The sequence below is a fragment of the Erigeron canadensis genome, chromosome 2 (assembly GCF_010389155.1).
Source record: "Erigeron canadensis isolate Cc75 chromosome 2, C_canadensis_v1, whole genome shotgun sequence".
Taxonomy (NCBI): Eukaryota; Viridiplantae; Streptophyta; class Magnoliopsida; order Asterales; family Asteraceae; genus Erigeron; species Erigeron canadensis.
This window is the reverse complement of record NC_057762.1, coordinates 2,432,966-2,554,861: the sequence shown is the minus strand read 5'-3', so window position 1 is coordinate 2,554,861 and position 121,896 is coordinate 2,432,966. Positions and strand designations below refer to the sequence as shown.

The following is a 121,896-nucleotide window of genomic DNA, read 5'->3' as shown; positions in this document are numbered from 1 at the left end:
GCTGTTGGCATTCAGACGGAAGTTCGGTGCGTGGTCACTGCGGCACCACCACGGAACACCGTCGCCATCGAGCTACCACGCGTCGTGGGGTCGAAATACGTGGTCACACCATTATGTATGTTATATTTTTATTTATTATGTAGTGTTTTAATTTAATGAAATTTTCATGTTTAAATGATCGGATGCCTATAAAATTTATAGTGAGTGAATGATGGAGTTGAGATGACATGAGATGAAACATTGGATGCCATCCTTCTTATTATATATATATATATTTTAATGATATTATATTAATTTTTTAGGAAGATTTTCATATATGTCCTATTTTAAAGACATAATTACATATATGTCCAAGACATGCTTTAAAAACATTATATTTATGCATTAAAAACTTACACCTAAGACATATATATAATTATGTCTTTAAAATGGGATATATATGAAATTTTTTAATCTTTTAAATCCCAAATAAAAAAATTATAAAGATTTGTGGGGGAGTGAGTAACAGTAAAAAGTGTAAAATCTGCAAGAAAGGGTTTACAGATAGAATAAAATCCCAAATGCAGAAATGCTTGCTTTCAACCAAAGTACCACCAAGATGTCTTCTGTAGCTTAAAGTTTTGGAATTTACTGCGATCAAACAATTTTTTTTTTTTTTTTTTTCTAAACATATCAGAAATCTGAAAATCTGATGATGGTGGTGGTGGAGCCTCATACATATATAACTTCTTCCTCTGCCACCTTCTCTTTAAGTTTTTTAAATCCAATCAAAATTTTACTTTCTCACTCTCTTTAAATCTATACATACAAACATCTGTATCTATACATCTATATCTCTTTCTAGATATGTTATTTTTTATTTATAATTATTATCATTTCTATAATATATAAATGTAGTGTATATGTATATATATAATATATATATATATATAACCCGCATTTCCGGCCGCAGATCTGCACATTATTGACGGTGCTGTTACTAGTTCGAGGTAAAACCTATACTTACATTATTCTATATCTATAGTTATATATATATATATATTTAAATAAAATTTTAGGAAAGTCAGACTCTGGAAAGAAATTAATTCTCTCTTACAGTAACAACATTTTAAATGATGAACTTAATTATTAATTAATTAATTTAATCAATGTGAATCTTATTGAATTTTTTGACCTAGGGTTTATAACAACTAATTTAAAAGTTTCATTTTTAATTTTCTTTTTATATATTTAAAAAAAATCAAATTAGCGCGTTAAAGTTGACATTTTTGATCTATTTATATACAAATCTATTCTTGTCTACTTTAGTCATCACTTCACTTTGTGTGTGTGTGTGTGTGTTTTAATGTGTGTATATACTAAAATATATATATAAATATAAATAATATCAATATTTTACACATATACATATATATATAATTTCTCTTTCTGTTAGACTCTATCTGTCATATCATATTTATAGTGTCCCAAGTGACTACTAGTAGTACTAATACTGACTCTGAGAGCATTCTTTTGTGATTGGATCCTTTTGCAACAGCAAATCTATACATACAAACACTTCTTATTGGTCTTTTTTCTTTTCAAGTATTTATTACACTCATAACTGTGTGTTTAATTCTGTAATTTATTAGTAAGAGAAAAAAGAAAGAAACTTTGAAGATAAATGATCATGCCAAGTTGCCAAATTGTTGGCTGATTTTCAAGATTTTGGTTGAATTCATTGCATCTGATTGAGGTAAACAGTTTCTTCCTACTTTTTTTCTTTCCACATTTGGCAAGTTTTGTGTTATTGATACATTTAGTGTTAGGATTTTTGTTGTGAATTTAAATGAATATGTTATGTTTGGATACTTAGAGTGTAGGATCTTGGTGAATTGTTTGATAAAGTTTGTTAATTTGATTTGGGTTTATTGGATTGGATCTAGTGGAGTATGCAAATTGATAGATCTTGTATCAAGTGTTAATGAGTTTGTTGTGATCAATATGTCGCATTTGTTGTTGTTTTGTATTGAAAGTTGAAGTCTTTATGATGAATATATGATATGATTGTGGGCTTGTGGCAATGAGTTTGTTGTGATCAATATGTCATCTTTGTTGTTTGTTTTGAAAGTTGAGGTCTTTATGATGAATATATGATATGATTGTTGCGGTTTAACTGTAGGAGAATGTCCCGGCCACTTCATCGAGGTGTTTTAGGAGGGGGGAGACTTTCAGGGAATATTCAAGATTATTTAGAAGACTCTCAAATGAAGATTAAAACAGACAAAGAAGAATTCGATAAGAATTTAAAAGCATCATCTGATCAAGTGTCTTTATCTTTAAGAAATCCGTTCCAATTCTTATTTTCGGCAAACACACCATCCAAACAAGATGCCCTTGAAAATGGATTTGGTGTCTCTGATCCGTTTACCTCCACAACTTTAAGGAATCGCCATATACTAACTTTGCTTATTCTGAAGTTTAGTTTAGTTGTGATAGTGATCCTTGGTCTTACAATGTCGTTGTTGTGGACAATATCACTTACTAATGGTTCTAAAGGTCATATAGTCCGTGGGTATAGACGGCTGCAAGAACAGCTTGTGTCTGACTTATGGGATATTGGTGAGCTCTCACTCGGTGCCACTAGGTTCAAAGAGTCAGACTTTTGTTCTCCACAATATGAAAATTTTGTACCCTGTTTCAATATTAGTGAAAATCTTGAGGCGGGCTTAACCGAAGGGAAAGAGTTTGACCGTCGTTGTGGACCCATGTCAAAGCAGAACTGTTTAATTCTTGCTCCACCCAAGTACAAAATTCCTCATAGGTGGCCTACTGGGAGAGATGTGATCTGGATTGATAATGTCAAAATTACTGCACAGGAGGTACTTTCATCTGGAAGCTTGACAAAGAGGTCGGCTAGCTGTTTAAAATATGTCTATTGTCTCACGTTTTTTATTATTAAGTTCTCTGTCCCCTGACATTAATTAATATGCTTGCAGGATGATGATGTTAGATGAAGATCAAATATCGTTTAGTTTTGCGTCTTCTATGGTAGATGATAATATAGAAGACTATTCTCATCAGATTGCAGAAATGATTGGTTTAAGAAATGAATCTTATCTTGTACAAGCTGGAGTAAGTAGAAATCACTATGCACTCCATTACACATTTCAGTACAATACGGGTTGTTATGGTGAAAACCATGGTTTCTTATGTTTTTTTACCATCTTTTCCTTGCAGGTGAGAACAGTATTAGATATAGGTTGTGGTTATGGTAGTTTAGGAGCACATCTATTTCCTAAACAACTTTTAACAATGTGTATTGCAAACTATGAGGCTTCAGGCAGTCAAGTTGAAATAGCTCTTGAACGTGGGCTCCCTGCAATAATTGGTTCCTTTACTTCTAAACAGTTACCATTCCCGTCACTTTCATTCGATATGATACACAGTGCATGGGATGGTGTTGAATGGGATAAAAAAGGTACCTTTTTATTGTGTATAATTTTTTTTTTATTTGTTGGTTTTCTTGAGGCTGAGCTTGATTTTTTATCTGCTGTTATCTGCACTTTGTTTCAGATGGTATACATCTGATAGAGGTCGATCGAATTTTGAGGCCTGGCGGATACTTCGTGTGGACCTCACCTTTCGCTAACACGCCAGCTTCTGTTCGTGATAAAGAAAGTCTGAAAAGATGGGATTTCGTGCGTAATATTGCTATAGATCTTTGCTGGGATCTATTATCACAACAAGAGAAAACAGTTGTGTGGAAAAAGCCGAACAAGAAGAATTGTTATGCTTCTAGGTATATAAGTCTACCTCTCTTTTAACACCAGCTCTTCATCTTTCTAATATTGTAAAATCACATAATTTGTCCATGTTAATTAATTTATGCATACTATTTGCATAACTGAATTAGAGAGACATTAATTTCAAAATTCCGACCCATCTAGTTATGAATGAAATATGTAGATTGTAATTTATTTTAAACAGGTCAAATCATAAAATTTCCTGGTCTGGGTCAAATGGGCTGAAAGGGTTTGTGGGTCAAAGAATTGAGATTAAATATTGTTTTCTGTAATCATAATTAACGTATTTACATATAAAACTTTTAAAAATCAACAAAGAAGTGTTTGCGGGTCAATTGGACATATACTAGAAATGACCAGTTTGAACCTGAACCTGTTTTAACCGGTTACACTTACACAACTCTCCCATCGTTCCACATTTATACCTTTATCCGCAAATTATAAAATTTGCAACTTATGAATGATCTTAATCTTGTTCTTCAATTGCTCTCTTTATTAGGAAACATGGGTCAGGTCCTTTAATCTGCAAAGAGGGTCATGATATTGAATCTCCATATTATCATCCACTTGAAGCATGCATAGGAGGAACCCGGAGCCGGCGATGGTTTCCTATTGAAGAAAGATCAACATGGCCTTCTAGATCTACATTGAGCTCAAAGGAACTTGCGGTTCATGGTAAGCTTTTATTGTTGAAATGGAAATACTTGGTTGGGGGCTTGGGGCAGCTTTTATATGGAAGTTAATCAGTTAAAAGAATGGTAAATATGTAATATGTAATCCTTAGTTGTGCAGTTGGTACAAAACTGATTATCAGCTAGTCATTAACAGTATCTGTTAACAGTGAATTTGTTCCAAAATGCAAATTTAGACACCCCCTCTAACTAATAAGTTTCAACACAAAAATGAATTGGCTGTGAGGAGATGTTATACATCATCATATATACTTGGTATATATTGTAATCAACTGTATGCACACATTTCTAGACTAGTAACATAGAATAACATCACATGTTTTTGTATAATTGAATAGGCGTACTTTCAGACGACTTCACAGAAGATAACCTTAACTGGAAGTCAGCACTTCGAGAATATTGGTCTCTACTCTCCCCATTGATATTTTCGGATCATCCAAAGAGACCTGGTGAGGAGGATCCTATTCCGCCTTATAATATGGTCAGAAATGTGTTAGACATGAATGCCCATTTTGGCGGTTTTAATTCTGCATTATTGGATGCCAGAAAGTCTGTATGGGTGATGAATGTGGTCCCCACTAGTGGTGTCAACCATCTTCCTCTTATCCTAGACAGGGGATTCATTGGCGTGTTGCATGACTGGTATGTCCTATATTGTTTTACATAAAATTAGAGGTGAAAAGTGGGCAGGTTGGGTAACAATTAAATGAGTTTGTGTCAAAACTGGTATGTACTTAATTACTTGTAATGACTGAAGGTTTGGTTGACCTGTAACTCTTTGACCTGTTTTCTTTCCAACATAACCTGGATCACTTATTCATTAGTAAATTGAGTTGAGATTCCTACCTCGGTTTGGAATCATTTTCTATTAATATGTTATATGTCTTATGCTTACTTATTTTAATTGCTTGGGAATGTTCTTGTTAGGTGTGAAGCCTTCCCAACTTACCCTAGAACTTATGATATGGTGCATGCTGATGGACTTTTAACCCTGCAAACCGTTAAGCAGTCTCGTTGCAGCTTGCTGGATCTTTTTTACGAGATCGACCGGTTGCTTCGTCCAGAGGTACTTTGATTGATGGTCTTAATACTTCAATTAATATGAATTCTATTTGGATTTATGCTAGATATTATATAGGTAGAGTACTTAGTTGATTCAGGGCCGCTGTTTAAAGTTACAGGATTTTTTTTAAAATCTATCTGTATAAGGGTTGTTTAGTTTTGCATTTTGAAATTGATTAGTTTGTGTTAGGTAATCAGAATTAGGAAATCAACGGTTGTAAAATGGGTCAAGCAATATGCTTATTGGTATACCGAGTTTTAATTTATATGACTTATAGTTGCAATAATCATACAAGTAAAACATATCTATATATCCCAATTCAGAAAGGAGTATTTATATTTTATAACTCATAAAAAGTATTTTTAATTATGTATTCCTAGTCTTAATCTCTGATCTTATAGTTTGTGAATTTCATTCTTAGGTTAAGCTTACGTTCTAATTTCCCTCCATCTTCAGTTTTCTATTTTGCTAATCGCTATGAATATCAAATGCAGGGTTGGGTGATACTACGTGATACTGCTCCTCTGATTGAATCAGCCAGAATCATCACAGCTAGATTAAAATGGGAAGCACGAGTTGTGGAAATCGAGAATAACAATGATGAAAAACTTCTCGTGTGCCAGAAACCTTTAATAAGGAGCCAAGCAAACTCATTATAACAACATTAAACATTCATTTTCTTCATTATTCAGCATTTTATTGTTACCAAACTGAAGAACTTTTGGGCAGAAAAAGAAAGCCTGATGGAACTCAAGTCATAGGTGATATTAAAGAGAAAACAGGTCTGCTGAAAGGATCAAACAAACTCCCTTGAAGTGCAGGGCCGGTGTAATTATACGAAAGTATAGGTGCGGGATTTTTATACATGAAGCTTATTGTCTTTTTCTTGCAAGGGTATACAACTATATGATGAATTTATTTATAAGAATAAGGTGATGTTAGTATATATACGAGGCGCGGATGAAAGCTAATATTGTTCTTTCAATGATATGATGTTGACAATAATTCTTTACATTCATACTATATCTGAATTCTATTCTTTGATACTACTTTGTTAGCAAAATTTACATTGGTGTGCAGTTGGTATGTTCCTTGAGCATTACAGTTTTTTGCATGTTGAGTGTAGAGTTCGGCGAAAAGACGGACCAGATTCGTCTGGTCAAGTGGGTCTATCTGGTAGGACAGATCTGGTTCTGTTTCTGGACCAGTTGGGTCTGTTGGTTTCTGTAAACGTAAAATGGGCCTGGTCTGGTTAACTCCTGTCAAGCCACTGGGCAATTTGGTCTAGATTTGGAATTATAAGTCATTCCTGAACACATGGCCCATTTGACATAAAAGTTTGCGTATCACATTAGGAAAAAGTACCATAATGTATTAATGTTGTATACCATTGTACTGTATATATTCATTTGTCGACGGAAATGATGCGGTGATGGCGTCCCATATAACTAGAACAATACCCGTACGTTGTCCGGGTTAGTAAACCATTTTTTATAAACTCAATTTTATTATACTCTAACTAAATTATTTTCCCGCGTAATATGCGAGATAAATATATTAAATATTTGTAATAACATAATTAATAATTAGAAGTTAACATGTAAAATTAACTATATTACCGTAATCTCATTTCTTTTAACAATAATACTCATAATACTTTTTTTCACATAAATTTATTTTAAATATTTTTTACAAAAAACAATATTTCTACAGTTACATGTCACATTTACTATGAACATTTATTTGGGATATATGGGGTAAATCTATCCACCTTGGACATTATAATGTAAAACTTTGTTGTGAATGTCATATTGTTTATATTAGATAAATACATGGGATGATATGTTTTTTGAGAATTTCATTAATACATTAGATAAACATTTTTTTATCTATATTTAATTTTATATCATGATTAATACAAAATTATAACAAGCATATATGTTGTTGGGTCATTGGTAAGGTCTTACATTTTGTAGAAATCGATCAAGGTTCGAATTACATTTCCTACATTTAGAGGAGTGGATTATTAGGGGGGTAAGGTCTTAGATCTTGAAAAAATCGATCGGGGTTCGCATAATGCCGAATTGAATGTGACTGTGGTGTCTCAAATGCTAATTATTAACTACTAACTCGTTTTTGGAAATATATATATATATATATGTTACAGGGGGACAATCAAATAAAAACAGTTCCCTCAACGTGATTTTTTTGATTTTGACGGATCAATGTGTTGTTAAACACTTAAATAATGATAATTAGTTATGTACTATGTCAGTTTTATGGACTTTAATGCATCAAAATGTAGTTTTTAAGTGTTCTCACCGTTCTTATTTTAAGAGTGTAATTACCGAGTGTTATCCATATGTTACATATAAATACATACACTATAAAAACTATTTTCAAACTGTATTATCATCACTTTTGCAGCTGGTAGTATCTCATTTTAAATGTTTTGAACGACATAGCTCAACGGCATTATCTCTGTATATAATCAACTCCAATTTCAAAGGAAACCCAATTTATGCCAAGAAAACTCATGTCTTCCGCCCAAAGAGCATTTTGTACATACCTAAATTTAAACCCAAAACCTTAAGTTCTTAAGTCTTCTCGAGTACCAATCTGTATATTATGTTATATTTATTGTAACATAATAATGCAATTATTTTTCTTCGTAATACGCGAGCTAAACGTACGAGTATTAAGTTTTCATTATAGCATAATTAGTAGTTATAGTTAAGACATGTTGAAATATGATGATATTATCATTCAAAAGTTTTTATGTATCAAAGTTGTTTATCAGGATATACATGTTGAGTCCTAGTGTAATTGATTAGATTTTGTTATAACTATTGTCTCTGACAGGGACCCATTGTTTTTGAGCAATTTCTGGAAAGAGTTCATGAAATTACAAGGCATTCAATTGGCATTTTCTTTAGCTTACCACCCACAATTTGATGGGCAAACAGAAGTTCTTAACAGATGTTTGGAGGCATATCTCAGAAGCATGTGCTTGGATGTTCCCTTAACTTGGGTGAAATGGGTACCACTGGCTCAGTGGTGGTACAATACCACTTGGCACTCTACCATCAAGATGAGTCCATATGAAGCTTTGTTTGGATTAAAACCTAATCTGCATATCCCATACATTCCAGGAGATACTAATATTGCAGCAGTTGAAGATGTTCATAGGGAAAGGGAAAGCATGATTCAAAAACTCAAGATTAATTTGGAGAAGGCAAGGAACAGAATGAAACAAATGGCAGATTCTCATAGGATGGACAGAGAATTCCAAGAAAATGACTGGGTGTATGTTAAACTCCACCCATTTCAGCAAAAGTCTATGAAATCACACTTCAATAGGAAGCTTGCAGCTAAGTATTTTGGGCCATTTAAGATCTTACAAAGAATTGGGAAGGTAGCCTATCAACTGGAACTGCCTGCAGATGCCCAAATTCACTCAACCTTTCATGTTTCACTTTTGAAAAAAGCTTATGGTCCTCCACCAATGCCTACCCAAATTCCAACTGGTCCTAAGTTTGTTTTACAACCAAGGTCAATTGTTGATAGGAAGCTGCTTAAAAAAGGTCACAAAGCTGAGGTCAAATTGCTGGTGCATTGGGAAGGACTTCCATTGTAAGAAGCCTCTTGGGAATCAGCTGAAGACATCCAGAATCGTTTTCCTAATTTCCACTTTTGAGGACAAAATTCTTTAAAAGAGGAGGGTATTGTTACATATTATTAGAATTGAGGGTCGAATTAGACAAGTTTAATAATACAGGGGGTCTTTTGTAAATATTCAAAAGACTGTTAGGCGGGCTGAATCAGTTGAAAAATTGGTTGTATTGTTGCTTAAATACCGATTTCAGTTGTAATGGTTAGACAGCTATGAATTAAACAAAATCATTTCTTCTTCTCTAAATTCTCTCTAACATTATATGTATATGTTATTTTAAATTTATACATATGACCGCAACAAAGTTACAACGTTTATGGTGACTTCAAAATATAATTATAAGTTACAATCAAACATTTTTAATTTTTTTTTAATAAAAGCTTATCTAAACTCCTTATAAATCATTTACCCCTCTCATATTCTCAAAAAAGAATTTGATCTACCCAAATTACCTCCTTTTTAGTTTGAATATCATCACCTAATATACCTATAATATCCTTAAATCCCAATCACTAATTTTATACTCTCTCCTCAAATCTTAACCCCACATTTTTTCTCTCTCATTCATAAATCATTTTATTCATCAAGTTCATTCAAAATCTTTTATCTCAAAAACTGTGATCGATAAACTATAAAAATTATATGGGTGTTTTTAAAATTTCATGATATTTCATTAGAGATGTCATTCAATATACTTTTAACGAATTTTTAAATTCAAGGGCGGAGCCCGTCGAAGTAGATTACCCTCATCACCAATCACCCCTATGACCTATCACCCCCTATAATCGATCACCTCTTATGACCTATTAAACTTTGAGCTATCACTCTACCATCTCACCGTCGCACCACGCGGGCATTTGGCTAGTATAAAGCATAATTCTTCCCTTTTTTTTCATACTACAACTTTGATATATACCTAAAATATCCTTCGTCATGTACGTAGCTTTCACTTAACATTTATAACTTATTAATAAAATAATTTACAATATATATTCTATCATTTTTAAAATAAAACTAAAATACTCAAAAATTTTTTTATCAATTACCAATAACTTACACTACTCATCACTTTCATCTGAATATAAGTAATACCGAATATATTTGCAAAAACTACCCACAAATCAAAGTAGTTGAACGCGTACGCGTGTATAGCATGTAGACAGAAAGGAAATCAATTTGTATTCATAATTTCATATGTACTGTATGTAATATATTAACTATCAAAAGAAATCCACTAACCACAAGTATTTCATACTATATTTTTGATAAGATTTACGGTGAAAAACTACAAAGCTCCCAAGAACAAAGGCAAGAAGATAGAGATACGACTACAATTTTCTTTCAATAATTTTTACATATTGTGAGTTACAACTTACATTGACTTGCTTTATAAAAGCAATAAAGCATGGGGCCGGCATGAAACACAATACTTACGTCCCTAATAAAAAATTGAAAACATGCACCAATAATTCTAAATGCAACCACTATATATACTTCTTAAAATGAACTCAAACATGAAATAAAAAGGAGATTAATGAAACTTCTTTTTTGGCTTTTAAATAGCCTTTCTATTGTATCGGTTTGTATCAATTTTACTCATTCTATTTTCGCTCTCTGCAATCGCTTGTAGTTATATATACACACGAACAAAGTCAATAACACAAACATGAATAAAATGATCACAAAATTAAGATGATAAAGGTGGGGAAATTCGAGCTTGACGAAGATTATTTTCTAAAGAAATAGATGATAACGGTCATGTATGAATGTTTTGAGCGAGGGTTCATGCGTGGATTCTCTACCCGTGGCTTTGGTGTTGGACGAACCTGGAAGGGGTGGCGACGGTGTATGTAGCCGCTGGGGCTCGCCATACCCATGGTTGACCCGCTGCTTCCATGCCCACCCTGTAATAGATGTAATGCATTAGTAAACTGATATACATTAGTAAACTAATAATAATAATAATAATAATGATAATAATAATAATAATAATAATAATAATAATAATAATAGAGATGAAGATTGACTCCAAATTATGTTGATATGAAAGACACAAACAATGTTGCAAGTTAGATTGGAAGGCCAAGTGATTTTTTCTGTTGCATAGAAAATGATGTTGAAGCTGTTATATCAATGCCTTTAAATAGACAAAAGGAACGCAAAAACTTCCCAAATCACAATTACTTGACCACTACGTGAGCCAATAATCGGAGAAACCCATTGACCCATTATTCTACTTTAATAAAATAAGCATATGGGTAAATCATGATTAACTAACTGTTCATACATTTCATCATAAAAAGGAATAGTTTAATTTTAAATTTAAATGACTTAGATGATATATACGATTAGAATTCAATCCTATAAATTTGCTATCTAAGAGATAAACTTAATAATGTTTAATTAAAGCACACGGGTAATCAACAACAACAAACTTTTCATTTTTTTCCTCATAAAAAGGAAGAATTTAAATGGCTTGGATTTAATATAGTTTGCATCGTACGGTCAGAATTCAATAAAGAAAAGTTTTTTTCTCACGCACCGAAAACAATATAGATATATAATAACTTCTCAATTTTAGTATCAATCTTTAATTATTTAATTAATAAATAGTTCAATTAAATCCTATAGCTTCTCATTTCATTTAAATATGTTCAACCAACAAATAAATGTTTTTTTACCCGTATGTTTTTATGCCTACTTGTCTACTTTTCCAAGACCACAATTTTATGTATTACCAAAACCTTTTTAAAACTATACCAAAACCTTTTTAGTTTTAAAACTCTAAACAGTGAAAACCATTCAAAATCACTTATGCTTATTTATTTATTTATTATTTTAATCATTTTACCTTTTTTTCAAAACTACAATACTAACACTGTAACACACTATCATGAAACATTAAATTATCTATTAGTATGACTATCATTTTTTTCTATTGAAAAGAGAACTCTTATAACTACTCTTATGAGTTATGAGTATCATTTTTTCCTTATCAAAAAAAAACTTTTATTTAACAATTAAAATTCGTTAAATATATAACTTGATACAATTTCTAATATGCCTAAGCATGGAGAAAATAGTCTCTTTATCTAAATAAACATGCCATTACTATACATTCCGTTAAATGTTTATGACAATTGGAGTCTTCGGTTGAAGCATTTTAAACGACAAGTTCGGTTGAAACATTTTGAACGACAAGGCTTCTTAATGTCTAAAACATTTATAAATTTCAATTAGGACACCCCACCAGTGGTTACTCGACCCGTTTGTTGGCCGAATTACGAGCTGAACCCGAGAATCTTACTGAATCAAATGACATAACTATGCTTGTTGTCATGAAATGAGATCCCTTCATTTTCAATAATAAGATTGTGACTTGCATAATACTTGTTTTAGAGCACTAATCCTAAGAAAGCGAACATACCAACATTAGTTTTTGTGTGACCCATCGCTATGTTAGCGATTTAGTTGGTAAACACATAATTCATTAATATGACTGAGAGCCTTTACAGCGACATAAAACGACAATATTATGAAACGACACTATTATGAGTAAAAGATAATTTTTATATTAATATTGCTAAAGCAAAAAATATTCGAAAATGATACATGTAATTAATACATGATAAGATTAAAAAAAAAATTGAAAAAATAAAATAAGTGAAATTTAATGTCAAAATTTTGTTAATTATAAGCATGATTAAGCTTAATAACTTTGAGTGTATCTAACGTTACTCAAAAATATAATAATGGGAATGCCAAACAGTTTAACCCAAAAACACAATCACATTATCTAATCTTTAAAAAACCAATTTCCCGATTTTCTATATCGTAATCGTAATATGTATACATCTCTCACGCACAAATAATTACATAAACACCCCCTCAAAAATCCCCAAATCAATCAATCTAATCAAATCAATGGCCACCACCGCAACCACCACAACCGTCACCGCCGGCGATCCCAACAACCACCACCGCCTTCATCTAAACTCAATTCCAACAATTGACCTTCGTCTATTATCACAATCCGAACTCTATTCTCTATCCAAACACTCCAATTCCTCTTCCACTTCCAATCTAAACGACGTCGTTATACCTAAAATCGACCGTTCCGTTTTCAACGAGTCCGCCGGTAGCCGGAAACAGACTTACTCACGCCTACGCCTTCTCCCTGCCACGTCATCCGCGTCGGTGAGTTCCACGGCTGTTCTCCATCGCACGCCTACGCGCACTCCGCATCTCCGCGCGTCGGTTTCTCGCACTGCTGGTAATTTGATTGATAATGATATTCATTATAATGATAATGATCCAGAACAGGTTGAAAACTCTCAAATTATTCGTGTGTTGAAGGAATTGTTTAATTGTAATGCTAGTTTAGACAGTGATGTAGATAATGTCAAAAATGACGTCGGTTTGGTTAGTTCGAACCCTAGTGTTAGCGATTCTATTGCCAAAAATGATGCTGTTTATGTCGATGCAAACCCTAATGTTAACGAATCGGTTCCGGTTGAAGTCAGAAATGACGAAAGTGTAAAAAATGTTAAGAATGATGTAGGCTCGAGCTCTATTTTTAAGGATTCTGTTCCGGTTGAATCTGTAAATGATGAAAATGTAAACAACGATGAATACATTAAGAGCGATGTTGTTTCTGAATCGTTGAATACTGAAATGAAGAGAAAGAGAGGGAGGCCACGGAAAAATGAGAATGCTGTGTTGGTTAGCTCACCGGAAGCAAAGAGGATGCGTAATAGTTATGTTAAGAAATTAGTGGTGTATGATAACGATAGAGATAAAGAAATTTTGAATTGTAATGGTGACAAAGTGAATTTGGCCGAATTAGGGAGATTGGAGGATCCGTATGGACCGGAAATTAGGAGGAGGACTGAAGGGATGACGAGTCAAGATGAGTTATTAGGGTTTATGAGAGGTTTGAATGGAGAGTGGGGGACTACAAGGAAGAAGAGGAGAGTTGTTGATGCAAGTGATTTCGGAGTTTTTTTGCCTAATGGATGGAGGCTGAGTTTGGCTGTGAAGAGGAAAGATAATCGTGTGTGGTTGTTTTGCCGGCGTTACCTAAGGTAAGGTTTACGGCATTGCTTTTATAGTATATCAGTTGCTTCTTTCGTCGAGTTTATGTTATCGTGTGGTAGAATATGATATGTTGCTAAATGCTAATAGTTTGGCTGAAGTTTTACTGCTCAAGATAGGTTACAAGCAATCTCTGCTGTGAAATTTATGCATGGAATAAGGAGATATGCAGTTATTATTTATAGACTGCTTTAGTGGTAGAAGCATTTAATCATTTATGCCAAGAAACCTAGTTATGTGGTAATTTTCTTTTTCTGTTAATCTAAGATGTGAGAACCAAAGACATAGAAACATATTTAGCAAGCTCAACAAGTTGACGAGAAAAGAATGAGAATGGCCTAAATATTAATGGGTGGACGTGGATCTAGTAAGGAAAAAATGTATAATTGATTATTGAGATAGTTCAAGAGTACATGAGGTCTGAATGCATATAAAGAAATAATATTCTCATAATTTCAACTATAGTTGTGAATTCGTGAGGTCTGATTGTCTGAATGCATATAAATTTATATAAGATATGTGTTACATGTAAAGCTTTACTAGGTTAAAGACCGTACGATGCCCGGCTCAATGAATTTTTGTGATATCATAGTTGATAAAGTATGTACCTCAATGATATGTGAATGAAAAAATAATATCTGGTTTGTTCTAGTATTGTTTGGACTTTGTAGTTGAGTCTTTGTCAGTCAATTGTAATCCCTGATAATGAATATAAGTTTACTTTAGAGTTTAGACTTAACCCAATATATGAACACGAGATATAAATTATAATAGATAAACCAACTCGTTTAAAAAAATACATCAGGTTGCATTCATACTCGTAAAATGTTAATCAGATGAATTAAATCTCTTCATATAGTTTAAAAAAATTAAAATCTAACAAAGAAATCAAATTCAAAGATGTCAAAGCCCCTTTTGGAGTATCCAAAACTCTAATGAAACTAAACTTCATGCATTCCATCACAATTTCAAAACTGCAAAAGCGAATAAATTAAACTCACATTTTTGTCCTAAACTCTTATTACTTTATTGCATGATAAACATCATATTTAATACTAATCATGAACGTGGAGTCATGGACAATTATTTCAGGTTGACATGACATATCATATATTGATAAGATACATAGAGATAACATCATTAGCAAGTTTAGATTAATACCTCTACCGAAGATCCGAGTCTGTGAACTGCATTTGGTTCCAAGCCATGTAAATGTTGAATAAGAGTGATTATTGACTATTTCAATATTTTTAAATTTAAACTCAATATTTGATACGTGTGAGATAGGTGTAAGTGATATAAGAGTATAAAATTGATGAAAACAATAGATAAGACTTGGATAAAGTTTCCACCCCCAAGTCTAACAACCTGTTTAATCCTTGGATAAAGTATTGAAACACCACCAAAGATTAATCAGATTGGCGAAAGAGGAAGTTTTTAGTGATAAAGCAAACAACACCACACCAAGAACTTGCAACAATCGACTCCTAAATCTGAATTTGAAAGACTCAGAAAATTTGATAAGTTGTAATGTGTTTAAAACTGAAGATGATGTCTTCTAATACAACTTGGAAGCCTTTTTATAGGCTGGAGTAGATAACCAAAGCAAACATTTAATCCTTGTTTTGGAAAAAGACAATAAAACTTTAAAACTAATAAGTAGTTAAAGCATTAAAAGCTACAACAAATTAGGAGAATAATAAATAAGAAAAAAAACTTTTCATGCTTGAAAATGCAGTTTTCAAGGCACAATTAACTGATCAGGGCTAGGCTGCCATGAAACCACATTCACCCTACCAAGACTTTTGAACCCAAGAAAATCTTAGGGAGCCATAATCTGGACCAATGGGGGCATCATAGACAAAATGGGTCTGTTTTGTACTAATCAGATTGATTGAGTTAGTAAGACCTGATGCATCCGCATCAACCCCTCCTGGTTCAGAAGAATTTGTCCTCATATCTTCTAATGGACCATCATCGAAGTAAGGGGACAAATCTCCGATATTGAAGGTTGCTGATATTTTTGAAATTTGAATCTCTTGGGAGTTCCAGCTTATAAGCATTATCTCCAATTCTCTCCTACACCTTGTATGGTCCATCACCTCTTGGCATAAGTTTGTTTTTCCTTTTTAAGGGAAACCTTACCTTCCTTAAGTGCAGCCATACGAGATCTCCGGGTTCAAAAAGAGCCTTTTTCCTATGCTTGTTTGCCTTTTTCTTGTACATATCATTTGCAAGCTCAATCTTTTTCTTGACTTGTTCGTGAATCTTCTGCATTTCTTTAGCTCGAGTCTCTGCCTCAAAATGTAATTCGTTACCCTTAGGAAAGGGCACTAGATCAATAAGCATGAGAGAGTTTACTCCATAATTTACCTCAAAAGGTGCACGACCAGTAGCATATGTAGGGGAGCGATTATAAGCAAACTCAGCAAAAGGAAGCTTAATATCCCAGTCCTTTAAAGACTTGCTCACCATGGTCCTAAGCAAAGTTGTGAGTGTACGGTTGGTTACTTCAGTTTGCTCATCCGTTTGTGGATGATAGGCCGTACTGAATAACAATTTTATACCAAGCAACTTCCATAGGGACTTCCAAAAATGACTTAAAAATCTGACATCCTTATCAGAGACTATAGTCTTAGGAACACCATGAAGACGTACGATCTCTTTAAGAAACAAATCAGCAACATGTATAGCATCATCAGTTTTGTGACAAGCAACAAAGTGTGCCATTTTAGAAAAACGATCTACCACAACCATTATAGCATCTTTTCCACGTTGGGTACGCGGTAAGGCCACAATGAAATCCATAGAAATGTCCTCCCAAGGCTGTGATGGAACGGGTAGTGGAGTATACAAACCTTGATGGAATTTGCTCTTTGCTTGGTGACAAATTGCACATCTAGAAATAATGGCAGTAACATCACCCTCCATACGAGGCTCGTAGAAGTGTTCTTGTAGAACACCAAGGGTCTTGTTGATGCCAAATAGACCGGCTAACCATCCTCCATGGGCTTCTCGAACCAGTAGCTCCCTTGTAGATCCTTTAGGAACACAAAGCTTGTTGTTTTTAAATAGAAACCCATCTTGGACAGAATATGGACCATCAGGTTTTTCTTTGCACTTTTGAATTACATGAGAGAAATCAGAATCAGTTAGGTATGATTCTTTAATGAAAGAAAAACCCAAAACTCTAGCACCAAGAACACTTAGCATGGCGTGTCCCCTTGAAAGTGTCTTGCAACTCTTGAGCAACTGTCTGAACTCGTACCTCTCCCGGAATAAAATGTATAACAGATGGGGGTTTCCGTCCATACACGATTTCAAAAGGGGTTACTCCGGTAGAACCATGAAATGTTGAATTATACCAGAACTCTGCCCAAGGGATCCAAGCTGACCAATTACGGGGATGGTCAGTAGCAAAGCATCTTAAGTATGTCTCTAAACAACGATTAATCACCTCAGTTTGACCATCCGTTTCCGGATGATAAGCAGAACTCATGTGTAACTCTGTTCCCTGGGCACGAAAGATCTCTTGCCAAAATCTACTGATAAACAATGGGTCACGATCACTAATTATCGACTTGGGAATTCCATGGCGACGCACAATTTCTTTCACGAAAATTTAGCCACTGTCTTTGCTGTGTACGGATGTTTAAGCAACACAAAATGGCTATACTTTGAAAGTCTATCAACCACTACTAACAAAGCATCGTACCCCTTTGACTTAGGCAGCCCCAAAATAAAATCCATAGAAAGATGCTCCCAAATTGCTTCTGGGATGTCTAAGGGTTGTAAAAGCCCACCAGGAGCGGTGGAACTTGTTTTGCAACGTTGACATATGTCACATTCCCGCACAAATTTCTTGACATCCTTTAACATTCCTGGCCAATAGAGATTGGCTGCTAGCCTTCGATAAGTGCGGTAATAGCCAGAATGTCCTCCCGAAGCAGAAGTATGAAACTCTCGCAACAAAGCAGGAATAAATTTAGAAGTACGAGCAATTACCAATCTATTCTTATAATATAAGACCCCCTGATGTAGCGAGAAACCAAGAGGTACCTTAGTTCCTTCTAAAGAGGCCTGCATAAGTGTTTCAATCTTTGCATCCTTCTGGGCTTCTTCCACCATTTGGGCTCCTTGCAACCATAAAGGTTCTGACACAAGTGTTGAAAATTCCCGAGAATCTGCTTTGCGTGATAACGCATCCGCTACCCTATTTTCCCTTCCTGGCTTATAGAGAATGTCAAAGTTGTAGCCAAGCAACTTTGCTACCCAATTCTGTTGGTCTGGGGTAGTAATTCGCTGCTGTAACAAATACTTTAAGCTTTTCTGATCGGTATATACCACAAATGTGGTGCCCAACAAATATGAACGCCAGTGTTGCACCGCTAAGACCAATGCCATTATCTCCCGTTCATAAGCCGATTTAGTAAGGTTCTGGTCACTTAAAGCTTTACTATAATAAGCAATAGGTTTTCCGTATTGCATTAAAACAGCTCCAATTCCACGGCCCGATGCATCACATTCAACAACAAAAGGAAGACTGAAATCTGGTAAAGCCAAAATAGGGGCTGAACTCAAGGCTTGTTTTAAAGCCTCAAAGGCTTGTTGAGCGTCATCATTCCAATGGAAAGCATCTTTTTTTGTTAAATCAGTTAATGGTCGAGCAATACTACCATAATTTTTCACAAATTTTCGATAGTATCCCGTAAGACCAAGAAAGCCACGAAGTTCTTTAATTTGTTTCGGAACAGGCCAATCCATAACTGCAGTAACTTTACTTGAATCCATTGACACCCCGTCCTCAGAAATTATGTGACCAAGGTAGTCCACTGAAGTCTGACCGAAATAACACTTCTTTTGATTAACCACGAATTGATGTTGTAATAAAATTTCAAGAACCTGCTGCAAATCTTTCAGATGGGTTTCCCAACTCGGGCTGTAAATTAAGATATCATCGAAGAAGATGACTACCTTTTGACGTAACAATGGACGAAAGATATCATTCATAACAGCTTGGAATGTAGCAGGTGCATTCATAAGTCCAAAAGGCATTACTAAGTATTCATAGTGGCCATCATGTGTACGAAACGCAGTTCTCTCAATGCTGTCAGGGTGCATACGAATCTGATTATAACCTGATTTCAGGTCTAACTTAGAGAAAAATCGTGCTCCGTGTAACTCGTCTAAAAGTTCCTCCACCACTAGAATTGGAAATTCATCCTCCAAGTTTGATCTTTCTTTCGAACCAAAATTACAGGACTAGAAAAAGCACTTTTGCTGGGACGAATCATGCCCAAAGAAAGAAGCTCCTGAACTTGTTTCTCAATCTCGGCCTTTTGAGCATGAGGATACCGATATGGGCGCACACAAATGGGTTCATTAGGATTCAAAAGTACAATACTATGATCATGAGAACGAATTGGGGGCATTCCTGACAACGCCTTGAAAACAGCCCTGCAACTATTCAAAACATTTTGTAATTCTTGCTCTTGTGATAACGACAACCCAACCGACACAGCTGGCAACAAAGAGTGAGAGAAACTGCCTGAATGAACCTGATCAGGACAAGATAACCATTGATGGAAAGCAACTTGATGAAGGGAAGAACCAACTCCATTAAGAGTAACCCATTCACCATTATGTACAAAACGCATCCACAAATCCTGCCAATTGTGAGTCACTTCCCCTAATGACTTCAACCAATATACCCAACACCACATCCAGATCTCCAGTGTCAAATACTAACGCATTAATGAAAAAGGAACAAGTTCCCACCGAAACTAAAACATTGCAACACTGCTGCGTAATTAAAACTTTATAACCATCTCCAAGTTGAATGTGAATACCTTGGAATGAAGTAATACGCAGTCCTAATGAATGGACCAATTTGCGTGAGATAAAGTTGTGGGTGGCACCACTGTCAACCAAAATCAACACCAGAATGTGAGCCACAAAGCCCTCAAGCTTTAATGTCTTTCCACCAGAAACTGAAACATGAGCCCCAAAATACTCCAACACCGAACAGGACCCGTGAGCAATTTGAGGTGATTCCAACAACTCTGCCCGAACTTGAACCTCTCTACCTGATACTGAGTGCCACTATCGTCATTGTACTCATCATCACCCAACAGTAGAACTCGTAATTTACCTCCCTTTCAAGATGAACAATGCGGCTAAGCGTTACCCTCTGGACATTTGTGTGCAGGACCAAATTGCTGTCCACAGCGGAAACACAAACCCTTTTTTCTACGTTCCTCCCATTCTGTTCGTGTAAGTGATCTAACTCCCCGATCACGACTAAGGACATTTGAGATCTCAACAGAGTTAGAACCTTGTGAACGAGGGTTGAGGGCACGACTGGGCTCCATCCGAACAGGCCCAGTTCCCATTTTAGGCGACAGCGGCCCACGAGACTCATTGTGACCCAGTAAACGATCAAGAGAATGAAAATTAGGCGATCCCCCTGTTGTTGATAACGAAAACGAAACTGAGAAATACCGGCGGATGAAGGACGGAGCATCTCCTCCACATCCTTGGCCAAATACATGGCATCCAAACGAGAAGAAGGTCTATGTAATCGAACCCAACGCTTAACCTCATCACGTAGACCAGCAACAAAATAGCCTAACGCCTGAGATTCAGGTAAACGAGGAACTAGCGACAAAAGGTATTCAAAATCATCGATATAATCATGAATTGATGAAGTTTGTTTAATTGTAGCCAACTGTTCATAAGGATTTTGGATCTCCAGCCCACTAAATCTCTGTAACAACTCTAATTCAAATTGATCCCAAGTTAATGAATCATGGACTTGTTGTAAAACAGAGAACCAGTGTTGAGCAACACCAGTCATACTAAGTTGAGCCAAATGGATACGTAAATGAGAAGACGTACCATGGATGGCAAAATACAGTTTTGCTTTTTGAATCCAACCCTGAGGATCGAATCCATAAAACTCTGGTAATTTGATTTTTTTGACTGCCCAAGGCAATCCCGCGGAAGAGTTGGGAGGAGTAGGCCCACCATCAAGAAACCCCTCATCTTCACCAGATTTGGGAGGAGTATCCTCACTAGAATTGACAACATAACTAAATCCAGATCCACCACTTCCATCCTTAGATGGGGGCGGTTTGCCCTGTTTTTTCATCCATCCCAACATTACCTTACGAAATTCAGCGGATTCAGCCTTATCATTCTCCAAGGTTTTCAGTGATAACTTGATTTCTACAACATCAGATTGAAGACGTTGAATTTGTTCCTCCTGTTGTTCCAAACAGCTTTGAACAGATCGAGTTTCCATTGTAAACAAATAAACAAGAAGAAAAACGGCAGGTCGCTGGCAGGTCGGACCAATGATGGAGATTTAGAACCAAAAACAAATAGTAAAAGGAAGAAATAGAGATGAAATAGGGAAGGTTTTTTTATTAATGAAGATAATAGGAAAACCAAAAGGTCCCAGGGATGAATCCCTCTCTCAAAGCAAAGCTAAGAGCCAATACATAGAGAAAATATTTAACCTGTCTACAATGTCCCTACCCATTCCATTTTATACACCTCACTCTCTCTCACTTCATTAAAGTAAATTAATAGCCAACTTCCTGAGTTCCCTTCTGGTTCCTTCTAGAATACACATGCATAATTCTGGGTCTTTGGTCATTAGATACTAATAGATCAGAATTTGTATCAGCATCTGCAACAATATTTGAACTCCCGGTTTTATACTTTGAAGAAAAAGTAAAAGATTGGAGAAACTCTACCCATTTAGCATGTCTAGGATTCAGCTTGCTTTGGCCATTGATATACCTCAAAGCTTGATGATCAGAATGAAGCACAAACTGTTTTGGCCGCAAGTAATGGATCCAATGATCCAATGCACACACGATAGCGTTAAACTCCTTGTCGTAGGTGCTATAGTTCTTCCTCGACCCATTTAGTTTCTCACTAAAATAGGCAATTGGGCGTTTATTCTGCAGTAGAACAACCCCTATGCCAACTCCACTTGCATCACATTCAACTTTAGTTAATTGGTTAAAATCTGGTAGAGCTAAGATAGGAGACTCACATAAGCGCCCCTTTATTTCCTCAAATGCCTTTTGGGCAGATTGAGTCCATTCAAAGGCACTCTTTTTGATACATTCAGTCAAAGGAGCAACAATGGTGCTGAAATTCTTAACAAATCTTCGATAGAATGAAACAAGACCATGGAAACTTCTTACCTCGGTAACATTAGTAGGTGTTGGCCATGTTTTGATTGCTGCAATTTTAGAGTCATCTACTGAGATACCCTTTTTAGATACAACATACCCTAGAAATACCACCGTTGGAGAAAAGAATTCACACTTTTCCAGTTTTCCATAAAGTTTCTAGTTCTTCAAAACTACAAAAACCTTCCTCAAATGTTGAGCATGTTCTTCCATTCCTTTGCTATAAACAAGTATGTCATCAAAGTACACGACAACAAAGTGTCCGATAAATGATCGAAGTACTTCATTTCATTAATCTCATGAATGTACTAGGAGCATTAGAGAGCTCGAATGGCATCACCAACCATTCATACAAACCACCTTTTGTCTTGAAAGCAGTTTTCCACTCATCTCCTTCACGCATTCTGATTTGGTGATACCCACTCCTAAGATCAATTTTAGAGAACAAAGTGGCACCATGGAGCTCATCAACCATATCATCTAACCTTGGAATGGGATACCTATATTTGACTGTGATGTTGTTTATGGCCCGACTATCAACACACATTCTCATTGTTCCATCTTTCTTAGGAACCAACAAGGCTGGAACAGAACACGGGCTCATGCTTTCACGAATATAGCCTTGATCGATGAGCTCTTGAACTTGTCGTTGCAACTCTTTTGTCTTTTCTGGGTCACAACGATAGGCTGGTTTGTTAGGGAGGGGTGCTCCGGGGATCAGATCAATCTGGTGTTCAATACCCCTAAGTGGAGGCAAACCTGGGGGTAGATCAGTAGGAAACACCTCTTTGAACTCTTTCAAAAGTGGCTCAACAGCTGGGTGCACGTCTTTCTCACCCTTATTCAAACTGTTCTCAGTTAGAAACAGAATGTAAACAATCTTACCTTTTTGATAGCTCTTTCTCCACTTGTGTTTCAGTCATGAACAAACTTTTCCCAGCCTTGTTCATTAGTTTCTGCTCGGTTTTCTAGGCATGCGGTAATCGAGAATGATCTTTTTCTGGCCCATGGTAAAAGAGTATGTGTTTTCGCGACCATCATGCAACACCTGTCTATCATATTGCCAAGGTATGCCGAGTAATATATGGCATGCATCCATAGGTATAACATTACAGAGAACCTGATCTTCTGATCTTGATAAGAGTTGCCCATAGAAAATACAAGTTAGGCCTGTTTGGTTACCTTTATGTCAGTTCCATGATTTATTGAAGGTTATACGAATGCGGGTGAGAAGATGTAGGGATGTTGAGTTTGTTGATAAGGGTTGTTGATGCGTCATTTGTACAGCTTCCACCATCAACAATAAGGCTACAAACTTTCCCCTTGATCGTGCATCTTGAGTGGAATATGCGTTCTCTTTGCTCATCATTGGAAACCTCTTCTTTTGTATGAAGTACTCGTCGCATAACCAAAAGCTCTCCTTCATCAGGCCTGGCTCTTTCTTCAGGAAAAACTTCATCGTCATAGATTGGCTTATCTTCTTCCTCTTCCTCTACAAGAGTAACCTCTTCAATTTCTCTTAAAGTCATGACTCTTCGGGTCGGTCATTCTGCTTGAAAATGTCCCAAACCTTGACATTTGAAACACTTCTTCTTTCGGGCATCTAGGGCAGGCGCTTTGTCTTTTTGTTGTCTGGTTGAGCTTTCAACTTTCATAGGATTTCCAGCTTTATAAAATGGATTTGTATGATTTTTCCATCTTCTTAACTTTGGTGCGTTTCTCGATCTTAGAAGCTAACTTGCACACCTCATCAAAGGTTTGATGCGTTTCTCGATCTTAGAAGCTAACTTGCACACCTCATCAAAGGTCCAATAAGGCTGCAACTCCAACTTCTCGGCTATATCATGGATTAACCCACCAATGTAACGAGCAATGGTTTGCTCTTGCTTCTCTTGAATGCCGCTGCGCAACATGAGTTGTTCAAATTCACGAGTATAATCATCAATATTAAGATTACCTTGTTTGAAATCGGTAATCTTGATATAGAGATCTTGCTTGTACGAATCTGGTAGGAACCTTTCTTTGAGCAGTTTCTTGAGTTTTCTCCATGACTTCATCTTAGCCTTTCCATTCCTCTCTCTCTTAGTTTTAACGTTCTCCCACCACAATGAAGCATATTTCTTGAACTTCAAAACTGCAACTTTGTAGCTTTTCTCATCAGAATATCCCTTAACTTCAAAGATGTTTTCGATGTCATTTAGCCATTCAATAAAATCATCAGGGTTTGTTCCACCATGGAACTCCGGTGGTTCTGTTTTGACATCCCGCAAATCATCCCAAACTCTTCTTTTTCCATGTAAAGAGGAGTCGCTAGAATCATCAGAATTGTAGCCACTTTTGTAATCACTGTCGTAGGTAGAATCATCACTAGACGAATAAATATGCTCCTAAATATGCTCCTGGTTTCTTCCTTTAAACTTACGTGGCTTTTCATCAAGAAGCCTAGCAAGTTGTTGGGTAATGAATTCTGTTTGTTTTTGGAGGTGTTCAATCTGTCTATCACGCCTCAGATTTTGGGCTTCTGCTGCCGTCATGTTGGGAGGAATTGCCATAGGAATTCAAGAAGATTTTAAGAGAGATAAAGAACGAGTAGAGTAACAACACAAACCAAGGGTAACCTGGCTCTGATACCAGCTGATACGTGTGAGATAGGTGTAACTGATATAAGAGTTTAAAATTGATGAAAACAGTAGATAAGACTTGGATAAAGTTTCCACCAGTCTAACAACCTGTTTAATCCTTGGATAAAGTATTGAAACACCACCAAAGATTAATCAGATTGGCGAAAGAGGAAGTTTTTAGTGATAAAGCAAACAACACCACACCAAGAACTTGCAACAATCGACTCCTAAATCTGAATTTGGAAGACTCAGAAAATTTGATAAGTTGTAATGTGTTTAAAACTGAAGATGATGTCTTCTAATACAACTTGGAAGCCTTTTTATAGGCTGGAGTAGATAATTAAAGCAAACATTTAATCCTTGTTTTGGAAAAAGACAATAAAACTTTAAAACTAATAAGTAGTTGAAGCATTAAAAGCTACAACAAATTAGGAGAATAATAAATAAGAAAAAACAACTTTTCATGCTTGAAAATGCAGTTTTCAAGGCACAATTAACTGATCAGGGCTAGGCTGCCATGAAATCACATTCACCCCACCAAGACTTTTGAACCCAAGAAAATCTTGTGAGCCATAATCTGGACTAATGGGGGCATCATAGACAAAATGGGTCTGTTTTGTACTAATCAGATTGATTGAGTTAGTAAGACCTGATGCATCCGCATCAACCCCTCCTGGTTCAGAAGAATTTGTCCTCAAATCTTCTAATGGACCATCATCGAAGTAAGGGGACAAATCTCCGATATTGAAGGTTGCTGATATTTTTGAAATTTGAATCTCCCGGGAGTTCCAGCTTATAAGCATTATCTCCAATTCTCTCCTACACCTTGTATGGTCCGTCACCTCTTGGCATAAGTTTGTTTTTCCTTTTTAAGGGAAACCTTACCTTCCTTAAGTGCAGCCATACGAGATCTCCGGGTTCAAAAAGAGCCTTTTTCCTATGCTTGTTTGCCTTTTTCTTGTACATATCATTTGCAAGCTCAATCTTTTTCTTGACTTGTTCGTGAATCTTCTGCATTTCTTTAGCTCGAGTCTCTGCCTCAAAATGTAATTCGTTACCCTTAGGAAAGGGCACTAGATCAATAGGCATGAGAGAGTTTACTCCATAATTTACCTCAAAAGGTGCACGACCAGTAGCATATGTAGGGGAGCGATTATAAGCAAACTCAGCAAAAGGAAGCTTAATATCCCAGTCCTTTAAAGACTTGCTCACCATGGTCCTGAGCAAAGTTGTGAGTGTACGGTTGGTTACTTCAGTTTGCCCATCCGTTTGTGGATGATTGGCCGTACTGAATAACAATTTTGTACCAAGCAACTTCCATAGGGACTTCCAAAAATGACTTAAAAATCTGACATCCTTATCAGAGACTATAGTCTTAGGAACACCATGAAGACGTATAGTCTCAGGAACACCATGAAGACGTACGATCCGTTTAAGAAACAAATCAGCGACATGTATAACATCATCAGTTTTGTGACAAGCAACAAAGTGTGCCATTTTAGAAAAATGATCTACCACAACCATTATAGCATCTTTTCCACGTTGGGTACGCGGTAAGGCCACAATGAAATCCATAGAAATGTCCTCCCAAGGCTGTGAAGGAATGGGTAGTGGAGTATACAAACCTTGATGGAATTTGCTCTTTGCTTGGTGACAGATTGCACATCTAGAAATAATGGCAGTAACATCAAAAAGTAATCTCCATTTCATATAAGTGACATTTTATTCGGGATAACCTGGACAGGTAGTAGCAATTAAATCAAAAAGTAAGTAGCTGGTTTTTGTTGCATGCATATTTTGTCATCCTGGAGCTTTTATCTTACACTCGTTAACTGTCAATGCCATAGAATCCTTATTTGTTAGTGACTTCTATGTAGTTTCCACTAACATGGATGTGGAGTTGCTACGATTGATAAATATAAATTAGGTCTATGTTTTCATTGATATTTATGTTACAGCTTTGAATCTAATAGCTTCTTGGTTCTTAAATGTACTTTGATGATAACCAGTCCTAGTGGTCGGCAGTTTGAGTCATGCAAGGATGCATCTATGTATTTGGTCTCCATTGTTGGAGAAGAAAACTTGGATAACCTAAACTTCACTCAGAACATTGATTGTGATGACTCTGCTTTAAAAGGAGCTTTAGGGAATGTAAGTTGGTATTTGCAAGTGACTTTTATCGTTATTTACTTACCATCAACTCTTATTAGTGGCTTCTGTTGTCCTTTGAAGTGTTCATTTTTAATTGCACTTGGCAGGCTACAGAGCTGCATGCACAGGAAGACCTAAAAGGAGATAGCGTTGTTCACAGTATATCAGAACCACCAATATCTTTACCATCAGACTTTGATAAACAAGTTGCATCAGACATTGTGGATTCTGTTTCTGTACAAGCAGAAGAAGTTTACAAGTGCCTTAAGTGCTGCATGACCTTTAAAGGAAGGATTGATTTGTTGGACCATGAGGCGTTAGTTCACAAAGAAGATTTAGCTCCAATTGAAGTCAAAAGAGACGACATAAATAGTGTGGTTTCTGAATCGTTGAATAATAAAATGAAACTGAAGCGAGGGAGACCACGAAAAAATGAGAATGCTATTTTTACTGATTCTCCAGCAACAAAGAGAATGTGTAATGATACGACTAAGAAATTAATTGTTTATGATAATGCTAAGGATAGAGAAATTGTGAATTGTAGGGGTGTGAAAGTGAATTTGGTGAACTTGGGGAGATTGGAGGATCCGTATGCATTGGAAATTAGGAGGAGGACTGAGGGCATGTTGACTCAAGATGAGTTGTTAGGGTTTATGAGAGGTTTGAATGGACAGTGGGGGACAACGAGGAAGAAGAGGAGGGTTGTTGATGCAAGTGATTTTGGAGATGCGTTGCCTAAAGGATGGAAGCTGAGTTTAGCTGTCAAGAGGAAAGGAGGCCATGTTTGGCTGTTTTGTCGCCGCTACATTAGGTATCATTCCTGCCAAATATTGGTTTTTTCTTCTGTGCATTTGAGCTAATCATGTTGTATACTTCTGTGATTTGCCTTTAGTTTATTTGATATCTTATTCTCAAATTTTGTATTTGTAATTATATAATAATAATAATCATTTTTTAAAAGAATGAATATATTCTTAGATTTAGCAATGAAACCAATTTGAAGTATTATGCATGTTTGCCAAACTAAGTAGGATCACCAAACTTGGTGAGCTCCATTTGTTTCTTCCTCATTATAAAACATCAAGTTTTGCGTGTAATAGTCTTGTTACAAACTCAGCAGAGCAACAAAATCAAACCCATAAACCGGCCCATTACCCTATCGGGCGAGGCGGGTTGGGTTTGAACGGGTCTGGGTTGGGTTCTGGATTTTCAGGTCATATGCTCATCCCTAGTCTTGTGAACATTGCACTGCATCTTGGGTACAATTTGAATGATGATAAAGTGTTGACTCTATCCCTCTTTACAAACTATTCTTTCAAATTATTTCAGTGTCTGTTTTTTTTTATATTGGATCCACCCATTGGACAAACTATGTTTCGTTAGGTCTTAAGGAGGAAATAGAAGTTTATCACCAATTATTTGTTTCTTTTTGGCAAAAGTTATTCTCCCACTATGTATTAAGAAGTTCGCACTTCAGTTTCAGGTGACCGTAATATAATACAGGGTAAATTACCTCATTTATATAAAGCTGGCGTTTCAAATTGGAAAACCTTGATATAGAAGTAGTATTTAGCCCTAAAAGTTGTTTGATTTGCATTGAAGTATTAATAAAAGTTAGAACCTGTCCAACTTAGAAGCTTTCTTTATAGTTGTTAACCATCAAGTTGAATGGCTGCCATGATTTAAAATTATCTTTAATATTTCAGTTGATGTCTATGTTCTAGTTTTGAATCCAATAGTTTTATGATTCTTAAATCTACTTTTATGGTAATCAGTCCTAGTGGTCGGCAGTTTGAGTCATGCAAGGAAATATCTACATACTTGCTTTCTGTTGTTGGAGAAGAGAACTTGGATAAACCAAATTGTGATAACTCTTCCTTGGAAGGAGCTTCTGGGAATGTAAGTTGCAGTTAATTTTATGTTCATCCTTCTTCTCTCTGTTCTTTGTTTCTTCCCTGGCTTTAATTTTCTCCATGTTATTTTATTTTATTTATATTTTGAACTTTATGAGTTGCTTCTTTTCCACCTAAAGTGATTTTGCACTTGGCAGGCTACAGATGATTATGCTGGCCAGGAAGGCGCACAAAGAACTAGCCCTATTCATAATCCATCAGCATCGCCAATTAGTTCACCTACACACTGCGAGAAAAAAGTAATTTTTAAAAGCGTGGAGCCTGTACAAGTAGAAGAGATTTTCAAGTGTCTAAAGTGCTTCATGATCTTTGAAGGAAAGATTGATCTATTGGATCACCAGGCGTTGGCTCACAAAGATGAAAGATCCCAACTTGGTTCTGAAACATCTGACTGGAGTATAGTAATAGGTGGGATATTTGAGTGCAATCTCTGTCATCAGACATTTTATGAGAAGAACCAGTATAATGCGCATATTGGGACTCATGATACAAAGGAGAATATGACTTATGACGCATCAGAAACTCCACTTGCAGAACAAACTTCTGACCCTGTAATGATTTCATCTGAAAACTATGTTGCAAGAGAAAATTACGATGCACTATTTGATGATACCCTCATATCTGGTTCTCCTGAAAGTGATCATAACGTAAGTTCTGGCATAGAATCTAAAGCGGACAAGCTTGTTCATGATCTTAATATGAATGGGGATGTTTTAGCTGAAGAGTCTGGTGATAGGACTGGAAACAATTGTAATGAATATAACAATGAAGACTTTGTTCCCAAATCTGATTTTTGTTTGGGTGATGAAGCTTCTATGTCTATTAATAAAAGCAATGGGGAGTTTAAAACATCTGGTCAACCAGTTGATTGCAATGATGACATATCCGAGTGTATTCCTGATCAAGGTACAAATCCTGCAAGCTGTCGCTTTTCTTCTTTATCTAATGAACAGATGGATGGTGGCTGTGCTGTCATTGAAAACGATATAGGTCATATTTCTTATGGTCACGATGCAGTTTCTGATGCTAATGTTCAGACTTCAAGCATCTGTGAAAAGAAGGGTTTCCAAGAAAACATCAATGATACACATATCTGTAGTTCCTTTGGTGAGTTGCCATCTGAAAAGGAGATAGCTTTCGGCAGTGACTCATTGTGTGAGGTTTCCCATGGCGATCTTGCCTTTGATGAAGATGGTTTGACTGAAGGGAAGAAGCTTTCTAATTCAGAAAGCCTTTCCCTTTTTTCACAAAGTAGTGATACATATAAAGCCGTTAATAATGCAAGTATGGTATCTTCTAAAGAGCAAGAGTCTTCTCAAAAAGTAGGTTGTGCCGGTGTTCATCAGGTACCTCATGGCTTTGATGAAAATAGATTCTCTTATGACATTGCAAGGTCCAAAGTTAATGAACAATACGAAGTCAGGAGCACATATGACGGCTATAAGGAAAAGGAACCTGTGAGTAAGCAAAATGTTTACGTTGGGAACAATATGAACAATGTTTCTTTAGACAAATCAAGGGTAGCCAATTTAGGTGAGTTCCAAGCTGCCAGGAATAATGAATCAATCAACAATGGTTCTTTGAGCAGCCGTCAGAATGGGTTAAATGCAGGTGTTATGCCTTTTAACACAGGAAAAAATCTGGAAGTCTCTTCGCTAGCTTCTCATGAGAATGAGCAAGCATTTGGCTTTCAAGATGATGTAAGTGGTCTCTATGACAACACTCAGGAGAGCTCAGAAAGGGGATTGCTTGATCATTTCTGCGTTGCTGAAACCTCTGATGATATTTTTGGGAATAAGATATATTCTACACCACTAGACGGACTTAAATTTGATGAAGGTGTTCATGAGTTAAGCCTTGCTTTTGGAAATTCTAATCCTCATGCTCTATATGCAGATACAATTAGTGTTAATGAGCAGAAAAAAGATGGTGTAAATAGTGCACTCGTTCCATCTAAGATTGAGGAACCTTTTGATGTCCAAACTGATTTAAGTATGGTTAATAATAGTATGGTCGAGGATCTCAGAAGGGGAAGCGACTCAGTTAGCGAATCATTTAGTTTATCCTGTAGTGGTGAGAGTAGGGCTTTACAACATAATGGTAATTCAGGTTACCTGGGTGGAACGTGGCAGGATCTCAGATCAAATGAATTTAGAAGTTCTGAAGACCATAAGTTTATGGTAGGTTCTGGTAGCAATCAAAGCCAGTGTAATGAAGGTCTGCCCCGTGGTATGTGGAAACCTAATCAAGCAAATCAACTGCAAAGTGGCTTAGTGAATCCTCATGCACCGATCCAGTCTGCTGGCTTTCATACGTTTGACATAATGTCTGACAAGGTATCGAGTTTAGGCCATCCAAACATTTTCTAGAGGTGGAAAAAATGGGTGGGTTAGGTGTGTAAATTAGCAGGTTAAAAGTGTTGCCATCTGTGATGGTTCAAAAATGTTGACATCTGTAATGGGTCAAACGGGTTTGGGTGGTCTTGAATCAGTTGATCAATAAAACTTGAAAATATGTATAGCCGGTTAGCAACCACCTCCTAGTGGCCTAGTGGTTAGCATCCTGATCTTGTTGCAAAAGTCTCAGGTTCGAATGCTGCTAGGTACATACCTGGAGGTGGCCAAGTAAGGGTTTCGATATGGCCATGGGTTCATCTGAATAGAAAACGACCTGCTTGCCCCTGGTCACCTGAATAGGGAAAACCTCAGCCGTTTCCCCATTTACATTTAGAATGCCAAACGAGTGCAAAGTTATTATTTCAGTGCTATCCAAATCTTTGAATAATATGGTGTAGGAGGTTTTTTACATTAGGAGATGGCATGGGTGAATTTCGCCCTGTTTCTGTTTTAGCTTTTATTATTATTACTTATTTTATTCGCTTGACCACTTTAAGATAGAACATAAAAACTTTATTGACACATTAGTCATTGGGGCAAAGTTGCCACTTCTAAGATATTTAATTCAAAACTTGAATCTCAAACTACAAGCAAATAGACATGCGCCATTTGGTGATTAGCATGTTTCTGTAGGCATTGAATTTACCATTGTTATATACAGGCTGAAGACGGAGTCTTAAGATTTGATGGAAGGTATAATGACAGTTTGAGTACAAGTAAATCTGAACCTGTGGAGTTCAGATTTCTAACTGGCCGATCTGACCATAATCCGCATGCTCTTCAAGGGGGTTCCAGGGTATCTCCATACAACGCTGGGATGGAACAAGGTTTTGACTCCACATTTTGGATGGGAAAGAATGGCATGATGCCAAATATGGGTGGCAGGAATATGGTAACTAGTATATGTGCGTGGTGTAGGAATGAATTTCATCTCCCGGCCATGGCTTTTCATTTTCAAACACAAAGTGGAGTTGGTTCTCTGTGTCCGACATGCAGTGCAGGGATGTCCGGACGAGCCAACATGTTGTAGCAGACTAGCATAGATTTCTGCTTTAAGTAGGTTATAAATCACTTGATGACAAGAATTCTGGCATAAGGTAACATTTCTAGAACAAATTATTTGTATCGTATCTATTATCTAACAAAGCTGGCCAGCATGGGTGGGCTGAGTAGCATGTTAAAGTGAGTTTGTGTCAAAAGATTTGAACTTTTGGAACTGGTCTAGTTGGGTTGACTTGAAATTCTATTTATCCAAATCTTTTAAGTCTTCTAATAATATATAACTAATATAATAAAATAGGAAAGCTTTTATTATTTCATTATTATCGCAGTGTTTAGAATAATTGATTTACGATATTATGATGTTTTAAGCACTGAAAATACACGTCGGGGGAATTTTGGCCGTTGTTTAAGCTACTCTTATATTTTAGCATTTGACCTACCAAATCGAATTATTCATTCGTAAATGGGTCAAAATTGTTGAAATAGCTCCTTCACTTCAATTAATGATGCACTGGCTGGAGGGAATGGTTTTTCAGTTTAGCAAAGTTTTATTATACAGTAATTGTTATTACTGTAATTGTAGATGTTCAACAGCATATGTAAAATACTGAGTTGGTAATTTTACCATCAATCTACTTTCCTCAGGCAAAGAAGACGAGAAGAACAGAATTTGTATATCTGGTTTTTGTATATGCCACATCTATCATGGTAATTGTTCAATTCTTGTATGTTTGTTAAAATATCAGGGATTAGTTATTGTATTTCCATCTTTACTTTTGATATGAAAATATTAAGATTAGTTAACCTTAGCCTTAATGAGATGCTTCTGCTGCTTATGAAATTCAAGAGTTTAATTGATTTCTGTATTTGTTTAATTAAGAACATTACATTCTGAAATAATTTATGCCGTATACAGGGCCGAGTAATACATGTCTTGTTAACAGCTTACATGATAATCTACAGCCAAGGCAAAAAAATTAGAGCACATGACAGCTAAAAAAGTGTTCTCATTTCCAGAACCTGCATTATCATTTTCAGAACCTGCATTATCATTTTCAGACCCTGCATTCTCATTTCCAGACCCTGCATTCTCATTTTCACCTCCTACATTATCATTTTCACCTCCTATATTATCATTTTCACCTCCTACATTATCATTTTCTACTCCTGCATTCTCATGTTCATCTCCTACATTATTAATTTCTACTCTTGCATTATCATTTTCTACTCTTACATTATCATTTTGACCTCCAACTTGACTTTGAACACCTAAGCTAGCAGCAGGCTGACTTTGGCTTATAAGGTATTCAGCCACATCAAATTCATCTTCTACATCACCATCATTAGGTTTAGAGGGTACCACCAGAAATTCAGTAAGGTCATCCATAAAATGGTCCAAGTAGATATGCAGTTTACCATACATATATCCTATGTGAAAAAGCATATCAATTTCATTTTGTCCATCGATCTTTATCAAATGACCAGCAAGTGGTTGTTGTGGAAGTACGAAATAAATAGCATTGAAACTTTCTCCTCTTTGCTTTTCTATGTGTTCAAGAAAATCATGATATCCCATTTTGTTTGTATTCATATTCAAGACTATATCACGTTCATACCTTAGAGGTGGCCAAGCAAAAGATCCATCGAAGTGTACATCAAACTCAAATAACCGTTCACCCATCCTGAAAATCAAAGCATCAAAATTTATTATTATTTTATGCGAAATAAGTGATAATATTCCCATATTATATTAATTTAATAATAAAAAACGAGCTTTTCAAAAAAAAACCATGCAGTTGTATTAGATCTAGGTCAAACCCTAGAAATTAAAGATTAGATACAGATAAAGCACTTACCCGCATCAACGAAATGGATGAAAAGCTTGAAACTGATGAAAAATACACTAGATTTAAACGAGGAAAAGCTTGAATAAAAGTAGTGTTTGTATTTAGGGTTTGGAGCAGACAAAAGGGGGAACAAGTTTGATTTGGTGGGGTTGAATGTTTTTGATCTGGTTTTTTGATGTATAAGTATATATATTTGATGTATATGTATATAAGTAAGAGAGTAAGTGGAACATCGACGTAGAATTTATGTTTTTAATTGCAAATGAATTGGAAAAGCCACGGATGAAATAAACAATTTAAAATAAAGGAAAATGTGTTTGAAATTTAAATTGATACCGGTAACTTACAAGAAACCCCTTTATACATTTTTTAGCCGGGTTTTCTCCCTACATTAGAACATTTTTTTGTTGAGACCCCGGAAAACGTATTTGGGACAAATTGAATGACTTTCCAAGTAATTAACCCTTTTCATATCGTGAAATAAAAATAAATTTCGAAACCTTAAATATAGTCTCTTTTTTACATAAACTTTTAACATATGAACATATTAAGTTAGATTTAATTCTTCATGTTATTAACGATTTTCTTTTTCTTATGAACTTGAATGCGTTTTACATATGAAATGAAGTAATTCACATGTGATTTAATGCATAAGGTCATTAAAGTTTCAAGGTTGGTGACACATGCGAATTGCGAACAAGGGGAACTCCTTAAGAAGGAAAGTAACAATGTGATAAGAGGAGTTGCTTTCGTTTAGGGTGTTTAATTACACGATCAGAGGAACGAACTCCTTAAGGGATGTTGCTGCCCTCCAATCAAGGGATGAATTTCATATATCCCCCATTTTAACACTTTAATTATATATCTACCCAATTAATATTGATAATTACATATATACCCAGTTTTAATGTAAATTTTGACATATTTGCCAAAATTATTATACATAACTGAATTTACATCACCAATTATCTATTTGGAAGCAAGTTTGGTCATCGATCCTCTACGACTCATCAGTTGGGCATATATATTGGTCAATTGTCATGCTCTGTATTAGTTTTAGTTATTGGGTTCTAGCAGAATTCTCTTCACAAGTATCATAACAGTAGTTTTTTTAGCTATTTGGAATTTTGGATTACTAGCTTTGTATGATGCACATGACATGCTGTTATGAATTGTTTTTTATCTTATTTTTTCATTGGTTTTAAAAAATGTAAAATGGGGTTGATTTTTGTTTTAGTGGAAAATGCTCGGCTAGCTTCGATTCACTGTACCAAAAATTTGTATTGTTAATATTTTTTTTTTTACTTCAATGGTTTATGATTGTTCTAAGGATATATAATTCTGTTAAGTTGATTGTTGGTTAGGAAGTTTTTTACTTTTAAAGGCAAATAGAAAATTTAATAGATTAAAAAAAAGCTAATTTATAATAGAATAGACTAAAATTGGATATATATGTAATTATTAATTATAATTGGGTAAATGTGTAAATAGGATGTTAACATAGGGTATATATGAAGTTCTCCCATCAACTATGATAAAAGTTTTCATTTTGTATACTTTAAGTATGTTGTTTTTGGTTACTAGATTAGAAGTTAAATTGCCACCTGCTTTCAAATGAGTTGGTGCGGGGTTGTTTGAAGACTGGCAAATCGTGTCTTAACAGGTCTTAACAGGTTCGGTGTGCACAAAATTCTCAGCTTTCAAAAATGATAATGACTCATTTAACACTTGCCTTTGATGATTTGAGATTAACAGTTATTCGTTTTATGTATCAAAAAAGTTAAATGCTGAACTTTAAAAATATTAAAAACAATTATTTTTAAAAATATAAAAAGTTGCATAGTACATTTTTTGCTTAAGAGGTATCCAATTGCCAGCTTTTACTACTTGTTTCCTTTGAGTTCCTCTCGAAGTAACCCTTGGGGTGATAAATCTTCTTTATATTTCTAAATTTAAAATTATAAGTTTTTTTATTTGCATTTATTTATTAATTTATTTTATTTTAAAAATGTCGTTAAATTTTCATGTATTTGACTAAGTAGTTAAGGACATAAATTTCGGTGTTTCGGTCAAGGACTGGTATATGAAATATCGTTTTTTCGGTGGTATTTCAGTAATTCTAATATATATATATATAAAGATAATTTGAGACCAACTAAAAAAAGTCCAAAAAAGGACCATTGATTTTCGTAAGTTACACACCACCATCATGATCTATTACGATATACAAGACTTTTTTGTAAAAACACTAACACTTTTCAGCGACAGGGCCACAGAAAAATCATGTGTAAGTTAACTTACACATGATTTTCTGGTGGGCCCGTCGCCGAAAAGTCTTAGTGTTTTTACAAAAAAATCTTGTATATCGTAGTAGATGATGATGGTGTACAAAAATCAATGGTCCTAGTTGGTCATAAAATAAGAGGTGGTCTCAAAATATCTCACCCCTATATATATACATAAATAAGAGTAAAAGATAAAACCTAGAAGTGCTGAAACAGAAGTCACATTGCTGAAAACAGAAAAACAAATTGCTGAAAAACAGAAAAACAGATTGCTTGAAACAGAATGATGAAAACAAATTGCTAAAATCACTCGAATATAAAAACAGAATTCAAATTACTGCTTGAAACATAATGCAGAAAACAGATTGCTGAAAACACTCAGAACAAAAAAACAGAAATCAAATTACTGAAAAACAGACTTCAGCAAGCAAAAAACAGAAAACAGAAGTCCAAAAACAGAAAATAGAATGTCTACATGAAACCGAAAAACAGAATTGCAGATTATAAAACAACGAGCAACAAACATCGAACTAAATGTTTAAAGAAGTCACTTGACGGTGGAAAAGATAAAACCTAGAACTGAATGTTAACTTATACATGTGTAAGTTACTTACACATGTGTAAGTTAACTTACACATGATTTTTCTGTGGGCCCGTCGCCGGAAAGTCTTAGTGTTTTTACAAAAAAATCTTGTATATCGTAGTAGATGATGATGGTGTACAAAAATCAATGGTCCTAGTTGGTCATAAAATAAGAGGTGGTCTCAAAATATCTCACCCCTATATATATACATAAATAAGAGTAAAAGATAAAACCTAGAAGTGTTGAAACAGAAGTCACATTGCTGAAAACAGAAAACAGATTGCTGAAAAACAGAAAAATAGATTGCTTGAAATAGAATGATGAAAACAGATTGCTGAAATCACTCGAATAGAAAAACAGAATTCAAATTACTGCTTGAAACATAATGCAGAAAACAAATTGCTGAAAACACTCGGAACAAAAAAACAGAATTCAAATTACTGAAAAACAGACTTCAGCAAGCAAAAAACAGAAAACAAAAGTCCAAAAACAGAAAATAGAATGTCTACATGAAACTGAAAAACAGAATTGCAGATTATAAAACAACGAGCAACAAACATCGAACTGAATGTTTAAAGAAGTCATAACTGAAATCACAATTCTTGGAATTCTTCTTATGTTGTTGCTGGTTGCTATTTAAGATAGAAATTAAGATAGAAAATCATACCTAATTGATATCAATGTTTTTGTTGTTGCTGCTTGAAGTTTGAAGTCGCTACTGCTGCTTGAAGTTCGATCAGTGGTTCTATTAGGTTTTATTAATGCTTGTCGCTATTGCTCTTTCTTTTATTTTTGTTGGATTTTATTACTCATGGGTTTAATTGACATATGAGATATTAAAAAGAAAAAAACAACCCATTTATTTCATTAAGTTAGGCCAAAAAAGAGAAAAAAATTACATCGAAAAAATCACTAATTTCACCGAAATTTAGATAGTTGATTTTCGGTCAAACTTCGGTCAAAACCACCAAAAACTTCAGAAACGATATAGAAACCGAAATTGAAAAGCGAAATTATGTCCCACCACCAAAAACGGGTATATCACAAAAATATCACCGAAATTGATAACATAGCTATTTGACACGAGACTAAATCTAGTATAAACATCTTTAAATAACATCACTCACTTCTATCACAACCCAATTTCCAAAACTTTAATACTCTTTTAAAAAGAAGTCTTCTGGATTAACTCATATACAACATAATAATCCCAAAAGGGTCGAAGTTAGAGAAACGTCACATTGATTTGTTAAAAGAATTTATTCCGGTTCGATTCGAAGATTGTATGTATTGGTGAAAGTAGCTGAAGTTAGGAGCTATGACTAGAATTGGAGGCTGGGAGTAGGGGTTGGAGTTGAAGATTGGGTTGTAAAGTAGAAGTTTTTAAATGATTCGGTTGACAAAAGTAAAGGATTTCTAATCATCTTGTCATCCTAAAAGAAAAACGAACATAAAAACTTAAAATTAAATGAAAAAAAAGATCATAGTGAATCTGTTGATAAGTTTATCCGGACCCGAAGTATCTATTTGGTTTGTACTATAATACCTTGTTTTGACTGCATCACACTATGTATCATTTATAATCCTCAAAATCCCCTGCCTTGCATTTAAATAGAATTTCAAATGGATAAATTCCAAAGCTATTTAGGGCTAGATAGACATCTTATTACTTGTTAGCCAAACAATTTTATACAGGATGCAAATAGTTTTAACTTTTATTTTAAAAAAAAAAAACTCTAAAATAAAGACACTACTTGAAGTAGCGTGACATGAGTTTGTTTTTAGTTTGGATAAATCTTTTATTATCTAAAAGATACTTAAATACCTCTCGAAGTTGTAGTTACAACTAACACATCGAACACCTCAAAAAAACAAAAACTTTAGCTAATAACTTCGTTTAAAAGTTATAGCTTACATAAAATCTACCGCTACAACTACGACTACTTTTGCCAAAAGTTCTTTTAAACCAAATAGGGCTTTTGTATTTCTTTTTTTCACAAGCAAAGCTTTTTTTATTTATTGAAAGCCTCAAGTGACAATCCTTAAAAAGGCCGTTAAAGCCCCATCCAAACACACCCTTACCCATCCCCTTATCTATAAAAACCCAGCCTGTCGACTCATTCACCGCCATAAAATTCAAAATCCACCCTATTCAATGGCGGATCAAGATCAGTGAGCCCTTTTTATTACTGTATTTAACATTTATAGATTTCAGTTGTATATCTACTTTTTTGCTTTGTTATCACTAGGGTTTGTAAAGGAAAATCGACTATGAATCCGAACAAACAGTGAGTTTTTTTCTTCTTCTTTTTATAATTAATTAATTTATTATAATGGTAACTGTAATCTTTGTTAAAATTACTAGCACGGTACCCGCGCTATGCGGCGGTGGTCGTGGCGGCGACGGTGTGATGGTTGGACGACTGTTGGTGGCGGAGCGGCGGTGAGTTGTGTATATAATTGATGTAAAAGGTTAATGGACATATTTTAAATGATAAAGGACTGGCAGTGTAATTTAATTATTAATGTTAAAAGGATAGTGTATATGAAAGTATTTTAAGGGTGTTAAGTGAAAATATTACATATTTTCAACATTAACAAAAATAAAAAGAGTTATTCTTTTTATAATATATTATAAATTAAACCTGAGTTACAAATTCCAGTTTTATATCTGTTTAAACTACTACTATTATTAATACGTACTATTTTTATTGTCAAGGATTCATAAAGGGAACGATGTTTCTTCTTCGTCCTGTCCTTGTCCATGTATTATCACGACTGAAAAGTGAGCTTTTTTTGTTTAAATCTTTTGATTAATTTCCATGCGAGGATAAGTTTTATACAATTACCATATTGTTATCACTCCAAATGCTCATTGTTATGATCGTTGTTGTTTTTTTATTATGATTGTTATTATTATTATTAATTTTTTTTTAATAAAAACATCACTTATGAAATTTATAGAGTTACAAGAAATTAGTGGGAAACCAAGATACTATCTGGGCGCCCACTCCTCTAGCTATAGCAAATTAACGCTACTAAATATATGTTGCCTCAGGATACCTGTCAAAGAAATTTTGAGGGAGGATCAACAAGAGCCGGAATGGAATATCGAGTATCTTCAAAAACACCCGGTAATTATTGTGTAATTAGAAAATAAATAATACGAGCTACAATCAGTGGTGGCTCAAGGTTTTTAGAGGCCTCAAACGAAATCAATTTTGAAGGCCTAATCCATTACCATATAAATTAAAGTAAAAAAAATAAATAAATCGACTTTTGTTATTCAACTACTAGTAATAAAAAAGATGCAGATGTTGATACAAAAACTAAAAAGGTGTTACTGCAATGTAAATTATATAATGATACTTAGTCCAAAATCCAAACATTAAGTCTACACGTACGTAAACTTCTTATTATTATTACGAGCATGGTACCCACGCAATGCGGCGGTGGTGGTGGGGAAGACGGTCCGGTGGTGGCAGTGAAAGTACTTTTTTAGAGATGAAAATAGTTGAAAGGCATAGTTGGTATATCACATGAGAAGGTGCCTAGCAAGGAAGATTATTTAAGGGTATTTTTGTCTTATCAGGTTCTTAATTAAGTAAAGAGGAAAAACCCAGTTTCCTTTATAAGGTATTATAGATATAGATTATGTGTGAATTTATAGGATTGTCGTTTTACTTTTAAAATCCCTATCTTTGAAAAGGATCATCACTTGGATCCAACCGTACGTAAACTAGCTTCTTCCTTTTGGTTATAAAAATTTCACTTTTATTACCCTTTCGATCAATCTTCATTATGAACACCACTTTTTTCCACTTGCAACAATATGACGAGAAACAGTTGAATATACTTGCCGATGGCATGTACACACCCGGGCGCTCCGGTTACGTCAACAAATTGGTTTTCACTCAGTCGATGCCCATTCCTGAATTTAGAGCCAAGTATAAAGGCTTACAACCTGAAAAATTAGATGAATTCTATGACCATTGCCTAGCTGGTGAGCACAACTGCTTTTCTTTTTATCATCATTATATGTTATTTATTACGGAGTATTTATCATGATGATGATTTACATCAGTTTCTTCTTTCCAGGGAAACTTATGAGCAAAGTATATTCATCAGACTCCATAGCTTATGATCTGATTGGTTTCGGAGGACAGGTTATGATAAGATGAATGAAATAAAAATAATGATTTTATTAATTCTGTTTTTGATGATTTGATTCATTACAATAGATGACTATTTATACATGAAAACGATATACTAAATATGGCAACTTTGCCTGTCTCTTTGAATGAAATGAGCTGTCCCTTTGGTGTCTTTCTTATCACGAATGGCTGGCTGTAATCTTCCTCATGAATGTAGAGAATCGTCTATTTTGGGAAATGATGACAATGATCTGATCCCACATATTCTAACACTCCCCCTCAAGTTGAATATCGGGATTACCGAATTCAACTTGCTTAGACACTTATGAAACATGGATGTTCCCACTGCTTTGGTTAAAATATCAGCTAGTTGGTCTTCAGACCTGACAAAAGGCAACTTGATAGTTCCACTTTCCAATTTTTCTTTTATGAAATGACGGTCGATCTCCACATGCTTGGTTCTATCATGTTGAACTGGATTCTCTGAGATCTGGATAGCTGCTTCATTATCACTCATGATTCGAATGCTTTCCTTGGGAGCAAAACCTATTTCAGATACCAGCTTCTTCAACCACTAGGCTTCTGCTAGTCCTCTTGCTATACCTCTAAACTCGGCTTCAGCGCTTGACAAGGAGACAACTTTCTGTTTCTTGCTTTTCCATGTAACCAAGTTACCACCTACTAATGAAAAATATCCTAGAAGTGGACCTTCGATTACCTTTATCTCCTGCCCAATCTGCATCTGTATATAATTGAATTTTGAGGTGACCATTAGCTTTAAATAATACCCCATGACCTGAAGTCCCTTTAAGATGCCTAATAATTCGCAGAACAACATCCATATGGTCTTCCTGAGGCTGATGCATAAACTGACTAACTACTCCAACAGCGTATGCTATGTCTGGACGAGTATGAGCCAAATAAATAAGTTTCCCCACCAACCGTTGATATCTTCCTTTGTCAGTAGCTTTAGCGTCTATGAAAGCTTTAGCGTCTGTCTTCACAAACAACTTCTGACTGATGACCATGGGTGTGTCTGCTGGCTTGCAATTGATCATTTCCGTCTCTGTCAAAAGATCTAATATATATTTTTTTTGACAAATAAAAATTCCCTGTTTAGACTTTGAAACTTCTACTCCAAGGAAATACTTCAGATTTCCCAAATCTTTCATTTCAAATTCTGCAAACAAAGCTGATTTTAGTTGATTAATCTCTTTTTCATCATTTCCTGTTATAATCATGTCATCAACATAAATTATTAGACATGTCACAAGATTCCCTCTATGACGAAGAAACAATGTGTGATCTGAGTTGCTTTGTTGATATCCATATTTCTTCATAGCAAGAGTAAATCTTCCAAACCAAGCTCCGGGTGACTAAGGCCTTCTTCAATTTACAAACTTCCCCCCTCTTATAAGTTGGTTGAAAAACGTGGAGGTGCTTCCATATACACTTCTTAAATTTACAAATCTATTCAATTACCTGTTTGGTTTTTCAACTTTACAAATACACTTCTTAAATTTACAAATCCATATATCAATCAGGTTTTTCAACCACCTCCAGTTTGATATGATATAAGGCCTTCTTCAATTTACAAACTTCCCCACTCTTAGATTATGATATTAGGTTTGATATGATATCACATCACAAAAACCTATAGCAATTAGGGTAATAGTTTGATATGATTTTATCACATCACAAATCATCTACGGTAGTAAGTCACGACGATTACTTATCTACTTCACACATATGGGCAGGTATGTGTTTCAGAATCATATGTTTTAATTGTTTATTTGTTTTTTTCGTTAATTGATTCGGTCGGTATCTTTAAACTGTTGATCCATCATTTTTCCCCCATGTTTATATAGTTTCATATCTTGCTTTCAAATATGCTAAAGTTTTGAACTTTGTTATTGGTTTATCAAGATTCGGTTATAGTGGGTTCATTTCATTACTTTTTTTTCACATGATGGATTGGTTAAGATTCATTGGTTAGGATTTGAGGGTTTAATTTAGATGGCATATCCATACACAATGCTGATAGTCATGATCATAACACGGGATTTTCAATTGGTTGATGGTCCAGGATTTTCAATTTATATGGAGTTGGTTCGTGACAAAAGGTCTCTTTTGGAACATTGCTTTGCAGGGAAAAGATGAGATGCTCAGGTGAAATTGATTTCAAAGCAACTATGTTTTAGTTTTATGGTTTAATTAATAGTTCAAATTGATTTCAAAGTGAATCTTGTCAATATTGCGGCTCACATATGAGAATGTTTTGCTTTCTTGAAAAATCTCAAGCTACAACCTTACAATTAGCATATTGTCCTTTTTTTTACAATTAGCATATTGCAGCTCAGAGAATGTTTTATTAGTGAAATCAATTTTTTGTGAGATAATAACACCCCATTGAATGGTTTTACATTACGTAATGGTCCATTGTCATTATTGACTCATAAGTCGATGATATTTGATTTATTGTGATTCGTTCAATTTTTTGGGCCAGATGTAGCAGACACATGGAGAACGAGTAAAACATTAGATGTGTTAAAAAACTTACTCCCACATTCCTTAATCACTCTGTATTTTTAGCCCACTCCCACATGTACGAAGTTGTCAAAGGATTCCATGTACCAGTAATACTATCACGTGTACTTTGAAACCAACTATATGCATGACTTCATGGATGTGTTCTAATCCGTGTATAGGGGCTTAAACCATAACTATTGATGCTCAAATTAAATTGGAACTATCATTGAATATATTTTCTTTAATGCTGCAAGAAGAACTCAAAGAACTGTGTCTTTATCGATCATGGATGTTTTTGGATGATGCAACTTACTTGGCGGTTATTGAATGACAAGATAATCTAGATTTTATTGTGATTAATAATATATAAACCAAAATCTTTCAGTCTATTTGTTTTCTTAGTTAAGGGGGGTGGCTATTTATCTTTTGGCACCATGCCTATAATTTAATAGTAGTGTCAGCTTTGTAAATTTAGTTGCTTGGAAAAAAGAAGTATGAATGTATCTGAGGTTAGAGCTGCTTTCAACTCGCTAATGTCAATATAATCATGCTTAGAGGTTTGTCTCGTCATTCATAATTTTGTTTGTTTGTTAAACATATAGCTCTTTATCTACCTGACAAATTGGGATTTAATACAATGTTACATTATCCAAGAATTTCAAGTTCCAACTATTGTGGTTATTAAAGGTGCAGCATTGGGTGAGGGACCGGAGAGGCAGGGAAGGCTTTAGCTTGCGACCCGGATATGTGGTAAAACTAAGTCCATATGTAGCTATGTATGAGATGGTGCCTTAATCTTAATATTATGTTGTAAATCTCATTTTTTGAGAAAATTCCAGATTACCAGAGTATATATCATTTACTTACCAAGTATAAATTGCGGCATCTCTTATTCTCTTTATATTATATATATATGTGTGTGTGTGTGATTTTGTTTGACACTTACGGCATGTCTTTATTTTCAGTCATCAGTTCATTTTTCAAAAAAAAAAAAAAAAGTTAATCAAGTTAAAGTCCCTAGCAAAGCTGGTAATGGCTTTATCAAAGAAAACTTGAAATGGTTAAAGTCGGCTTTTTTCTTTGTACTGTTCTTACTTTTACTGCAAATGAAAAGAGCGCAGGTTTTCCGCTCACTATAGATATAGGAGCCAATCTTCTCTGTCATTTGGTGAAGTTAGGTCTTCTAGTCATTCAAATCAATCGCAAGTTGGTGGCAGATGAGAGACTACCTGGAAGGTATACTTCTGTCTTTCTAATGGTTTACAGTTATTTTTCGTGTCATTCTTACTTCCACATGTTACGTGTTCTAGCTTTTTGATGATTTATAAGAGATAGGTTTCTAAATTAAAAGAGATATTCTCAAATCTGATTTGAGGGTTTTTAATTAAATGGCTTTCCATTATCTCAGTAATTCAAATCTATTCCCTCTCGATCTCTTTTTTGCTATTGTTTTTCGGATTATGCATTATAGAGACTAGCAGTATTACTGTTGATCGGGCAGCAATAGCAACACTCTGTTTTTCATACACATGGTAATAATTTTTTTAATTTTTTGTTATTATAAGTCATGTTGGTCAGCATAGAATTTGCTTGGAGTGTTATTCAAGGGGCCAACATCACCAACAAAGTGAGGTATTCAATTTCAATGTACACAAGCATATTTCCAACTTCCATCTTAACTACTTAATAGTTGGAACTTTGGAACTCATTCCATTGGCCATTAGATACAATCCATTGCCCATTTCTATGGGTAAACGGATTCCTTGAATATTTAAGTTGTCATCAATAAAGGTACAAATAGGGTACGTTGATTATTTCATTAAAATGGACCGGCCAGTTTAGATGTTCACTTTGCGATTTACATGGGCAAGGTTTAAAAGTTGGTAGCTGTGTGCCAAATGTTACATTAATCAACCAAGTAACTCGATCCATTTCAACCAGTTTTGACCCGAAGATTCACATCACAATGTCACCACTAAGACTACATGAATCAAGATGATTACTTAAAGGGTTCAGTCAATTTCAATTACTAGACCCTTTCATGCGCTTTCAACGGGTACTACACTTACATTTCTTCATTTCAGTGAGGTCACATGACGTTGCAAATTACGAGTAATTTACTTTGGTAACAGATTGGCTATTAACATTATGAACTTACTTTTTCTCTATACATGCTTGGTAAAATGAACCTTCTGTTATGATTGTTACTTTTTAGGAAATTATATATCGTATAAGTTAATGTTTAATCAAATAAGCATCCTCTTTTGAATTTTACTGTGATTAATGCCTTTTTCATGTCATTCTAATATGTTAGTAGTCTATCATATTCATGTATAGATCTAAATGTGCTAGATGTTCGTTGTCTCTAAATTGCTGAATCTTCTGACCTTTTGAAAAACTTGATAGTGTATTTAGATTTCTTTTGTCCTTGCATGTCAAGAAATTGAATCAATAAACCACTACATAATTAAATGAACTAATGTGTATTTTGTATGCAGATTGGTCTTTGAGTGCCGGATGGAATCTATGTACATTCTCATTACTGTTAGACCATTGGTAATAGTAGGTGAACACAAAAGGTGAAAAGTCGGTGAATTGTTACGGGCATGGAGGTGATAGGTCGGTGATGTGTCCATCGGTTAAACTGATCACCGGTTGCTTTTTATTCTATTTATTTTGTTTCTAGCGAAGATAACATATATGTGGGGACCAAATAATGTTACTTTGTTTTGTTTCTAATGAAGATAAACATATAGTTAGTTTAGTTTCTGTTTTTTATTAAATAATAGTGAGGACCAAATGATAGGTGAATGGTTAAGGAAAAAAGTAAAAGGTGAAAGAATTAAGAATGTAATGATGATGTGACAGGAAAAAGTGTAGGTGAAAGAGTGAATGGTTACGAATGGTCTTATAAGCATGTAGAGGGAATGAAGCGTCCATATTTCAATCAATTTTATAACTTTTATTTAATACATATTGAGTACCTTTAATGTTGACATATTGTAAAATTTATATGAACATGTTTTATTAGAAATAAATAACTATTTGCTTGGAGTTATAAAAATTTTTTTATTGCATGTCATTTACGTTAAATTATGTTAGAAAATAAAAAAGACCGGTACAACGCATGAGTTTCACCTAGTTAAATAAACAAATATACCTTCAAATCATTTAATAAAAGTAAAAAAAGATTATTTTTTTTTCCCTTTCTTCTCCTTCTTGTCCACCCTCCAACACCATATCAAACTCCATATTTTGGTAAAGAAATCCATCAATAATAATAAAGATGAGTAATTATCGAACTCCAAAGTCAGCTTAACCCGACCCGATATTTATTCAATATTTGTATAAGTTTCTTTTTTTTTTTTTTTCCTTTTTCAGTTTAGGAGTCCATATCTTGCAAACAAGATTCCATAGCAAAAATATAAAAAATGTATGGCTACCAAAAAATATATTAAAATATCACAAATATCTAATACATATATATTTATTTTCCAGAGTGTCTAACAATATCATCTTATAACCTGTTGAATCCCAAATAAAAAGAACAAAAGAATAACACACTTTTGATTCTAACAATCACAACCCATTTCCAATTTTCATGTTTTTCATCTTTCCCTTTCCCAAAAATTCAAACTTTACAAAAAGTCAATTCATATTTTCAAGATTTATATAAAGAGCTCATTTTTGTTCATAATTATTCAGGGTTTTTTTCCCTAATTATTTTTATAGAAAATTAAATAGAACCCATTTCAATATATGTTCAAATATATACATATAATGAATCCAATTAGGATTTCAAGATTTGGGTTCTTGTTTTTGGTGATTTTTATTGGTTTGACATATGCATATGAAAGCCCTAGGGTTTCTAATTCAATTTGTGCACCTAAATCTATTAAAGATTCAATCTTTAGCTTTCAATCTCATTATTGTCCCTTGAATTTGATTGATAATCATATTGGTGTTATTGAGGTATGTATATATAGCTTCTTTCTCATGTTGTATTATTAAATTTTGGGGCTTTGTATGTTGTTTTCCTTAATTTAGTTGATTAATTTAATGTTTATGGTTCAGTTGATATTATTTGATTCTTTTAGTAGTTGGGATAGATGACAGTTTTTAGATTTTGCTACCTGGCTAGTAAAATGTTGTACTTTAAAATTTAGGATTTTTTTTCCTGTGTGTGCATATTTTGAGCTAAGAATACTTCATTTTGGCCCAAAGTTTTCAAACTTGTGTTATCATGTTGATGTAGCAACTTTTTTGGGATTGTAGGAACAGCGTTTTAGCATGAAAGAGTGAAGAGTATTCTATAGTCAAAAATTTTATTTGTTTTTAAGTTGAATATTTCAGTTACTTGGCGGTTTAGGGGGTAAACTTTGAGCTTGAAGGTGTTGCGGACATTTAGCTACAGAGATATACTGTTATCATGTTGAAAATTTGTAATTAGTCCAGGGTTGAGGGTGGTAGGACATTTTTCAACAACATAATGTTGTACCTATTTTAAGCTGGAGGGATAAAAAGTTTCTTGAACGGTGTTTAATACATCTGATTACGGTCAAACTTTTTTTTTATAAAGTTGAATACTTGCATTATTTTGGGTTGGAGGGAGTAATTGTTTAACTTGAAGGGGTGTCTCATGATATTACTAAACCCTTTGGTTATCTTGGAGTGTAGGGGGGAACACATTAGCTCCTGACTGAGTAAGCTTTTTAGACCATAGCTATTGAATTTTCGTTGCTAACAGAATCTGTTCTTATGAAATATTGTACGAAAAATAACCTACCCTTTATAAGGATGTTCGACTTTGGACTATAATATCAAGAACGGCGGGTCTTTTTTCATCATAATGACATTACCACATTCTGTTTAAACTGGTCTTTTCTTGGAAACGTGATGATCTTTTGGTATTGGTTTAAGAACAATGTCTCTTTGCAATGAATATAAAAGTACAATAGTTTGAAGGATGATTACTAATTCCAACTGTGGCTATTATTTGAGATTTCTAGATTTTCATCCTTGATGATATGCTGATTCCAGTTTGCTAATTTTTATTTGAAGGGAGATGAGACTTCATTGCAAAAGGCATTGGGTATGGTTCATAAGAATCCTCAAGATTATGTTGTTGTTCTCTTCTATGCATCATGGTGCCCCTTCTCCATAACATTTAGGCCAACTTTATCAGTCATGTCTTCTTTGTATCCTTCAGTCGCTCATTTTGCTATCGAAGAATCTGTTATAAAGCCAAGGTTCAAATTTTTTTTATCTACTATAACTAAGTTTAGTTTTCTACTTATTTTTATATAAGATTCAGTTTTCTTGTTAGCTAAAATTTCCAATACAAGTTAATTAATTTTTACTCGGGTTTGATAAATATATGGTATGAATAACTTGAGAAATTTGTTTTGCAGTATACTTTCGAAATATGGAGTTCATGGGTTTCCTACCCTTTTTGTCTTGAACTCAACTATGCGAGCACGTTATCATGGCACACGAACACTTGGTTCACTTATGTCTTTTTACACTAACGTTACAGGTAAAATTTCTTTCTGTTAGTTCAACTATTTTCTTGTGGGGGTACAAGGGCTTGGTCCGGTAAGTTTCAGGGCAAAACGGGTCTGGCCATATGATATGTTTCCTTTTAAACGGATTTTTATTTACCGGTTTACGGATGAAGACATGACCCAAGTCAACAAAAGTTTGGTAAACTGCTTGCAATATCCGACTACGGTTTGTTTCCTTTATACATTAATCATCTATAAGCAGAAAGAATGGACAAAAAGGTGTTGGTGGGTCAACCCGCCTATATTGGAACACTACTCATTTTGATCTGTTACCCAACTCACTAGTTATGCAACCTCTACTTTGTATCAACCAAATAGTGTGTAGAATCATGTTGAGACCTGTATAATATGAATGATAAATGACCAGATAGTAATTATTGGACAGGTATTAGAGGTGAATCTGTCAATGAAACATCCCTGGGTGAAACAATACACGAGCACGAGAAGAGAAATGTCACTGAGCCAGAAAGCTGCCCATTTTCATGGGCACAGTCGCCTGAAAACATGCTTAGACACGAAACTTACTTGGCATTGGCTACCATATTTGTAGTTTTAAGGTTAATTTACCTGAGTTACCCATATATCATGACATGTGCTAGAGTTTCTTGGAGAAGAAGGATCCAAAACATTCGTTTTAGGAGCTTATGGGAGCATCCTTTGGCTTACATGAACCGTGCAATACAATTGTTCAGTTCACTCACTGAACCTTGCAAGAGAAGCAATCTTCATGGAGCCATGAATGCAAAGGCTAAGGCTGCATGGGCATCAAAATCCTTGGCTTCAGTCTCTTTTGGCGAGGCAAGCACGAGCCGTGACCGTGATGGGTCGTAAAGTTGAGTTTGACTTGTTGACCTCAGTAATTGTCATTTAGGTATTTACTTTCCTTGTGGATTTAATGTGATTTCTTGATGGGGAAGTATTTGTCTAATTGGCTTTGTGTGAAATGTAGATTACCATTTATTTGATAGTAAAAGAGTTGTAACAAAGCTTTTATGTGTCATTTTCTTTTGTTGCCCTTTCTGTTTGTTGGTTGTAAATGTAATAGAGCGTAAACTATCGCCAAGAACCACCATGAATCACTACCGTTGGAACCAAATAAACTGTAGGAAACCATTACAGATGATCTTAGTTATTTACGTATGTGGTAATATTTTCCCTTATAACAATTAGGATAAGTGGATAACCACTGGCTGTTTCGAACACAAACAACGCTTGTTGTTTGTATCGATTCATTGAAGTGAGAAATGCAAACAAATGCATACACGTGAACAAGAATTTTGTGTTCTTAATGTTTGTTCATTTAGGTTATAGAAACGAAAATGTACACTTTTTTTTTTTTTTTGTCAAATGTACGTCTTAATGTTACAGTTTTCATATCACATGATTCTTATCATTCGGGCTACCATATGTATTCATACATTTTATGGTTATTTTCACTCCTAACAAGAGGAATGAGGTGAAGGCGATACATACGTCTTGTTTACGCATGCAATATCCATGGCATATACCAAAGTACTATTGGCCACTCCAAAAGAAATACCCACTTCAATTATTCAACTTGAATTGCACCTATCGTTTTCTTGTTACACAATGTAACAAAGTTATTTGATATAGCGAATTTAACATCATTTTCGACATAAACAGTTAAAGATTCTCCTTAGCCGCTATTGACAATGACAATGAAAATCAATGAATAAAAGTTCAAGTAAATTGATCTTTACATATTTTATACCCTTTGATATCGTTGTAGTAAGATGTACTTGTACTCCTTCCGTTATAAATTACTGTATATGATTTAAACTGTTGCTTACGACAGTACAGGTTCGTAGGAACGAAGAACGATCAGTTAAATCGACATCTAAAACCACCAACAAAGTTGTCAGTGTCTTGCAAAAATTGTTGATGGTAAAAAGTAATGGTTTAAATCTGAGTTAACTTATTACCTGAGGAGATGTTCATTTTTCTTATAACGATTGATGCATCACTGAAGTACCAAACGGAAATATTGGTATAGCAAGGGTTTAAGTGTTTTAGAATGCATCTGATAATAGTCTAAACTCAATTATGTATTTATTTATACTCCTAAACAAATATATAGAATTGAAGTCAAGACTTGTAAAAATACCCAAATACGCTCAACCTCACATATGTGAGGAGTGAGTTTCGTGCCCGGATGGATCATGCCAAAATAATAAGACTTTATCAATGAGTCATGCATCCATTAATAGTAACTTATACTAATGTAATATACATGCTACTAGTGCAATAGGGGCTTTCACATATAGCTTTAGTTTATGACTTTTTGTGGTAACATCACTGTTTTTTGTCATGTATTGTTTATCCTAATTTTAGTAGATTAAAATCGAGTCATATGATACATACAGAAGATAACAATATTTAAAAACAGATGAACTTTTCAAACATATTAATAACTATACAAAAAGTATTAACTATTGTATCAGAAGTAACAAAAAATTCACTTAAAAAAATGACAAATATCCAACAATAAAAAGACGTTAAAATTATTGATCCTTTCATGAGAAAGAAAATCTCTTGACTGAATACAAACAAATAACAAATTATATTCGGCATTGTCTATACATACATACACATTTACTTACATACACTCAGTCAAGTTCACTTGCTGCTTACAACCTTCAAAGTCATTAGCCGGCTTTATTTGTATCAATCATTTGGAAGGAAATCACTGTTTTTCCTTGCATCAATATACATATATTCCGCGATATTCGGACTTCATTCTAGTATATAAATACCACATTAGATTAGACCATTATGCATAGATACTTATCTAGCAAACTAAGCAGTATTCTTAACTGACCTCATCCAATGACTGACTCAACTTCAACACATTATACATTTTCACCAAAACACGCTCCACGCGAGACCACTTTGCCAGTTAGTCAAGAAAAACTGGAGACAGAACAAACCCAGAAAAGATTTTTCTGTAAGGATGCTGTTCTTCCATCTTACTGTCAAAAGGTAGTGGCTTTTTTCAAAAGAAGTTCTTGGTTTTTTGCCAACTTTTCCAAAACCTTGAATACTGTTATAATTTATTGTTTTTGTTACCAAAACCAGATTATCGCAGAGCTTCTAGGGACGTATATCTTGATTTTCACAGGGTGTGGGGCAGCGCTTGTTGATAGAGATCGGTCTTTAACAATCTTGGGGATTGCAATGGTGTGGGGTTTATGTCTAATGGCTCTGATATATACACTTGGACATATTTCTGGTGCCCATTTCAACCCTGCAGTTTCTATTGCTTTTGCTGTTACCAAGAGATTGCCTCTGATACATGTAAGAACCATATATGTTGCTTCTCTAGAAATCAGTTTTCGTGTGTGCTTTTCTGATATCGGTTTTGTTCATGTAGGTGCCAATGTATGTGGTTTCTCAAATTTTAGGTTCTACACTAGCGTGTCTCACTTTGAAAGTTCTGTTCAATCACCAAAACGACATTCTGCCAACTCTAACAGGTTATTCAAATCCGACAACTGATCTAGAAGCTTTCTTGTGGGAATTCATTATCACTTTCATCTTGATGTTCACCATTAGTGGTGCTGCAACCGATGATAGATCAGTACGTTCTATCTTTTTTGTCAAGCTAACCATCGAGTCTTTTTTCTTTTGGATTGTTAAGTTGTTAATTCTGATCTTGAATCAATAAATGCAGAGCAAGGAGCTTGCAGGGGTGGCAATTGGAGTGACATTGATGTTCAATGTTATTATTGCAGGGTAAACCACCATAACATCATTATACTCTAGTAGACATTCTTGAAACTTTTGCATGAGTGAGATTGCTTATGGAAACACTTTTGTAAAGATGAACCGATGTAGCAGTACAATCCTGATACAAAGTTTTGATTGCAGGCCAATTACTGGAGCTTCCATGAACCCTGCAAGAAGTATAGGCCCTGCGGTTGTGGCTAACGAATACAAAGACATATGGATTTTTTTAGTGGCCCCCGTTATTGGAGCTGCAACTGCAACCATCGTATACAGTCTTCTCAGACGACAAAAGCAAGAGCTACAAGATATTGAGATCGATGGAACCAAAAGCATAATTTATAACAGCATGTACTCACACTCAATGGCATGAAATCCACACCTTTATCACTTCATGGCACTAATAAGTAGTTAGAACAAGTTTGTTATGTGATGATCAATCACTGCACACAATGCATTGATAGATTGTACACTATAGTACAACAATGACATGAATAGTAAAAGTCGAAAAAATCTGGGGCTTTTAGTAGTCTCCAGAATTCTTATGTCTAAACACTGTTTCTTTACTATACAGCATAGGAATAATATGAACAGCATAGGGACTAATATTGGATTGTAGGAAAATTTATCTCCCAAGTTCCAAATCTGTGACCTTAGATTGCCCATGGATCGAGTCTCGGGAAATGAGAACCGTTGATGAAAATTTGGACGCCTGATATCTGTTATCCCTGCAGATTACCTGTTTCAAGAACCTTGACATCAGATCTTGTGCCACTTTGATCTAAAGAAAAATCAGTAATTAATAAGAGTAACAAGTTGAAGATAATACCTTGTGAAAATGCTATACAATAAAATTAAAATTGATGGCATAAAATAGGAACAATTTTGTCTGAAATCTCTCATTTAACAAACAGAATTTTCTTTTTGGCAAAGATTCCGTTGATGAGAACAGATTACGGGAAAACTAAGTAGATGTATAGAAATTCAACCCATTGTCAAAGATTTAAACTTCATTTTGTAAATTTGGCAAGAAAGAAACTGGCACGACCTAGATCATTTGTGGGTCAAAAAACCCCAAATTCAGATATATTTCAGATATGGTGGTGTAAAACTATTAATGTTGTAACTCCGTTTATGAAATTCTACACCTCAAGACCAGGAAAAGTTGCAAGAGTTCAAATTGAATGAATAAAAAAAATAGTTTTTAAGAGTGGCCAAATTATGGTTTCTTATTCTATACCTTACTGCCACTTCTTAATATCTAACTATGAAAACTTTAACATTCCATGAGGTCTAAGTTGAGTACAGTTTGAGGAAAACTATCGAATCCCGGAATCTACAAAAGGGTAGTTATGATAAGTGATATTAAGTAACTATGCATATTAAATAAGAAGAATCAGTCTTTCCGAATCAAATAATAAGAATCCGATTGTCAGTTTTAATAGTTTTGTGGATGTGCTTTTGCTGTGATTATCACTTTTGTGCCACTAGTAGTAAATCCGTTTCTGATTATTTAACCGCAATCATTTAGCAAATCAGTCCCTTCAGTTAATTTCATCCCTGATGGGCAAATGGGTAACTTTAAAACTTAGCTAAAAAGGAGACGAGTCAGGATACTCTTTACTATTGTTGAGGGCCGGTGTCTTAGTTCAGGTTTCCATTTCCAATAACTAGAATCGAAGAATTAGATTTGTTAGTTGTTACGCAAAAGTGGGAAATATAAAATTTGATTATTATTTAAACGATATGACTTTTGCACTCATATTTGAAACACAGAATGTTTATTAAAATGTTTCAAACAAGACCCAATTTGAACGCTCACCAAACCCACCCATTTAGTCGTTCTACCAAAATCAAAATCTCTTCAAACACTAGAAAATCAATTATGCAGCTTTTAGTAGCAATCATCCGATAAACAGATTCAAGACAGAAGTTTACCCGGTTTGAGAAAGTTGTCTCCAGTTGATCTGCGGATGCCTTTGCAAATACGAACTATCTTCACCTACAAATGTCTCTGAATAACTAGATGTTGAAGGTGACCACACCGGCACCACACCACCATCTCGTTCCCTCCTAGAAGTTGCACCGCTAGAAGATTCTGCTGGAGAATCTGCAGTGTTCCTCAGTGCTATCTGAATATTAAACTGTGGCAAGACCGACTGAGCATCAAAACCTTGACCTAAATCTCGCTGATGTGGTTCCCTTGTTGGTTCCTGATTCATAACGTCATTAGGAACTTCTGCTCTGCTATCAACTGCGAGATTTCTATGATCAGAGGACGATTCTTCTTCTTCTTCAACTCCCCGTAACAACGACGTGGTCATGCTAGGGACCATTTGATCTTCATAATGGCGGATCGTGGTGGTGGTACGATTTCTAACAGGATCATGATCCATCTCCATTTGCATATCTTGGGGAAAAGCAATGAGTGTATCTTCAGATGAGTCGCCGAGACCTTCTTCCATCCCGTTTTCAAGAACTGCTCGAGAAGTGGCTTCATGTTGCCACATTTGTGTCAGGGCTTCTAATAACCGAGCTCTTGCTGCATCGATTGTTACAATTGGGAGAGGGTAATTAGAACCGAGCTCTATCCCAGCAGCTTGAAGCACATATTCTGGTGCATCCCATGGGTGGTGTATCCATTCAGTTGGTAGTCTAGCAAGTTCAGGAAGCCATCTTCTTACGTACTCTCCATTCGGGTCAAAACTATAGCCCTCAGTCTGTTGAAAAAGATTTTGGAGGGACAAAAAAGTTACTTTCTATCCATAAGATACATCAGTTTTTAGCCAAAAAATCTAAAAACTTGGTTAAAATAACAAGCACGGTCCCCTATCCGGTCAGGGGCTGGGTATACAGGGCAGTTATACCTCTACCCGAGGGTAGAGAGACCAGAGACGGCTTCCAAAATAACCCTCTGTCAAGAGTTTGTTGAAGTAACTAAAAGTTTTTTTGAAAGGAAACGAGTAGAAAGTTGCCCAAAGAATATTAAGTTGTTCAGAGCTTCCTAAATAACTTGTAAACCTTTGGTTACAACTAAATTTAGATTAAATGAGCTAGTTATTTATTAATTTGATAAAAATGAACCAGAAATGTTGATGGGTCACAGATTAGAACCATTTTGACCAGTTACCAAACCTGTCCGACCTCCCACCTTTTATTCCCAGGTCAACAGCTAAAGTTGCTGGAAATTTCCATTATTTCAGAAAGAGATGAGGGTTATTTGAAGATACCGTAGATAGATCTAAGTAAAATTTGTGAGACCAAATTTATCACTTCTAAATTATGACTCCAAATTTTCCATGTTTATCACAAGTTAAATTATAAGGTAATCATCAGAAAACTTCCAGCAAAAAGTTTAGGATTCAATTTAGTTATGAAGTCAAATAATGATGATTATATCCAAAATGTCAAAGCAAAGTCATACCTGAGGATTATCAATGCGATCAAACTCACGGCTATCAGGCAAAGTACCTGATATATACTGCCAACCAAGAGCATCGCTCTCGAGATCTGCATCCAGCAATGTATCCCAAAAATACTTCATACCCCATCTCCACGGTAACTGTAAAACCTTCACGAAAAAACTTGATACCACAACTCGGATTCGATCATGGAGCCAACCAGTGGCCCACAACTCTCTCATACCCGCATCAACCAGTGGGTAACCAGTTCTACCTTGTCTCCATGCCTTAAAATAGTTTTCATCGATTACCCATGGGAAAAACTTCAAGTGTCCCAATAGGGGCCTTTCGTGACTATATGGATGGTTAAAACTCATGTATCTGGAGTATTCACGAAGCCCTATTGATTTAAGAAATAGGTTAACACTTTCTTCACCTGCTTTGTTCCCTTCGTTGGCCCATAACATTTGTTTGCTTCGGGCTTGGTGAAAGACTTTTCTGACACTAACCTCACCGAAATGTAGGTGTGGAGAAAGAAAAGATGTAGTAGCACTATCCGCTTTTCTACGGTTCATAGAGTAGTCTAGTAATGGCCCGTTGATAAAAGTGGCTAGTGCCTTGTTAGCATTGCTCCAGCCCGGTGACCATGCTCGAGCTAGAAGTGCATTGCTTCCTCTTTCTAAATCATTTTCGAAAACCAATGTGTCCGAAGGGCATTTAGATAAGTCACCTGAAAAAAAGGAAAACTATGTAAGTACCCTGCACAAAAAAAGACCAGCATCTTAAGTGGTTCAAAAATTTGTCTAGATGCAATGCTGTTGCCTGAATTTTATGACATATGGTACATCATGTAGAAGTACATACATTAACAAAAGTTTCTTTCTTATGATGAAAATTAAGTGATAGTGAATAGAGAAGATATTGAAATTGTCTTATAACAACATGAAGGGGTGGTTTGGATTTTGGAATTGAGTTAAAATCAGATCAGGTAGTAAGTAAGACATTTCAGTGCTTAAAATATACTGTTAGTTAGGATACTTAACATATATTTCATCAATCGATTTTCCTATCTACTACATTTGATTTACAGATGTCAAGATGAGCGGTCAGGTATGGGTTAAAACATGTCATTTTCAGTAATGGGCAGTACTGACCTGCGTATACTTTATTCATTTAAAATATATTTGCAAAACTGATAATAAGAAGATCATAATCAAATTAAACACGATTCCAATTTCTAAACACCGAGCGGGGAAACTATACCCATTACCCAATAAAAGAAACTATACAAATATATGTCTAATATCATGATGAACCACTACCTGAGATTATTCTTTTTGGTGGAAGTTGTGGAGGCTCAGGGTCATATGGCATGCTAAGACACCTATCCCAAAACGATGTAAATGTAATGAATGGTCGGCCTTCATCATTAAGCACTTCCCATGGTTCATATAACAAGTCTGCATTAAACGAACGTACTGCTATCCCATTTTCAGTTAGAATTTCCTTAGCTCGGTGATCCCTGACGAGAGATAAAGGATCTGCCACATACACAAAAAACATCACTAATTAGAACATAAGCTATATAGTAAAATAAGATTATCAAAGTAGAAAAAAGGGGACATTCTTCAAGCTCCTAAAACCTGCATCTATAGTTACAAAAGATATAGTGATCTACAAACTCTGCATATGAACAACTATAGCGCATTTGTGTAGACCAATAAACTGCTATATTATCACAAAACAGGATGTTTAGATGTACATCAATCACATTGCCTATTGCGACTCTACTAATAATAAATAATCAAATAGTCATAACTAGTCGGAAAACTAAATGTAACTTCTTACTTGATTATCCGGATATGATTATTTCACCTAAAATAGTCTGAAAACCCTATAACCCTAAACATTTAACCCAGGTTTCAAACACTAAGAATCACAATTAATAACTTATAAGCACATCCAAACACCCACAAAAGGTCAAAATAACATACTAACAAATAACCAAAATAGGAAAGATGACTTGAAAAAACTAGAGACAACAACAATACCCAATCCACAGTCCAACCAAGGACGGCGTATGAGAGCATGCGATTTAAACAGTCATACACCTACTTTTTGTTCCAGATTAAAAAATAACTAAAGACAATAATAATATTCTCAAACGAAAACACACAACAATAAACAAATCAATAAAGTTATTAAAGGACTAAAAAACTGACCATATAAATGATTAAAAAATAGCTGAGTAGCACCAGTAGATTTGATGACATCAAGTAGAGATAAAACACTATCAGATGATCTTTTTGTGATTAAACTAGTTCCAAGATTCTTCAATGATGAATCAAGCAAAGATAAACTTTGTTTAAGCCACCATCTTGATACTCTTCCTGGATAATAATGACCTTCTTCTTCTGGTGCCCATATAAAAAGTGCTATCACTTTGCCTGATCTTACACCTGCTGCTAAAGCTGGATTATCTTCTATCCTTAGATCTCTCCTAAACCATACTATACTACATCCACCTCCTGTCATCTTTCCAAAAATAGAAAGAAACCCAAAACCTAAATCACTTAGTTATTGACTTATATTAATTCCTCCAAAGTTAGAATCTCAAAACTTACGGGATTTTGATGGTTTTTATTTCAAGATTCATGAAACCCATTTCAAATTAACAACTTTTTCAATAAACCCAAATCCCAAAATGCTTTTTTTTCAAGAAAACTTCAACACCCACTTCAAATTAACTAACTTTCTTAAGGACAGAGAAAGAAAAAACCATATATGTTATATTGAAAAGTATGATTTTTTTCTAAAAATAGAAAGAAACCCACACAACTTATTTCACTTAATTATGGTCTTTTAATGATATCTTTTCAAGATTCATGAACACCAAATTCCAAGATGCTTTTTAATATATAAAAAAGAAAATAACACCCACTTCAAATGAACAATCTTTTTCAAGTAAAAAGATTCCAATTGCCTTTAGCTAAATGTAAAGTTTGATGCTTTTTCTATCAAGAAACCTAAATCTGATAACTTTATTCAAGAAAACCAAATTCCACTTAAAAAAAATTCTTTAAATGAGCCAAAAATCTGTTATCTATGGCTATCTTTCAAGTAGAAAACCAGTACAAAATAGGACAGGTGGTTTTATTTGTTTGGAGAATAAAAGTGTTACTCTTATCCTTTTAAAATCTTTTTTCATCAAGAATCATTTATGGGGTAGTAAAAAGGTTGGAAATTTATTATTTATTACTTATAAAAATTGATGGCTGTTTCCATTCAAGAATCTTGGTAATTAATCACTAATGAATGAAAGGAAAGAATATTTTTTTGGGGTTTCCTAATTATTGGGATTCAATGAGATAAAAGAAAACACTCAAAGATGGGTAAAGAAAAGGAAAGGAAGGAGATTGGTTTCATCAAATGGGGTCATGTGAGAAGCAATTTGCAGCCACAAATTTAGTGTTGTCATTTTTTCTTTCTTTTCTTTTCTGTGTGTATGTATTTTTCTTCATGGTTCTTCTTATCTTTTGAGTAAGAAAACAAAACCTCCTTTTCTTTGCCAGGGTGGATCATTTTTAACATGATTTGGTGTATTTTCAACAAGTTGGTTTTTGTTTTAATCATTTTGTGCCAAAAAAATAAAGAAATACTTACAAGGGATATAATATTTGACTATTTGACTTAATAAATAATGTGTAAAAAGTAATTTTTTATAATCGAGTGTAAAAAATATTTGAGTGAGAGTGTAAGACTTTCACTAGCCAACACTAATCTTGTTAAACGTAATTTTGTAGATATATAAATAGATATTGGGTGAAAATTAATGCTAAAAGTTTGATTGTTTATCGATGATGATGATGTGCCATCAAGAATTTGGGCCCGAATTTGAAGACCACAAGTGGGATCATATGCTCACGGTTGACATTGAGGAGCATGCCAGGCATCAATCACGACTCAATAGATTTGAACTAATATAGGCTTCCCGATTACCCGACTCGGACGTGAATTTACATGGCTAGACAAGCGAGAGGAAGTAGGCAACTTTTTGACACAACTTAGGATTAGGTGGGAATTGACATTTTGAGTCATAATCATTTGTGTTATTATAAGTATTCGTTGAAATGTACATGTTTTTTTTTTTTTTACAAAATGCTTGAAAAGTTTTAAATTTTCATTTACATTTTAAACAACTATATATGTCAAATTTTTAGATTTGTAATTATGAAAATAAATGAATAAATAAAATACACATGTATGCATTGTTATATTTTGTATCTTTTTAGATTTTATTTAAATTTTGATAGCTAATGGTACATATAGATATTTGTGTATTTGTTTTATTTGATATCTTAAAACATGTTGTATGCTAAAATACTTAGTAACTACACTATGTTATGAACGTTACTTTTTATAAAACTCGCTTTTAATTTTTTTATAAAACTCAAAAAGCTAATAAGTCAACTCAATAAGCTACCCCAGACAACCCCTTAAAAGCGATGAATACTCAAATTTGTTTGAAAATCAGGTTTTAAGATATAAGGAACAAATAACTAACCATTCTAATGAAGTCGATGAAACATTTTAACAACCCACATGTCATGATTTTGATATGAACCATGATATGATGATTTATAAGTTCTCAAAAAAAAATAAAAAATAAAAAAATGATATTTCCACTTGTTGTTGGTAGATAATTAAACATATATGCTATAGGAGTGGTTATTGAGGTGGTGTCTAAGGTCATCCTCGTTGGTGTTAAATTACTTTGGTAGGTCGGTTAAAGTGTCACTAAGATTCTTCCCAAAACTCAAAACGGGAGGGGATTCTTTAAAATTATCTCAACTTGACTAGTCAAGTTGAGATGATCTTGACCCTTTAATGAAAATCAAGGGTCAAGATTTAAGTTTTAAATCTTGACCTTTAATTTTCATCCAATGCTCAAAACCTTCCCAACTTAACTATCAAGTTGAGATACTTTAGGGAATCTTTTCCCCCTCAAGACTTAGTTTGATACTTTGATTAATCCACATATAGTCGGTTCTTTTATTTAATATTTTAATTGTGTTGAGTGGGCTTAATTAGTTTTGTTATACTGGATTTGTCGAATTGAGTTTATCAAATATGAAATAGATTTTAGTTGGTTATTTATGGGATTGTAAAACCAATCGATCATAAATTAACTATTACAGTTATCATGTGACTATATAGCTCACAGATAAAAACTACAAGTCCCAGGTTTAAATCTTTTCAAAAACAAATGGGGAAAATATATCTTGTGATCCATGTGTAATAATGATTAGCCAATAGGCATGATATCTATGCAATGTACACTCTACGTACTAAGATGTTATAAGGGACCCCACCAAATTACACTTTTTTGATGAAAGTATAAAAATTGGTTTTAGTTGGGTTGTATGAATAGTTTTTAATTAATAATATTTTTAGGTTCGGTTGTGAATAAAAAAAGGTTTGAGATTCTATATAGTTTGGTTCATTTCATTTCATGCGTTTGAGTATTGTTCTGGCTTTTTTAAAAAGATAGGTTCAAAACGTCAAAGGAGGATTTTTAGAAACTAATAAATATTTCAAAAGTACAGTACAATCACACTTTCGACATCGTAGATTGTATTCACATTCGATTTTAATATGCTTTTATGTGTTAGTGTAGCAAAATGTGTTTACTTTATACAAATTGTAGACACCCTACCGGAGTACCGGTAGCAAAAGTCCAAAGGCCCAAATTTAAAAGCACGTAAATGACCAAATGAAGGACCATTCATGCCAAAACTATATTATGTTTATTTGGGCCTAAGGGTATCCATAAGAGCCCAATATTCATAATCTGGTGGTCCGCGGTTCGACTTTTTGACATAAGTCATAACTCACAAGGTACTTATTATTTTCTTTTTTTTCTTCTCAACGGATATGTATTGCTAACCTTGTATCCGCGCGATGCAGCGGGCCATAGGAAAAAAACGCTGGTTAAGTAGCTGTACCGTGTTATTACATGAATGTATGATTTAACTCAAATATTTCTTACCACCGTTATTATTTTAGAGTGAGCGTTTTTTATGTTGATTGATTATTAAATTCGGTAACGCATGTGTGTTTTTTGGTATATTATGTGAGCAACTTAAGGAAAGGGAAGGGACGCGCGTAAGGTTTTTTTAAGGGTATTTTTGGAATTCCAGGAATAAAGTGTTTTATGGTAATATAGATTAAAAGGGTAAATTGGAGATTTTAAAGGTAGAGCGTTAAATTTTAGGGAGGGTAGTTTGTTTATATAGATAGTATAGATAGATTTAGATATAGATATAGATATAGATACATCTTTTGTTTTCATGATATCATATTTACATAAAGAGTCATACAATACAATCAAAACCAGAAATCAATGTACTAATCAAGAAAAATCAAGGCAATCATCTTTCCATATGGTTATATAACTTTCATGAGGCTTTAGAGAACCGAATATTATAGTGTGAAAAATTCATTTGTCTTTTGGAATAACTTGAAGAACAGCAAAAATACCATGATATTACCAAAAGTTCATTATGATTGGGTTTATCCGCGGCTGAATGATTTTCTAGTCTGTAAGCATGTGCAAGTGATGCATCTAAAATCTTCTCGCAACAACAATATATATCAAGAAAATTAAAGGCTTTTAAGAAGATGGTAACTTGCTTTCATGTTAAAATAAGTTTATTGGTTGTTGAAAGCTTCCTATGCAACATCATAAGACACGTCCTACCACCATTTTACCAGAAGTCAAAAATGTCATGTATCCGAGCTTCTAGTGAAACTTATTTAAAAAAAAAAAAAAAGAAAAAGAAAAAAGAAAAAAAGAAGGAAACAGAACAAATAAAATGGGATAGAAACAAAGTTTGTTTATGAGAATAACGGGGATGCTACATTGGGTATTCATGAAGTAATAATAATAAAAAAATCACTCATAGATCATTAGATGGTGTTGATTTTCTTACAAATGAGTGATCAAATTGCTATAGATTGACACAATATGGTTTTATTTTGAGTATCTCTTGCCACTTTTAATTAGTCGTTTTAATAGCAATTAAGTTTTGTTCATTTGGATTGCTACTTTTAGTTGTGTTTCATGTTTAATTAGGAATGTTTTAGTACACTATTATGGAAAACAAATTCTAGTTGCATTTTATTTTGTATGGTGTATTGGGTAATCACGCCTTATTGATTATAGGTTGTGATTAATTTAATTTGATAGGCATGACTGGATGAACCCCACAAAATATGTAATGTAATTAAGAGAGAGATTTTTCAATGGGATTGTTTAAATATATAGTGCTTAGTTGTATAAATATGTATATTTTGCTTGCTAATGGAAGTTGGACTATAGGTAAAAATGAGATGTAACCGAATATCATTTTGGCACCGGTTATTGTTCATCACACCACAATAGGTTGGGAATTCTTTCGATACAGTTGGACACTCTAGAGAACCAATGTCCTTATTCACAAAACTCACTCCAATGAACTCATATGTTATAATTAAAATAAATATAATAAATTAATTTTTTACATAAAATGAAGAAGAAAGGGACAAAAATACTAATAATTAGTTAGTAAAGCTATTTAATTAATGAGGTTAAATCAAATACCCTACAACAAAAGAGTCTTGTATATATTTACACACATATGTTGTCACTATAGAAGGCGTTAGTAAAGGTTGTAATCAAGGAGTTGTTAGACATAATATCTTTTCTAACAAGTGATTGACTCTTGTTCACTTACCTCAAATGATTATTTAATCCCCCACGAAATTTCTACTTATGAAGAGAGTCTTTTTTACTCATCATATATTAATTACATCGTATTATTGTACGATCAAGCTGACTATTAAGGTGTTAACGTTTTATAGAAATCGGACCTTCTTTTAAAATTTGTTAAGCAAATAGCCAGAGTCGCAAAAATAGAAAGTAAGTCATTAGTTACTTGGTGAAAATATATTAAAAATCATGCTCTAGTATACAAGTTTATTTACTAACAATATACTCGACTTGTTTATCCAGTTATCCACAATTAAAATTCCCTAATTTATTATTATTTTTAAATTTTTTTTTTTTTTTAAAGTTAATTCGATTCAGACGTGCTGGAGGCAATTTCAACTAGCGATTTAGTAGACCTTCAACCCCCTACTCATGAAAAATATCTTGAGATGGGAAACACAAGACTCGAATCCAAAACATTGAAAAAACTCATCTCCAAGACGTAGAAAACATAAAAAGTGATCAAAGATCACAAATATGAAAGTAAAAACTACCATCCTCTATCGGGATGGTAAATCGTAAATACATTGACACATAATTTTGTTCATTAATACTTTTTTAAAATATAAAAATGAATTAAGTTTTAATTGTGTATTCATTGATATAGCTTTATAATTTCATTGAATATAATATAACACAAAAATTAATATTTATGGTCAAAATTTTAAAAAATCAAACTATATGCCTATGTATAACATTTATATTGAGAGGAAAGAGGTATTAAAATAAATTAAAAGAAACGATATATATGATTCTAATAAATAGTCTAATAATCCAACTAAAACTATAAAATATGACAAGTGTAATCCACTAATTCTTATTCTTAATCACTATCTGTTGATTATAACAAGTGTTATGATCATATAGTTAAAAAGATTTTTAGGATGATTATCTAGGATGATATATCATTTTCTATAAATTAAACAAAATTAATATTTTTTTAATGAAAGATTTATTCATTCCCAAAATATATAATTTGATACTACTTAATAAATGAGTATTGAATGTATTTATATTTATATATGATTATAAAAAAAATTTTAGTTTATTAATATTTTAAAACATGTGTTTGATAGGAACATATCAGGAAATTCATTTATACTATCTATATAAACAAACTACCTCTTAAAAATTTAACACTCTACCTTTAAAATCTCTAATTTTTCCTTTTAATTTATACTATCATCAAACACTTCATCCCTGAAATTATAAAACTACCCTTAAAAAAAATCTTACGCGTGTCTCTTCCCTTCCCTGAAGTTGCTCGCATAGTATACCAAAATAACACACATGCGTTACTGAATTTAATAATCAATCAACATAAAAAAACGTTCGCTCTAGAACAATAACGGCGGTTTGCACTTTCAGCCGGACTAAGAAACACTTGAGTTGAATTATACATTCACGTAATAACACGGTATCGCTACTTAACCAGCGTTTCCAATGCCCCGCTGCATCGCACAGGTACAAGGCCAGTTTTAACAAAGAGTAAAATGAAATTAACAATATTAATAAAAGCTACTTTTAGATGTCCAGGACCAACTCCAAGTTGTTATTTGTTCTAACTTTTAAAATTAATTATGAGAGTGATGTGTTAATAAATACACCTGTCCCAATGGTTTCATAAAACTTTTAGAGTAACATTTAGAAGTGGGTTGATGAAGATATTGTACTAAAAAAATCAAATTAAAAAGTCAAACTAGTTTAATCACAAATGTCCAATTTCAAAGCAAGTTTGAATGCATTATGATATGTGTTGCTTGTGGGTGGAAGTTCTTAACTACCTCATTGCTTAGATACTCCTATAAGTTTCTTATGTCACTTTTGTTTCCTCTTCAACCATTTGCTTCTTTCAACGTTCTTACATTCACAAATAAATAAATAAATAAATAAATAAATGAATAAAAACACGTACACTAAGTTAAAAATTGTATAAGGTAATTAATGATTAATTTATATTGTATAAAGTAATTAATGATTAAATTTATGTAAGTGTTATTTTCAATGAACTTTTTTCTTTTGAGCAATGATGATATGATCTTTCTTCTAGATTATATTATCTTAATTTTAACAAATTTCAAATACGAGTAATTTTTAAATTGTTGACACAAATAAACTAAGGGAGAATTTCATACTTATTACGAGTGATATTAAACTTTAAAATATTATATGTTTTCTATAAATATCGATATCATGTATCTATTTATGAAGTCATTAGTGTGAAATATCAATATCATATATGTAGGTTTTAGGTAAAATAAAACAACTATTAAAGTAAAACAAATAAAATAATATGTTTTTCTTCAGTGATAATCACCGTGTATCATGAAAATCATCGTACATCAATTGTTTCGTGAATCTTCATGCATCAATTTAACAATGATCTAAGGGTCAAAATTTTATTTTATTTGTTTTACTTTAATACTTGTTTTACGATACCCAACCTCCATATATGTATATACACCGTCTTTCCATAGTCTACACTCTACAATATATGAGAGTTGATTTCAATCAATGACAATGTTAACAGATCATTTATTATCATTTTTATAAATGACAACGTGAGCAAATTAAATTCGCTTTTATTTTACGCATCGATTCGCATTCATTAACAACAAACATATTATGGAATGGCAATGATTAACTCAATTATGATATTTATTTCAGTTCCATATCCGTTCTTTTTTTAAAAAACAATTTATATAAAAGATGTCGATCATATGCTTACAAAAGGGTATTTAGCTTACGTGTCTTAACTGGTTCCGTGTTAGAGAGCCTTTTCACTTTCAATACCTAGTAGGAGAAGAAACCCCCAACTAAACCGTCCGAATACACGACATTTAATTGGGATTAAATCTTACCCTTTCTGCAAGGCTCAAACCTGCTTTACTGTAGGACTTTATTTGTGAAATTTCTTTAAATGTCATTCTCAAGTCTCGAGTTCGAGACCATTAACATGTAAAGCTGTTGTTTAACCAGAATTCATGGTGGAATGAGCTGATCTGAAGCCACAACTAGAATTCATGGTGGAAGATATTAAAGCCCACAATGTTACATTTAAACCTTTATAAATTAATACTCGATAAATTTATACCTCGATAAAATTAATAACTTATCTGGACCCAATTTAAGAGAACTATTATAAATCAACACTCGATAAATTAATAACTCGTTAAATTGATGAAAATATATATATATATATATATTTCAGTCCTAACACTATTAATTTATAGAATCATGGTATATAAAAGTAAAAAAAATTTCTTATTCCAATGTAAAGCTTGTTATTACAATTTACAAACTCACCCATTTAAACTCCTCAGCACATGTTTGGTAATGATCAACTCAAATCTTTCTTTACAAAAGATAAAAGAAAAAAAATCGTAAAAGTTTAACTAATTACTTTTTATTTGATTTCCAAATTATGAATACTTTATTGTTAACTAGACATGACCACATCAGTTTAACATGACATATATAAGTCTGTTACTAATGTTGTATTTGTTCATAATTTTAGTTAGTATGAACAAACTAAAAATTTTGTCATGCTTTTATGTGTGTGAAAATACATAGAACTAAAAGTGTGTAAAATTTTTTCTAACAATAAAAGTGTGTAAAATTAAAAGTTCACACTTTTTAGTGTGGACTTTCATAATTATTTTGTAACACCTCATTTGTTCACACTACCTTTTTAGTTAGCGTGGACAAATAGGTGTTACAAAATAATTATGAAAGTTCACAATAAAAAGTGTGAACTTTTAATTCTACACACTTTTTAGTGTAAAGAAATTTTTACACACTTATAGTTCTGCATAATTTTACACACATAAAAACATGACAAAATTTTTAATTTGTTCACACTAACTAAAAGTGTGAACAAATGCAATATTATTTGTAATGGATTTCTATCTGACTTAACAATGTGATTACGAGATCTTAAGTCATATTGTGGTTGTTGATTCAGTTGATCCATTACATTACCCGGTTGCAGTTGAACCAGCACCTGACCCGTTGTACGTGTCCCCTAGGACACCTTTGATTTTGGAAGACTTATTCGATCTAAAACATGCCACAGACTATCACTCTCCGTGCATTGAAGCAATAGAAACCCTGATGGGAAAAGTCATTGGTCATTCTCTCTCTCGCAAGATTACATAAATGAAACAAATATCTTCCTATCAATTTTAAGATTTGGAGCATATCCAGTACAGGTCGAAAAGGAGAGTATTCGGGTATGTTTGACAGCAAACTTTTTGAAGCTTTTAGGAGCTTCAAACTTTTAAGAAAAAGCTCCTATCTAATGAATAGTTTCGTTTGGTCATAAAATTTAAGAAAAGGCTTCAAGCTTTTAGATGGTGAAATACAACTTGAAGCTTAACGCTAATCTTACTAGCGTTTTGGGAATGAAAGTAGCTTTTCGTCTATTATTTACATAAATAGCCTTATATTGACTTTATACTTCAAGTCTATCAATATATATATATATATATATATATATATAACAAGTACCTAAATTCTTTTATAAAGAAGCAAAGACCGTTAGATGAGTTTAAAAATTTAATCACAACCCTTATATCAAAATAATGGCATTATTCTCTTGTATCGGGCAGGTTTTTATATCATCAAATTTTTTTCTTTTATATATAAAATTTTAATGCAGTTTAATAAAAATCATTATTATAAATAGTTAAATGACATTAAAAGTGAACTGTTATACAATAAAAAAAGCAAAATTGTCTTAAATGTATATGTAAAAAATTCATAAAAACTAAAATTTTAGGGCGTGTTTGGTTGTAAAAAATGTTTATACTTTTTCATTTTCTAGAAAATGAAAGGGTTTTTTATTTTCAGAAAACAAATAATTTTTGAAAACGCTTTGTAATTAGAAAACTAGAAAACATGTTAAAGATATTAGGGGAGAGAGATGAATGAAATGGAAAATGAAAATGGAAAATGGAAAACAAGATAAAAATGTTTTCAAGTTTTCTATGGAAAAGTAGAAAATATTGTTTTTTGTTTTCTTGGAAAACATCCTTAGAAAACTATTATTAGAACGCGTTTTCTGTTTTTCATGTTTTTTTGGAAAACAAAAATGGAAAACAAGGGAGGTTTTTTTTCCAAATTGGTGTAGTAGGAAAACTTACTTACCAAATTGGTATAGTTTCAAAAATATATACCATTTTAGTATAAAACCTAATTAAACATTATATTTATAATCTATACTACATAATAAAGAGAATCCACCCTTTTTTATTTCTGTTTTTGAATAGTGTAAACTATCCTTGTAGTTATCATCTGTTTTTCCATTATTATGTTCCCGTATTGAGTGGACAATGATAATGATAAAGTTGACCTCTGAATATAACATAACACGTTAAATATGATGATGGGTTGATGGCACATAAACTTAAAATATAGCAGAAAAATCAAATCAAATTTATGGATTTTCAACTTAAGCATATTAACTCGTCTTTCGTTTATATAATGTCATATAAGGATGAATTTAAATAGTAAATGTACTTGCTAAGCAGATTACTTGTACCACAAAGTGATGAAAAAATCTGAGGATGCAGAACGTATTAAAGTTTGTTTGTTTATATTGAGTAGATTCAAGATGAAAATCAAGAAAAATAAATTCCATATAAATATATAGAGAAAAATAATTAATTTGTAATAACAATACATATCAAGAATCAGAATATGACAACTTAGGCAAGTTAATTTAAAAATACTTTTTACTTGATTAAAATAATAGTTCTCATTCAATGTTGTGATATATTAGTACTTTGATCTGATGATGTTTAAATATACTCCGTACTTGAAATCATATAAGGGATATGAGGAATTTTATTAAGTTTTAAATATTAAATTGAAAAAAGGAACGTAAATGTTATATCTAAAAAGAAAACATAGGTCAGTAAAGTGATCCAATGATCACAATTTAATTTTCTTTTTCATCAAAAGGTTGTAACTTTTTAGACTTAAATTTAAGTAGGTTGTTTAATAGTTATTGGGAGATATAATGTTTAATTATGTTTTATACTAAAATGGTAAATATTTTTAAAACCATACCAATTTGGTAAATAATTAAGTTTTCTCATTACACCTATTTGAAAAAAAACTCAAAACAAGGGTTGTTTTCCGCAACCCAACGCCCCCTTAGCTATTTGATTTCTTAGGTCACTTTTAACATCTCATGAATAACTTTTTGGACTTGAGACCATATAAGACAGATCGAGGGCATGTTCCAAATCACATTAGTAATGTAAATCTAATTAATGATCGATCGTTGGTACGGTGTCGAATGGATCTATTTTGTCAGAGACCGATCGAGCAACTAAGATCATATAGACGTGCAATAAAAATTACCTTAATACCAATGGTACCTCAAACGGACACAAATTGCACACCGATTAACTACGGTAATCTTAAATAACAACTGAATATCGATCTTTATTATTTTTGAAACTGCCACCTTATGTATTCTTAGCATTTCTTACATTATCCCAAATATAAGCCTAATATTACTCATGCCAGGGATAACACTCTGCATTTCACCACTACAAAAGACAAATATTTTTACCAAATGGACTAATCTCACATTAACAAATATTTTGTAAATAACAACTGAATATCGATCATGATCTTTCAATGTTTATTTTGGATACAACGGATGTTTAATTGACTTCACTTTTGCAAACAATAATAATATAAGAATGATTGAATGAATTTTTGTATTAATTTTTTTTGTTTCCGCAATAACTCAAATTCTTTACACTTCTCAACTTACATTAATTTACGAACAAAGTATAAAAATATTATGTATTTACTATTTACTATCCGCGCAATAGTTAGAAAGAATAATATATATATAGCTAGTTGGTCAATGATCGATCTGGTTCGATAGTTGTCCGACTTGTGTCAAAAATTTATTATTTTCAACACTATATTTGATATTCTATGATTCAATTACAATATCATATATATGTAGTTACTGAACCAAGTGGCCGGACACATTATTTTATTTATCTGATATAAAATTAATTTCTTCCCTTAAAAGATATATATATTCAAAAAAAGCAACTAAAATATTCAAGAAAATGGAGATTGGTGAAAAATATTTATAAGTAGACGTGCATGGATTGTCATATGATGTTATAAAATGTCTGGATAGTTGGTGGCAGCGATATGGAAAATGATAGTGTTATATGGTGGCTAATCAAGAAATTGATTGATTATTACCATTAAAGTTTGATGCCAATATATAAAAAACACATTTTGGAATGAGTCAATCTAAGGCTTATTATTTTTAATTATAAACAAACGACGTTAACTAAAAGACAAATGATTGCTATTAAGTATTAACAATAACAAATATTCTATAAGCTTCGAAATATAAACTAATCATATGATATTTAATGCGCATTTATGAAATACGTAATATATATATAAGGGTGACAATCAAATGAGAACCAAATTAAAATGAGAACACTTAAAAACTACATTTTAATGCATTGAAAGTCCATAAAACTGATATAGTGCACAACTAATTATCATTATTTAAGTGTTTAACAACACATTGATTCGTCAAAATCGAGAAAATCACGTTTTTTGTTGGATGCATCATTTTGATGAATATATATATGAAAAAAGTGAGTACGGACTGTTATGCACCCAATTTGGATGAGAAATCTCTCACATACCAATATTTTATTATTTTGAATAAATGTTTGGTCTCACATGATTTTTATAGTTAAAAAAAAAATATATGAGGAGTTTTTCATCCAACTTAGATGCCTAATAACCTCATATTCTCTTCACCATATATATATATATATATATATAGGGTTTTACTAAATGAAACCATAAGAGCGCGCTTTCGTTAAGATGCATTAATTAGTTGTACTATTACCATAAAATTCAGAGGGTAGGCTATCAATATAGAAATGTACAACTTTTTTTATGTACGTTAAATGAAGCTCTAGGAACTTTGTTTAGTATTTTCCATATATATAATACACGTCTGAAATATATATACGTTTTGATAGATAAGATACGGAGTAACATTCATGCAAGTTACATTTAAAAAAAAATTATATTATTACACTAAAAAAGTAGACTGCCTGTATGGTTCGTCGGCTATTTTTCGCCAGGCTTTAATTAGCTCTAGAAAGAGCTAGCTAAAACCATTCTAACTAATTAAAAATACTACAGATAATGTTGAATTTGTTCACACTTTTAGTTAGCGTGAAAAAAATCAAGAATTTTATCACGATTTTATGTGTGTAAAAATATATAGAACTAAAAGTGTGTAGAAATTTCTCCACACTAAAAAGTGTGTAAAATTGAAAGTTCACACTTTTTATTGTGGACTTTTATAATTATTTTGTAACATCTCATTTGTTCACGCTAACTAAAAAAGCAACGTGAACAAATGAGGCATTACAAAATAATTATGAAAGTTCACACCGTGTGAACTTTCAAATTATACACACCTTTAGTTCTACATATTTTTACACACATAAAAGCGTGATAAAAATTTTAATTTGTTCACGCTAACTAAAAATGTGAACAGATGCAACATTATTTGTAGTGAAAACCGTTGGCAGCAGACCGAAACATTTCTTTGACACTTCATATGATGTCGTTTTTGATCAATTATACCTATTCCAGTGCCATATATAAAGGAGTTCCTAGCTAGCAATACCGACTATTGTGTTTTCGGTATCAAAAACTACACAGGAGTTCTAAAGGTAACCATGCAATTCATTCGGATGATAATAACGATGGTTTTGATGTAATGGTGATAAGAGCAGTATAAGTAATTAATATAGGAATTAATATCTTTAAAGTTATGAACAATTTTAGTAATACAATTGACAATTTTAACATTTGAATTAAACTAAGAGTCAATGATAAAAAGATAATTTTTAAATCTTTGATTTTTGAATTTAGTATAAAGGTAAAGATCATTCTAATTATCATTTATGTTAAGGGGGTGAAAGATGGTGCATGTATAGACAAAATAAGTAATATCAAGTAAAAATCTTTATTGAATAAAGATAATGAATTTTATTAAAATATTAACTTTATAAATTAGTTTTCCTAGGCCTTAATTATGTGTTTCAAATGTTTTTCAACTTTTTATTTAATAACACTAGCTTATAATTAGATTTTTAAAATGAGTTATATAATGCATTCTTTTTTAAAAAATACTTTTATCCCAGTTTAAATATCATATTGCAAGTTTTAACTTTTTGAAAATTTTCACATTCCAACTTTAACTTAATTATTTTTATTTCAACTATATATAAAATATATCAATAATAACTTAAAATTCAATTCACTTATATATTTTAGATCAAATTATATCTGGCCGGCAAAATGAGTTTAATTGTATATATTATAATATAAAGTTGATTTTTATTTGAACTTTTTAATTACTTTTATTGTTATATTGACTTCTTCAAAATAATTAAATATATGTTTTACTTTTCTTTTTAACATCAAACTTAAATTACCTCATGTCAAGAGTAGAATTTTGGTTTTTACTTGAAGAGGCAAAAACTTTTATCAAATAAACTAACTCCACATTGACTTGTTTTATTTAATTTAAATTTTATATTTATTAATTAATTAATTTTGTATTCAATTTTACTCCCCCGTCCCATTAAAAGTGTTCTATTTTGAATATTCAAAGTTTTTTTTTTAAACTTTGACCTTAAATATATTTTTTGTGTTATATAAAACTTGATGAAAATTATATCATTAAAAACACGTCTAAAAATACAATCAATTCATATACGAGTAACTTTCATCAAGTATGATTTAACACAAAGAAAATTATTTAAGGTCAAAGTTAAAAAAGTTAGATTTTAAAAATTTAAAACTTGATATTTTTAATGGGACTGAAGGAGTATTAGAATAAGCGAATCCCACATTCACATGTTTTAGTTAATTTAACTTTGTTTTTAAATATTTTTGTTGATATTATAGAAGTTTATAAAAGATTAATAATTATATAAATAAAACATTTAAAATCCAATTGTTTTATATATTTTACATCATATATAATTATCTGGTCACAATAAAACTTCTCGTAAGCTGACATCCTTAAAAGACCTATATTAAACAAACAAAAATATACGTTCGTAATACTTACTATCAAAATTGAAAATAAAGCCTCACCAAATCAAATTGAGAGAAGAAATTAAGTATATATATCATATATGAATGAATGTGCGATTGGGCCAATAAGAAAACTATGATATAATAAATATTATATACATATAGTAATGATATGTATATTACATATACTTACGTACATAAGATGACTCTATATTGGACACAAATGGACAGCTCATGCATGGCCATGCATGCAGCTCCGTCGTATATGAACAAACAAAAACCAGTCTATATATATTAACTAATCCGTACATCTATCATATCAATCCATGCAATATAAACGATAGTGATAAACTTACAACAATTTTTATCCACCTACAACAAATATACATATCATATTGTACGGTGTACAGCCGTATAAAATATGTATTGTTGTGGATGATTGAAAGTTGTTGTAGATTTATCACTCGCCAACAAAAACTTTTGTCATAAAATGCAAGCCAGGTAGTTATGTAATGTACAATCCACCAGGTTCCAAGCAAAAACCTCCATATATTATATAAACAATCAACATATCTCTTGTAAATTCTCATCCAAGAAAGAGTCTTCAAACAAAAACTCCGGCCAGTTATACGAAGAAGCTCCTCCATCTCCACCGTAGCTAATAGCGCTGCCACTCTCAATTGAACCGCTATTATTGGTGGCGGTGGTGTCGATCAATGGTGGAATAGGAGTCCAGCTGGTGACTGATGATGATGAAGACGATGAATTGACATTTGTCAGTCTTGATTGGCTAGTGAGATGACCCATGACTTCATGATCATTAGTAATTGATGGTAAATTCATGATTGAGACTTCATGGAGTGGTTGGGTAAGATTAGAATTTCCCAAAAGAAATTGTTTGATTTCTTCACTTTCTTGACAAAGTTCTTGTGGAATTTCGTTCATAAAATTAGGTTTTTCTTCGTGTAAGGGAGGAATCATATTCGTTCGGTACATGTTTGATGGTTGTGTGTTATTTTGGAGCAAAAGGTTGACATATTGAAGATTTTGAGCTAGTTGATTATGTTCAAGTAACTCTTTGATGTTAGCTAGAGCTAGTAGCTGAGGCAAGCAAGAAAACAAGTCGGTTCTCGGCCTATGGGTCATCGGGTCAATGCCCATATGGAGTAGTTTCTTCTTCATATGTGTATTCCAGTAATTCTTGATTTCATTATCCGTACGTCCAGGTAAATGTGTTGCTATCGTGGACCATCTTCAAGTAATAAAAAAAACCAAAAAAGCAATGCTCATTAAGTCAAGAATAGGCAAGAAAAACATGTAAGGTGGTTCATTAGTTGACATTATATATAAAATTGATATACATTTATATGAATGCATACCGTATTGTCATGGTGTCTCACCAAACATATAATTTAGGGACCATATGGTTTAATTGTTTATATATTATTAAAAAAAAATTAATACGAAGTAGAGTTTAGTAGAAATAATTACTTGTTTCCAAGAATGGAGTGAAGGTGATTGATCATGTTCTCTTCTTCTTGTGAGAATTTTCCTCTCTTGATATCGGGTCTTAGATAATTTGTCCATCTTAATCTGCAACTCTTTCCACATCTTTTAAGACCTAAAAATATATAATTTTAATTTAATCTAACACGTACATATCGAACAAATTTATAAGCTATTGTAATATGTATATATATGAACGATGAACGAAGAGGGAGAAAGATAGATCGAGAGAGAGAGAGAAAGAGGAATGACCAGCAAGTTTAGGGAGGGATCTCCAGCTTCCATGGCCATGATTTTGGATGTAATTGATAAGCTGTTGATCTTCTTCAGGGGTCCATGCACCTTTTCTGAGGTTATTTTCATCATCCCTACTTGTTGGAGTAGGAGACCTTCCCATTTCTTTTTATTTTTAGAGACTTTAGTTTTGTTGCTTCTTATGGACAGAGAAACTACTTTTGTTGCTTGTTTTGGACACCAATATTTAGTCCTTTGGGTTGGGGTATACATATATACCCTCACCTTTGCTTCTAAACTTGTACTTCCTCCTCTCGATCACACTTTTAATACAAAAACAAATATGTAAGTCCTTCTCTTTTTAAATATTATACATACTAAAAAGTAGTAGTAACTTGTATTGTATAATACTAAAAAGTAGTAGTAACTTGTATTGTGTAAGTCTATGTTCATGAGGTACCATAAAAACATGATTTTCTTTCATTTTCCTTTTTGGATGGGGCATTTGGTAGGAGAGAGTCATAAAGAATGAAAATATAATAAAAAAAAATATTGGTAGTAAAGAGAATGAGTATTTGAAAAGATAATATATTACAATGTTTGGTAACAACAAAGAATGAAGATAAGAGAAATATAAAAAAAATAAAAAATTAATATGAAAAAAAAGTATCAAAAACTAATTATTATATCATGATATAAATAATTAAAATTTATAGTTTAATCCATGAGAAAAAAAATAATAAGGAAACTTGATTTCATTCTCACAATTCTTCACCATTTTAGGAGGAATCATGAGAATGAAAATGATTCCTCCTTCTACCTCTTCATTTCCATTCTCTCATGTAACCAAACAAAGGAAGTGATTCTCATTCCATTTCCACCATTTCCATTTCATCCTACCAAACATCCCCTAAGTTTCTAAACGTTTATGCCCATTAAAACTTTTGTTTGTTATTTTTCTTGGAAGTAATCATTAGATGTTTAATGTGTATATAAATATATAATGACAAGCCCGGATTGATTATCATGTTTGTATCCATATGTCGTTTACAAAGCGTATTTCACAGTAACGTACAGGTATAATTACTAGTTTATACAAATTTACGAGCCATTTATAATTAATCTTCGTATATATGTCTTAGAACATAATTCTAATTGTTGTTAATTATTATTGAGTAATTGATAGACTTGTTAACGATTTTCCATTAACCGGTTAGATCGTACAACCAACATAAAGAAAAAGGTAAATTACGTAAACATTATGGTTAAAGACTTAATTGACTTAGGACCACAAAACAGTTTTTTCTTTTTTCGGATAATAACATAATAATGATAACATTTATTTGTAAAAACAACAATCGAGTGGATGGTTGTGACGCTTGGTTATGACTTCCATATGCTATACGAGTTGTTTATTCTATTAGTCTATCTATTTATTTATAGTTTGAATTTGAGTTTATAAGTTTGCAAAAATTTCCTAAACATATAAACGTTTTAGAACCATGCATATATGTTTCAAACTAGCTAGTTAGGCATTGCAATACCCAAATTTCGTATAAAGTTACTAACTAAAATTAAGATGCGATACTACATATGAAGTGCGAGGTGACATTGTTTTAAGAACCAAGTTTAATTAATATGTACAATGCAAATTCTTGTATCTATATAAACATTATATTCATATTCTAGATAATACATATATAAACACATTTAAGTCAATGTCAAACTTAACTCTTGTCGCACAATGTCATGGTCACACTTACTTTTTAATCTAACTTTTAAGTACGCGTACATAAAAGCATAAACAGTACACTTAAAGTTGTTTTAGAAAGTTGACAAATACATATATATGGTCCACAAAAGCAGCTCGCATATTGGTAAAATACCAATAATACATCGGAAGAAGCAAAAAGGCGTATTTCATACATTCCGACAAAATATTGTTGCTCAATAATATAAGAAATTATCTGTTCCTTAACATTGCTTATTGCTTTTTTCCATCTACAATACAATCATTTATGCAATGCAATTCATGTATATATTAGACTATATTCTTTATCTTAGTAATGTAGTAGGCATTAATTTGGTAGTTTTCAAACTAATTTCGAGGACACGTATTTACCTTTTCTCTTATCAGTTCCACGTCAGAAAAATGTATTAAACACACTAAAACGGTGTTTGTCTATCTAGAGGTCTTTGAGTTCAAAATCGGGAAGAAAAACTACCATTAACAACTATTCTAAACAACAATATTAGAGATACCTTAAAATATTCTAAACAACAATACACTCGAAAGGTTTGTAGTCAAGATTAATATGCTTTTTCGAGTATATGTATATGTATTCCCAATTCTGATATCCTATACATAACTATACTCCGGCATATTCATCAGAGTATATTTATAAACATGTGTCTATCGAGTAATAGATAGCCTAAGCCATTGACCAATACGGGTATGAATGTCTACATAACACTTACGATAAAACAATATTCCGTTCTCGTACAACAAATAGTAACATACCAGACCAACACACAGAATACAATTTTTTGGTTCGGTTTGACTTCCAACTTGGAGTTCGTTTTGATGGTTCGAATCTTGAGTTTAAAAACAACAAACTAAATGTATTCATTTTATTGGGTCTAATTAAATTAATCCATCCAAGTTAACACTCTTGCTTGTGAAGGTTTATTTAGTCGGCAGCACATGTAATCAAATTTACTTTTTGTTAACATAACTTTGTTTAGTGTTAAACATGCATGCCCCATTAACTATTTAACCTACATCAGCAAAATGGGTTCCCTAGTTATCGACACAACAAAAAGTATTACTGTACCCTTAAAAGCACAATCTACAAAATATAAAATTTCATAAAATGCGTTCCATCGCGATATCATTTGCCCTTAAAAAGTTGTGTTGCACATGTATTTTGACTTCGTCGGAAATTTATATTATCCCCTATGTTTCGATAGTGATAGATGACCTCCAGTGTTAGGCCTTAACTGCTCTGATAGTGTTGTTTTCAACATCTTGCTTCTTTGACTTTAGCTATGATAGCTACTAATTAATCATGAAACCTCATAATTCAAGTTATATACCGATAAAACAAGAGTTGCGGAAATAAGAAGAAACATAAGACTAGACTGCTAAAACTGTTGTTTTGAGTCACAAACAGTCCATTACCAGAGTATACGCAAAAAAGAAAAAAAATTTATGCACAGACGCAAGAAAAGACTGTACGTGTTGAATGGTTCCATCGTCTACATGACGCAAATAAATGCCACTTTCTCACCAAAATTTCTTTGAAAGTTGAAACCCAATAATGATGTTAAGGTGACCAACAATATTTTTTGGAGCCAAGAATTAGAAGCAAAAACATGGCTAGCAATGTGGTAACGTTACTTTCTATGGATTAAAGTATCAACAAATTGTTATGTAAAAACTTACTCCACCTTCAAGACGATCTTCATGAACTCGTAAACAAAGTAGCTTATTGCAGCTGAAGGCAGTACCTGGAAAATTAAAATGTAAATGTGGGTCAACTTCTTGAAATAGATTGACAATACGAAATCAGTATTGTAGAATATGTTGACAAAGTATGTTTTCATGTGATATCATCAGATTGTTTCAAATGTACAAACATTAATGCAACACAAGCAAATACAGTAATAAACTTTAAAACATTCCCGTAAACGTTCAATCCTAGATACAACAATCGAATGGTAAGAGTATAAATATACATACCAATATGCTACTCTTATTTATCCCGTTATTTCTATAAATAGTCAGGATTTGCCAACAAGCAAACACCATCAAAACTGATTATTACAATTTCATGCAGCACAAATAAATAAGATACATGGTTTTCAGTTAGTAAATTTTATCAGAATAATAGATTAGACATTTAACTATTAGGTAAAAACTTCTTGTGAGCTCATGAAGGGAACATTAAAGCATTGTAAGATCAGATCAGTCATATAAACATTCATAGTTGTCAAAAGCGAAGGAGCACTCAAAGCGCAATGACCCCAAATGAGGCCTAGGCGAGAGGTGCAAAAGAAGCGCGGGCCCAAAAAGAAAAAAAAAAGAACTTAACTAAAAAACTTGAAACCAAATTATTCATAATTATGTTGAAATCATCTATAGTAGAATATAGAAAAGTATGAAAACAACTATTAAAGAACGAAAACATATACTACTAAAGCATGGAAGCTGGTTTCTATAGCCCAGAAAAACAAAAAATAGAAACCCTATGAAACAACAATAGCAACGCCTTATAGAAACAGGTTTCTAAAATGAATGGAAACGAACTTTATTTTGTATGGGGGGGAGGGGGGGGGGGGGTGGTTGGGGGGTGGGGGGGAGGGGATGGTTAATCCTACTAATTCATTAGCCTAAAAAGGAAAGAGATTAAGTGGAATCCACTTGTCACATTCATATGGTTTTAGAAGGATTTTTAGGCTAATGTTTAGGAGGATTAATCATTTTCCTTTTTTTTATATAGACAGGAAAATATCAACACCACATATAATTGTTCAAAGCAGGACTTTAACCCACAACCTTTTGGTTGATGAGCCAACACACATAAGCCTGTTGGAGTAGGAAGACATGTATATCTAAAACAGACTCAGGAGAATCATTATTCGCAGAATCGCAAACTTCCACAAGGTTACTATATATTATTATAACTTAGTGACATTTGAACATTAGATACAGTTAAAAGTTAAAACTTATCCCATAAATGCTTGTCAAGGATGCAATAATTCAGACAATTGACAAATAGTCAAAACACTTTCCATAAAACACATGCTTATTCATGGAGCTCGAGATCAGCACATACGTATAAACATTCATCCATAACTAGAAGCATTTATTCTGGTTTATAAATAAATGTTTAGTGTTGTGATATAAACCTTTTTTGAGGTAAAAAAGTATACATATCTAATCCGTGTAAAAATTTCAAGAATAGTAAGTGCACTCTCGAATTATGGAGCGAGTATATTAACCAAGTATCTCAATACATCTTTGAAGGTTTTGAAGGAAAACATAATTGAGGAACTACATCCTGTATTCCACCAAAATGCATTGGACTGAACATACTTAAATAACTAAATGCATTTGTGGGACCGGGTATTGTAGTTGTTCTAGTGATACATAATAAAGTTTCCAAATAGCCCTTAATACTTGTGGACCCAAACCAAATAAGCTTCAAGTTAAACTTAGTATGGGCGGAAGATGGAATTAGGATTGAATTTATAAAAGAAAAGAACTCATGCATTTTCAGAGAAGATAAAGATTATGTTGCATTTTTTTCAAGACAATGGGAAGATCATTTATATAATCTCCTAAAGTCCTAATGATCATCCAGTTATTTAAGGGTCAAGTAATGAACTTTGTATAGGATGATGCATTAAAATTGATTTTTTTAAATGGTAGAGTATACTTGTACCTATTTTTATCTAGAAAAAAAGTATTTATGGGTCACAAAAGTATTAAAAAGGTAACAAGCAGTCCACCTGTGAAAAGATTAAACCAGACCTTCAGTTTTTCAATCTACATTCCTGTCTTGATTTATTTTAGTAAAAGAGGGATCTAAAACTTCTTTTCACATCATACACATGAAAGGACTACATTTCATGCTTATAAGCCAATAATAAACATAGATAGGATAGAAACATACCTGTAATAAACTAGGAATAAGTCCTGCATAAAGAGCCGAAACACCTCCATTCTCAACAATTTTTATACATGTTGCTAATGCACTCAATTTATTTGCACGGACTTGCAACTGTAGCTGCCTTCTTACGACTTCAAATGGATAAGTAGCCACCTCTGCACATGCACCGGCAATGGCTCCATGTAATAACGTTCTCCTTGGTCCCAATTCTAACTGTTCCAAAATATTTAAACCTTCACCCTGCTGACTCATGTACTTGATTCTTTGTTTTCCTTCAGGAGAATTCAAGTACGCTGATTTTAATATATCATAAACTCCATAAAAGACTGCACTCGAAGGTGCCATGCTTAAAATTGAAGGAACCAGTCCTTTATAAAGAGATAAGAACCCTTCGGTTTGAATAATGTGGGTGAAAGCTCCAATGACACCACCCAAAGCTTCACCGCCTGGTGCCACTAGTCGTGTTCGAATCTGAAAAATTATTCTGGAATTTGGTTATTTGCTCATAATTTTTGCAAATAAAGAGATACGATCCATGATTGATATATTATATTATTGTTGCGTACTTGCGTTTCAAGGGGGTGTTCTGTTGTTTGAAGTTGTAATAAAGTGACCAGTAGAAGGTTAATTTATTGGAAATTGGGACAAAAGTGTAAGTAGGGTGCTATTTGATGGGCTTTACCCCTTAACAATAGGTAGCCTATTGCCCTATATAGGATGTATAATGCCTACGTGACTGATTAAGCGGCCAAAATTACGGTTTTTTAGAACATTGATTTATGAATATATGTATACATATATATATGGTATCCTTGCAAGGGTAAAAAAAATTAGAAAACTTAATGGATATACCTCATATTTTGGGCTCTTGTTTGACTATAGAAGTAAAAATAAATCAGGTATCACTAATCTAAAGCACAAATGTAAACAGTTAACTGAGAAAATTTTATAGAACTCACAGTGTCAAGTGGCAAACAAAGAATACTAGCAGTCATGCCAGCCCCAGCACCAGCAAAAAGCCTCTCAAAATTTGTTGTATCTTCATTTCCAGTTATCCTTAGAAGTTGCTTTCTATACGAATCGTAAGCATAAAAATTCAGAGCCTTAAATGGAGCCGTGCGAAGAATGTTAACAAAATTTCCTTTCCAGAAGCCTCTCAAGCCTTGAGAAGAAGCAATAGTTTTAATTAAATCAAAAAGATTCTTCTGTTCACCACGAACCATGTATTCCAGCTTTAGTCTTTCAAGTGGTGCCACGAGAGTTCTGTTTAGAAGAATATTCGTTTATACACACACATAGAAAGAGATCTATACGATGAAAAACGAGAAAGGAAATACAAAGTAACAAAACTTTTGACTTGGAGGAATGAAATTTCTTGGATTTTCTACATGTATATTAACCATAATAATAGTTATTACAACCTCAATGTAAGCTTATGATAACGATCTATATATTTTAAGTTATTTTAGGAAAACAGAGAAGTCGTTTTATTAACGTATAGGAATTCATTAAGTATTTAATGAAGCGTTCGTGAATAAAACTTTGTTACATTGTGATCTCTCATCCCATTCCATGATTGAATAGAAAATGAACTTCCCATGGTCATCAATGAGAATTAACCAAACAGTAGGGATCACCTTCCTCCAAAAACGGGTGAGTTCATTAGAGAAAAAAAAACAACTTTTTCGATTCCGATGGGATGAATCAGTCGATTCCTTCTTGGATGTCATCATATCAAACACTAACTTATGCCTTATCCCATTGAACATTTTATTGTTTTGGTTAAGAAAGTCTCCTTGAACCAACAGTTATTGCTACGGAGGTGTTTGTGCAATTGGTAAACCTATGCTCCAGATCCATCATCCACAATAATAACGAGATAAAATATAAAAACTCGGTGATGCAACCATTACTACCAGAGATGCTCAAGCAACCCAAGAATTCAATATGAATCTAGGATCAATAATAACTGACCTCTCCACTACATAACTATGGAAGTGATGTAACTACCTTAGTTACTTGGCTTAGACGCCTGACACGATCTTCAGGAGTCAGGAGAGTAGATATCAGTCAAGGACTCAAGGTTGACATGGTAATTACTAATTAGTTCAGGGATAACATCCATATTAGAGAGAGATAGTATTGTAAAACATACTATACATTAATGTATTACCAACTTGGCCCATTATTCTATCCTGTGGCTGGCATAAGATACCAGAAATATTCAATGCTATCATGAGCTAACTCCACACCACATCATATGCCCATAAATTTGCAACTTTTCGTTTATGTTTTTTTTTTATAATAAAATTGACTAGGGTAAGATCCCCTTTACCAAAATAAATATGCCCATAGAGAGATTAGATCTTGGTTTTTAAAATCGCGAGGCTCACAAAAGTGACAGGGTCCATTTATGAAGTGCAAAGCACAAAAAACGGCGGAATTTCCATACTCGAGGCGCACACTTATGAAAACATATTTATAAAATATTTATATAGTATTTATAAGTATATAAAACATAAAATTCTAAAAGTAACCAACAGATATTGAAGATAACCATCAATCTAAATGATCAGTAGGCTAACTTGCCGTCCACACCCTAGCATTCCATAAATCATGTACTATACTTCAACTTAGAAATTAATAATCACATAACATCATCAAAAGAAGGTTGCTTAAAGGTTGTAAGGTTAAATTAGGAGCCCACTAACCAGCAGTCCAGAACTCATGTACATCACAACTAAATTGGCACAAAGTAACATTGCCTGCAGCTTAGGTCACCTAAGCTTAAGGCGAGCTTTTTAAAACCACATATTGGATGATTGAGCATCACCAAGAGCTTTCAAACCTTTACTTAAACAAGATTCTCAAGTTTTAGAGCTTAAAGTATATGGAGAATTTGAATGCAAAAAAAAAAAAAAAAAAAAAAAACTCAAAATAGCTAGACATGCTTTGTACAAACAGAATACCTCACTTCAAGGGCATGCTAATATATCAAATATTAAGGACCACAACCTAGCAAGTTAATATATTGTCACAACAAAAACTATAAATATAAAAGCATAAACATGAGTCATCCCATATTCCCATTTGAAGTAACTTACCCTTAAGAATCATGAAGTGCTTTTCTTGTGAAATTTCAAATTTGATATTGACTACATCATGGTATAGTGATGCAACATCTATATACGACAGTGATACGAACTCATCCCATAATAGGCTCGCATCAAGCTATAAGCTAGGTGTAGAACTCACTCCCACTAGCTAGCTTAAAGAAGAATGAGACACCTAGACTTATAAACCACCAACCAATCCTATACTTGGCCGATGTGGGATCGTAACAATACCCCACCCTTTGAAGAGCCAACGTCCTCGTTGGTCATGGTTAGCACCCTACTTTTTGGGTCCAAGCCACCACTTCATAGGCCACCACTCCGAGCTCGTTGGTCACAGTTGGTCACGGTTGGCACCCTTTCTTTTTCGGGTCCAAGCCACCACTTCTAGTGTTGGAACTTCGAAGGTAGGGCTGGCTATGATACCAAAATGATACGAACCCATCCCATAATAGGCTCGCATCAAACCATAAGCTAGGTGTAGAACTCACTCCCACAAGCTAAAAGAGGGGACACCTAGACTTATGAACCAGTAAACCACCAACCAATCCCATTCTTGGTCGATATGGGAACGTAACAGATAACACCTATACCTTTAGTTACCTCCAAACCTCATATTCACAACTTATGTGGTGTTCAAGAATCATACTCTAATGTACTAATATTATTCTCACAAAATAGCTCTCTAACTCAACCACATTTCAAGCCTTTTGGCATGCAACATCTATCCAACGTTGTTTTCTGTCTTAGTGGCTCATAAACATATAAATTTTGCATTAACAAATAAATGTATTTCTTTCCATAAGCTCGAAAATTTAGAACTTATAAAACAAAAGCTCTAAAATTTACAAGTAAGATACACATTAAACTTTAAGAGAAATACATATAAATTTTTATACTCTAAATTTAACATACACTATCTTAAAAACTAGACATCAATATTTTCCTTTTTGTAGTAATCGGTATAAAGTTTTAGCTACTCATAAGTTATGTATGGCAATGGTAGTTGGAGATAAAACTAGACTTTGGGAGTTGGGATATTTTTTCAAGACGTTACTTGAGTAGCTTTTGTATTAGGATCCTTTAGGAGCCAAAACATTTACCTACAACGGGGAAACGGGTAAAGTATTCCCTAATAACGGGAAGACGAGTCATTGTACGATGGGGGCAACCACCCCCATAAAGTTTCGAAGGCGTAACGTATTTTTTTCAAATATCTTTTTTGCCCCTACATAAATTTATAATTGAAGATAGTGTTTAGTGAAACAAGACACATTTATAGCCTAGTGGATATGCTCCAAATTTTGAAAGAGGAGATGATGTGTTCAACCCTTGCCTGTTGCACATCTACATATTTTGCCTTTTTACTTTTTAATACATTTTTTTGCCTTTTGCCAAAAGTTTATATGAAATCTCGGTTACTTCCTCAAATCATACATTAATATTATAATAAAATTAAATAAATCAAGAAACTACATGACAATGTAAGGAAATACATCACAAAAATATTATAGTTTTAGTTTTGTCATTCTCTTTTAAATTAAAAGTATTTTTCTTTGACAAATGTATTTCTCATAAACATACGATAACAAGTTTTCTTCATTTCGGTTGTTTATTTGTTTCGTTCTCAAATTCTAGTTTAGTTAAATTTAGTTTGACTCAATTATTGGTTAAAAACCTGATCGACACACTTAAAATTTTTAGTTTGCCCCCATGCAAAAAAGTTTTTGACCCCATCTCTGCTCAGATGTACATGGCCTAATAAGGATATCCCATTACTATTTCTGAACGTTTTCCTTGGCCACCCCAAAAGATTGTTACCTAGATAGGTTCGAACTTCGAACCTAAAACCTATTCTCAGAATCTCAGGATGCGTGACCACTGGCCATGGTGGTCAAACTGTTTTTTTTTTTTTTGTTTTGTAAACCTATGTTCTAAACATCTTCCTAACAAGTCCTTTCTAATCCACACCTAGCATGCATTGACTATCACTTCATTTTAACCACACATTTAACCAAAATGGAAAGAAAAAAAAAAAAAAAAAACAATAAAAACAAGAAACACAAACCTTGAAACCATGGCAGCAACAGCTCCAGCCCACAAATGTTTAGTAGTATTCATAGCAGCAGGCTTCCCTCTTAATCTAACATTAATCTTTTTCTTCTTATCCTCAACCACCCCATTACCGCCCCCATTGACCGCCGCAGCCGCCGCCGCCAAAATCTGATTTCTTGAACTCCCATCAATACCATCATTCCCCTTGACTGACAAACTAACTGACAAAAACCCACATCCCAAAATCCAATCTTTTTGCCGGAAAACACCACCACCGTTATTCCGGCGACCGGAGCTGTAATGGGTACTGTTTTCTGCTAAAACGACGTCGTTTAGATAATGAGAAAGATTGTTGCTTTCAAGAAATAAGCCACCATTTAGAAAATGCCCAGAAGTTGATGATGTTGGAGCTTCAATTGAAATTGAATTTCTGAAATTTAATCTTCTTGACATTTTTGATTTTAAATCCAAAGAGTCAATTTATATAATCTATATATATTCTATATTTTATTTTAAAACTGAATATAGTAGTAGTAGTAATTGGGGATGAACATATTGAAGAGTAACATTGAAAGGAATGGTTTGATTGGTGGTTTCAAGCCAATAGGCTTATATTTTGCTGGTTTTGGTATTTTAATATGATTAATAATAACTTTTTTTAAGGATATACTTTTGATTTTCGGTATTTACTAGGATAATTAAGAGAGAGAAACTTTTAGATAAGAAATATAGTATATCCTGTAATATCACAAAAAGGAATCTTGTAATTTTGCAGGTAAATACGGACTACTTGTCAATTTGTGATAGCGTGGTAGTATCAATGGTTTATACCAATCATACTAAACAAATTCTAAAAATCTAAGAGGGTTGGCAACCCACATTTCACCATTTTTCTCACCACTCACTTTTAACTAATCATAATATGTCACCTCAACTCCACAACTCACTCACCACTCATTCAAATTTCATTGGCATCCGACCATTCACTCACCACTCATTCTATAATTTTCATTTTATTTAAACATTAAATTTCATTAAACTAAAAATATTCAAATACATATGCAAAACATAATAATTCTTGGAATTAAAACAAATAAAAAAAACATACTAGAAATACTTAAAAGATATAACATAAATAATAGAAATACGACTACTTGTTATCATCGTTCGACTGGAGGTGTGGTAAGTTTAGACCCGCTAGATGGTCTGTCAGATCATACCGGAGACGGAAATGTGTCTCCTCGTCCTGTATCTCCGGTAAGGCGTCCCAATGACTACTTGGGCGGACAACTGGATCTCCTATATGAACTGGACAAATCGCACGACCACTATCCTGAATGATCATGTTGTGCAGAATCACACACGCATATACCAAGTTCCTTATTGTACCTAGTGACCATTGTCAAAACGGTCGATCAATGATATGTCATTTTCCTTTGAGAACACCAAATGCCCGTTCAATATCTTTGCGAGCCGCCTCTTGTGCCGTTTTGAACATTTTTTCTTTCTCGTCTGTCGGGTATTTGTACGCTTTAACAAACGTAGACCATGTAAGATATATGCCATCGACTAGATAGTAGCCACGTCTATAAGTACGCCCATTTACACTGAATGGAACGTAAGGAGCAGTGCCCATACGCTCGGGGAGGAACAAGGGAGATTGTTGCAGCACATTGATGTCATTTAAAGCACCCGGAGGACCAAAAAAGGCGTACCAAATCCATAAATCTTGAGACGCCGTTGCTTCCAACATAATAGTGGGGTATTCATGATCACCCCTTTTGTATTGCCCCCACCACTCCATTGGACACATCTTCCAAACAAGATGTGTACAATCCAGACTACCGATCATTCCAGGCAAGTGATGCCTTTCTTTGTGTGCTTCAAACAAACGATGGAGATCATGTGTTGTTGGTTTACGCAGATATTCGGTCTTGTAAGTGTCAACGATAGCGTCACAAAAAATTTGAAGACATTCACGTGATGTTCTCCCGGCCATCTCTAAATACTCGTCGTACTCATCAGGAGGATTACCGGTTGCAAGTTGTCGGATGGCAGATGTGCACTTCTGTATCGGTGTAAAACTCTTGGCCAATCGGGCATCATACGAGTCCTGAAAATACGCGTGACTCGACTCTAGATCTTGCACGATCTTTAGAAAGAGTCTTTTAGGCATACAAATACCTATCTTCAAAGAAATCATCGTCGTATTTGGGTTCTTCACAAAAGTAGTCGCGGTGCAATCTTTTAGTAGCAGTCCAACGGTTATGGTTCACGACTTTACGTTTCGCACGTGAACGGACCGTGGAACTTTCGGCTTCTTCGGACTCAATGGCGTTCGCAAACACCTCTAAACTACTATCGTCGGACCATTCGAACGGTTCGTCGATGATTGTGGTGGAACCAATATGTTTTTGAATTTTTTTAGTGTGTGTATGTTTGAATTGTAGTGTGTTTTTTGAAAGAGAAAGTGAATGTGGTATGTGTGTTTTGTAGTTGTAGTGTATGTGTGTTTTGTGTTGTGAGTTGGGAGTATATATAAAGTAAAAAACAAAAAAAAATAAATAAAAAAAATCTGCAACTTAACGTTGGAAGTCAAAGTAACCGTTGGAACCCACCTCGTTTTTGGAGCCCGCGCAAGTTCACCCGCGTGGTGTGACCACGCCTTTTGACACCACGATGCGTCGTGGGTTGATGGCGGCGGTGTTCCGTGGTGGCGCCGCGATGACCACGCGCCCAACTTCCCACCGATGCCAACCCCCTAAGTAACACAATATGCGTGTTATATAACGGTAAGGTCAAATAATGTAAATTATTGATGTGAAGGTGTTTGATTAACGAGAGTAATATAGATATTTTATATTATAAAAATTTGATAATATAATTTAATACAAAGAATTGGTGATGCTTTAATTTATTAAAGATAATTTGGTCAATTTATATGTTTCATAAGTTTTAACTTTTAATATGAAACTATAATTTTTAAATAGTAGTATAAACGAGATATGTCACCCGGGCGTTGCTTCGGGATACACTGTAGTTATTGTGTACGATAACATGTAAAATTTATAAAGTTTTTTTTTTTTATAAATAGGGTTTAGTATCTCTGTGTGTAAGTGACTTTTACACTTTTTCTATTGTGTGAATGTAACTTTCATATGGTTCATTGTATATAACTAACTTATTAAATTGAACAATTAATGTAAAATGTATATGTGAAAAACTATATGAGCTATCACGTAGAAGTTTTTTGATTGCTGAACGTAAAAAATTTACATTAATCGTTCAATTTAACAAGTTATTTACATACAATGAACCAAATGAAAGTTACATTTACATAATAAGAAAAGTGTAAAAGTTACTTATACTCCTAAATACTTAACCTTTAAAAACAATTAACCATTAAATTTTTAATATCATCTTTTTGTTTAATTTTATGCTAGTAATAAATTTAACGTTAAATTTCAAATAACATAAGTAAGTAACACATAATGCTGTCTTATATAGATTTTAAGTCTTAATATCACGATAGTGTATGAATCAGGTTGAGATATAATTAGTTTTATCATTACTCAGGTCAAAAGATTACATAATTCCTAATAACTTTTTATTGTTTAATTTTTATAAAGTACTATTTGGTTTACAATTGTTCAACGTGTTTTGAGTACAACAAACATGAGTGCTGCGTGCAACTACATTACGTGATATATTTGTGTAGGCCCAAAACAAAGTTAAACAAACTTGGTCAAGACCAAAACCACAAGTCCAAGTGTCCAATACTGTAGTTTGCACGCATATTAATACTTTCTTTTTAATATATATATATATATATATATATGGTAGCTTTCCGGTAAGAATAAGTTGAAAATAAAAACAGTGAGAACAGTTTCTGGCCATTGGATGGATAAAATTGAAGGCTAAGATGATTGAGGATATTTTTGTAATATTTAATAGAATTAATGATAGATATGTCTTTTTACATGTATTTTAAAGGATACAAAAGTAATTGAATATTAAAAAAAGAAAAGAAAAACAAAAAATGAAAATATGCATGCTATCACGTTCATGACAGTTTTCCCAATTAGCAGTTACACTTCATGTTCACATTTTTATTGTAAACTAAGGATGAATATTTATATAAAATATTGAATTTACGTAGGAAATTTATTCAAACTTTATTATTGCATAATAATATAACTAGTTTGAAGTTAAAAAAAATTGACTTGTGTATTCTCGTTTGCATCCTTTTTATATAGGTATTGAAATTTGACATTAAAACTGCATCCTCTTTATATACGAATTTTGCATCCAATTTTTTTCATTTGATTTGCGCATCCAATATCAATTTCTGCATCCACATTTAAGTGAAAATTTGCATCCTCTTTTATAGCACAGTCATGTATCAATTTTCTAAAAATGGTTTGTGGATTCACTTTATAGCCGAGTTATGCATCCTCTTCATTTAAGAGTTGTGCATCCATTAATTTGTTTAAAGATATTTCGTGCATCGAAGAAACTATGCATCCATATTACATAGGACAAATTGAATGTTTCTAAATTCATGCAAATCGAACACTTATTACACCTACTGTTGAGAAAATAAAAATCGAACGGGACAAAAAATAAAGCGTAAACACTTATTACACCAATTTTTAAGAAAATAAATAACAAACGAGACAAAAAAATAAAAAAACTGGACGGTGGCAATAGTCATTCTTTACTTTAATGGCAATTATTAATTTTATTAACTCATCGAAACAAATATAGAACATGTATTATTGGTATATAATAATTTAAGTGATTAAAAATATGGAATATGTAGAAGCCGTTTTGATATATCAAATTAAATTTGAAACGGCAGTTTAATGAATTAATAAATAATAACTACTTCTAAAAAATCTAAATTAAATGTATTTTTGAATTGTCTAAATTATCCTTTCTAATGGTTGGTAATGTGGAAGTGTCCTATTGGTTCTTACATGTTCTTATTTTTAATTTGTTCTTATTGGATGACTCCCCTATATATATATATATATATATATATATTATAGTAACACTTAACTTATTCTCAACATTATACATCATATTTTATAAATATATTACATGTACTGTATTATTGGTATGTTATAAAAGTGATATATTATATTATTTATTTAAAACTTGTGTTAGATTTTTTCTCTTAAACTGACTTGTTATAAAAATTATTATGTGTCATAAATTAGTCAAAAATCTTAATCGAATTATCAAGTCCTTAAAACATATGAGACCTAACCGAAGACAAAAATAAACAAATTACCACATGCCTATTTACATTGTGTCCCCTCATTTTGACCGGGGTATTTATGAAAACAAATAAACAATCTCTATTTTTTTTTTTTTATAAAAACATGACTGTTTACATTTTACCTACTCGTAATTCCTATTTACATTGTGTCCCATTATAAAGTCACCATACATGCCAAATATTATTTATTATTATTCATTCTTCTAATAGCACTTTTAATATTATAATTACCTGTTTAAGCAAAAAGTAATGATACTTCCTACAAATTTTATTTTTAATATCATGACTACGTATCAATATGTTATCCATTAAATCTCGGCCAGATCATTGGTAAATGGTAATTGAACTTTGAACTATTTGAACACGACTCTTTTGTGAAGAATTGGTCTTTGTGTACTCCAAATATATGATTCCCTTACTGGGCCAGTGGGCCCTGTATAAGCAACATTCTATTGGGCCTTAAGTAATCCAACTCAAAAAATAATATAGGTTGATTACCATCAAGGGCGGGGACAAAGTTTAAGAGGCCCAGGTGCCCTCGGCTCCTCATTATGCTTTTTCGCTCAATGAGTCAATGGTGTGATTTTAATCGCAATTAATTGATTCAAAAACATATTTTGTTATTGTTATTTTTGGGTCTCGTGAATTTCGCTCCCTGATTATCTTTCGTAATGTTATCTTTAGGTCTCGTGATCCTCGCCCCTTTGTTTCAGCCTTCTCCAATGATCATGGTATAACAAAGATGATGAATAGGCCTTAACACGACACAAACATCTTTAACTATTCTCCAAGTTGATTAAGAAATGAGATCCTCCCATATTGATTTTAAAATTTAGATGAAAAACTTTGGATCCAACAAAACTTAGAAAAATTGTGGTATAAAGTATCGATAAATTTTTGGTTTTGACCATTAGATTACTTGAGCCGCCCTCGTTATTCTTATGAAGAATTATCATATCTTTGAAAATCGTAGATATACAAAAAAAAATAAAAAATAAAAAATAAAAAAATAAATAAAAGTGTATTATTAGGCTTTGCAAATATACAAACGCATTAAGTTGAAGTTAGGTTTAGATTGTGACACTCATTAAATTCCCCTGTTCTAATAGTGTATCACAATGAACAGTAAGCAAGCTAGCTAGCTTTCACTATCATCAAGTACAAAACGATATCAACATGATACAAAGGCAAGTTACTCGTGGAGATGCCCCCTTTAATTATGAAAGAAAGAAAAATGACACATCATCTAGTTATTATTGCATATGAAAACAACCTTGCAATCAGGACCGGGTTTAAGGAATTTCGGGCTTAGGACAGGCCAAAAGAATAACGGCCTTTATGCTAGGAGCAACGAATTTGACCAGACGACCTAGCTAAAAGCCAAAACATGCTTGTATTTAACGTGTTCTGATCAGAATGCTTATAGTTAATTATTAGTAGAGATGTCTCTTATGAAAGAAAGAAAAATACACCACATATACTTATGTATTTTAGATAGGAAAAGAACCTTACAATGACAATATATGTTATGGACCTTACTATCTACATCACTCAGACGCTCTTCTTTAAATAGTTGTTCATTTCAACTAAAAGAACAAATTAAAGGATATTTATTTTGTATCTGTTTAGTACTATATATTACGTAACGAGAAGGTTATGACATTGAATACAACCTCATGCGTCCATACTTTTTCATCATGAGAAAACACTATCCAAGTGTCTATGTATATAGTACTTGTGTGTGATATAGATACATTACATGTAGATTGTTGGAGATTTCTGTACATGCAGTTATATCTCAATGACCAAATTAATATCAATACGAATTGTGGGATCACTCGAATGTCCGGGTATCACAAAATTTATACTTGGATGGTATGTATTATATATAATGTTATTGTTTCAACTGCCAAAATCAGTAACAAAATATATATGGCATATACTCCCTACCTCATAATGCACAAAAATTATAATGTCGTACCATTACACTAAAATACTCTGCCTTTCAATTTAAATCGTTAATTACATGAGTTTTAATTTTTATTGTCCAATTTACTCGGAGTGGGTTTGTCTTTAACTCGAATGTACTTGATCTAACTGGGAAGTTGGGATATCCTCGTGATCATTTTTAAATCTTTTTTATAGTCACACGCCGACCAATTAACAGTTGGTGTTAATTATAGATCAAATTTGAATCTAATTAAAATAGATAGACAACTTTATCAATTTGGACTTTTGTATAATTTTTGTGTTTGTAACCACGCATATGCTTGTCGCCTTTGTTAAATCGAAAATAGAAATTACGAAATACATGCGGAATGCTTTTTCACAAATTCGAATACTGAGAGCATGTTTGGTTCACGTAATGTTTTTGTAAGGATTTTGTTTTCAAAAAATCAAGAGAGAGTAGAAATGAAATTCTATCCAATAACTCAAAGAAATGTGAATTACGTTAAATGAAATAATGTTTACATTTCAATGGAATAAATTTCATCATTTTTTGACAATTAAACATACTATATAATGAATTTCAATTTCAATTCCATCAGATATCATTAAAATCCATAAACCAAACGCGAGATGTGTTTTTGTTAATTAACACCCGATCATAATTAAAGATGCTTAAGTTGTGTATATTATATTTTAAAAGAATAATGTAAAATTGATGTGTCGAGTGTTGAAATGACGGTAGTATATCTAACTTAAATTGTACTATATATATATGTGACGTACATCGGGATTGTCACTTTGTGTTCACTGAAAAATTTGTTGACTACTGACCATGCATCATCCGGCCCTTGGATATGGTTTGATTAGCATTTGCATTGCACACATATGGTTGTTGTGATGATATAAATATGCCATATATATAAATTACTTATACGAAACCATTTCTGAATTCTGATGACTTTAATGAACTTGTATCGCGCTATTAAATTTATTCATCAATAGGTAATTTAATAAACATTCAAAAGGGTGGTTGAATTTATTAATAAATATATTCATATTGGTAGTTGATCATTTCTCATTAAATAATTTACCAATATTGTTTTTTATAAAATATAAACAAAATTTTTAACTTTTGTCTTATATATATAATAGATAGCTATATAGTTATACCAAGCTTGTAAAATCTGCTCGTAAGGGTGGAGGGAGTGGAGAGTTCAATCCTCCCATCTCCCTTCAATTAACCAATTAAATTATTTTACCTCAATTCAATCCCCCAACCTTTTTTCAACCTTTTTTTAGTGGCAACCGAAACTCCTAACTTTTTTTTCCACATTTTAATAATTTATCTTTAACATATATAAACTTTACATAATTAACCCTTTTATATATATAACTTACCATATTTATAAAGAGAACACATACATTTCATTTAGATATTAAAAATTTAAAGATACAAAACATAAAATAAAATAAAAACACATACATTTTATTACGAATAAAAAAAACTAAATAAATAAATCGGCAATATGTGTTGGTTGAGCCGCCGGGTCGTCGAGATGGGATAAATTTAGTCTCCCAACGTGCTCTTTAAGATCATATCGAAGACGATGATGAACTTTTTCATCTTCTATCTCATCCACTGCATCGTGGTTATAAATCACTTGAACTCCCCTATCCACAATACGAACCGGTGATATTGCTCTTCCATCATCCTTTATAATCATGTTGTGCAATATAATACACGCGTGCACAATGTTAGTAATCTTGTCGACCGTCATCGCTCGTATTGGCCGACTCAAAATCCCCCATTTTCCTTTCAAAACACCAAACACTCGCTCTACATCCTTTCTTGCCGATTCTTGAACTTTCTTGAACTCTCTGTCATTTGTTTCAGTCGGATATGGCATTGCCTTGACATGAGTCGCCCACTTAGGATAGATTCCATCGGTAAGATAGTATCCCCGTTTGTAACGACAGTCGTTTACGGTAAAAGACGAGTCAGGAGCCGTCGAATTTCACTCCCTCATATATAAAGTCGATTGATTCAATACATTGATATCGTTGAGCGACCCTAGAGGACCAAAAAAAGCATGCCAAATCCACAAGTCTTGAGAAGCAACGACTTCAAGCGTAACCATTGGGTATGGATGATCACCTATCTTGTATTGTCCCTTCAACGCTTTAGGACAATTTCTCCAAACAAAATGCGTACAATCAAGATTTGCTAGCATTCCCGGAATCTTGTGTATCCGTTCATGCGCTTTGTATAACCGGGCAACATCATGACTAGTCGCCCTACGTAAGTACTCGTCACGATATAACTCGATGATCGCGCTGCAAATATGATCAAGGCTTTCGCGATAAGTTCTTGCTGCCATGCACAAGTAGTCATCAAAGTTATCTGGAGGGTTGCCAGTTCCAAGTTGTTCTACCGCGGATGTGCATTTTTGTATGGCAGCTAAACTCTTTCCCCCCCGACAGATCTAGACGCTGTTGAAAGTAAACGAACCGTTGCTCAATATCAGTAACAATCTTTAAAAATAACCTTTGACTCATTCTAAATCTTTCACGAAACCAAACCGGGCCAAACTTTGGGTTTTCAACAAAGTAGTCATGCATAAGTGTTTCGTGAGCTCGTTCCCAAAACTGCTCGATGTAGGCGCGAGTTTTGGTTGAGCTTGCTGTGTCGTCTTCAACCGCGTCAAGAACACTTTGCAAAAAAGGTAGGCTACTACCCGTGGATAAATTTAGAAACGACAAAGCAATTGAAAATTCTGAAGCTGAATAAATTTCTTCGGACGATGGTGATGATGAAGATGATGAAGATAATGGATCCATGTGATGAAAATATGTTAATAATTGTGTTTGAAATGAGAAATATAGAGTAAAAATGGTGTTGGGTTGTGTTTTTGGTATAATAGGTTCGGCTCTATATATACAAATTTTAAATAAAAAAAAGTTTTCCAAACTTGTCACTTTTAGTCCCTGGAGCGTATATTTTTACACCAAAGGTCCTCCAACGGTCACATGACCGTTTGAAATACTTACACTTTTAGTCCCTGTCGTTCCCAATTCGCAGCGAGAATGGAACTCGCTCAACCCAGCTCGCGCTCAGCTTGCGTCACTTGCATCCGAAGCTCGCCCATCTCCCGCCAACTCGCGCCCATCTCGCGCTCGGCTCCTTCCACCCTAACTAACATATATGCGTATTCTAATTTATTTGTTTCAGTTCATTATTTTTAAAGATAACACAATATATAAGTTTAATTTTTATAATAACTTATTAATAATTATTTTTGGTTATTAGGGGGAAAATAATAAATGATGAGAGTTTGCTTCATTGATCATATTACATCTTATCAACACATTTAAAATGTACAAACTTTGATTAATCTTAATTTTAATCAAGGAAAAATATGAGTCAAATACTTGAATTACTTAATTATCACATGACATGTTTGGATACTTTGGCAGTCAGCTTCTTTTAAAGTTAAAGCAACCCAAATGCAAATTCTAAATTTTACATAAAAAGTGAAATGAAAACCATACAATTTTAATTTATGGGAAAATGTTAGGCGTAAAATATAAGAACATTATAACAGACAGAAACCAAATATATATAATAGATGATAGATATTTTTAAAATTAATTAAAATAATATATACCTGATATTCCAAAACAAAATAGATTTTTTCTTGGGCCTTCTAATTGGAAGACCAAAAAAAGCATAGTACATTAGCATTTAGCAACAAAATAGATTTTTTCTTGGGCCTTTTAATTTTTTTATTCGCAAGTGATTTGCATATACCACAATTAATAATAGAGTACTATAATTTTTTGCTCAAAAACCAAAAATCTTTTTCGCAGTCTGAGCATATTAAAAAGTTATAAGTTACACTAAATTCATATTATTCTAGATAAAGAAAAAGGGGTTTACTAAATACAGCCCTTAGGGCTGTGTTTAAGGTGCATAAATTGTTTGTACATTTATCATGGAAATCAGGAGGTGGACTTTTAATATGGTTTTACACACGTTTTAGCATTTCCCAAAGAAAAATAACCAAAAGCCAACCTTTCTAATTCCATTGGCTTCATTCATATTCACCTTCCTTTCTTACCAATTCACCATTCATATACACTACTTAATTAAAGACATATAACTAGCTAGCTAGCTAAATTTTTTAAAATTATATCAAATAAAATTTTACACATTCTTATATTAGAAACAACTAGGGGATGCACTTAGTTAATAGTTAAACCATGATTAGCTAATTAATTAATTAATTTAACTAATCAACACAAGAGGCTTAATTCTCTTGTAAAGAGACTTGGAGGGGTTTGATTGGGTGGATGCATGAATTTACAATTAGGGCATGAAGGTGAACTCTTGAACATCATTACCAACATATGACACTTCTTACAAACTGCTGTCATCATCTCTTGTTGTTGATCTCCACTTGATGATGATCCTTCCAAAGCCAACCATGATGGCATACCGCCATTTTTACTTATTTTCTTATTGTTTGATGTCATCGGCGTGTTCGAATTCTTGTACTTTGAGAAGTTGTCGGCAACATGGTGTTTCTTTGTTGAATTATGATGATGATGATCATGAGATGATGATGATGATCCACATGGTAAGTTGAGTTCAAGATCAAGACTCATATGACTCTTTGGTGGTTCTTGTGTGCTTCTTCTAGGATCCATTGAAGTCTTTTTATGTGTGCTTGTGTTGTAATAATATATTTGGCCAGACTGCATGGATTCAATTGTGTAATTAGAGAATTAACTAATTATTAATGATAAATTGAACTTAATCAAGTGCTTTGTATAAACTTTTCAACCCTAAATAAGTTTTTAATTTTTGTTTTGCCATAATTTTCAACTCTATCAAAATATATGAACACTTTTATGACTTGTCTATTGACACACATAATTCATTTTATCGTCTTTTGAAAGAAATTAAAGTATACATATACCTTGATATCGAGGCAACGTTGCCACTCCAAAGGCATGGGAGTCTCGAGATGAAGTTCGGTGTCAAGTAATGATTTCTTCGAGTTTTTGATTTTTGATGAAAGGAGATCATCCAAGAAATCTTGAGGTTGTAATGATCCATCACGTTTTCTCTTCTTAGAAAAATCTTCACAATCTTGAATCATTGTTGATGTAGGCAAAATAGATGTATGAATAGAAACCATATAAGATATAAATTATATATAGATATAGCAAACTTCTCTCCTTTTGTTCACTCTAAAGAGGGTGTTTGTGTTTTTGAGATGTTAAGTGTGTGTGTGAGATCAAGATTGTGTAATGGTGATGACATTTATATAGAAGGGAAAGAAGAAAAAAAAAGGAGGTAAATGAGGTAGGATAATTAAAATAAGCAAATAACTAAAAGGGAGAATCTAAAAGGGGCAAAATAATAAATGTGGAACTAGTGTGGCCCCATCAAAACTCTTCATTACTTGCACTTCAAGTGAAGCTATAAGTTTTTGCAATTACTACCACAATTTTATGTAGTTCTACCAAACGTTTAGCTAGCTCATAAACGTCTCTTTCTTTCATATGTAATGTCAAATGTATTTCGTAGTTTCATACACTTGATTATAAGGACTATGCTATGAGCCAATGAAGACAATATAACTAGTTCGTACGTACACGAGTGATGGATGTCTATATATAGTGACGGACCAGCAGGGAGGCTAAAATAATTTAGCAATCGGGCACCTTTATTTTAAATTTCAGATTGTGCTTTCGATATATTATTATAATTCATGATCAATCAACTCATTGCTATAGTTGTTGATCATACACCTGAACTTTGATTGCACCACTCAATTTGGTAGCCAATTTTTATATGATAAAGTTAGCATAACACCTCACCTATAATTAAATGCAAGGTCTTTTGTAACATGAATTCAATTTGAATATATATATTTATGTACTGGTATACGTATTAAAAGACCCGTTAAACGTCGTGATCATCAATTAATTGCACTTAAATACATAAGATAACTACATATTTTGAAACGCGTATTGTAATATATTTTTCTATATTATAACTCACTCCATCTATTGGTTATGATCATAGTACATGCTATGTAATTAACACGATTTGCATAACACGCAAATTAAGTCCTTAAATTAATTTGTATTGCACTACATTTGTGTAACTTCATCTAATGGTTATGATCATATAGATATATAATTGGTAATTAGTGAATCCACATGTCAAATTCTTAAGGTTTTAGGTTGATTTTAGGCATATGAGTTATTTACATTTAATAGCTAGGCAAATTTCTTGTCAATGTGGGATTAAAGTTTCTTAGACGTTTTTTTTTTTTTAAAAAGGAAGAAGCTAGACCAGGGTTCATCTTTACGTTAGTGATTTTTAGTGTTAAAATGAATTTGCACCGTTTGAAAAGAAAAGGCCAAATCCTTAAATTTTAATATGTTTTGTTTACAGTTCCAAAAGTGCTATTCTTTGTCATGCTATTTCCTTCAAACATGAATCTGTCTCCTACTCAAAGCATTTTAAATATTGTTGAAGCTCAATTTCTACTTAAGCTTAATTATATAAGCACTTGGCTAGGGACTAATATGTGAATCAAGATGGATAAAGAGGACAAAAAAGTCACATTGGAGAAGATAAAGGAGATATGATGTAGTTTATCATTGAATGAAGGGGTAAGGGAGACTGTATAGATACAGTTGAAGTAAGCCATGAATGCACATTTAAAAAGAGCTATAAATGAGGATTCATTAAAAACCAACTTCCACAATTGGGTCACTCAAAGAACTACAAAACCTTTAATTAAAAGCACCCAACACCACCCCCTCGGCTATTAAATTTGACACGTCCCCTTACGTATTTAAAACAATTAGAATTAGTCATCTTTCCCCCTTTGAACTACTAAAACTTTTAAAGCTTCCCACAACCCCCTCTACACTCTTTAAATCTCACCATAAGTTATTTCATCTACTCCTATGAATTTATTTCATATAAACAACCTTATTAAATCATGCTTGTCCTTTTTTTTTCTTTCTTTCAATTCTCAATTCAGTTTATGATGATGGGATATGTAAGACTTGTCTTCATCTGATTTATTTATGTCTTTGGTATTAAAACTTAAATGGAAGCAGAGATTTGTATTGATTAAACTGTCCTATGAGACTGTTCATGCATTATATATATAGCTGCATCAAGGTTATTTAATTAGATATAGAATACAAAGTTATACTATTATAAACAACTTTTTGCTTACTAATTAACTAGCTAGACATGATTTAAGAGACCTTAATTGAATGAATACAAGTAATTAAGATTGAAATTAATTCTCCCTTAATTTGTGATGAGTTAAGTTAGATATGATTATTATTATTTGAGGCCAAAAGTATGTTTTATAGAAAAAACGGTAACTCGATCCAGCACTTTAGTAGAAAGTTTACTAGAGAAAAATGATACAATTAATTAGTTGCATTATAATTGAAAGAATAACAAGAGGTGGGTGTGTGATAATCCAATCCAACCAACTAATCTCACAAGCACTACTTCTATTAAATTCCAAGAAACAGATAGAAAAACATAATTTCATCCATCAAGATTAGAAGAAGGTAGAGTCTTTACAACTTGCAGCATCATCTAATTCCTACGTTCATTTACAATTTTAAAGTTACCATTTGATCCATATGATATATAGCTTAACCTTTGAAAATCAACATTGTACGAGACATTGTTTAGAATAATTGTAGCAAGATCTAATGAACCTATTGGACACATATGCCTTGGTAGTTTTTTATGGAGGGCGGTTATGAATAGGATTCCTACTTCAGAAGCTTTGCTAGCCCGTAACTATAACATCACTGATCCTATGTGCGTTTTTTTGTGGGGATGAAGTGGAGACTGTGGAGCATATCTTTTGCAAGTGTATGTTGGCCGCCAAGATTTTTTGCAGTTTGTACAAGACTGGTGTAAAACGACCCCTTTCTTTATCTTCGATGTCAAGGACCTTTTATTGTTTCATGAGCAACAAAGGAAGTGTGACATTGAAAAATCAGTTATCAAAGGCATCATTATGTCGAGCTGCTGGTTTATTTGGAAGATCAGATGCGAGATCAAGTTCGCCAATGGAAGTGAACGAGAAGACAGTCATGCACAACATTAAGTGTATGGGGTTTATGTGGTTTTGTAATAGATCTAAAAACAATAGGTTGTCTTGGATTGATTGGTGCTCTTTCAAAATTATGTAAATACTTATATATATATACTGCCGGCGATTCTTCGGGGTGAGTTGAATCACTTTAAAAAAAAAAAAGAAAGTAAGTATCACATGCTAGCTTGACACCTAAAAAGTTAAAGGCATGTTGATCGCAGTGATCAATAGTTGTTATTTTTCTTAATTGTATTGCTTTAATTTATATGAGATATATATGATGACGACCAACGCCCTTATTAACATATTTCCATATGGTTTTAATTGTGCTTTATGAACACGTACATTTTGTCTAGGGATTGAACACAAGGCCCACATCCTTCATTTCTCTTGAAGTTCTCACAAGTCGGTGAGAGTGCGACTCAGTAAACTTGGTCATTTTAACCAAAAGAACGAGTTTAGCACTACACTAACTTTGCTTGATTGTCTAATCACCAAGTAAATTACATATCCATGTATATATTATGAAACCAATATATTATTGATAAACGCCTAATTCGTCTAATCTTAAAGTATGAAAACGAACATGTTTTGTGAATGTTAATAGACGATTAGGGCATTTTTATGTTTGTTTAAGTGTTTCAGGTCTTTGGTGGCAAATTGAAGTTAAATTGATCATTAAGAAGTCAAACAAAGTCAAGAATCAAGTCAAGAAGTATCAAGGCAAAAATCTGGAAAAGTGCCATTTTTGGAGGGCAGTCTGGGACGCCCTGGTGACCATCTGGGATGGCTGTATCTGTATACAAATCCGAATTTGGTGGTTATATTTTAATTTTCAATTTATATTCCCTCATACACGACTTTGGGAGGTTAACACTTCATATTTTCTCATCCCTGGGCAATTCCTAACCTACACAACACCCCAATTTCATCATCAATTCATATTTTCATAGAGATCAAAGCCTTAATTGAAGAATCATTGATGAAGATAATATGCTAGGTTTTCTTTGATCATTCTCATGTGAACAATTATATAAGACTTTTATGTTCAACCTTTCTCATATTCATGTTGGATTAGATGTTTAATTCTTAATTGTGTTTTGCATCTAATGTTGTTTGGATTTGAATGAACAATTACATGTTTATGACTTTGAATGAATTTCATCCATCTTTTGGTTCCAAATTATTGTTAATCATGGATTATTGAAAGAATCTCTCATGAACTTGTAATTCTATTTTAATGAATTGAAATTCTAGTTGTGTCAATTCCTCGATTTTTCATTATCGTGAATCATCACAACCGATTGCTTTAGTTCTTAATTTCATTCATTCCAAACATTTTAACGAATCATGTCTATATGATTTCCAACGAATATAAGTTAGGTTACATATTTGAAAACATAATTTGAAGCATGAGAATTGTCTACTTTGTTTAATTGAATTATTTTGTTAAGTCTTTAATCACTTTTAGTTGTTAATCAAACCAATCAATCAATCAATTTTAAGTTTATGTCTAGTTTAATTAATTCTTGTAAATTACTTAACACTTTCCCATGATTCCCTGAGGATACGATACTCTATTTACCCGTACTAATTATTGGTATTTAGTTTTAATTTTGATCGGTTCAACGACATTGATCAATTATGTTGTATTTAAGCGTGCCCTCAAGTGTTAGAATAATCTAAGATGGTGTTCTTCTTTGTTTTTGCTAAAATAATAAATTTAAAACACTTATTAACCTACTACTTAGGCTATTTCCAATGGGGTGACCTTAGGTGTCCTTGGATATCTTTTGTCGTTGAAGCTTGTTCAAAACTAAAGATTTTTTAAAGGATGCCCTTGCCTAAGGGCATACTCTTATTTGTCCTTACCTAATATATTTTTGTTGGAGGTAAAAGGATATGTAAGGATATATAAGGATGTTTGTATGGTTGGAGATAAAATTATAGGATTTGAATGATTTATAAGGATGTATAAGGATTTGTAAGGATATGATGTGGCAGCTCAAGGACGCCTAGGGCGTTCTTAACATTGGAGATATAGCCTTAGAAATATTAATTTCTTTACAACGAAACGAATTCATATAGTAAAATCTAGAGAAAAGAATTCCATTTGAAATTCATATATATATATATATATATATATAAATATTATGATCATACTCCATTATATATATGATACCAAGGAAATTACTCGTACTTGTGTTAAAATTTTAAAAGATAAAGCTAATTTAGTTTTTTCTATACTAAAAGGAGTACGTGGCAGCGAAGCTTATTGCCAGTTTGTCTTCTATTTCTAATTTTCCATGTAATCTACTGTATACACTTGAAATTTGTTGTTGTTAATTAAGAGTAATGCAAATTAACTTTAATTTAGATTTTGCTTAGTTTATTTTCTGATGTAGAAGAAAAACAAAGGATGAACATTTAGGAAATGACTTCAATCGTAGGGTAAGCCATGTACGTCCCCTATAGCTAATCCATGCATGAGAGACATATATAAAATTAAGAAAATATGACAGACAGGTCTTCATAAATTTGGGACAGTACATTCATGAGGCTTTTATGTACGTAGCTGGTTGACATTATTGTCCCCCCAGGTTCTCACCTAGTATATGTACAATTTCTCATTTAATTCATGAAATTAAAACTTCCTACAAGTATAGGGGCTATTTATGTAATAACTTTGTAGCTAGGTTCGTTTTTGGATACATACATCTTTATATGGAAAGCCTAGTAAAAAAAATTTAATATGTTATTTGCAAAAAAGGACTTTGATTTACTTTTATTCATGCTAACGTAGATAATAAGTACAATTGTATCTTTCTACACTCTTTACATGATTTACTAGTATACCAAATTCAACTATTGATCCAATTATGTTGCACAAGTGCATGTTATCCCATTTCAATGTCAATTCCCATATTTCAATGTCAATTCACATAAATCATTGAAGAAAACCTCAAATTGTATAAGTTCTCATTACACACCTTAACTTTATTATTAGTTACTTTTTCATTTCATTCTAGCAAACCATAAATATGATACAATTTGTGGTGAATCGAAGTCAAGGTGCTCTCCCCCATATCCTATCTTTTGGTAAATAGGGATTTTACACGCTGGTCAGATTAGTTAATTTGTAAATAACATTATTGTAGCGATCTCAATTCGATCACAAACTCGTTGACAAATTTGTGAGCCAATTTGTGATGAAATTTCTTTTTCATTAAAAAAAACCTATATAATCGTGGATAGCTAGCATACCTAGAATATGCTCTATATATAAAAAACCAATTGTCGATTCAGTACTTTAATTACTATACTCGTAATATAATTACTAATTACCAACTTTGTATTTGATCCTTGAATTTTAGATAAGGATCTCCAAGTACGATGAAAGAAAAAACGTCACATCCAACATGGAGTGTGGATCGAATTTCAATTTATGAAAATAGCTACAGAAAATTAAATATATCTCAAATATAAGGATTTAAGATAAAGCCTACCTGCCATCATTAATTAAAAGATGGTTGAATCAGAAATAAATAAATGATCAAATGAAATGAAGGAGCATTCAAACTCTACAAACATATCCTTCGTCACTCTCACCACCGGTTTTGTTAAATGTCATCAACCGGCCACCTCCTCTTTTCTTCATAACTTATGCTACCCCGTATTCTCTTCAATCTCTAATTTCAATCAATATTAAACGTGTATAGCCATATATAACTACCGATTCAATAAATGTAAATGATAATAGAATATACATGTTTGGATTAATTCTTAGTTTTTAAGTATTATTTTGAAGGTATATATATAAACTTCCAAATAATAAAAGCTTAATAAGTACTCGTTGTAGATCGATTTTTATAGTTATGAAAGACATATACCAATAAACTAAAACAGGATTGAAATATTCTTAAAATGAAACATGACGTAATCCTTGATTGACACGTGTCCTTTTAGTTTACTTATTTTATTAAATTAGCTTTTGTAATTGTATATAGATTCAATTTTCTTATTAGATTGATCGTTTTTCTCATTAATAAAATTGTCTCTTTTTTTATTTTTTCAATCTTCAACCCCTATTACTTATATTACTTATAATAATAAGTTATTATCATAAAGATTTCAAAATTTTGAGTTTACGATCCGAAATCACAAAGTTATTTGCCGTCATCCACCATGCTTACAAGTTTCGATTTTGATGTGATTGTAAAAATTCAAAGTAAATCCAAAACTCTAACTAAACATATATTATATTTATCATTACTATTTATTATAATTTATTTTCGATCATCGGTTTATTTTAACCATAATTTATTTCATACTCATAATCATGTATGAATCATATTCGAAATTCTTTTAGGATACAGTTTATATAGCTACCGTGCATCGTACGGGTACTAGGACTAGTATTTTAAATAAATTGAGTTACCGATTGATAGAAAAGTAAGTATATAAGTACCCAATGCTGATTTTTATAGATTATGGGTCTCAATATCTTGACGGTGTATGAAAGAGTTAAAATGTAGATAGCTTCATCCCTACTATCACGGTGTAAAGAGACTGCTTTTAGGTTTATCTAAAACAAATAATGAGCTCCAGCCTTGCAAGACATGAATTACTGATTGCTCTTAATTACAAATTTTAAACACTATGATTAATTAATTAAGTTTTAAAATAACTTTTTCCTTTTTTTACTAAAACTAAGGTTTAATCAATTTGGTGACTGTTTAATTAAGAAATTTATACCCCAAAAAAAAAAAAAAGATAAACGTTAAAATTACAAACAATTTACAAATAAATATCTACAAACTACTTTGTAGATAAAAAAATCGAAATTATTTTTCTTTTTATCTCTTCAATTCTATTAGTGACATGAGATTAATAAAAAAAATTTTGTAATATTTTTGTAACTCTAACATTTTATAACAATAAATTGAAACTTTGAACTAGTGTGGGTTTAAGTCTAAACTTTATACTCATTACCTATTGTTGCTTGAAGATGATAAAATGTGATAAATGACCATCACCAATTAATTCAATAGATAATATCTTTTTTTCCCACGTATTCGGCATGAAGTCACGACTTCAATTCAATTATTAAGGAAATAGTTGATTTGAGTTTTCATTGGCAGAATTGTTTATGATAATATTATGGTTGCATGCAACTCGTCTGTTAGACTTTTTTTTTTTTTTTTTTATAAATAAATAAAAATCTTAAATCATGATAGAATTCCTATTTATTTTAACTGAACTTATAGTAGTTCCTATTTACTTTTCTCAATTGTTAACTCAAACGATTTCATTATTGTAACATAATTAAATTTGATGGTTAGTAAATTTAGAGCTGTATTTTATTTTAGTTTATAAGTCCTGAGTATATTAAGCGTCTGAATAAATAATATATGTATATATTAACTACAGACGGTTATTACCAATAAAAAAATATAAAATTTGATTGAATGATTAAGTTATTGACTATTAAGTTTATTAAGTAAAAAATAAACGGGGCCTTAGTATGTTATTGTTAGTTTGCTTGTTGAAAATTAACTTTTTAGCTACGCTAAACAATTATCATTTCTTTTAATAAAAATAAGAACCAATCTGTCACAACTAAATTGAAATCGGATATGGTTGTTGCTCTTATTAACCACCACTAAAAATGGTAGCAATGAGCTAGCTAGGATATATGTATTGAGAGCGGAGGTATCGAAAGCTGAGGATGACGTACACTAATTAAAAATAAGAACAGAATCTAAAAATGAAAATATATTGGGGACATCACCAACGTCCATTATAAAACACATCACCTAAATAATAAACATAACTAACAATGTCTTTTCAATGTATTATATAATACCTTATAAAAGAAATAACCTATTTTTATATTAAGTAATTCTATCTTTGAATTACCGGATTTGCCCATGGACTTTTTTTTTCTTTTTGTAACTATCCAAAATCTCTAATAAAACAGACCGCCTTTCCCACTACTGCCGCCGCATTACGCGGGTACCATACTCGTTACTGATTAAACCTTCTAAGTACAATAACTTCAATCTTCATATATACTAAAAGACAACTGACCTAATAGTTTATTGACCAATTATAAGGCTCGATTTCATCGAATTGAAAATTGATGATGTCATAATTATAATTACAAACAAAATTAAAATCTAAAATTTACGGATATCAATATCTATCTAAATCTAAATTTTAACCGTTTAAAGCATACGTACTAATATCCAATTCAAATTACATCTAACCCCAACAGGCCTAGACCCAATTCAATTAAAAAACATACGTATGATTATCATTGTACTTATTAGTTTTGGATTCTAATCTAACTAGATTATTATTTTATTACTATAATCATCATTGTTGTTAACCAAATAAAGCTATTTAAAAAAAATACCGTTCAGGTTTCATAGAAGACAATTCCAGTTGGTCAAATCTTTTGTAATGACAATCAACAAAAGTCAAGGCCAATCTTTCGACCGTTAGTTTATATCTACAACGTCCAGTTTTCACGCACGGACAATTGTATGTTGCGATATCTCGGATTAAGTAAAAAAAGAGACCGAAGGTATTGATATGCGACAAAGATGAGAAGACAAAAAACACTACAACAAATGTCGTCTACAAAGAAGTGTTGCAAAAGATGAAGGAAGATACATGCTTCTAATATTCAAACTGTTGAATGCCTTTAATTTTATTTACGTTCTTAACATTCTTCAAGGTTTATTCTTTTTTTAAAATATCTTTCATGATAGTTTCTTAGCTTTTTATCTTTTGAATTAATAGAACTTTTTAACTTGCGTATTATTAAACTTTTAAAACAATCTAATCTTTATAACAAAGTAAACCCGTGTATTTGCCACGAGTCTAAAATCTAGTTTTAAATACTGTAAGAAGAACTATGTGATCGACATGGTTATTAAGGTACCGACAGACAGTCGTTTGCTAGCTAATACCTATTGGGCCCATGGTTTTGACAACCCGAAACCAAACTTTCGGCTAAGAAGCCCAACAAGTAAAAACAAGTTTAATAGTATGACAAATTGACAATGACACTCTGTATGGACCGTATATATTATCCAAGTATATGTATTTGTATTCGGATAAGATTCTTGTAAAAATCTTGACCCTAGATAATTATAAAACTGATGTAAGAAAAATTTACAGAGCACGGACTACATATAAAATCAATACGTACACGAAGATTCACATAATAATGTATAAATCAAGTATATAAAACTAAGGTCGCGTTTGATTCACAGATTCTAATGGAAGTAGAAGGAGATTCCATTCCTTAGTGTGTGTTTGGTTGTTCAAAAATGAAGGAATATGATTACATTGGAATATAAACATTCCTTTATTTGATGGAATCTCCATTCCTTAAGGGTGGGAAAGGTATCTCATTCCATTCGTCACTTGAATTTTCAAAAAAATTAAAAACATCTCGTCAAATTTCATTCATTCAAATTCCAATTTCATTAAAAGATTCCATTGATGCTAAAAACATTTCGTAAACCATATGCGCCCTAATGAATGTGAGATAAAACCATTTAACATGAATATTTTTTTTGTGATTTATTATTGATATCAACTCACGATAAAAAGACATTAATTGAAAAGAAACAAAGTATTGTTTTATTTGTTTTATTTTATATGGGTGTTTTGCTTAAGCAATACAGTATTCAAATAGAGGTAAACAGATTGTAACCCGTGGCAATTGTAGGTAGTTAAGCATGCATAACATTACCAAACCGAAGAGAATAAGATTCTATTATTTCTACATAGCGTCGTGTATATATATGTTAGTTCATGTAGTGTTGGTAGTGATGTCAATTTACAAGAGATCCCCCTAGATTCAACATTTTACCAACCCAAATCGAAACAAAAACGATCCATATGGTTAGGGCTGTCAATTTCGACCCAACCCGAAACTCAACCCGAAAAAAATCTGGTTAGGGTTGAGTATTTTCGAACCATCAACCCAATATCTTTAAAATAATTGAATTATATATAATAGTTCATACTCCACATTACACTAACTCATACGTCCTATTCTCATTTATTATATTTCTAACCTAAAGTAACTTTAAATATGAAATAAAAGGAGGATTCAAAATTCTGTGAGATGATAAGTGATGTAGGATGAGACAGTAAGTTTGTTAACTTTGTGCCAAGTATTAACAATACCCTCATATTTCTTTCTTTTTTGTACCCTTCATTTTCGGCTTACACCATCAATGATAAAGCTTTATATTGGTTGATTTATTCCATTTTATATTTATATATATTTGCTTTTCGGGTCACATGGGTTGGGTCATGGGTTGACGGGTTATGGGTCAGAGTTGAAATTTCTGATTTGAAACTTTTAGTGGGTTGGGTTAGGGTCAGAGTTTTTCAACCCACCAACCTGCCAACCAGAACCCATTGACAGCCCTACATATGGTTGCCCATGAATCCATAATCCTATATGGGCGTCAATTTAGGCCGGATTCCATAACTCGCATTGTTATAGTCGTGTGGTTTCAAGAACCATGATGTCTACACATACAAGAATCATCATGTATTATATATTTCAATATTTTATCATTTCATTAGGAGTGACTAATTTCATCCTCGATCATAATCCCGTGCCCAATATATATTTAAGGACCATGTCAATTGTATAATTGTCTTAAATAGTTATTGTAATAATGTATGAATTCCCCACAAGGACGTACATACAATTTATATAAACCATAGCCCCCATCAATGTTGGAACTTTTAAGGGGTTCTAACCCCTCCTAAAAAATTTATTTTTAAAAATTTCATCCGTCCCATTACAAGTGTCTTAATTTGAATATTCAAATTCTTAATCTTTAAATTTTGACCTTAAATATATTTTTTGTGTTATATAAACTTGATGAAAATTATATCAGTAGAAAACACTTATAAAACACAATCAATTCATATAACTTTAATCAAATATTATCTAACACAAAAAAATTATTTTTGGTCAAATTAGTTGCAAAAGTTAAACTTTAAAAATTCAAAACATAACACTTCTAGTGGGACGGAGGAAGCTGAGTATTAATTTTTTAATTTATTTGTAAAAGTAATTTTCATATTCAAATTAAAATTAACACTTATAATTAACAAAACTAGGGTTTAATCCCAACTAAATGTTGTATCTTCGGGTGGTTTAGGTGAAAGTTTTTCCTTCTATTAGGTATTGAGGGTGATGGACTCTCTAGCATAAACCCGGTTAAAACACGTAAACTAGATTTTATGCTATCGTTTCTTGCTCGTATCTTTGGGTTCATAGCCGGGATAGAAAGGATTCTTACGTTTGGGAAGCGTGGTTAGACAAGCCTTTTCATATTGACTAATGCTTCAGGTCACAGTGTTTGTAGCCTTTTTGGACTGTTTGATTTTTGTTCGATTAATATTGGGTTACCTGTACCTTGATACATGTTTGGGATTACATCAAAAATACCGCGAAGTGAAAACTGGTGGCTCGGCCTTTGTTGGTTGGGAGTTTTTCTTATGTCTTGGGTCACCGTAATCGGCATAAGTTTTTTCACTCTTTTTGTAATCCTGGCAGTTAATGTATCGGGAAGAGTTTTGATTAGTTAATATTAGTACTTCCTAGATTTCACTTGTATTTGTACTTTTTTACAATTAGCACCTTGCTAGTTATGTATCTTAATAAATTTCTACTTTTCTAAAAAAAAAATTATGTTTCATTGAGTTCCGTCTTTTTATTATAGCTGTTAAAGTTCGATCATTGCCCCCCTATAATAATAAGAGTTATATACTACTCGTAATTGACTATGAAGAAGCCTTGGTATATGTATATATGTACAGTATATGTATATATGTACATGTGTATCCATTAATTTTTGCGTACATCGATCCCTTAAATGTTATTTATAGAAGTTATGGTTGATGGGGTCCTACAGTTAAAACGGTTGGTGGTGCATTGGCTTAATTTTCATGATTCGACACATGGATGAATCAATAGCATCGGTTTGTCCTTGATTTTCCATTCTATTTTTAGCAATTTCACTGCTCTTGCATTTAGTGTACCCTTCACACATATACTGATATTAACTTTCTGGTAAATATAAAATATTTATTTTGAATGGTTTTTAAATAAACAGGGTTAATTACAAGGATGACAAACTATAAATATTGGTCATATATATGTCCTAAGTACAATTTTGTTATCAACAAAACACAATGTCACAACTTTGGTAGAACAAAGTGGAAGCATCATTGTTTAGTTACATTTTACCACTTACCGTTTGTAATATGCATTTTAAATTTAAGCTGATAAACTTAGGGGGTGCTTGGTTCAATTAAAGGAATGTAAATGACAAATGCAAAGGGAATACTAAGGAATGCAATAAGTATTTCATAATATTTGATTTTGCGTGGTTAGTTTGGTTTATAAAAGTTAATTAAATATAAGTATAATAATAGTTATTTATTTAAAACTTTTTCTATTATATTTATATATATTTTGGTATATCAATATTAATTATGTATAGTATAATTATAGGTAAAACAGTGCTTAAATTAATATTAATATTAATATTATTACTATATTTAAACAATGTGCAAAATGTAAGCTTTAATAACTGCATGAAGAACAAAACGAGAATTCTGAGATGTGGGAAGAGGTGCATAAATATGGAATAATGGTAGTTTCTTTTTATAAAAGATGGGTAATGATATTTATTACCCTCATTTTCGTCTATAATGACTCATTGCTTAGTTTTGGTATTCATTAACCACTTTTTTGTTAACCAAGCATGATTATTCATTGTGTTAGTCATTCCCTATCCCTCAATATCCCCAACCAAGCATTAAAATTAAGATATTATATATCAATTATTATCAGATTATATGGTATGCTAGATTCAACGACATGCTTTTTCATTCATCTAACCCCAAATTCAGAAAAAACTCATTTTGATAAAACCTTTGTACCCATTCTTGAAAGCATTTTGTTCACACAAAAATTTAAACCAAAGACATACATCAAATTTTCAAGTCCCAGATACCAACTCATATATTGATGGTTAGTAATATGGTACGTTTTATCCCTTCCTAGCTTTTTCAGTTACTCAAATTAAATAGGGAATTACTCTAGGCTATAGTCATCAAAGGATGTTAATTAATGTGCGAATTTAACTCCTGTATGGCCTCTTTATGCTATTATGAATGGAGTTGACAATTTTAACATTAAGCACACGACACAAAGTCAATTCTTTTTTTTTTTTTTTACCTTTAACAAGTTTTGTGTTGTGTTTATGTTTGAAAAAGCTGACACGATAAAAATTCATTTCCTAACATGTTGCTTTGTAGATTACACGATAAAAATTTGTTTCTCACTGTGTAACTTGTTAAGACCCATTAAAAAACCTGACATGTTAATACTGTTAGGAATCCTATTAAAGACTAGTTGATACCTTTTAAGACAAAAATTGACCCGTCAAGTCCCATAGATAGATATATATATACACACACATGATTTTAGTAGGACTTATCGTAATAAGCAATTATATTAATAGGTCTTTCGTGTTTAAAGAAAATAACACGATTAATTATCGAGTTGTGTTGGTATTTGACTTTAACAAATTTGTGTGTTAACATGCTTCATACTTTCATGTAACTTGTTATGCTAGCACCCTAGCTCTAATGTTTACGAACTATTTTTAAAATAATAATCATGGAAAATTTAAGAAATGTCTGGATCAATATCACCATTAATCAAGTAAGGCCAGACCAACTGACCAAGAGTCCAAGGGAAAGATTTGGTCTGTCCAACAAAAAGTCAAAAATACATTAGGAATCCAAAAGAATTGGGGTTCATAATGGATCTGTTTCATTTTAAATCGAGGCCCAGAAGAGAGAAATCCATTCTAGCTTGGTGGTTGATGCAGGCTTGATTATTTGCATGGGCTTCAATCAAAACTCCTTTTGAGGTTCACTTTCATAATAAGAGTACTACAAATAATGTTACATTAGTCCATATTTTTAGTTAGCGTGAATAAATTAAAAATTTGTTACACTTTTATATGTGTAAAATATGTAGAAATAAAAGTGTAGAAATTTATCCACACTAAAAATTGTAGTATTCTAAAAGTTCACACTTTTTAGTGTGGGCTTTCATAATTAAACTGTAGCACCCCATTTGTAAGTTAGTGTGGACAAATGCAGTGTTACAAAATAATAATGAAAGTCTACACTAAAAAATGTAAACTTTTAGTTCTACACATTTTCTAGTGTGGATAAATTTTTACACACTTTTAGTTCTATATATTTTTACACACATAAAAATGTGATAAATTTTAATTTGTTCAAATTAATTAAAAGTGTGTTCAAATGTAACATTATTTGTAGTGAGAATATATGCTCCATTTATGTGAAAAAAATATTTTGCATAAATCTAACGGATTAATAATATACAACCACCAAACAACTGTAGCTAGATAGCATCAACGATAACCAATAACCAATACCGGAAAGCATTATGGCAATGTTGGATTGTGTGATGTTATATGAAAATGAAAGAGTCGATCGCTTAGATTCAAATTAGGTATTATTGCCAAAAGTTTAGAATTGACCTTTTTTAAAAAAAAAACATCTGAACAATTAAACCATCTAGTCATCTACTATTTACTCCAATGTCTCCAGCAAGACTTCAACCCATAAGTGTTCAGAGTTTAGTTGCATATACCTTGTAACTGTAACGCGTCTTCCAGTTTTGATTGCAAATTTCCAACATGTACTTGTTATACTAATCCCAAATGACATACGTTCAATCGGTTTAGCTCACATATTTGATTTTTTTGCTGTATGAGTCGATGAGATTCCAACAGGGAAAATCAAGAACTCTAGGTCTCCAAGCAAATATCCTCCGCCAGTTCCCAAAAAGGGATGACCGTTATTAAAGTATCACACGTATACGTACGGGTTTAATGTATAATTACTAAATCTGCATCTCAAGGTTATAAGTTGGCGGTAGTACGTAAATTATTTGTTAAAATTAAAGATTTATGTCGACATAGCTATATGTGTGGTTAAAAATATAAAAAGATAAAAAGGTAAGGTGATATTCCATTGGCAATAACATGTGCTTGAGTTCTATTCCTCGCTTTAACTTAGTGGCCGCCGAAATTCATTCGTTAAAAACTCTGGGCTCACAAAAGCGTAGCTTTGAGATTAATCTACTATCAAAGGTTTCGAACCCGTAATCAGCATTTGACTGAAAGACATAAGGGACATTAAATGTCTAGTCGTGCTAAATCCAAAACAGATGGTCACTTAGATGTTTACATAACTCTTTTGTAGGTCAATATTTGCGTGCCACTTGTTATTTGAAGCATATAAGAACATAAACTTACAACTTACAAGTAATTGATTAAAGATTGTGTATAAATGAAACGGCAATGATCGACTGATCGAGTATATTCAAGACAGCCATGATGCGAAGATTTGTTTGTAGTTGACTGAGTTGACCAAAGTCAACTGTCAAATAGCCATGTACTACACTTTAACACTGTATTTTTGAGTTTTTATTAAAAGAAAATAAAGGAGAAGATTGGATAGAGAAAGAAAGAATAAATAATTACATAAAAAATAGACATTCTCGAGTTGAAAGAAAAGAAAAGAAAGTTGATAGTTAAATGTATTCTTGAGTTAGAAGGGAAAGAAAAGAAAGGATAAAAAGATACAATTTTACATTTATAGCCTTGTAGTAATTAAAACCTTTATATAAGTTTGAGGGGTATAATAATAATTTCACCACTTTTCCTTCCAAATCTTGCCACTTTTGGCAAGAAGGTTTTGGGATCAAAACATCTTATTTTTCCCTTTCTTTCCCTTCCCTTTCTTTTAAAACAAAAACTCAAGAATACAAAAACTAAAAGTTTCTTACCCTTTCTTTTCTTATCTCTTCAAAATAAAACTCAATAATGCACTTTTAAAAGTTTAAGGGAGCAAGCTCAAACTTTCCATTTCCATTTGATTTCATTCAAGGCCGTGGGACCCACTCTACTCCCAAAGAATTAGTTTCCTACGTATTCAAGTCGTGTCAAACGTCGGCTATGTTAGGCATAAGCTTTTTAAGAGCTTTTCAGGAGGTTTAGCCTTTTATTTTAAACTAAAAGCTCCTAAAATATTAAAAGCTTTGTTTGGATGCAACTAAACTTAGCTTTTATTTGAAAGAATAAGTTCGAAAATGAAACGCTGGTTGATGTAGCATTTCAGGAGCTTTAGCTTTTCAATGAAGCTTTTACTCTTTAAAAGTTACACAAATGCCTATTAAAGTTGCAGTTACAACTACCATACTAAACACTTTTAAAAGATAAAAGTGAGCTTACGGCTCCAACTAAAAACTACAGCTTACAGTTCCAACTAAAAGCTACCGCTTACAGTTCCAACTAAAAGCTACCGCTACAAGCTACAAACATACCCGTCATTTTAACGTGTTTTGTCATTTGTCTTGGCTGGAAACGAGAGAAAGAAAGAAACGAGCAGCAGGGTGGCGTGGCTATTGTTCAGTGGCTACTAATTTTTGTGGTTGATATATTGGGAAAAGAGGAGAATAGAAATAGGATAGAGATCCCCTCAAGTTATCTCAATTTGAGAGATAAAGTTAAGAAGATCTTGACCCTTAATTTAAAATCAAGGGTTAGAGATTAAAATATGCATATTAAATATTGACTCTTGATTTTAATTTAAGTGTCATGATCTTTCTAACTTTACCCTTCAAGTTGATAATAAGTTAAAGGAATCCCCACCCATAGAAATATATATAACGACTCTAAGGACCCAAAAAATTTTTGCAAAATATAACCGTAGTGTAATGTATGTATTTTCTTAAAGATAGTATGTGAGTAACTTTTACTTATTTAAAACTCTAGCTAAAATGATAATAAATAATATAATAAAGGGGATAGAGTGAATGTCTTAAAAGAATAAAGGGTAATTTAAAACTCTAGCTAAAATGATATAATAAAGGAGATAGAGTAAAAGTCTTAAAAGAATAATGGGTAAAAACACTAAGGTCGGTTTGTTTTTTTTTTATATTTTTTTTACTGAGTTTTGTGTTTAAATCTAAATACTAATTCCTAATGTTAAAAGGTGGTTCAAATGTCTGACATCTGAATAACGATAACCGTTTGTTTTTATAAATACATCTGACGCCTGAATAACGTTTTTTCTTTGTAATAGCCATATATTAATTGGCATTGACACTTTTTATATATTATTACACCATTAAATTATGGTATTTATATAAAGAAAAAAATCCATAAAAGGTAACCTATTTACACAATTTTTCTATTAAAGGTAACCTATTTTGTTTTCGTATATTTAAAGAATCTTATTTCTAAAAATTTCCTAATAAAAGGTATCTCATTAGTTTTTGACAGACGACGCCCGTTAAATGCCACGCCACCGATGCTACATCATCAGATTTGCTGACGTGGCAGTTGACTTTGAATAATTTATATATATATATATATATATATCGGTTTTATATCACATTGGCTCTTGGTTTTGGGGCCGGGGAAATAAAAAAAGAAAGAAATAACGCGGGGAGAGAGAAAAAGAAAAAAAATAATCATAAATTTGGTATATAAAAACCGATATATATATGTTGAAGTCAACTGTCACGTCAGCAAATTTTATGACGTGACATCGGTGGCGTGATACTTAACGGACGTCGTTTGTCAAAAACTAACGAGATACCTTTTATTAGGAAAATTTTGGAAATATGGTCCTTTAAATAGACGTAAACAAAATAGGTCACCTTTAATAGAAAACTTGTGTAAATATGTTACCTTTTTATGGATTTTTCTCTTATATAAATTAACAAATTACTCCATTGGTCCCACTACAAGTGTTATGTTTTAAATTTTCAAAGTTTAACTTTGCAACTTTGACCTTAAATAATTTTATTTGTGTTAGATAGTATTCGATTAAAATTATAAAAATTGATTGTGTTTTATAAGTGTTTTCAATAATATAATTTTCTTCAAGTTTTATATAACACAAGAAATATATATATATATATACAAGGTCAAACTTTAAAGATTAAGACTTTGAATATTCAAAGTAAAACACTTGTAATGGGACGGAGGGAGTAATACAATTTGCTATTATATTAAAAGTTAGAATATATTAACTCTTCCCGCCATCTTAGACCAATAATTGTCTTTCCATGTGTCTCGTCTATCCATCATCTTCACGACTCCATGAATCCATCCATATTTCTTCTTTTGTTTTTTTTTTCATGACCACGACTCCACACAAGAATGTGTTTACATAAACGATCATTCATAATATCTTCCATACTTTAAACTTCACGACTCCATCGAAATCTCCGATTGATATTTTCTTGCTTCGGGTCTGATCACTAGCTGTTAGTGGCTGTTTTCGGTGACTGATGAAAAGTTTTTTCCGGTGGGTTGTGTGAAGCTGTTTCCGGTGAGTGATGAGTGGTTGTTTCTAGTGAGTGATGGGTTTATGACCGCAACAACAAGTCTGACTATTTCTAGATTCAAAAAGAGGTTTGGAAACCTCTTACTGAAAATGATGTATTTCAGAGATTTCAACCTCCAAGTCTGAATGAAAAACAAATGGCAAGAAAAGAAGAAACTTATGACCGAATCAAGAGGATATTCAGAGTATTTTTAAAAAAATAAACGGGGCCTAATAAAACTACAGAAAAATTCATATGTGCCATTGTTAAGTTACAAAATATCATATTTGCCTAATTAAATTTTAAAAAAAAATCATATATGCAAATTCTTAATATTCTCAAATATCAAATATGTGATTGTTAAGTAAAAAAAAAATCATATGTGCCTAAATACATGATAGGTATTATATTTGGGACCATTATTTTTGAAATATATCTAACGTGTCATTGAAATATATCAAATATATGTCATTTCTAATCTACCAATATATCAAATATGTCATTGTTAAGTAAAAAAAGTTAACCAAATAAAATTTTAAATATTATATACTATGTCATTCAAATATACCTAATATGTCAAATTAAACTAATTTAGTCTGAATTAAAATATAAAAATTCTTTAAAAGTGTTAATAAAGTATTTCAAAATCATACTTATACATGTTTTTTCTCTTGCTTTTATAATTCAATCAATGTCGTTTTTTCCCTCTAGCCATGTAATTTTAATTCAATGTTACCGATATGATTAATTTCATTGATATCTTAAATTTGTTATTCAATTCAATTCATGGTATATAATTAAGTGTTGCGATCTTGGTTTGTAAGTGACTCAACTATGTGATGCTTTTATTTTTCATAATAATTAGCCTCCACGACATTTGATGCAAGAAAAACTCATGAATTAAAGAAAAAGTGGATAAAGTTTGATGATAAATTCGAAGTATTTTATATATTTTAATGACATGTTAGATATATTTCGAAAATAATGACCCTACATATAATATCTAATAATAATATATTTGGGTACATATAACATTTTTTTACTTAACAATGACATATTTGATATTGAGGGTATTAGAAATGGTATATAGGATATTTCATAATTTAATTAGGCAAATATGATATTTTATAACTTAACAATGACATATATGAAATTTTACCATAAAATTTAAAAGTTATCTTATTTGAGTCATCTTCTTCATCACCCTTTACATTACCGATAGAACTTCCTTTAAAGAGTTCTATTTTTAAACCTATAACTTGAGGGGCTAACTAAATTTTAACCAAAATAATAAAAAAATCACTTACAAAAGTAGGTTGAGGGTGGGATAGTCACCCTCATTGGTCATTGGCTCTACAACTTTATATAGCGGCAGATCCATCGAAAGGGATGAGAAGAGATATACCACTCTTGATATTTTACACACACTCATCTCCTTTTCACCCTTCACGCACTCCATTCATTCATCTTTATCCAAAATAAAACCTAACATCTTAATCATAAAACAAAACTCATTACCAATTTTATCTTTATTTTAGAAGATTTGATTATGGAGATTAAAGATTTAGGTTTGGGGCTAGTTGGAGATTAAAGAAGTGGCCTTTATTTTCATCGTTCATTCCACAAGAGATTGTGTTGTATTTTTATTACTTTTTTCATTTATACAAACATGATTTTTATGATTTATACGAGTATTATATAATTATTTATGTTTGCCTTATAATGATGATTAGTGAGTAGTTGGATTAGTTTTTAGCTACACATTATGATTAATCCCATTTAGTACTGACAATGTTTAATTGATGGTTGAAAAGTTGGTAACTTGTGATTTGGATTGATGTTGACTTTTTGGGACAAACTTTGATTAGTTGATATATTTTGGTTAAAATGATATGTATTAGTTCTTTGCAAATGAACGTTTAATTGAACTTGTATATGTTAGTGATTTTTTAGCATGATGTTAATGAACGTAAAATTATATGTTGCCTTTGAAGTTGATTGGTCAAATAAGATTTATAAATTACTGAGTTATATTACATTAAAAGATAACCGTCTGAATGTTTTACAATTTGTTAGCTTGGATTAGATACATAAAGGAACACCAACTTGTATTTTGACCCAAGCCTCTTGAGTCGTTTTTCATGCCAAACGGTGAGATTGAGGAATATTTGTGACCGCAATACTTATTCTCATTGTTTCTAGCAATTTTAATGTCTAAATTTTTTTTATCGTAGATGACTGTCTAGTTAATTGAGATGGATTTTTATATCACGCCATTTCTCAAGAAAAGGTTGATATTTCTAAGTCACAATTAATTAACCAACTTATAATTTATATTCTAATCAACAATGATCACCATGAGATGAGATGATTCCGTCTAGCCAAACACTTATGTGAAATGTTGATTGTGAGTTTACTTTAATCACTTCCTTGTCATTTGTTTGCATTTATATTTTTGTAGTTTAATTAATTTTATCAACTTCTCTTAACAAAATTATATTACATTGTCATTTCAATTCGCATAAAATTTTTAATTCGCCGCTTTCTCTTTTGGCACTTGAGTCATATTTGTCATATACTTGTGTATTTGGTCAGGTATTGACTTTCCATTTCATTTACACAACTTTTTTTATTGACCGTGGCCCGTTGACTTTCCAACAACGTTTTCGGGCCCGCATCAACCCTTCGTAATTGTTCATAATTCCTATAACTTTTCTTGTCAAGACAGTTTTACCTTTTCTGCACTTTCAAAAAAAAAAAAAAAATCCCCTTTGACACTTCATCTT

The 121,896-nt window shown here is 32.7% G+C and overlaps 12 protein-coding genes across 23 annotated transcripts; 5 read left to right on the top strand and 7 right to left on the bottom strand.

The window, feature by feature from the left end:
- The first annotated feature begins 918 nt into the window (after positions 1-918).
- LOC122588917 (probable pectin methyltransferase QUA2) lies at positions 919-6,589 on the top strand. The gene is made up of 10 exons (XM_043761135.1): positions 919-989; positions 1,632-1,735; positions 2,162-2,890; positions 2,979-3,114; positions 3,220-3,460; positions 3,556-3,781; positions 4,285-4,460; positions 4,816-5,119; positions 5,405-5,543; positions 6,035-6,589. Exons 3-10 carry the CDS (start codon positions 2,166-2,168, stop codon positions 6,197-6,199), a joined length of 2,112 nt encoding a protein of 703 aa, XP_043617070.1. The 5' UTR covers positions 919-989; positions 1,632-1,735; positions 2,162-2,165; the 3' UTR covers positions 6,200-6,589.
- Positions 6,590-11,094: 4,505 nt separating this feature from the next.
- Positions 11,095-34,487, bottom strand: LOC122586819. Of its 2 annotated transcripts, XR_006322078.1 has the most exons (3): positions 34,454-34,487; positions 34,214-34,279; positions 11,095-11,117 (listed from the first exon to the last, which is right to left on the bottom strand). XR_006322078.1 is itself a non-coding variant. In XM_043758812.1 (2 exons), the coding sequence occupies exon 2, from the start codon at positions 34,276-34,278 to the stop codon at positions 33,535-33,537; it is 744 nt and encodes a 247-aa protein (XP_043614747.1). In that variant the 5' UTR covers position 34,279; positions 34,454-34,487; the 3' UTR covers positions 33,435-33,534. The 2 variants fall into 2 exon arrangements, 1 of the variants encoding a protein (XP_043614747.1); XM_043758812.1 differs by lacking the exon at positions 11,095-11,117 and having other exon boundaries at positions 33,435-34,279.
- Positions 13,017-33,455, top strand: LOC122586818. Of its 2 annotated transcripts, none has more exons than XM_043758809.1 (7): positions 13,017-14,297; positions 27,145-27,286; positions 27,394-28,097; positions 29,062-29,185; positions 29,337-31,535; positions 32,257-32,692; positions 33,243-33,455. In XM_043758809.1, exons 1-6 carry the CDS (start codon positions 13,138-13,140, stop codon positions 32,623-32,625), a joined length of 4,698 nt encoding a protein of 1,565 aa, XP_043614744.1. In that variant the 5' UTR covers positions 13,017-13,137; the 3' UTR covers positions 32,626-32,692; positions 33,243-33,455. The 2 variants fall into 2 exon arrangements, with proteins under 2 accessions (XP_043614744.1, XP_043614746.1); XM_043758811.1 differs by having other exon boundaries at positions 33,181-33,455.
- Positions 34,488-41,021: 6,534 nt separating the features above from the next.
- On the top strand, positions 41,022-44,861 carry LOC122586348. Of its 8 annotated transcripts, none has more exons than XR_006321959.1 (5): positions 41,022-41,315; positions 41,411-41,478; positions 43,553-43,635; positions 44,451-44,552; positions 44,683-44,861. XR_006321959.1 is itself a non-coding variant. In XM_043758341.1 (5 exons), exons 1-4 carry the CDS (start codon positions 41,114-41,116, stop codon positions 44,538-44,540), a joined length of 423 nt encoding a protein of 140 aa, XP_043614276.1. In that variant the 5' UTR covers positions 41,022-41,113; the 3' UTR covers positions 44,541-44,552; positions 44,683-44,861. The 8 variants fall into 8 exon arrangements, 6 of the variants coding, with proteins under 6 accessions (XP_043614276.1, XP_043614281.1, XP_043614275.1 ...); XM_043758341.1 differs by having other exon boundaries at positions 44,471-44,552; XM_043758346.1 differs by lacking the exon at positions 44,451-44,552.
- Positions 44,862-47,717: 2,856 nt separating this feature from the next.
- On the top strand, positions 47,718-50,559 carry LOC122589789 (5'-adenylylsulfate reductase-like 4). The gene is made up of 4 exons (XM_043762113.1): positions 47,718-47,967; positions 49,057-49,244; positions 49,407-49,531; positions 49,945-50,559. Exons 1-4 carry the CDS (start codon positions 47,755-47,757, stop codon positions 50,388-50,390), a joined length of 972 nt encoding a protein of 323 aa, XP_043618048.1. The 5' UTR covers positions 47,718-47,754; the 3' UTR covers positions 50,391-50,559.
- Positions 50,560-52,406: 1,847 nt separating this feature from the next.
- On the top strand, positions 52,407-53,676 carry LOC122586755 (nodulin-26-like). Its single transcript, XM_043758743.1, has 5 exons — positions 52,407-52,559; positions 52,656-52,874; positions 52,951-53,157; positions 53,251-53,312; positions 53,448-53,676. The coding sequence occupies exons 1-5, from the start codon at positions 52,407-52,409 to the stop codon at positions 53,674-53,676; spliced, it is 870 nt and encodes a 289-aa protein (XP_043614678.1).
- A 57-nt stretch (positions 53,677-53,733) lies between these two features.
- LOC122589772 (cryptochrome-1) lies at positions 53,734-59,586 on the bottom strand. Of its 3 annotated transcripts, none has more exons than XM_043762094.1 (5): positions 58,927-59,586; positions 58,027-58,245; positions 56,728-57,434; positions 55,242-56,023; positions 53,734-54,084 (listed from the first exon to the last, which is right to left on the bottom strand). In XM_043762094.1, exons 1-5 carry the CDS (start codon positions 59,237-59,239, stop codon positions 54,063-54,065), a joined length of 2,043 nt encoding a protein of 680 aa, XP_043618029.1. In that variant the 5' UTR covers positions 59,240-59,586; the 3' UTR covers positions 53,734-54,062. The 3 variants fall into 3 exon arrangements, with proteins under 3 accessions (XP_043618029.1, XP_043618030.1, XP_043618031.1); XM_043762095.1 differs by having other exon boundaries at positions 53,734-54,042; positions 58,927-59,573; XM_043762096.1 differs by lacking the exon at positions 53,734-54,084 and having other exon boundaries at positions 55,238-56,023; positions 58,927-59,585.
- A 15,620-nt stretch (positions 59,587-75,206) lies between these two features.
- On the bottom strand, positions 75,207-76,545 carry LOC122586753 (transcription factor MYB93-like). Its single transcript, XM_043758742.1, has 3 exons — positions 76,401-76,545; positions 76,134-76,263; positions 75,207-75,894 (listed from the first exon to the last, which is right to left on the bottom strand). The coding sequence occupies exons 1-3, from the start codon at positions 76,543-76,545 to the stop codon at positions 75,207-75,209; spliced, it is 963 nt and encodes a 320-aa protein (XP_043614677.1).
- A 3,045-nt stretch (positions 76,546-79,590) lies between these two features.
- LOC122588810 (probable mitochondrial adenine nucleotide transporter BTL3) lies at positions 79,591-87,851 on the bottom strand. The gene is made up of 4 exons (XM_043761016.1): positions 87,239-87,851; positions 83,017-83,320; positions 82,061-82,528; positions 79,591-79,892 (listed from the first exon to the last, which is right to left on the bottom strand). Exons 1-4 carry the CDS (start codon positions 87,676-87,678, stop codon positions 79,824-79,826), a joined length of 1,281 nt encoding a protein of 426 aa, XP_043616951.1. The 5' UTR covers positions 87,679-87,851; the 3' UTR covers positions 79,591-79,823.
- An 800-nt stretch (positions 87,852-88,651) lies between these two features.
- LOC122586752 lies at positions 88,652-89,428 on the bottom strand. The gene has a single exon (XM_043758741.1). It carries the CDS (start codon positions 89,426-89,428, stop codon positions 88,652-88,654), a length of 777 nt encoding a protein of 258 aa, XP_043614676.1.
- A 7,046-nt stretch (positions 89,429-96,474) lies between these two features.
- LOC122586751 lies at positions 96,475-97,297 on the bottom strand. The gene is made up of 2 exons (XM_043758740.1): positions 96,969-97,297; positions 96,475-96,793 (listed from the first exon to the last, which is right to left on the bottom strand). The coding sequence occupies exons 1-2, from the start codon at positions 97,295-97,297 to the stop codon at positions 96,475-96,477; spliced, it is 648 nt and encodes a 215-aa protein (XP_043614675.1).
- A 1,272-nt stretch (positions 97,298-98,569) lies between these two features.
- LOC122589837 lies at positions 98,570-99,737 on the bottom strand. The gene is made up of 2 exons (XM_043762158.1): positions 99,439-99,737; positions 98,570-99,214 (listed from the first exon to the last, which is right to left on the bottom strand). The coding sequence occupies exons 1-2, from the start codon at positions 99,658-99,660 to the stop codon at positions 98,753-98,755; spliced, it is 684 nt and encodes a 227-aa protein (XP_043618093.1). The 5' UTR covers positions 99,661-99,737; the 3' UTR covers positions 98,570-98,752.
- Positions 99,738-121,896: the final 22,159 nt, after the last annotated feature.

Coding starts and splice junctions, on each gene's coding strand:
- LOC122586752 (XM_043758741.1), bottom strand. CDS start 89,428: ATGATTTCTTTGAAGATAGGTATTTGTATGCCTAAAAGACTCTTTCTA.
- LOC122586819 (XM_043758812.1), bottom strand. CDS start 34,278: ATGGGTGAACGGTTATTTGAGTTTGATGTACACTTCGATGGATCTTTT.
- LOC122588810 (XM_043761016.1), bottom strand. CDS start 87,678: ATGTCAAGAAGATTAAATTTCAGAAATTCAATTTCAATTGAAGCTCCA. Junction 82,529..83,016: donor TTTGTTTGCCACTTGACACT/GTGAGTTCTATA, acceptor ATAATTTTTCAG/ATTCGAACACGACTAGTGGC. Junction 79,893..82,060: donor TTATTCCTAGTTTATTACAG/GTATGTTTCTAT, acceptor TTAATTTTCCAG/GTACTGCCTTCAGCTGCAAT.
- LOC122586753 (XM_043758742.1), bottom strand. CDS start 76,545: ATGGGAAGGTCTCCTACTCCAACAAGTAGGGATGATGAAAATAACCTC. Junction 76,264..76,400: donor ATCCCTCCCTAAACTTGCTG/GTCATTCCTCTT, acceptor ATATATTTTTAG/GTCTTAAAAGATGTGGAAAG. Junction 75,895..76,133: donor CACTCCATTCTTGGAAACAA/GTAATTATTTCT, acceptor TATTACTTGAAG/ATGGTCCACGATAGCAACAC.
- LOC122589772 (XM_043762094.1), bottom strand. CDS start 59,239: ATGACAGGAGGTGGATGTAGTATAGTATGGTTTAGGAGAGATCTAAGG. Junction 58,246..58,926: donor ATTTTTTAATCATTTATATG/GTCAGTTTTTTA, acceptor TGTATGTGGCAG/ATCCTTTATCTCTCGTCAGG. Junction 54,085..55,241: donor AGACAACTTTCTCAAACCGG/GTAAACTTCTGT, acceptor ATTTTTCTTTAG/ATCAAAGTGGCACAAGATCT.
- LOC122586348 (XM_043758341.1), top strand. CDS start 41,114: ATGAACACCACTTTTTTCCACTTGCAACAATATGACGAGAAACAGTTG. Junction 41,479..43,552: donor TGATTGGTTTCGGAGGACAG/GTTATGATAAGA, acceptor TTGATGGTCCAG/GATTTTCAATTTATATGGAG. Junction 43,636..44,470: donor GGAAAAGATGAGATGCTCAG/GTGAAATTGATT, acceptor TTGTAAATTTAG/TTGCTTGGAAAAAAGAAGTA.
- LOC122588917 (XM_043761135.1), top strand. CDS start 2,166: ATGTCCCGGCCACTTCATCGAGGTGTTTTAGGAGGGGGGAGACTTTCA. Junction 3,782..4,284: donor AAGAATTGTTATGCTTCTAG/GTATATAAGTCT, acceptor TCTCTTTATTAG/GAAACATGGGTCAGGTCCTT. Junction 5,120..5,404: donor ATTGGCGTGTTGCATGACTG/GTATGTCCTATA, acceptor TGTTCTTGTTAG/GTGTGAAGCCTTCCCAACTT.
- LOC122589789 (XM_043762113.1), top strand. CDS start 47,755: ATGTTCAAATATATACATATAATGAATCCAATTAGGATTTCAAGATTT. Junction 47,968..49,056: donor ATCATATTGGTGTTATTGAG/GTATGTATATAT, acceptor TTTTATTTGAAG/GGAGATGAGACTTCATTGCA. Junction 49,245..49,406: donor GAATCTGTTATAAAGCCAAG/GTTCAAATTTTT, acceptor TTTGTTTTGCAG/TATACTTTCGAAATATGGAG.
- LOC122586751 (XM_043758740.1), bottom strand. CDS start 97,297: ATGGATCCATTATCTTCATCATCTTCATCATCACCATCGTCCGAAGAA. Junction 96,794..96,968: donor GTTACTGATATTGAGCAACG/GTTCGTTTACTT, acceptor TCATATTTGCAG/CGCGATCATCGAGTTATATC.
- LOC122589837 (XM_043762158.1), bottom strand. CDS start 99,660: ATGGTTTCTATTCATACATCTATTTTGCCTACATCAACAATGATTCAA. Junction 99,215..99,438: donor AACGTTGCCTCGATATCAAG/GTATATGTATAC, acceptor GAATCCATGCAG/TCTGGCCAAATATATTATTA.
- LOC122586818 (XM_043758809.1), top strand. CDS start 13,138: ATGGCCACCACCGCAACCACCACAACCGTCACCGCCGGCGATCCCAAC. Junction 27,287..27,393: donor TAAAAGGAGCTTTAGGGAAT/GTAAGTTGGTAT, acceptor TGCACTTGGCAG/GCTACAGAGCTGCATGCACA. Junction 31,536..32,256: donor TTGACATAATGTCTGACAAG/GTATCGAGTTTA, acceptor TGTTATATACAG/GCTGAAGACGGAGTCTTAAG.
- LOC122586755 (XM_043758743.1), top strand. CDS start 52,407: ATGACTGACTCAACTTCAACACATTATACATTTTCACCAAAACACGCT. Junction 52,560..52,655: donor TTCCATCTTACTGTCAAAAG/GTAGTGGCTTTT, acceptor TACCAAAACCAG/ATTATCGCAGAGCTTCTAGG. Junction 52,875..52,950: donor AGAGATTGCCTCTGATACAT/GTAAGAACCATA, acceptor TTGTTCATGTAG/GTGCCAATGTATGTGGTTTC.